At 42.6% G+C, this 119,334-nt stretch overlaps 1 protein-coding gene across 2 annotated transcripts; it reads right to left on the minus strand.

Annotated features, from left to right (window-relative positions):
• Positions 1-17,346: 17,346 nt before the first annotated feature.
• On the minus strand, positions 17,347-105,755 carry ube2f (ubiquitin-conjugating enzyme E2F (putative)). Of its 2 annotated transcripts, none has more exon segments than NM_001173966.1 (10): positions 17,347-19,096; positions 31,896-31,958; positions 33,954-33,986; positions 58,509-58,566; positions 59,111-59,181; positions 61,356-61,423; positions 93,510-93,575; positions 94,329-94,358; positions 98,335-98,471; positions 105,573-105,755. In NM_001173966.1, coding segments are annotated over 9 exon segments (558 nt in total). In that variant the 5' UTR covers positions 98,453-98,471; positions 105,573-105,755; the 3' UTR covers positions 17,347-19,045.
• Positions 105,756-119,334: the final 13,579 nt, after the last annotated feature.

Consider the following 119,334-nt stretch of genomic DNA (forward strand, 5'->3'; position numbering starts at 1 on the left):
TTAATAATGGAATTAATGGTGCTTCGTGGGATGTTCAAAGTTTAGGATATTTTTGTTATAACCCAACCCTGATCTGTACTTCTCCACAACTTTGTCCCTGACTTGTTTGGAGAGCTCATTGGTCTTCATGGTGCCACTTGCTTGGTGGTGCCCCTTGCTTAGCGGTGTTGCAGACTCTGGGGCCGTTCAGAACAGGTGTATATATACTGAGACCATATGGCAGATCATGTGACACGTAGATTGCACACAGGTGGACTTTAGTTAACTAATTAAGTGACTTCTGAAGGTAATTGGTTGCACCAGATATTATTGAAATAAGTTATTTTTTCATTTCACTTCACCAATTTGGACTATTTTGTGTATGTCCATTACATGAAATCCAAATAAAAATCCATTTCAATTGCAGGTTGTAATGCAACAAAATAGGAAAAACTCCAAGGGGGATGAATACTTTTGCAAGGCACTGTATATTGGCCATATACCACACCCCCTCGTGCCTTATTGCTTAAATAAATACAGTATATCATTAGACATTATAAATGCACCTACAGTTGAAGTCAGAAGTTTACATACACCTTAGCCAAATACATTTAAACTCAGTTTTCTCAATTCCTGACATTTAATCCTAGTAAAAATTCCCTGTCTTAGGTCAGTTAAGATCACCACTTTATTTTAAGAATGTATAATGTCAGAATAATAGCAGAGAGAATGATTTATTTCAGCTTTTATGTCTTTCATCACTCGGAAGTTTAAATAGCCTTCCCTGTAGCTCAGTTGGTAGAGCATGGTGTTTGCAACGGCAGGGTTGTGGGTTCGATTCCCACGGGGGGCCAGCACAGGGAGAAAAAAAAAATTGGAAATGAAATGTATACATTCACTACTGCTAAATGACTAAAATGTAAATGTACACTCAATTTGTATTTGGTAGCATTGCCTTTAAATTGTTTAACTTGGGTCAAACATTTTGGGTAGCCTTCCACAAGCTTCCCGCAATAAGTTGGGTGAATTTTGTCCCATTCCTCCTGACAGAGCTGGTGTAACTGAGTCAGGTTTGTAGACCTCCTTGCTCGCACACGCTTTTCCAGTTTTGCCCACAACTTTCTGTAGGTTTGAGGTCAGGGCTTTGTGATGGCCACTCCAATATCTTGACTTTGTTGTCCTTTGGAAGTATGCTTGGGGTCATTGTCCATTTGGAAGACCCATTTGCGACCAAGACTTAACTTCCTTACTGATGTCTTGAGATGTTGTTTCAATATAGCCACATAATTTTCCTTCCGCATTTCCACTTCAGGGGTGGAGATGGAGAGTGACTGCATTTCAGCCATGCGTAATTGGCCGACTCCCACCACGGTAAAGGAAGTGCAGCGGTTTCTAGGGTTTGCCAACTACTACCGGAGGTTTATCCGGGGCTTTGCTCAGGTAGCGGCTCCATTACCTCACTGCTGAAGGGGGGACCGGTGCGTTTACAGTGGTCAGCTGAGGGCTCTGTTTACCTCGGCTCCCGTACTGGCTCATCCGGATCGCTCTTTGGCGTTCATAGGGGAGGTGGACGCGTCCGAGGCTGGGATAGGAGCCGTGTTCTCTCAGCGCTCGGGTACACCACCAAAGCTCAACCCCTGTGCCTTCTTTTCGAAGAAGCTCAGCCCGGTGGAGCGAAACTATGACATGGGGGACCGGGAGTTGTTGGCTGTCGTCAAGGCTTTGAAGGCGTGGAGACATTGGCTTGAGGGGGCTAAACACCCTTTTCTCATCTGGACTGACCACCGCAATTTGGAGTACATCCGGGCGGCGAGGAGACTGAATCCTCGCCAGGCAAGGTGGGCCATGTTTTTTACCCGTTTTGTTTTCACCCTATCCTACAGACCAGGTTCCCAGAATGTGAAGGCAGACGCACTGTCCCAGATGTATGACACAGAGGAGCGGCCCATGGATCACACTCCCATACTCCCGGCCTCTTGCCTGATGGCACCGGTAGTGTGGGAGCTGAACGCGGACATCGAGCTGGTGTTGTGTACACAGCCCACTCCCCTCCAATGTCCAGCTGGGCGTCTGTACGTTCCGTCTGCTGTCCGCGACCGTTTGATCTACTGGGCCCATACGTCACCCTCCTCTGGTCATCCTGGCATTGGTCGGACTAGTGTCTTAGTGGGAAGTACTGGTGGTCCACTTTGGCTAAGGACGTGAGGGTTTATGTCTCCTCCTGCTCAGTGTGCGCCCAGTGCAAGGTCCCTAGACACTTGCCCAGAGGGAAGTTACAACCCTTACCCGTTCCTCAACATCCGTGGTCGCACCTGTCGGTTGATTTCCTAACGGATCTTCCTCCTTCACAGGGTAACACCACGATTCTGGTCATTGTGGATCGGTTTTCTAAGTCCTGTCATCTCCTCCCTTTGCCCGGTCTCCCTACGGCCCTACAGACTGCGGAGGCCCTGTTTACACACGTCTTCTGGCACTACGGGGTGCCTGAGGATATAGTATCTGATCGAGGTCCCCAGTTCACGTCAAGGGTCTGGAGGGCATTCATGGAACGGGTTTTCACCCCGAGTAACGGGCAAGTGGAGAGAGTGAACCAGGATGTGGGTAGGTTTCTGCGGTCCTATTGCCAGGACCGGCCGGGGGAGTGGGCGGCGTTCTTGCCCTGGGCAGAGATGGCCCAGAACTCGCTCCGCCACTCCTCCACTAACCTCTCCCCCTTCCAGTGCGTACTGGGGTATCAGCCGGTTCTGGCGCCTTGGCATCAGAGCCAGATCGAGGCTCCTGCAGTGGATGACTGGTTTAGATGCGTTGAGGAGACATGGGACGCCGCTCATGTGCACCTTCAGCGGGCCGTGAGGTGCCAGAAAACCTGCGCAGATCTCCACCACAGTGAGGCCCCGGTGTTCGCACCGGGGGACCGGGTCTGGCTCTCGACCTGAAACCTGCCCCTCCGCCTGCCCTGCCGGAAGCTGGGCCCGCGGTTTGTGGGGCCATTCAAAGTCCTGAGGAGACTGAACGAGGTTTGTTACAGGTTACAGCTTCCCCCCGATTACCGTATTAACCCCTCGTTCCATGTGTCTCTCCTCAGGCCGGTGGTGGCTGGTCCACTCCAGGAGTCTGAGGTGCGGGAGGTTCCTCCGCCCCCTCTGGACATCGAGGGGGCCCGGTGTATGCAGTTTGATCCATACCGGATTCGAGGCGTCGGGCGAGTGGCCTTCAGTACCTCGTGGAATGGGAGGGGTACGGTCCGGAGGATAGATGCTGGGTGCCAGTGGAGGACGTATTAGACCCATAGATGCTGCGGGATTTCCACTGTCTCCATTTATCTTTGTTTTCTACACACCTGGTTTTCATTCCCCAATTACATGTTCATGTATTTAACCCTCTTTTCCCCCCATGTTTTTTGTGCGTGATTGTTTCTATGTTTATTTCGGTTCATGATGGCTGGTATTTCGACGGGTGCTGTTTTCACCCGTGCGTAATATATTTACTGTTTGTATTAGGTCAAGTGTATTTGTTACCTTGTGCCTTCATTTTTGAGTAAAGTACAGTAAAGTAAAGTGCTCTCTCATTTTGCTCTCCTGCGCCTGACTTCATGCACTAGCTACACTCACCTTCTGACAGCATCACCCTTTTTCCTCCAAACATACTGATGGTCATTATGGCCAAACAGTTCTATTTTGTTTCATCAGACCAGTGGACATTTCTCCAAAAAGTACGATCTTTGTCCCCATGGGCAGTTGCAAACCGTAATCTGGCTTTTTTTTATGGCAGTTTTGGAGCAGTGGCTTCTTCCTTCCTGAGCGGCCTTTCAGGTTATGTCAATATAGGACTCGTTTTACTGTGGATATAGATACTTTTGTACCTGTTTCCTCCAGCATCTTCACAAGGTCCTTTGCTGTTGTTCTGGGATTGATTTGCACTTTTCGCACCAAAGTACGTTAATCTCTAGGAGACAGAACGCGTCTCCTTCCTGAGCGGTATGACGGCTGCGTGGTCCCATGGTTTTTATACTTACGTACTATTGTTTGTACAGATGAACGTGGTAACTTCAGGCATTTGGAAATTGCTCCTAAGGATGAATCAGACTTGTGGAGGTCTTGGCTGATTTCCCCATGACGTCAAGCAAAGAGGCACTGAGTTTGAAGGTAGGCCTTGCAATATATCCACAGGTACACCACCAATTGACTCAAATGATGTCAATTAGCCTATCATAAGCTTCTAAAGCCATGACACTGAACATTTTCTGCAATTTTCCAAGCTGTTTAAAGGCACAGTCAACTTAGTGTATGTAAACTTCTGACCCACTGGAATTGTGATACAGTGAAATAATCTGTCTGCAAACAATTGTTGGAAAAATGACTTGTGTCATGCACAAAGCAGATGTCATAACCGATTTTCCAAAACTGAAGTTTGTTAACAAGAAATTTGTGGAGTGGTTGAAAAACAAGTTTTAATGACTCCAACCTAAGTGTATGTAAACTTCTGACTTGAACTTTATAAGGCATTATGTGTGTGTGCCTTTAAAAAGTTTCTTGTTTGCTCTTGACATGGTATGGCAGGCACACTTTCTCCTCTCCTGACACACAGACACTCGCCACCTACCTGACCTCCCACAGAAAGAAAACAAACTCCTGTGATTGCTGGGGCAGTTAACTCAACCACCAAGAAGTGTAAACAAATCAATCATTCAAAACACCTCTAACTGAAACGATACGATTTGACAGGCCCTATGAACAAGACCGGTTTGAGTAGAAATATATCATCACATGCGTGTTTGAAAGGAGGGAATTGCTGTTCTGCTCCTGCTGTGAAAAAATGACTACATCTGCCGTTCCCGTATCTGGGTTAGTGTGTGGGTAGATTATCAGTAAAGACAATTATCCCCGTTTTACATGGCTTCAACTATGTGAAATGGGTGGCAATCAATTTCTGAAAGTAGATAATCATGTGACATAACACACTGTGCACGGCAGACAGACTGTGGTTGGTTCTGGGTTTGGATGTGGTGGTTGGTGATGATGGTTACCCACAGATTTGACTGATGACATCATACTATACTCTTCACTGTACTGTTTTTAGAAACTGAGCCCTATTGCCTAGTCATTACTTATACTTTCATGCACAGTTAAAAATTAAATAAATACAAAAACCTTCACTGCAAATTGCTTCAGTGACCAATACTCAAAGACAGCTAGGCATTGATATCAAATGGTAAAGTAACAGGAACTCATATAGAGTTGGACCCAGACACATACAGCAGCTCAGTATAGACTAGTAAAGTGTTCCAAGGGTTATTTGATCCTGGAGAGGCTGTAACGGGGGTTAGAACACGAACAGAAATAGCCAGCTGAAGCTCTTGATAAACTTTTCTCACTATCCACACACACAGACTTCACTACATAATCCATCAGTGATTTATGGGCTGTTTCTCCTGACTGCTGTCGGACGACTTGGGGTCAGGGGAGGTCATGGAGGGACGTATTGATCTCCGCCGTATCACCCGATCACACTACATCTACTCAGCACTTCCCAGCAGTGGCGGTCCTGGTGGTGATGTGAGAGGAACAGTGTCTCCTTTCCTTTCCCTGCGCTATGAAGGATGCTGGGATCTCCAGGTCAAACTGTGATGCTGGGACGGAGAACCCATTTCTCCATTTGGTCGGGATGGATGTCAGAAGACTTATTCCATCTCCTGGCCTGAATCCTGTTGCTACTGTATGTCCTTCAATGGCTATAAAAGTCTATGATGATCATTAGCTAAAATAAGTATAGATGGATTATGGAAGCTCCTTGTTTGCCCTTGACAAGGTACAGCGTCTCTGGCGAACAGCTTATAGTAAGTGTTCTAATGCATTGTAAGTGCATCATTCTGCATTATAAATGCACCTATTCGGCATTATGTGTGTGCCTCAGAAAGTGTCTTCTTTGCCCTTGACATTGTATGGCACACTGTCTCCTCTCATGACCTGGGTGTTCTCAGTAAAAACAGTTTACACTGCTAGCTGCTGAAGATCTATGTTCCCTGTAAAACCATGGCTACTGTGTGACTGGGAATAATTTAGTGTGTTTTTACAGAGGCATTTCATAATTTACCCTTACCAAAAAAACTGGCTTCTGGCAAACAAGTGTGGCAAACTTTTGGCCAATTTGCAGAAAGGTCACATTTTCAGATGCAAATTAATATTTTGGAAAATTGTTCCGGTAAAATTGCCTCAATTTGTGAACTTTTGGCAAACAATTCTGGGAAATAAGATCAGGTTTCTGGTTACTGTGTGTTAACATTGAAATGTATCTACACAAACCAAATCACAACTTTAAATGAAATTACTTCACAGAGAAAAAAACTAAACATACTAAATATATACGAAACAACATGTATTCAATGTCTTTAACGGAATAAATCCAATACAACTTGAAATCAGCATGGTAATGAAGAAATTGCAAACACTAGATATTTCCAAAATAAATGGTTTAATCTTTATATGTAGCTACAACATTTACATGAGAGAAATGTGGGGATGGGGATGTTGACCTTAGGATGTTTAAAGGGACAATTACAGAATTATTTACAAATATCTCAAAGTGCATAAAATAAACAAAAAATAAATAGGAAAAAATTGGACCTAACTAGACAGGGCAACTGACAAAGAACCCAGCTGACGCTACAAGGCACAAGGACACCCCGAAGCACAGCTATCAACATAAAGCCTTCCTAAAGAGAAAGGTCTTTAGGTCCGTTTTAAAGGAGCCCAGAGTCTGTGGTGCCTTCAGGTGGTCCAGGGCGGCATTCCTGAGGCTGTGGGCTAAAAGCCTGATCCCCCAAGGAGCGGTGCTTGGTCCAGCTGAGGGTGTGGGTGGGGTTATGGAGGGAGAGCAGTTCTTTGAGATAAAGAGAGTCTGGAAAATCAGTAGAAAGGTTTCAAATTCATTCCGGAATGAGACGGGGAGCCACTGCAGAGATGCCAGGATGGGGGTGATGTGATGGTGTTTCCGCACTCATCAGTATCCTGGTAGCACTGTTCTGGATGTACTGGAGCTTCTGGAGACTCCTGCCAGGGATCCAGATGAAGAGTGTGTTACAGTAGTCCAGCCTTGAGGAGATAAATGCATGGACAGGCTTCTCTGCATCAGACTGAGTGAGGGGGTGGGACGGAGTTTGGCAATGTTCTCGAGGTGATAGAATGACGCTTTACACAGTTGTTTGATGTGGCTGTCAAAGGTCAGGGAGGAATCAAGCTTCACATGCATATTGGAAACTGAGTGTGTTACGGATACAGGTATCCTGAGTGTGTATCCTGTATGTGTATTTCTTTTCTCTTCTTCTCCTCCTCACAGGTGACAATCATCACTCCCCAATCAGTCACCAATCAGCCACAATCAGAAGACACCTGCTCCTTTTCCCTCAACCAATCACATCCCCTTTCCCTTGGTTTAAAAACCCATTCAGTTGTTCTCCCCAGATCAATCTTTGTGTTCATTCTCTCTCTCTGTATTGATCTCTCTTTTGTATTGCAACTACATGTCACTTTGTCCATCAGCCTGTGAGTATTGTTTTTGGTTAAAGTGTTGACTGTTTGTAGGTGGGAAAAGGGGGTACCAAGACAAGTCGCCCATGGGCATACATTACCCGTAGGAATACTTTGTCGAAGTACCCTAGTTAGAACTGGGCGGACCACCCACTGTATTTTTGGTTAGTGAGTTAGCTGTTGTTGAAGCAGGTAGACTAGCTTAGGGGTGTTTTTGGATTATTGTTTCTTTGTTTGGGTCCAGCTCAGCCCCTTTTCTCACACCCCATTACCGTGTGTTTATAAAAAAACATTAGTTTGACGGTAGATTGTAGTTGTCTGGTTATTTGTTCTCACTTATAATTTGCAGGAGTTATGTTACGGGTCTAATTTCCATCCCCCCCTAGACTGCAGGGCCAAAGGGATTCGTAACAAGTGGGGGCTCATCCGGGATCTGTCTTTACTGACACCCATGCCGCCCATGCAGATTGTTATAGTGGTTAGTTCAGTGTTGAGCATCATAGCATTAGTGTTTGCTATTTGGTAGCTCTTGTGTTATAGTTCAAGATGGCTACTTTTGATGTGAAATCCTTTTTGGATAAACCTTCGTGGGAGGTGTTTGATAAATGTCGTAAATTGATTTAATGACCTTAACAGACCATTATTCATTGTCTATTTCGCACAGTTTAGTTAAGGCGGAGGTTAAGAAACTAGTGTTAAATATTTTGTTGGAAGAGCAGGTGCTTGTGTTACCGCTGCCTGAGCCTACTACCCCTGTAAGGGATGTTGCGGCTCCGGTAAGCCCATTGGTGTCTAAGGGCGACGCTAAAGTTCCAGCCACATTGCCCCGTTTTGATCCCCTCTCCCCACTGTCAACCGGTGATGCCAGGGGGATGTCCATATCGGATGACAGTGGGGAGAGGGGATCAAAACGGGGCAATGTGGCTGGAGCTTTAGCGTCGCCCTTAGACACCAATGGGCTTACCGGAGCCGCAACATCCCTTACAGGGGTAGTGGGCTCAGGCAGCGGTAACACAAGCACTTGTTCTTTCAACAATACATTTACCACCAACTTTTTAACCTCAGCCTTAACTAAATAGTGCGAAATAGACAAGGGTCAGTAAATCAACTTTACGACATTTGTCAATTCTCCCATGAAGGGTTATCCAAAAAGGATTTCACATCAAAAGTAGCCATTTTGAACTACTAAACCAATACCAAACACTAATGCTATGACGCTCAACACTGAACTAACCACTATAACAATCTGCATGGGTGTCAGTAACAACAGATCCCGGATGAGCCCCCACTTGTTATGAATCCCTTTGGCCCTGCAGTCTAGGGGGGGATGGAAATGAGACCTGTAACATAACTCATGCAAAGTATAATAGTGAAAAGGAACAGTGAGAACCAAAAACAACTGAAAGTTACTGTCACACTAAATGTTTATTTTTAAACACACGGTAAAGGGGCTGAGCTGGACCCAAGGAAAGAAAAAATAATTCCAAAAACACCCCTAAGCTAGTCTACATGCTTCAACAACAGCTAGCTCACTAACCAATAATATACATTGAGTGGTCCGCCCAGTTCTAACTAGTGTATTTAGACAAGGTTTACCTACGGGTAGTGTGTGCCCATGGGCGACTTGTCTTGGTGCCCCCTTTTCCCAACAAACAACACTCACATGATAACCGGAGAAATGGGACATGTAGGAGCAATACAAAAGAGAGAGCTGGGGACACAGAGCTTGAGCTGGGGACACAGAGCTTGAGCTGGGGACACAGAGCTTGATCTGGGGAGAAAACAACTGACTGGGTTTTTAAACCAAGGGAAAGGGGCTGTGATAGGGTAAATTAAAAGGTGCAGGTGACTTCTGATTAGTGACTGATTGGGGAATGATGATTGTCACCTGTGAGGGGAGAAGGAGAGAAAAGAAACACACATACAGGATATCTGTAACAGAGTGGGAGAGAGGGATGTTGTGTCCTGCAATGGTGAGGTGTGTTATTATTGGTGAGTGCTGGACCTGGAGGGGGTGTAGGGACTCAGTTTTGCTGAGGTTCAGTTGAAGGAAGTTACGCTTCATCCATGCCCTTATCTTCTCAAGGCAGGAGTTCAGATGGGCACATGCATCAGAGGAACTTGGGGCAGTTTTTACATACAGCTGGGTGTCATCAGCATAGCAGTGGAATGATATTTCATGCCAGTTGATTGACACGACCGAGGGGGAGAATGTACAGGATGAACTGGATGGGTCCAAGAACAGATCCTTGTGGGACACCGCGTTGGGTCCGGGACCACCAAGCAACAAATTCTCAGTCCTGTCTGAGAGGTAGGAGTGAAACTAGCTCAGAGCTGGCCCTGACAGTCCAGGAGGATCAGGAGACTGGGGGGGGCTGCATCAGCAGGTAGTTGATGACCCTGGTTAGGACCGTTTCAGTTCCCTGGGTCGGCTGGAAACCTGACTGGAACTTCTCAAATATGTTATGATTGAGAGCTGTACAGCAACAACTTTTTCCAACACCTTGGAGAGAAAGGGGAGGTTGGGTATTGGCCAGCACTTCTGCATCTAGGGTGGGCTTCTTCAGAAGGGAGCTGATGACAGCGGTCTTAAATGCAGGTGGAACACTGCCAGATTGGAGGGAGTGGTTAACAATCTGGATTATCAGAGGGCTGAGTGCAGGGGTGCATAATTTGAGCAGGGCTGTTGGAATAGGACCCAAGGTACAGATTTTAATTATGAGATGTTTTTTTCAATACCTCCCTGGGTGACTTCAAAGGAAGCAGGAGAGAGACCGAGTTGGCGTTGGTGGAGGGTCAAGGGTGGTAGAGCTGGAGATGAAAGATCTTATTTTGCTGACCTTTGTTTTAAAAAAGCAAATGAAGCTGTTACACTGCTCTTCCGTTGTCTCAATGGGCAACTGGGACTGGGTTTGTAAAAGATGGTTTATGGCAGAAAACAGGTTTGTTGAGTTTCACAGATTGTTACTGATGAGATTGGAGTAGAATGTCGACCACGCCTCTTTCAGGGCCTTGGAATAGGCCTGTTGGTGCTCTTGAAAGGTACGTTTGTGGATGGTGAGGCACGAGTTTCTGAGACGCCTGCTCTAGGATGCGTCCAGTAGATTTCATATTTCTCATCTCTGGAGTAAACCAGGGAGCTGAGCGAGCAAATGCAACGTCCCATATTTTTATGGTGGCATGGAGGTCAGGCGCACTGCCCAGGGATTGGTTGTAAAACTCCAGTTTCATCCACTGACGAAAAAAAGCTGTAGATGACAGGTTCAAGATGTCCTCTGACAGGCTGGCTGGGTCTGTTTTTCCAGTTCCGGAAACACATGGGATGCTTGGACTTGGTTAGATGAGGAAAGAATATCAAGTCCAGTGTGAGAACCTTGTGGTCAGACACAGAGGTCATAGACCCTAATGTTTTTGATGGCGGTGGAGTCAGTGATGACCAGGTCAAGTATGTGCCCACAAGTGTGATTGGGGGCATCGTTGTTTTAATGGCTTCCACTTTGTGAAATGGGTGAAAATCTATTTTGAAAGCAGATAATGTGACATAACACACTGTGCACTGTACTGCAGACAGACAGTGGTTGGTCTTTAGTGCTGGGTTTGGATGTGGTGGTTGATGATGGCCACCCATAGATTTGACTGATGACTCATCATACTACACTCTTCAGGGCACTGTTTTTAGAAACAGGAGAGTGAGTGAGGGAGATGGGTTTGTATGGGTATAGGCATAACTGACTGACTGTTCAGATACCATGCTCTCCCAGTTTAACACAATGGAGTTTCAATATGGGAGTTTCATTATCATCACAGTTGCTGTACAGCAATTTAACACCCACCGAAGAAAAATGGTACAATCAATAAACAACAACAGTGTATTTTTGAGCACCTCTTTAAAGGCCCAGTGCAGCCAAAAACGTTATTTCCTGCGTTTTATATACATTTCCACACTACGAGGTTGGAATAACACTGTGAAATTATGAAAATGTCCCTTTAGTGTAAGAGCTGTTTGAAATGTCAGCCTATTTTGGTGGGATGGAGTTTTGGCCTGCTTGGTGACATCACCAGGCAGCAAATTAGTTAATAGAACAATAAGACAGAGTTCCAAACCTCTCTGCCAAAAACAAAATATATTTTGTTTCTTTTTGACAATTTAAAACAATCACATTAAGTTACTTAATTGTTACCCAGAAATGACTTGATATTGAGATAAAAACAGCTGCGTTGGACCTTTAATTCTCAGTGCTAAGAGCCTGCATTTGGAACAAGCTAAAACCAAATACATTTATTAGGGGAATCAGAAGAAAAAATAGAATCTCTCCACTCTACTTTGTAATGCCTATTACTTTACTAGAGATTCATATTTTGATATCAAAGTATATTATGGAAATAGACTTATGCTACATTGAATTTATATCAGCGCTTTTCAAGGGTCCAAAGGCAGTGCTATGAATATGGAACATGGGTTATTTCAATGAGAACTTGTACAGTAAGTGGGTTGATACATCATTGAGAGGCATCCTCCTGACAATGTCTTTCAGGACACTCTCTGTGTGTGGGAGTACCAACTACCCACTGGGCACTGACGTCAATTCAACGTTGGTTCAATGTAAAAAAAAAAAAATGTTTTTGAACGAAACAAATGCAAAGCCCTCTGTCACCCAGAAACGTATTCGTGTCTGCCTGCATGCTGAAAATCTTTGCCAGTGTGTGTGCATGTTAAGGCTAACTGATTTGGAAACAAACATTTTGTCCCTGTTCTACACTAAATTGATAACATCTCTTTCAGACGGCCATGAACAAAGGGGCCAGAAAAATGAGGGGAATCAGCACTTTTCCTAAATGAAAACTGTCCTCAAGGTTGTAGAGTGTGCTAAAGAAGGTACAGGCTACGTGCAGAGGAAGCGAAAGTGTATGGCTGAACAGTTCTGGGTGTATACTAGTTAAAAAGGCAGTAGCAATGAGAGAAATCTTTCATGGGGAAAGGAAGAAGCTTCGATCCAGTGTAAAAGACAGTACAGCAGGGTGTCACAGCCTCAAGCAAGATGGCCCTCTTCCTGACTGCTCTGTACCTGCATGCCTCCTGCCGCAGCACAGCCGTCTCCCCCTTTTTAGAAGAGAGCGTGGGGCGGTACTTATGGAGCCAGATACCTGCCAAAAGGTTGAACGTACGTATCGTTAGGTTCGTAAGAAAATCCATACGTAAATTGTTAGGATCGCAAGAAAAGCCATGTGTGAAATGTAAACGTGCAGGATACCTCTTTTCGGTTTCCCTGACTTCCGTTTATATTATACTGTGTTTTGCTTGTTTGGGTAGCACTCCTCACAGGCTGTTTTTTGTTTGTTTGTGAGGTGAAACTGGCAAAACTCTTAAAAGGTATTATTGTACGTCATCATAATCGTAACATGATGTTGGTATGTTCACAGATTAATTTTCATGGCTTTTCTTACGATCATAAGAATGTACGTCTAGATTTTCTTACGATCCAAACGTTCAACCTTTTGGCAGGCATCTGGCTCCATAGGTACTGCAGGCATCTGGCTCCATAGGTACTGCAGGCATCTGGCTCCATAGGTACTGCAGGCATCTGGCTCCATAGGTACTGCAGGCATCTGGCTCCATAGGTACTGCAGGCATCTGGCTCCATAGGTACTGCAGGCATCTGGCTCCATAGGTACTGCAGGCATCTGGCTCCATAGGTACTGCAGTCATCTGGCTCCATAGGTACTGCAGTCATCTGGCTCCATAGGTACTGCAGGCATCTGGCTCCATAGGTACTGCAGTCATCTGGCTCCATAGGTACTGCAGTCATCTGGCTCCATAGGTACTGCAGGCATCTGGCTCCATAGGTACTGCAGTCATCTGGCTCCATAGGTACTGCAGTCATCTGGCTCCATAGGTACTGCAGGCATCTGGCTCCATAGGTACTGCAGTCATCTGGCTCCATAGGTACTGCAGGCATCTGGCTCCATAGGTACTGCAGGCATCTGGCTCCATAGGTACTGCAGTCTACAGTCTCTCTGCGAGCCAGGCTCTCTCACGGTGCAGGAGAGATTGCACATACCTGCAGAAGTTGTGAGTGATTGACAGCTGTCGGCTGAAAAACTGTGTATGAGGTGGTCCAGTGGAGTGTATGTGTGTATGAGAGAAAGAGGTGAGGGGGTCCAGTGGAGTGTGTATGTGAGAGAGAGAGGTGAGGGGAAGTGGTCCAGTGGAGTGTGTATGTGAGAGAGAGAGAGGTGAGGGGAAGTGGTACAGTGGAGTGTGTATGTGAGAGAGAGGTGAGGGGAAGTGGTCCAGTGGAGTGTGTATGTGAGAGAGAGCGAGAGGTGAGGGGAGGTGGTCCAGTGGAGTGTGTATGTGTGTGTGAGAGAGAGGGGTGAGGGGGTCCAGTGGAGTGTGTGTGTGAGAGAGAGGGGTGAGGGGGTCCAGTGGAGTGTGTGAGAGAGAGAGGGGTGAGGGGGTCCAGTGGAGTGTATGTGTGAGAGAGAGCGAGAGGTGAGGGGAGGTGGTCCAGTGGAGTTTGTATGTGAGAGAGAGAGAGAGGGGTGAGGGGAGGTGGTCCAGTGGAGTATGTATGTGAGAGAGAGAGGTGAGGGGAGGTGGTCCAGTGGAGTGTGTGTGTGTATGTGTGTGTGTGAGAGAGGTGAGGGGGTCCAGTGGAGTGTGTGTGAGAGAGAGGTGAGGGGAGGTGGTCCAGGCTGCTGACACTGAACGCCCTCTTTCTCAGGAGACTGACTCACTATCTGACAGCCTGGATTAACCTGCTATGGTCATCATTTCAGCACAGAGTTAGTTAACACTAAACAGCACTGTGTGAGACCTGGAGTGTAATCATTTGTCTAAAATGTTTTGCAAATAAAACTAGAGTTTCTATTGGACAAATTCAGGTAGGTCCCTCCCTGTTTCGTTTGGTTCGTAGTGAATACACCCCTGAGAACTAACGTGTCAACATCAGTAATTAGCTTAATATGTCATTAACGTTGTTGTACACAGGACAGTTATAACTAGTGGTGTAACGGACTGTAGTTGGTCCGTGATCCGTACGGGTCACCCCCCACGGTTCGGCAGATCAATTGCAAAGTTTAACCATCATAGTGTGAAACACTTTTACTGCTGCTTATACTTTTTAAAGTAATAATCCCCTAAATCTTGATGCAGAGTTGCAGTGAAAATATAAAGACAAGACAGATGTGTGCTGTGTTTTACTCTGAAGCCTGAAGGTTGATTTGATCATTTTTTAAGCAGTTGTGTGTACTGTTCACGTGAACGGAGCATGTTGAATTCCAACGAATCAATCCTGGATTCTCGCGTTGCAAAAATCTAAGAAGAAAAAAAAGCAGTGACAGCCATGGCTGGCGGAGGAGCTGAAGAACTGGAAAAGCCTCCCGCTTCATTTAAGTCTATGGGAGCATTGGGAGCATTTTGTATAGGAGCATTTTTGCTTCCCTGTCGAATATGATGATGGAAGAAGAGTGGTGGACAACACCATTACGGTGTGTAGGCATTGTGCCACAAGAAAGCCGTATGATCATGGAAATACATATTTAAAGCGTCATCACCCTGGTGTGTCAGTGACGGGAACCAACTCAGCCAAGGGACAACTTCTCACCGCGGCATTTAAGCAGCCCTTTGCTGCAGAATCAGACCGGACTAAGGCCATCACTAAATCTATTGGGACGTTTATCGCTGCAGACATGAGGCCATACTCTGTTGAGGAAAACAAAGGGTTTAAAAATATGGTGAAAGTCCTTTAGCCACGCTACGAAATCCCCTCGCGCACCCACTTCAGTATGAAGATCGTGCCAGATCTTCATGAACAGGAAAATATCAAAATTGTCGATGACTTATCCAAGGCATCCTCTGTTGCCCTCACCACAGACGGGTGGACCTCCAGGGCAACGGAAAGCTATGTGGCCGTGACTGCTCACTACACCACAGAGGAGTGGACCTCCAGGGCAACGGAAAGCTATGTGACTGTTCCCTACACCACAGAGGAGTGGACCTCCAGGGCAACGGAAAGCTACGTAACTGTTCACTAAACCAGAGGAGTGGGAGATGCTAAGTCCGGTGCTACAGACACACCCCCTCTATGAGAGTCACACAGGCACAAATCTGGCGCAGGTACAGCTAGGAGCAGCTAGGAGAGTGGAAGCTAAAGAGGCACAATAGCAATATCCCAACCACCACAGATAATGCCAAGAACCAAGTAAATGCAGTGATAGAGGCTGGACTGGGGCCACAGATAGCTTGCTTTGCACATGTGATCAATTTAGCATCCCAAAGGGGAATCTCAGTGAACCAGATGGACCGCCTCCTTGGGAGGATCAGGAAGTTGGCTTCCTTTTGCCACCGATGCACAACAGCCACTCATGTGCTTTAGACCAAGAAAGAAATGTTACAGCTACTGACCCACAAGCTCATACACCATGTCACAACAAGATAGCTCTCCAACATGTCATAAGTGGAGTTCCATCTTGAGCAGCAGGCAGCTGTATACTCTGCACTTACAAACAAGACCTTGAAAAAAAATAGACATCGTCACCTTGTCTGATGACGTGAAAGCGGCAGAGGTCCTCCAGATGCTCAAACCCCTCAAAACGGTTACAAGCCTATTGAGCACTGAAACTGCACTGTCTGTGTCCATGATCCTATCTCTGAAAACAAGGATTCTACAATCTATGGCCCCAAGTGAGGAAGACAGCACCATCACTAGATGTCAAGGCTCCCATTAGAGAGGACCTGAACCCCAGATACCCCCCTAATGTACAGAACTACCTTCATAGATCTACTGCACTGGATCCAAGGTTCAAGTCCCTGTCTGTTCAAGTCCCTGTCTCACCTAGACCCTGCCCTACGCCGGAGGACATACAGTGATCTCACCACTGAGACTGTGGCCACTGAAGACGTAAAAAAAGAAGTGAATTACTTAGATAAATATACTGCAGTCTATGCTATTGCTATTAGAATCATTCATTTTTGATTTGGAATAATAAATGGCTTTTATTAAATGTTATTGCCACAATTATAGTTGTATGAAATATGAAAATATATAATGAGTTAGTTTAATAGATAAAGTCATTTTTTCTGCAGGGTCAAGCCACAGCGCTGACAGGAGCAGAATCAGAGGCATCTCCTCCACTAAATCATTTGGCCATGAAGGAGCTTTTCAGGGAGACCTTTGCGAGCAAGGACACAGGCAAGACGTTTGCCAACACCATCAAAGAGGTGGCATCATCCTACAAGGCAGCAAGCGGCATTCCAGTGGATGGTGATCCACTGGCATAGTGGATAAGCAATGAATGTAAATACCCTCACATTGCCATGATGGCAAGATGCTACCTGGCACTACAGTTGCTAGTGAGAGGGTGTTCTCCACGGCAGGGGACATAGTGACTGCAGAGGTCTACCCTTTCCCCAGACAATGTAGACATCCTCATCTTTAAGTTAAGCTCAGGTCTGCTTTCTTTTTTTTGATGTGGACACAGGCTATTTTTTAATTCACTATTGTTCAAAGGAAGAAGGTATCATGCCTCATATTGCACTTTAATTGAACAATTGAGTATTGAATATTTTATTTTAAGATTTTATTTAAACATTGAAAAGTTCCTTGATTTAAGTAATAAATGGAAAGCAAAGTTATTTGTCTCCCTTATTTTTTTTGCTGATCTGAAAAACGATCTGCTCTGCGACTCGAAACCGTGATCCGAACCGTGAGTTTTGTGATCCGTTGCACCACTAGTTATAACATTGCAGTTCAATTAACATTGTTGCCAGCAATTACAATCCATGAATGTGTGTTAAGGACATTGACTGTGGAAAGAAAGAAAAAACACAATAAGTACATGTTTTTCCTTATTATATCCTCTTTAATATATCTTAAAAAATTGATATACAATCTGAGAAAGAAAAGGAGGATTTAAACTGAGGAACAGACAGACCCTCCCGAGCCCCACAGAGAACTAGGCTAGCTGGACCAGTAAAATAAGGAGTGTGGGGCTAGGAACCAGAGCATGCTAAAAACAAGTCACATGAACCCCTGTCCATTTGAACACGCACGCACGCACACACACACACACACACGCACACACACTCCTCTAACATACCTACTGTAAAATACACCACCTCCTGATCACATACATTTTGCCTCATGCAAACATGTGAATACAATTTTTTAATACAGTGATGACACTGAATCTAACGTTCCAATATGCACACATACAGGCACAACGCCAGCCCAGGCAAAGCCAAGCAACAAACCCACACACTCAAAGATATACATATCTCTCAGAAACACACACACATAGAGGGGGACATTCAGACACATGAGGACATGCATACAGAGGAGACCACAGGCCCTTCCCTTTAGACACCTCACTTGCCTCACAACAGAGGACTCTCATACACAACCTAGCAGAGAAGAGAGCCCTCGTATTCCCCCTACCTCCATGGGGGCAGAGGAGAATGCATGAGTGTGGTGGGGCCTAAGAGAGTGGAGGGAGAAATGTCAGGATGGAGGGATGGAGCAAGACAGACAGACTTTCAGAGGCACAGTGCCCTCTACGTTTGGCTTCCCCAGAGGTCAGGGGAGCTGAGATAAGGTCAAGGTTCAGGTGTGGTGGTAGAACTTGTACTGTGGTACAGCTTGAGTCTTTTCCTAGGAGCTTCATCTGGACAGTGTTACAGTGTGTCTGGGGCACCGGTAAATTGTGTGCCCCCTGTGGATGAGTGAACAGAACAGACAGGAAGTGGTACCCTATTCCCTATGTAGTGCACTACTTCTGACCAGGGCCTATAGGGCTCTTGTCAAAAGTAGGGTAATATACAGGGGTGCCATTTCAGACGTACGCTGAGTGAAGTGGACACTAGAATGGGGACTGACTGGGTCGGTGGCACTTGTCATTCACATGCTGTCTGATGAGGTGGGTGTGGGCGGGGGAGTGCAGGCCTTGAATGAGTGACATAACAGAGATGTTGTTTTTCCAGCTGTGTGTGTTTCTGTGTGGCTGGGTGGGTGTGCATGCACAACCAAGTGCTGTGTGTTGTGAGTAACTAGTTGAGTGTGTTTGCTTTTCAATGTGCGTGAAGGGATTCTGTGTGTGTGTGTGCGCTCGTGTGCATTTCCTTTGCAACCAGACATGGCAGGCACTAGAACTGAGAAACACTAACAGATAATCTCTCTCTTTGATTCGTCAATTCTTAAATAACAGCTAAGTGGATTGGTTAAATCCCGGGTCCTCACTGCCACATGCGCTCACTATTATTGGCTCAGACACACAGAGAGGCCCCGTCATTGGACAATCCCTGCGGTGACGCAGCATGATTACTCTAGGCCACTCAGGGCAATTAAAGCATAATCCCTCAAACTTTTAAAAAACAATTTTTCTTGTAAATCTTTTTTTTCTTTCAGCGTCATCGTATTGCAGTCAGGGCGTGTCAGCAATGTGCAGCGGTTGGTTGGTTGACGAGACGTTAGGGGGCGGGGTTCAGCTGCGCAGTCGAAGAAAGGGGGGGTTGCAGGCAGCCGGCGCAGCTGACGCAGTCATCATCTTGCATAGTGCTTGATGTAATCTTGAACCTTATTCCGGAAATCCTCCTAGAGCAAGACACACAAACAACATCAGTGAGCTTTTCTGGATCTACTGTACATCCTTGTTTACATTTTTACAAACATCTTACCTCCATCTGCTCTGAAAATCTTTAGGCCAATATTCATACAGTGGGTTCATCAGTTTAAATGACTTTGAGCGAGACATTCAATAATAATCCAGTAAGCTGCTTCAGGGGTTGATGCCAGTGATACAGTGGGATGAAAACGTTACCAACAAACCCTGCGCACTTCCTGGCAAGCAAAACATGATACGACCACTGAGGGCACGGCAACAGCCAGAGCTATGAAAACATTACCGCAGAGCATCCGTCCGGCCAGGCAATACGGTCCCCATTGCCAGACTGTGGAGATGGAGGTAGATCCGGAGGGCACTGCTAAAGCTCTGGCTCCGGGTAAACAGCCTCCAACAACAAGATGCCTGAGAGGAACCCAGGAGGGCTCAGGATTCCTCAATTAGCTCTGCTGGCCCGTTGTTCTGTACCCAGCACCAGGCTGTAAATAGCCCCAGTCTACAGGGAGTCTGGAGGAACGCAGTGAACAGCCCATCTTTGCTCTGTCTGTCTGTGACCACCTCTGTTTCCCCAGCCGGTTCATACACAGTGTGGTGGGCCTAATTGATCCTTCTGAATGGTATGGAACACTATAGTGCAGTACCTCCCCTACAGAACTGGGAGGTTAAAGCCTGGGCCAGAGTGAGTGTGTGTGTCTGCCATGAGGGTGTGTGTGTGTGTGTGTGTGTGTGTGTGTGTGAGTGAGAGAGAGAGAGACTGTGTACTCTGTGCATGTGTGTAGAGTTTATATGAAATAAAGTCAAATTAATTCCCATGAGCCTGTCTGGGGACAGTGTGCTAGATGATTGGAGAAATGGAGCCAGGTTGGCATGGCAGCGTACGTAGCGGCACAGGTGGCAGGAGCAGCTCAAGGCGATTGATATCCTTGGCTCGGTTTGTCTCTCCTGGGTCAGCTTGCCCCCTGCCCTTTTCCTTTTCCAGGGCCAGCTATATTAAACCACACCAGCTCAGGTCATGCACAGCACAGCACAGTTCTGAGAGCAACAACCAACGCATCCAACAAAAGCCTATTTTCTGCTCTTCTCACTAGTGGTCCAGGATTTGGGTTCGATTGGGAATTGATGAGGTTAGAAGGGGGTGGAGTCCGCTAAAAGACTACACAGCCCTGGTATCAGGAGACAAGGCAAGTGAAAGAAGCAACTGTAAACCCTCCTCCAATCTGCACAGGGACATCCCATAGACATCAACGCATTATTTACCCATCAAGCTCCAGTTTCACAGATGCACGTTTCCCAAGATAGGATTCATTCCTTTGAGAATAAGCTCAGAATGAGGCTTGGTCAGGGCTGGAAAAGGCCAGAAGAGTCTCAGACACAATGCTTTAAAATGGTGACGACTTTAGGACAAATGTGTGTGGCTGACTTACAATTGACATTTTCGTCATTTAGCAGACAATCTTATCCAGAGAGACTTACAGTTAGTACTAGACTTAGTTCCTAGCATGTCATCTAAAAGAGCCCGGGCCTGCTACTCAATAGCTTACTTTACCCTCAGGGAAAAACAATTAGCACTACAGATCTCTCTCTCCGTCCGTCGTTGCATGAAAGCTTGTATGTAAATGTAGATGAATATCACAATCAGACGGCTGGTTGGTAACCTGCTATTTGAGTCATAATCCATCCTACTGGGTCTCCACAGTCCTTAACGAAAGCCAGAGGGCAGATGACCTGGGGGGTAGATTATGACGTTGGTCTGTTATGTGAAACTCCAAGGACGTGGGGAGGACAGAGACAGAGACTGATATGGAGGAGGATAGCAGTGCGGAAACCAACCAAACAAAGCCTGTAGTTGAGGCAGACACTGACTGACGGACTAACGTTAGCGGCCATCCATTAGTGAACTGAACCATGTAACCTTTCCTACTGAATTAGCTCACATCCTCCCAGCAGGCAGGTACACCAGTGTTCAAAACACCTCTTCTGTTCAAAACACCTCTTCAAGAGGTAAATGAATTAATGCAAATGGCTGTACTTCGCCTTGGGTGGAATGTGCTCTAGCTTTACAGTCAGGCCATAGCAACAGAGCAAAGTAAATATCACTAAGTTAAAGAGCCCTCAGCACAGCTAGGCAGACAGAACAGAGACTTTGAACTAACAGTTAGAACAGGGACCCCGGAACACTCCAAGCTGAGACCTTGGGGGATTCAACTGCTGCGCCCCCCCCCCCCCCCCACTTTACATAACTCTGCAGCCTTGCTAAATATTTTGGCAGTGAGCCGAGCGCAGCACAGAGCTTGAAATAGCCCCCCCACGTATTTCTGCGTATTAATCTGCCCCATTAAAACAATCTGAAGTGTTTGTGGTCATGTGGGCCTTTTTATATTAGGTTATACTACAACTACTCAACATAACAATGGAGATGAATGATGACATTCAGAACAGTTCTTTGACATACAAGTCAATGTCATCAAACGAATTCAAAAGTAAAAGTGCAGATGTAAATCAACCTAGTCCTGCAGATTTATAAACCATTTTCCTCGGGGAATAGGTCAAAACTACATACTGTCCCTCCCCTGCTACAGCGAATACAGGAAAAGAGACACGCTGAATTTCCTGTCAGATCTCATCAATGTCACCGTTTTGACTCCCAGGGACATGTTTATTACACACGACTGGCAGAGATGACATGCGCTCTGAAACCCTCAGTCACTCTTTGGTTTGGCAATTCAGACGTTTTCAGAAACCAAACTGACCAATCAATGGCCTTCAGTAACCGTGTGACATGATTTGTAACACCAAACAAGGTTACTTCAGAACACAGGGCTGCATGGCCCCTCTCCTCCATGTCCTTTACATTTACATAGTCATTTAGCAGACACTCTTATCCAGAGCGACTTACAGTTAGTGCATTCATCTTAAGATAGCTAGGTGGGGCAACCACATTTCTCAGTCATAGTAAGCAAAAGTTTTCCTTTAAAGTAGCGATCAGCAAAGTCAAGTGTGGGTGTTCGTTCACAGAAGGCTGTTGGATTATTTCAGATACTTGACCTTTTTGTATATGTCATCCAGAGATGTTCTCCACTGCACCGTTTTGCGAGTCACCCTCAAACACTCACCCCTCCAGCTAAAAAAGCCTGATAGCCCAAATTGGATGTAATCTGTCCAGATGGGAACAGACAGCTCAACATAGCATTAATGTGAGTCTACTGTGTGTTCCTGTCCCGACGCTACTGTGTAGGGACAGCACCTGCCGTGCTAGACCTGCTGCACACACCACCACTGCTACAGGTAGGGTAGGAGCAGCAGTCAAGCTATGTAAAAGGCAATCACATCATCTGAACACCAACTCAGCAGACGCTGTCAGGGAAGACCGCAGGGGTGGGAGAGCGGAAGGGATGGAGTGGTAGGAAACGAGACCTCCTGATGGCACTCATCTCGCACTCTATCACTTCGAATCCCCCTCTTCCTCTTTCCTCCCCATCAGGACTAGGGATAGAACATTTCAGAGCCCTCTGGCTCACCTGGTAACGTGATCAGTTTGCACCGATTCAGGTCAGATCATGTCAGGTAGAACTAGCGCTGAAGGTGGCCCACAGCCAGCAAGGTGTTACAAATACTAGATAGCCCGACAGAAGATCACACAGAGGCCAGATGAGCTAGTGATTTCAAAGAATTATTGTCAGAAAGAAAGTTGACAAAACTACTTGTGACAACATTTCTGCAGCGTCAAAGTTTTCACTTCACAAAACTGACACTCTATACTAAGCGCTAAAGACCACCGTGGTTCAACCATCCAGAACCATGTAGAACCAGACCCAGTCACATGGATGCTGGGTTCTTTTCACACGTAAACCAACAGCCAGTTGATTGGCTATTGATCCAGTGTGAGACAGATTGTTAGCACAGTAAAGATACTGGTTCTGGGGTGGTTGGAGATCCATAGATCTGCATTAGGATGCAGTCAGAAGACCACAGAGTCCCTCAAGAGAGCATTATGCAAAGCCTTCGTTAAGCCATCGGATGGTGCAGTATGGCTGACCATGCTAGAATACCTGAGTGACTAATCATCAGTCAAAACGTGGCTGTTAGTTTGCTGTGGCCAACCTTAAATCAACCATTTTCTGTGGCATTGCAATAGTTAATGTGATGTCCAAAAGTATTTGGACAGTAACAATTATTTTGTTTGTTTTGGCTCTGTACTCCAGCAATTTGGATTTAAAATGATACAATGACTAGGTTGTAGTAGAGATGATCAGCTTTAATTTGAGGGTATTTTCATCGGGAACAAAAATACAGTACTTTTTGTACATAGTCCCCCCCATTTTATGGAAATAAAATAAAAGTATTTGGACAAATTCACTTATACAATTTATTCAGAAAGTATTTAGACCCCTTGACTTTTTCCACGTTGTTACAATACAGCCTTATTCTAAAATTGATAAAATATTTCCCCCCCCCCCATCACCAATCTACACAATACCCCATATTGTTGCAAATGTATAAAAAAAGAAAAGAAATATCACATTTAGGTAAGTATTCAGACCCTTTACTCAGTACTTTGTTAAAGCGATTACAGCATCGAGTCTTCTTGGGTATGACGCTACAAGCTTGGCACACCTGTATTTGGGGACTTTCTCCCATTCTTTTCTGCAGATCCTCTCAAGCTCTGTCAGGTTGGATGGGGAGCGTCACTGCAAAGCTATTTTCAGGTCTCTCCAGAGATGTTTGATCGGGTTCAAGTTCGGGCTGGGCCACTCGAGGACATTCAGAGACTTGATCCGAAGCCACTCCTGCGTTGTCCTGGCTGTGTGTTTAGGGTCGTTGTCCTGTTGGAGGGTGAACCTTCGCCCCAGTCTGAGGTGCTGAGTGCTCTGGAGCAGGTTTTCATCAAGGATCTTTCTGTACTTTGCTCTGTTCATCTTTCCCTCGATCATGACTAGTCTCCCAGTCCCTGCCGCTGAAAAACATCCCCTCAGCATGATGCTGCCACCACCATGCTTCACCGTGTGGATGACAAAGTATAAGTCCAATATGCCTTTGTGTTTCTGACAAAGACAAGGTCAAGAAAGTCATCATGCCTGGCTAATCATCGGCCTCTTTAGTTTTAAGGTCAACAGTCAAATGGCAGCCCCATGTGGGTTCAGTCTGTTCCGTTCTGGTATGTTCCATCTTCCACAGCACTACTGTATGCCCCCCCCCAACCCCTCCCAGCTGACAATAGAATAACAACGCAGACAGAGAGCATTGAGCACTGGGGGAGTTCCGCTTCAAGCCTACTGTCTCTACGGTTGTTGCTGAACCAACGATAAAGCTGGAAAAAGGGCTGTTCTCAGTAGGAGGTCAGATCCATTTGACTGGATGGCTGTTGTTTTTCCTACTGTGGGATGGGGTATCTGCAACACCACTGCTGCAACATGACTCCGTTACTATTAAAAGCCCTAGTTTCCTCTCGAGAGGGAGAGAGAGAGTTTGAGGCCAAGCTTCCTGTGATGAGTCAGCTGGGAGTCTGCTGCATCAGTATGGTGATTACATGGTCATTTAGCATCACTATGCTATGTGGTGGACGTGTGAGCCGTGGTTTCCCAGTACCCTCTGACACACATCCCACAATTCCCTCCGCACAAAGACTTGATGTTCAGTCGGCACGCCACAAAGCTACAGAGTCAGGGGAGACCAAGAGATTGGACACTCCTCACGAATGCCACGGCCCTCACGTTGAGAACCACAAACTGTGGACGTCACACTCGGCAGGGGCTTGCGAGAGGCAGCTGGGACAACTACTGTGCATATCTGTGTTAGTGTGAGGGAGTATGTAGAGTACATGAGCCCCTGCTCCTTTTAAGTTCCTTGGCGTCCACATCACTAAGAATTGAACATGGTCCACACACACCCGCATAATCGTGAAGAGGGCATGACAGCACCTCTTCCCCCCCAGGAGGCTGAAAATATTTGTCATGGTCCCTTGGATCCTCAAAAGGTTCTACAGCTGCACCATCGACAGCATCTCGACTGGCTGCATCACCGCTTGGTATGGCAAATGTACCGTCCTTTACCTCAAAGTGCTAGAGGGTGGGGCGTACTACCATTATGCTGCAATAGTTTGTGTCGGGGGTCTAGGGTTAGTCTGTTATGTCTGGAGTATTTCTCCTGTCTTATCAGGTGTCCTGTGTGAATTTAAGTATGCTCTCTCTAATTCTCGCTCTCTCCTCCCGGAGAACCTGAGCCCTGGGACCATGCCTCAGGACTACCTAGCCTGATGACTCTTTGCTGTGCCCAGTCCACCTGGTCGCGCTGCTGCTCCAGTTTCAACTGTTCTGCCTGCGGCTATGGAACCCTGACCTGTTCACCGGACGTGCTACCTTGTTGCGGACCTGCTGTTTTCGACTCTCTCTAACGCTGAATGATCGGCTATGAAAAGCCAACTGACATTTACTCCGGAGGTGCTGACCCGTTGCACACTCTACAACCACTGTGATTATTATTATTTGACCCTGCTGATCATCTATGAACATTTGAACAGCTTGGCCATGTACTGTTATAATCTCAACCCGGCATAGCCGGAAGACTGGCCACTTCAAAGAGCCTGGTTCCTCTCTAGGTTTCTTTCTAGGTTCTTGCCTTTCTAGGGAGTTTTTCCTAGCCACAGTGCTTCTACATCTGCATTGCTTGCTGTTTGGGGTTTTAGGCTGGGTTTCTGTATAGCACTCTGTGACATCAGCTGATGTAAAAAGGGCTTTCTAAACAAATTGTATTGTTTGATCCAGGACCTCTATATCAGGCGTTGTCAGAGGAAGGCCCGGAAAATTGCCAAAGTCTCCAGCCAAACAAGCAATAGACTTCACTTTGCTAACATCTGAAAAACAGCACCGGAGCATCGGCTATTGGACCAACAGGCTCCGAGACAGCTTCTACACCCAAGCCATAAGACAGCTAAGTAGTCATAAGACTGCTAAAAATTGTTAATTAAATGGTTACCCAGACTATCTGCACTGCCTCTATGCACACTCACAAGAATATATGTCTATACACACTCACTACATAGACACACTCACACAAAACCCACATACATTCACTACATACGCATGCAAGCACGCACACACACACGTATACCGACATCACAAACACAAGCACTTTTACACTCACCATATGCTGCTGCTACTCTGTTCTTTATTTTTAATCTTATTATTATCCATCCTTGAAGCATAGTCACTTTACCCTGCTTTCATGTACATACCTACCTCTAATATATTGATCTGGTACAACCTGTATAAGGCTACATTTTTGTGTATTTTATTCCTTGTGTTACTGTGTGTGTATATATATATATATCTGAAGTTTACATACACCTTAGCCAAATACATTTATACTCAGTTTTTCACAATTCCTGAAATTTTGTCCTAGTAAAAATTCCCCGTCTTAGGTCAGTTAGGATCACCACTTTATTTTAAGAACGTGAAATGTCAGAATAATAGTGGAGAATGATTTATTTCAGCTTTTATTTCTTTCATCACATTCCCAGTGGGTCAGAAGTTTACATAAACTCAATTAGTATTTGGTAGCATTTGCTTTAAATTGTTTAACTTGGGTCAAACGTATCGGGTAGCCTTCCACAAGCTTCCCACAATAAGTTAGGTGAATTTTGGCCCATTCCTCCTGCCAGAGCTGGTGTAACTGAGTCAAGTTTCTAGGCCTCCTTGCTCGCACACGACTTTTCAGTTCTGCCCACAAATGTTCTGTAGGGTTGAGGTCAGGGCTTTGTGATGGCCACTCCAATACCTTGACTTTGTTGTCCTTAAGCCATTTTGCCACAACTTTGGAAGTATGCTTGGGGTCATTGTCCATTTGGAGGACCCATTTGCGACCAAGCTTTAACATCCTGACTGATGTCTTGAGATGTTGCTTCAATATATCCACATAATTTTCCTATCTCATGATGCCATCTATTTTGAGAAGTGCACCAGTCCCTCCTGCAGCAAAGCACACCCACAACACGATGCTGGCACCCCCGTGCTTCACGGTTGGGATGGTGTTCTTCGGCTTCCAAGCCTCTCCCTTTTTCCTCCAAACATACTGATGGTCATTATGGCCAAACAGTTCAATTTTTGGTTTCATCAGACCAGAGGACATTTCTCGACAAAGTACGCTCTTTGTCCCCATGTGCAATTGCAAACCGTAGTCTAGCTTTTTTATGGCGGTTTTGGAGCTGTGGCTTCTTCCTTGCTGAGCGGCCTTTCACAGTATGTTGACATAGAACTCGTTTTACTGTGGATATAGATACTTTTTTTTACCTGTTTCCTCCAGCATCTTCACAGGGTCCTTTGCTGTTGTTCTGGGATTGATTTGCAATGCTACCAAATACTAATTGAGTGTATGTAAACTTCTGACCCACTGGGAATGAGATGAAAGAAATAAAAGCTGAAAGAAATAATTCTCTCTACTATTATTCTGACATTTCACATTCTTAAAATAAAGTGGTGATCCTAACTAACCTAAGACAGGGAATTTTTACTAGGATTAAATGTCAGGAATTGTGAAAAACTGAGTTTAAATGTATTTGGCTAAGGTGTATGTAAACTTCCGACTTCAACTGCACACACACACACACACACACACACACACACACGAGTTTGGGGTCACTTAGAAATGTTTTTGAAAGAAAAGCACATTTTTTGTCCATTAAAATAACAGCAAATTGATCAGAAATGCAGTGTAGACATTGTTAAATGTTGTAAATGACTATTGTAGCTGGAAACGGCAGATTCTTTATGGAATATCTACATAGGCGTACAGAGGCCCATTATCAGTAACCATCACTACTGCGTTCCAATGGCGCGTTGTGTTAGCTAATCCAAGTTTATCATTTTAAAAGGCTAATTGATCATTAGAAAACCCTTTTGCAATTATGTTAGCACGGCTGAAAACTGTTGTCCTGATTAAATAAGCAATAAAACTGGCCTTCTTTAGACTAGTTGAGTATCTGTAGCATCAGCATTTGTGGATTCAATTACAGGCTCAAAATGGCCAGAAACAAAGAACTTTCTTCTGAAACTCATCAGTCTATTCTTGTTCTGAGAAATGAAGGCTATTCCATGCGAGAAATTGCCAAGAAACTGAAGATCTCATACAATGCTGTGTACTACTCCCTTCACAGAACAGTGCAAACTGGCTCTAACCAGAATAGAAAGAGGACTGGGAGGCCCCGGTGCACAACTGAGCAAGAGGACAAGTACATTAGAGTGTCTAGTTTGTGAAACAGATGCCTCACAAGTCCACAACTGACAGCTTCATTAAATAGTACCGGCAAAACACCAGTTTCAACGTCAACAGTGAAGAGGCGACTCCGGGATGCTGGCCTTCTAGGCAGAGTTTCTCTGTCCAGTGTCTGTGTTCTTTTGCCCATCTTAATCTGTTCTTTTTATTGGCCAGTCTGAGATCTGGCTTTTTCTTTGCAACTCTGACTAGAAGGCCAGCATCCCGGAGTCGCCTCTTCACTGTTGACTTTGATATTAAATAGTACCCGCAAAACACCAGTCAAAGTGGAATTATGTTTTTAGAGATTTTTACACATTAAAAATGAAACTCAGAAATATCTTGAGTCAATAAGTATTCAACCCTTTTGTTATGGGAAGTCAAAAGTTCAGGAGTAGACATTTGTTTAACAAGTAACATAATAAGTTGCATGGACTATGTGCAATAACAGCGTTCATCATGATTTTTGAATGACTACCTCATCTCTGTACCCCACACATACAATTATCTGTAAGGTCGAGCAGTGACTTTCAAACAGATTCAACCACAAAGACCAAGGATGTTTTCCAATGCCTCGCAAAGAAGGGCAACATTTAAAAAAATAAAAAGGTAGATATTGAATATCCCTTTGAACATGGTGAAGTTATTAATTACACTTTGGATGGTGTATCAATCACCCAGTCACTACAAAGCTAGACATCCTTCCTAACTCAGTGGCCGGAGAGGAAGGAAACTCCTCAGGGATTTCACCATGAGGCCAATGGTGACTTTTAAACAGTTACAGAGTTTAATGGCTGTGATAGGAGAAAACTGAGGATGGATCCACAAAAGAAGGAAGCTTATACAGAGTAAAAATATTCCACAACATGCATCCAGTTTGCAACAAGGCACTAAAGTAATACTGCAAAAATGTGGCAAAGCAAGTACATTTTTGTCCTGATTTCAAAGTGTTATGTTTAGGGCAAATCCAATACATCTATATTTTCAAGCATAGTGGTGGCTGAATCATGTTATGGGTTATGCTTGTAATCATTAAGGACTGGGGAGTTACAGGGGAAAAATAAACCTTTCAGCAGGACAATAACCTAAAACACATGGCCAAATATACACTGGAGTTGTTTACCAATAGTGGCCTAGTTACAGTTTTGAGTTAAATCGGCTTGAAAATCTATGGCAAGATTTGAAAATGGCTGTCTAGCAATGCTCAACAACCAATTTGACATGGCTTGAATAATTTTTTTTTAAAGAATAATGCTCAATTATCTTACAATTCAGGTGTGCAAAGCTCTTAGGGACTTACCCAGAAAGACTCAGAGCTGCCATCACTGCCAAAGGAGATTCTAACATGTATGGACTCAGGGGGTTGAATATTTATGTAAATGACCCATTTCTGTATTTCATTTTCAATAAATTAGCAAAATTGTCTAAAAACATGTTTTCACTTTGTCATTATGGCGTATTGTGTGTAGATGGGTGAGAAAAAAATATTTGTAATACATTTTTAATTCAGGCTGTAATACTGAAAGCACTGTAGGTGCAGTGATACTATTAAGGGGAACCTGTTACAGTAGTGTATTAATGGCAACTTAACTAAAGGTGGTCTGACACAGTGCTTCCCAAACTGTGGGTTATACAATCAGGCCCCCATTGATTTTGTTATAATGTTGAGCATAAGAACACAACATTTGCCATGTCAAAATGCGTACAATTCCCAGAAATGAACGTAAAAACAACAACATTCTCCCTCCGCTGCAAAAATGATATTTTTTATTTATTATTTGGTCTGTTGATGTTTTTTTCACCGCTCAACCATTATGGTGGGTCTCGACTCAAAAGACAGCTCAATTGTTGGGCCACGAAGCAAAAAAGTTTGGGAACCACTGTTCTAACACAAGAGGATTTCTTTCTCCCTTCCTTATATTTTAACTCACCTTTGCAAAAAAAAACAGCTCAGTGTAGTTATGGCAATGACATGTTTCCCTGAGTGTTTGGAAGCCCACTGTGTCCACTACTCTCTCTGTAATGGCTCCTATGAACAACAACCTTAAGGCGTCTGCATACTAGGTTTTGTTTGCTCCTAGCAGAACTTGGCAAGGCAAAGTGAACGTCTGTGCCTCTCATAGTAACTTAAATAACCTTTGCTTGAAAAACAAAAAGGTCCCACGAAACGCCATAGCCAGTACACACTTCGTCAAAATGATCAATCTGTAATTATTATAAGGAAGAGGAAAAGGAGAAAGGAAAGGAGAAGAAGAAGGGAAAGGAGGAGGAAAAGAAGAAGGGAAAGGAGGAGGAAAAGAAGAAGGGAGAAGGAGAAGAAAGGAGGAGAAAGAAGGAGAAGGAGAAAAGAAAGAAAGAAAAAGGAAGAAGAAGAAAAAGCAGAATGAAAAGGAGGACGGAAGGAAGAAGACTGAAGGAGGAGAGAATACTAGAGGTTTCCCTTTTATCTGTGGATTAATTGTCAGAGTAGAGAACACAGAATTTTGTGTGACTCAAAATGGGTCAAGATTCTACAAAGATCCAGGAAAAAAAAAGACCTTGTGCATTTCAGGTAAAATTACAACCCAATGTTTATATCCCAGGACAAATTAGCTAGCAACACCAAGCTAGGTAAATGTCCATGAATGTTTCATGTGTTTCGACTTGTCCCCAAATTAATATAGTCGGTTCACAGTTCGTTTTGATATTTCAGCCTGCATGTCCTGATCGCGTCTGGTGTAGACGGACAAAATCAACATGTGCGCATGCCAGGTGCAGTCAGCATGTTAGAAGGAACATTGCTCAGGACTGAAGAGACCAGAGGAAACCATCCATTGAAATCAATACTTCCTGTAGGTCTTGCCTTGTCTCCTCTCCGACATTAGTTTGGCCTATTCCTTCCTTCACTTACCTTCTCCGGTCTCGTTTCCTCTAGTTTATGTTCCGGTAGCCCAGTCTGGGTTTTTGGACAGGTTTTTGGTGTGTGAAACCAACCAGAGTGACCATGTTACACTCCACTCTACACAGGCGGAGAGGGTGTGATGAAGACTGTGCAGATATCGACCCGCTGCGAGTGGCAAACAGTAATGAGGCATCAGGCATGATCTTAAATGTAAACCACAGCCCTGCTGTTGACATACTAAGCTGCTCTTGCTCTCTGAAATTTAGCATACACTGTCTGTCTGGGGACTGGGGAGTACTGCAAGCCCCAGCCGAGCACCACTTGGGAGGGAGTGTGAGAGGTCCCAGAGAGGTCTGTCTCCTGCCGGGCATGGATAGCCCAGGCAGAATGAGACACAGCGTGAATCACAAATGGCACCCTATTCTCTATATAGGGCACTACTTAGACACACAGTGAGACAGACCAGCACAGTACCCAGTGGTTCCGAACGAAGTGTTCATTAGTGAGTTCTACAGAATAGCCCCACATTCCACTTCTAGAGCTTTCAGACCTTCTAAACACGTCCTACTTACTGATGCCCATGTAAGGTCATGGACAGGACATAGGGAAGATGACCTCCCTCCAGGTGGGCTGGTTGGTGTTACCTTATCGCGCAGATGATGCTCGGCCGCGTCGATGTTCAATGGGTCATCGAAGTTCAGTAGATCCTGAATGAAATAGAAAATGAGCTTGAGTCAGCAAAAGTTTACTAAAAACAGTTTCAGATAAACTAAAACCCGCTAACCCAGATGAAAACAACAAACGTAACAGTCAGGCAAATGTTGTTGTCTGATACTAACAGCCACTGGCAGTATGCAATGTCACCCTGGATTTAAGTTAAAAGACAAAGTAGTGTAATTAGCCGGTTGCCGTAGAGACGGTGTGCGTGGCGGGCGAGGCGCGGTGTGTTATTAAGGAGATAAAATGGCGGCTAGGCCTGTGTGTAGAGCGCCTCACTTCCTGATTAAAAGCTAAGCCTCAGGGCATGACTGAGCATCAGGCTGCATCATCATTGTGGGAAGCAGCCTGGAGAGGAGCGAAAGAGATGCTATCAACCCAATCAACCAAGCAACAACAGTCGCTTACAGGAACACTTAACACGCTTCATTCTCCTTACTTACCTGCTTTCTCCTCAATGTTTACAGAAAATGCTTGGGGAATTGCTCGGAAAAACGGGTTTGTATGGTTTTATACATAAAATAGATAGACTGAGTTGTTACTGTAAAGCCTATACCTGTTGTCATAAGAATAGAAACACATTTTAACATACAATGCATTCGGAAAGTATTCAGACCCGTTGACTTTTTTCCCATTTTGTTACGTTATAGCCTTATTCTAAAATGGATGAAATTGGGTTTTTTCCTCATCAATCTACACAAAAACGTTTTTTTTTTTTTGAATTTGGTGCAAAAACATTCAAACTGAAATATCACATTTACATAAGTATTCAGACCCTTTACTTAGTACTTTGTTGAACCATCTTTGGCAGTGATTACAGCCTCGACTCTTCTTGGGTATGACGCTACAAGCTTGGCACAGCTGTATTTGGGGAGTTTCTCGCATTCTTCTCTGTAGATCCTCTCAAGCTCTGTCAGGTTGGATGGGGAGCGTTGCTGCACAACTATTTTCAGGTCTCTCCAGTGATGTGCGACCGGGCTCTAACTGGGCCACTCAAGGACATTGAGACTTGTCCCGAAGCCACTCCTGCGTTGTCTTGACTGTGTGCTTAGGGTCGTTGTCCTGCTGGAAGGTGAACCTTCGCTCCAGTCCGAGGTCCTGAGCACTCTGGAGCAGGTTTTCATCAAGGATCTCTGTACTTTGCTCCGTTCATCTTTCCCCTCAATCCTGACTAGTCTCCCAGTCCCTGCCGCTGAAAAACATCCGCGCAGCATGATGCTGCCACCACCATGCTTCACCGTAGGGATGGTGCCAGGTTTCATCCAGATGTGACGCTTGGCATTCAGGATAAAGAGTTCAATCTTGGTTTCATCAGAACAGAGAACCTGTCGTTCTGCCCCTGAACAAGGTAGTTAACCCACTGTTCCTAGGCAGCCATTGTAAATAAGAATTTGTTCTTAAATGACTTGCCTAGTTAAGGAAAGGTTAAATAAATAAATAAATAAAAACAAAATGGTCTGAGAGTCTTTAGGTGCCTTTTGGCAAACTCCAAGCAGGCTGTCGTGTACTGAGGAGTGGCTCTCATCTGTCCACTCTACCATAAAGTGCTGCAGAGATGGTTGTCATTCTGGAAGGTTCTCCCATCTCCACAAAGGAACTCTAGAGCTCTGTCAGAGTGACCTCCCTGACCAAGTCCCTATATTGAATTTACTACAGGTGGACTCCAAGTTGTGGAAACACCTCAAGGATGATCAATGGAAACAGGATGAACTTGAGCTCAATTTCGAGTCTCATAGCAAAGGGTCTGAATACTTATGTAAATAAGGTATTTGTTGTTTTATCTTAATAAATGTGCAAAAATGTAAAAACAAAATGGTTTCCGTCGTGTCATTATTGTTTGTAGATTGCTGAGGATTTTTTTTTACTTAATCCATTTTAAAATAAGGCTGTAACGTAACAAAAATTTGGAAAAAGTCAAGGGGTCTGAATACTTTCCGAAGGTACTGTAGATGTCAAATGGTTTTGATTAAAAAAAAGGTACTTACGGTAAACAAGGAGTTCAATCCCCAGACTACATCCTGAAAGACAGAGGCAACAGACAAAACATCAGCAGACATCCATAGCTCATCATAGTTTTATGTCCCATTAAAAGTCAAACTAAAACCAGTCAGTAACAACCGGGCCAATCGGTAAGCATTTGTGAGCCAACAAATTAACACAAACAAAATCGTTGAATGCCCTAATTGGATATCATCTGATTAGCTCTATTGTATCTAATGAAGATGGAACCTTTTCTGATTATCCAAGTGGTTTGCCTCTGGGAATGTATTAGGCAAATATCCTTGATGATTAAAACACTGAAGAACGGTATGATGGGTATTCATTAACATATATATTTTGAGGATATTAAAAAGAGGACACTGGCTCTGTTAATTGAGCATCTCCGTCTTCGCAAAGGGTGTGTTAATTCATGAATCATTAAACATAATGAGATGCCGACGGGCGACGTGTAAACAATTACCCTTACAAAATAGCTCTTAATGTATTAATGTATGCTAGCTTCACTTAGAGGACGTCAGTGTGGACATTCAACTCTATTCCCCTGCCAACTGATAATGCCATAGACCTGTCCCACAGAGGTTTAATACGTATTGACACATTCTGGAGAATAAATGAACTGAAGAGGGGGAAAAAACATGTTTTTGTTTTCCATTTAGTTGTCAGTTGGCTATGAGCTGAGATTGATGAGGAAAATAATGATCCAAAGCCCTGTCCAGTTCCAAATGTATTTGTTTGAGTAACAGGGTTAAAATAAGGACACTCCTCAGGGAATGAAAGGGTCAAATATAGCGTACTCCATAGGAAGTCATAAGGTTATGTCATGACGTTGGCCTCTGAGTACAGGGAGGACAGTTGACCCCCTCCCCCCTTGCACCATCCCCCAACCTACCTTCCCCCACCCAGGCCCTGTGTGCAAGGGTTGTAAAAACTCTAAGAGGAGAATCTCTTGCCACATGGCCCATAGAGAGACACAGGAAATTCTTCCAACTCACAGAATTGGGGAGCCAAGCGACATTTGTGTTCTGGAGAAGGTATGGAAGATTGGTGAAGAATCCAGCTACGAACTGGTCCGCTTGGTACAATTTTGTGATACTCAGAAGAGACAATATAGCCATATTACCATAAAACTGTTTATATAATAGTTTCAGCGATGAGAATTGCATCCACATGGTTGTATAGAATGTATTAATAAGGATAAAGCTATTTGTAATACATTGAGATGCTATGTAATGATGTTAATGTGATAGAATTATATTTCTGTACCAAGCTTAACTCAGTCATCGGCACGCCCCAAGGACACAGACAGGACCAGGCGTCATTTGACAAGCCTGTTCTATGGTCACTATAAAACCATAGCCTGATCTACTTTCTTCAGACCCGGCCTCCACTCCATTGCGAGTTAGCCAATAGGTTTGACCATCCAAGTACTCTACTGAAAGTGAACTATACCACGTGGTTAAATTTTTGTCTATTGATACCGACAGAATAAGAACAAGTCTTTGATATTAATTATTAGTCTGCAGCTAAGTAAATTATATAATTGAACGTGAAGACCAACGAAACACCCATTCTATGACGACATTAATGAATGTCGCTTTGAAAGATCCATTCTAACCGAGAGAGAGAACGCGGACAAAACTCTCCAACCGAACGACGCTCCAACAAGGATCCCGACGACACACTGAGCGTAAATATATATTGATTGCAATTGTTCGCGAATGAGTGAGCGTTCAATTGTCAATTGTTAATATTAATGAACTCTGTGTACCTTCTCAGCTGCCCTTTATGACCCATTGTTCAACAAGACACCAGCCATGCCTGTTTAGACCACTAGGGCACATTACTCTACCAATTCTTTGTGATTACTTACTGATTAATTACTGTTTGTATACTTTCTGTGAATTAATTAGTTTAGTAAATAAATGATTTTAAGACAATTGATGTATGGATGATTTTAGTAAAGACTGGGTTCGTGCAGATACAACAATTTACGACGTTTGGAATGAGACTGGACGCGAGGTAAAATACACCATTTAAACCAGAAGATAATCGGCCTATACTATAATAGAATAGAATATATGTTATAATATAGGAAAGTTATATTAGGAAAATTATAGCTTTGTAATCTGAATATTTTCCTTGGTGCCCCGATCTCCTAGTTAATTACAATTAAACGATTAATCAGTTTAATCGCGTGATAATAATTACAGGGAGTTCATTGATAAACATGTCTTCAGTTTAATGGTACCCCAAAGACACGACAGTTAAATCAAGAACTCAGTTAAATCAAGTACACCCCTCAGGGAGTGAAGTATGGGATCAATATCATGCCAAATGTATTGTGAACACACAGCATGCATTTTGAATTTGTGTATCATGATCTGTACAAATAAGTACCAATGCACAAATGTAAATCACTATCCACAAACAAACACCTTATGATTTGCATTTGTAAATCGATATATTGCATTCCATTTTTTTATTTTTATAACTGCAGATATGCAGGTCATTTCCAAGGGTCTTAAGTAAAATGACTGCCATAAAGATTTGCACATAGGAGAGATAAGCGCAAAACAAGACAGATATGGAAAACCTGCAAATCCATATTTGGAAGCGCTTAGGTCACCTGACTATTGGCAGGGATTTGACAACAAGAAAAAGAAAGTTCTCACGCGCAGAAAGCGATTTCTATAAATCACTGGCGGCCTCTCGTTCGGCCATGTTGATGCCTGCCTTTCAAGGCTGCAGAAATTATAGTATGGTAACCATAATATGTTAACCACTATGTCCAACGTAAATAATTGAAACCCTAGCCCTATATTACCTATATTACTCTATATTTGCAACACTATTGCAGTGTACACCCATTCATCGCCCAAATAGTTGAATTAGCTGGCCTGTGTGATAGCACCACTAAATTAATAGATTCTCTTAAGTCTCAACTTCTTCGAAAAAGAATTAAGCACACAGGACACCTACTTCGACATTGGCCCCTTTCAGCCTTGATGAAAATTGGCCCTCTGTGATCAAGGAACATTTTCTAACATTTTAAAAGATATTTGAGGTGGGTTCTGGTGAGAGAAACCAAAATCGCATTGGCCAGGACACAAACAGTCAGTGTGTGTCACATATGAACAATGACCTGTTTCTATCACGGACCCTCAGAGCTTTTTGACTGTGGCAGGAGCTGGTGCCAAGACAGGCTGCTGTTGATAGGGAGGCTGAGAAGGCTGGGCCCGCTGGATGGCAGTCAGCAGAAAGGGAAACCAGATACACGTGTCCATCTTCACATGAAATGAATGACCTTAAGTGACTGATTGGATGACTATTAAGGATGATCTGAACGGTGCCTCACTAAGGGCTTTTGCAACGGGAACAGGGACAACATAAGGGTAATAGAATGCCACAGCTGGGACAGAGGAGTGTTGGCAGCTGTGCTGGTCTGATCTCATATCCTACACCTCCCCTCTCCTGGCGAAACAGTTAGAGGCCTCAGGAATACTTATGTCTCCTTAATGCTCATCATCTGTGCAACGTGAGACAGCAGCTGGATTATAATCACGTACAATGTATGACATTGTATCACACAGGCCAGCTAATTTTTATTTTTTTCACCCCAATTTCGTGGTATCCAATTGGTAGTAGTTTCAGTCTTGTCTCGTTGCTGCAACTCCCATACGGACTCGGGAGAGGCGAGAGGCGAAGGTCGAGAGCCATGCGTCCTCCGAAACACAACCCAACCAAGCCGCACTGCTTCTTGAACCCGGAAGCCAGCCGCACCAATGTGTCGGAGGAATCACTGTAAACCTGGCGACCGTGTCAGCGTGCACTGCGCCCAGCCCGCAACAGGAGGCGCTAGTGCACGATGAGACAAGGATATCCCTGCCGGCCAAACCCACCCTAACCCAGACGACGCTGGGCCAATTGTGCGCCGCCCCATGGGCCTCCCGGTCGCGGCCGGCTGCGACAGAGCCTGGACTCGAACCCAGAATCTCTAGTGGCACAGTGCAATGCAGTGCCTTAGACCACTGCGCCACTCGGGAGGGCCCAATTCAACTATTTGGGCCAGCTAATTCAACTGTACACCACAATAGTGTTGCAAATATAGAGTAATCTAAGGATAAGGTTTCAATTATTTACATTGGACATAGTGGTTAACATATTATGGTTACCACACTATAATTTCTGCAGCCTTGAAAGGCAGCATCAACATGATCGAGAGGCTGCCAGCAATTTATAGAAAATGCTTTCTACGGGTAGAAATCTTTTTCAATGAATGCAAGTCCCTTTCTACCGGCGAGAACATTTTTTCAACGACTAAAAATTGTTTTCTACTCGTGAGAACTTTTATTTTTCTTGTTGTCAAATCCCTGCCAAAAGTCAGGTGACCTAAGTGCAATTATTTACGTTGGACATAGTGGTTAACATATTATGGTTACCATACTATAATTTCTGCAGCCTTGAAAGGCAGGCATCAACATGGCCGAACGAGAGGCCGCCAGTGATTTAGAGAAATCGCTTTCTGCGCGTGAGAACTTTCTTTTTCTTGTTGTCAAATCCCTGCCAAAAGTCAGGTGACCTAAGTGCTTCCAAATATGGAGTTGCAGGTTTGCCATATCTGTCATGTTTTTGCATATCTCTCCTATGTGCACATTTTTATGGCAGTCATTTTACTTAAGACCCTTGGAAATTACCTGTATATCTGCAGTTAACATTTTTTTTTATGCAATATTTCGATTTACAAATACAAATCAAAAGGTGTTCATGGATAGTGAATTGCATTTATGGATAGTGATTTACATTTGTGGATTGGTGATTTACATTTGTGGATTGGTACAGATCATGATACACGAATACAAAATGCATGCTGTGTTCACAATACATTTGGCATGATATTGATGGGGTTAAACCAAAGACATTCAATGCATTGAAGGGGAGGATGAGAATGAGAGGCTCATTAGAACAAGGAAACAGTACTGTTAATGGATACCAACCCTAACGGGGATTTCTAATGGTAGTAGCTACACATTGAAAATCAGATATATGCCTTGCAGAAAACAAAGGTGATGGGCCCAATTTGCTCTTATCACTTTGCCATTTCATTATAAAACAAAGGGTGGTCCCATCAAAAAACAGAAGACAATTGATTGCAAGTGAAGAAATAAAACGTTCTTCGAATAAAAACAAATATTATCTTGGGCTGTGATGCAAACTGCAGTGCTGGCAGAGGCCATGATTGACAGTTGGTGGATTTGCATTTAAATGAAATATAGTCAATACCTTTCTCTACAGGACCTGCCCTCTATTTTAATGATCTTATATCTCCATACGGTTGATCCCCATCTGGGATATATTTTTTTTTAACAAGGTCCAGCTCTTGACCTTGAAATTACTACTGTGCATAATTAGCCTGATGTTTAAATTCTTTACAAATATCTGACTTGATTCTAATACAGGACCCACAGCTTGATGTAGACCATGATAAATAACAATACACAGAAGTAGTGGCCTATGACTTGTTAACAATGCACCGTCCATCAGATAGCCTACCGTATCCGTTTTGAATGATGAATAAGAGAACCAACAACACACATTAACAAACAGGAAGACAGTCACCAGTCATTGCTCTTCCTCTGTTCTTGTTATTTCTTCCTCTGTTCTTGTTATTTCTAAGGTGATATCCTACAGGGAAACTAACCCGCAAAAGGCTCCATAACACCAAAAAGTTGAGGGCTATGGGACTTATCCAACAACTATATTAACTAGATGTTCCAAGCCTTCCCTTGCTTGTGATTGCACTTAGTCTTCCTGTACCATTCACTTTGGGAATCTGGACTCTCCGCTGGTTTAAGGGGGCCTGGAGTTCTGGATACTATATGTAGACATATGTATCAGATCTGACTGCAACTACTAAAGAGCACTAACAAAGCGATAAGGATAACATAACCACTTGCATAAGCCAAAGGAGTCTATTTTTGAGTGAATAGTGAGACTGTGGGAGAAATTGTGGAGGAGGAAGGACTGAGGTTATGAAAGAGAAATGAGAACATGTTATATTGGCAGAAGTAAGTGTTGGGCATGTGAGTGGTGAATAGGATGGATAGACAAATTCTGAAAAACTATTTTTGTCAGGCAGGCTGCTGCTCCAAAATGAGTCAAGCATGGTGTGTTTGTGTGTGAGAGCGTAAAATAAATAGCTAAATGTGTGTGTATGCCTATGTTTATCTATTTGCACAGATGTGGTGCGTCTGAGTGACTGTGTGCGTGTGTACAGTCAGTGGTGTGAAGTACTTAAGTTAACCTACTTTTAAGTACTACTTAAGTCGTTTTTTGGGGGTATCTGTACTTTGACCCATTTGCAACCAAGCTTTAACTTCCTGACTGATGTCTTGAGATGTTGCTTCAATATATCCACATAATTTGATGTCATCTATTTTGTGAAGTACACCAGTCTCTCCTGCAGCAAAGCACCCCCACATCAGGATGCTGCCACCCCGTGATTCACGGTTGGGATGGTGTTCTTCGGCTTGCAAGCATCCCCCTTTTTCCTCCAAGCATAACGATAGTCATTATGGCCAAACAGTTCTATTTTTGTTTCATCAGACCAGAGGACATTTCTCCAAAAAGTACTATCTTTGTACCCATGTGTAGTTGCAAACCGTAGTCTGGCTTTTTTTATGGCGGTTTTGGAGCAGTGGCTACTTCCTTGCTGAGCGGCGGCCTTTCAGGTCACGTTGATATAAGACTCGTTTGACTGTGGCTATAGATACTTTTGTACCCGTTTCCTCCAGCATCTTCACAAGGTCCTTTTGCTGTTGTTCTGGGATTGATTTGCACTTTTCGCACCAAAGTACGTTCATCTCTAGGAGACAGACGGCGTCTCCTTCCTGATCGGTATGATGGCTGCGTGGTCCCATGGTGTTTATACTTGCGTACTATTGTTTGTACAGATGAACGTGGTACTTTCAGGCATTTGCAAATTGCTCCCAATGATGAACCAGATTTGTGGAGGTCTACCATTTTTTTCTGAGGTCTTGGCAGATTTCTTTTGATTTTCCCATGAAGTCAAGCAAAGAGGCACTGCGTTTGAAGGTAGGCCTTGAAATACATCCACAGGTACACCTCCAATTGACTCAAATGATGTCAATTAACCTATCAGAAGCTTCTAAAGCCATGACATCATTTTCTGGAATTTTCCAAGCTGTTTAAAAAGGCACAGTCAACTTAGTGTATGTACTGGAATTGTGATACAGTGAATTATAAGTGAAATAATCTGTCTGTAAACAATTGTTGGAAAAATGACTTGTGTCATGCACAAAGTAGATGTCCTAACCGACTTGCCAAAACTATAGATTGTTAACATGTTTAGGATAGGGGGCAGTATTTTCACGTCCGGATAAAAAAACGTACCCGATTTAATCTGGTTATTACTCCTGCCCAGAAACTAGAATATGCATATAATTGTTTGATTTGGATAGAAAACACCCTAAAGTTTCTAAAACTGTTTGAATGGTGTCTGTGAGTATAACAGAACTCATATGGCAGGCCAAAACCTGAGAAGATTCTAAACAGGAAGTGCCCTCTCTGACCATTTCTTGGCCTTCTATAGCCTCTTTATCGAAAACAGAGGATCTCTGCTGTAACGTGACATTTTCTAAGACTCCCATAGGCTCTCAGAAGGCGCCAGAACGTTGAATGATGACTCTGCAGTTCCTGGCTGAAAAACAGTAGCGCATTTGGATAGTGGTCGATCTGAGAACAATGAAACGGGCGCGCGCGTGGACGTGAAGAGTCCATTTTACATTTTCAGTCTTTGAACGAAAACAACGTCACCCGGTCGGAATATTATCGCTATTTTACGAGAAAAATCGCATAAAAATTGATTTTAAACAGCGTTTGAGATGCTTCGAAGTACGGTAATGGAATATTTTGAAATTGTTGGTCACGATACGCGCCGGCGCGTCACCCTTTCGGATAGTGTCTTGAACGCACGAACAAACGCAGCTATTTGGATATAACTATGGATTATTTGGAACCAAACCAACATTTGTTGTTGAAGTAGAAGTCCTGGGAGTGCATTCTGACGAAGAACAGCAAAGGTAATCCAATTTTTCTTATAGTAAATCTGAGTTTGGTGAGTGCCAAACTTGATGGGTGTCAAATTAGCTAGCCATGATGGCCGGGCTATCTACTCAGAATATTGCAAAATGTGCTTTCACCGAAAAGCTATTTTAAAAATCGGACATAGCGATTGCATAAAGGAGTTCTGTATCTATAATTCTTAAAATAATTGTTATGCTTTTTGTGAACGTTTATCGTGAGTAATTTAGTAAATTCACCGGAAGTTTTCGGTGGGTATGCTAGTTCTGAACGTCACATGCTAATGTAAAAAGCTGGTTTTTGATATAAATATGAACTTGATTGAACAAAACATGCATGTATTGTATAACATAATGTCCTAGGAGTGTCATCTGATGAAGATCATCAAAGGTTAGTGCTGCATTTAGCTGTGGTTTTGGTTTTTGTGACATATGCTAGCTTGAAAAATGGGTGTCTGATTATTTCTGGCTGGGTCCTCTCCTGACATAATCGAATGTTTTGCTTTCCTTGTAAAGCCTTTTTGAAATCGGACAATGTGGTAAGATAAAGGAGAGTCTTGTCTTTAAAATGGTGTAAAATAGTCATATGTTTGAAAAATTGAAGTTTTGGGATTTTTGAGGAGTTTGTAATTCGCGCCACACCCTATCATTGGATATTGGAGCGGTGTTCCGCTAGATGTAAGACGTTAACAAGAAATTTGTGGAGTGGTTGAAAAAAACGAGTTTTAATGACTGCAACCTAAGTGTATGTAAACTTCCGACTTCAACTGTATATACAAAATTTAAAACAAATACCTTATTTACATAACTATTCAGACCCTTTGCTATGAGACTTGAAATTGAGCTCAGGTGTATCCTGTTTCTATTGATCATCCTTGAGAGTTTCTACAATTTGATCGGAGTCCACCTGTGGTAAATCCAATTAATTGGACATGATTTGGAAAGGCACACACCTGTCTATATAAGGTCCCACGATTGACAGTGCATGTCATAGCAAAATCTAAGCCACGAGGTCGAAGGAATTGTCCGTAGAGCTCCGAGACAGGATTGTGTCGTGGCACAGATCTTGGGAACGGTACCAAAAAAAAAGTATTGAAAGTCCAAGAGCACAGTGGTATCTATCATTGGGAAATAAAACAAAAATATGGAACTACGCAGACCTGCCTGTAAAACCAAACTGAGCAACCAGGCAAGAAGGACCTTGAACAGGGTGATCAAGAACCCAATGACCACTCTGACAGAACTACAGAGTTACTTGGCTGAGATGGGAGAAACTGCCAGAAGGACAACAATCTCCACAGCTCTTTACCAATCTTGGGCCGGATTCACAAAACCTTCTTAAGAAGAAATTTCTTCTTAACTGACATTTTTTCTTAAGTCTATAGTTAAGAAGAAAGTTAAGCAAAGTTGCTATTTCTCAATAAAGTTATTGGAAAAGTTTCTTCCAAAGAAAAAAGTAAAAAAATGGGATTCTTAAAAATAATGCTTTAGGATTTCTTCTCGGAAATGTACTTAACTTTAGGACAGCTAAACCCTTGTCTTGAGATGAATGGATACTTTTGTAACCATGAATGTTTTCTTGCACCACAGACACAGTTGGTTACCGGATATTTAAATACAGCAAGAACACAAATGATCTCGATAGCTAGTAATTAACAATACATTACAATATTCTAGAAGTGTTAAATAGCTAGTGCTATCTCGTCAATTTGCAAAGAAAAACTTGGCTAACGTTAACGTCGTTAGCTATTTTGGCTATAATGTCTTTACACGTCAGCTAGCTAACGCAGCTCACTAACTTACCAGTCGCGCAGTCCCTCTACCACCATTGCCATGATGGACGTCACCTTCTCCTCCAGCTGGTCCACATGAATGGTCTCTCAGCTCCCTTCTTCTTAGCAGCCGACTTGATGTCGGACCACTTCTTTTTACGGCGTCACTGTCCCTTGCCATACCCCTGACGGCAGAGACAGACTCGGCAACTCACCCATCCTTTCTTTTTGGTCTCTGCAGTGACCCCGCAGTTATCAAGTCTCCCCAACAGCAACCTTTTCCTTGCTGATATTTCCTCCATCACTTCACAATCTTTTCTTGATTATCCATTTTTGATTTTGATATAGCTAGTCTGATTGCTATAATGTGTGAAAAATTATGAAATAACCAAATCCAATCATCCCTGTCACATAGGGTTATTTATTGGTTTCAAGCACGTCACTAATGTAAATGCCACATAAGATATTTACGAAGTTCCTAAGAAAAGGAATTGCATTTACGAACTCTTATGAACTTTTTACGTTTATTCGTAAGTAATGTTTTGTGAATCCGGCCCCTGGGCTTTATTGGAGAGTGGCCAGACGGAAGCCACTCCTGAGAAAAAAGGCACGACAGTACACCAGGAGTTTACAAAAAGGCACGTGAAAGACTGACTATAAGGCAAAAGATTATGTGGTCTGATGAGAGAAAAATATAACTCTTTGGCCTGAATGCAAAGCGCTATATATCTGGAGAAAAAACCCCAGACACAGCTCATTACCTGTCGAACACCATCCCTACCGTGAAGCATGGTGGTGGCAGCATCATGCTATGGGGATGCTATTCAGAGGCAGGGACTCGGAGAATGGTCAGGATAAAGGTAGCAATGAATGGAGCAAAATGCAGGCAAATCCTTGATGAGAAGCTGCTTCAAAGTACAAATGACGACAGACTGGGCCCAAGATTTTACGTTCCAAGAGGATAATGACCCCAAACAGCAAGAACAAGAAAGTTCTAGAGCGGGCCAGTCAAAGCCCAGTCTTGAATCCCATTGAAAATCCGTGGAAAGACTTGAAGATTGCTGTTCCCCGCAGCTCACCATCTAATTTAACAGAACTTGAGAAAATCTGCAAGGAAGAATGATAAAAAAATCCCCAAATACAGATGCGCAAAGCTGATACAAACATACCGAAGACCACTAAAAGCCACCTAAGGTGCTTCTACAAAGAAATTACTCAGGGGTGTAATTACTTATGTAAATGAGATAGGCCTGTATTTAATTTACAAACATTTCTAAAAACATGTTTTTACTTTGTCATTGTGTGTAGATGGGTGAGAAAAACATTTAATCCATTTTGAATTCAGGCTGTAACAACAATGTGGAATAAGTCAAGGGGTATGAATACTTTCGGAAGGCACTGTATGTGTGTGTGTGCGTGTGTGCGTGTGTGCGCGTGTGTGCTGCCTGGTCAAGGAGGGGAAAGGTGACAGTAGCTGTGTGGGTTGGAGCTGTGCTGCACAGGAGAGGTGACAGCAAAGAGGGACAGTGTCACCCTCTCCACAACACAACACACTTATCATAGAGAATGCCCCGGGCCAACTTCTACAATACAAAAAAAGCTTCCAGTTTTTTATTTATTTTTTATCTGCTCTTTTCTAGATTTAGTTTGATCTTCATTTAAAGCAACCTGGTAGGACTGCAAAGTAACAATATACACTTCTGTCTACCGCAACTACCTGATAAAATGTTTATGTTGCTCTAGTGAAATCAATTTCTCATCATTCTTTGGCACACATAGAGGGAGTACAAGGCGGTGGTCAAGGGTAAAACTATCACCCAAACACAATCAAGTCCCTATCTCACACACACCCTACTCTCTTTACAGTGTGTAGGCTGGATTAAATCAGAGGTAAACATTTTACCCTAGTCTGTCAGACGTTTGAGTTCCGGGTCACAGAACAAAGTCAAATCTCACAGTAGACTACAGGTTCAGAGAGAGGGCCAGTGATCTACACTGTATTGATTGGTGGGGGACAGTAGGAGAGGCTGGGAGAGTGGTGCAGAGAGTAGCAGGAAAAAGTGCTGGACAGAGGGAGATAGCAGGGAGCGCAACAGAGGTATAAACTCCCAACAGTGCACCCGAGGCTAGGGTTAGGATGTACTGTATGGATGAACAGTCTGAGGGCTTTATTATACCAAATCTGGTAACCTGGATGTTCCAAAACAGCACTTGCTTGGATTAACCTACCCAACAAGACAGTGTGTGTGTGTGTGTGTGTGTGTGTGTGTGTGTGTGTGTGTGTGTGTGTGTGTGTGTGTGTGTGTGTGTGTCATCCAGCACCCCCTCTCTCCCCCACAGTGGTTAAAACAGTCAGGTGCAGTCCTCTCATGCACTCTCAGTGCTCATCGACAAGGGACGGAGGATATTGGCCTGTCAATAACTAGGGATGTGACAAATGTACAATTTGTCTTAACATTTAAACTGGCATTTTTCCCCCGGTTTAACTCATAAGACTCTAAGCCTTTACTAAGCAGGGGGATGGGGGGTATACTAAGCTATATGGAATTGTTTTAAGAAGGTCATACCTAAGATAATTTTGCTATTTGATTTGGAATTTTAAGACCCCTTGAAGTTAAAAACAGTTTGGACACACCTACTCATTCTAGGGTTTTTCTTTATTTGTACAATTTTCTACATTGTAGAATAATGGTGAAGACATCAAAACTATGAAATAACACATTTGGAATCATGTAGTAACCATAAAAAGTGTTAAACAAATGTATTATTTTAGATTTTAGATTCTTCAAAGTAGCCACCCTTGGTCTTGATGACAGCTTTGCACACTCTTTTGACAGAGGCCTGTGGGCGTTCTAGACAAAACAACCGACATGAACGTGTTTGTGAGAGTCTCTCACCTTTCCACAAAGGGGTAATATTAGTGTGCTGACCAAACTGTTCAGATACTATAGACAGAAGTTGTCAGATCAGCAGTACCGAGTCCCAAGACGCTTGTGGGGGTCGTAGAGCAAAAACCGCAAAAAACATTGTGTTCGTGAGAGTCTCGCCCATAGAGGGGTCAATAGAGGGATCGTAATATTTTGTAGGCCAAACCATTAAGATGCTACAGACGATTTTGTGACAAGACCTATTTTCGGGATGTCTCATGGTCTGACAAACACCATTCTAGCTCGGTCACCTTTCACTACCGACGTGGAAGCACGTTGCATCCAATGCAAAAAACATTATAGGGATTGATTTATTATGGCGATTAGATTTCCGCGGGGGCGTGGACATTGATGTGAGGGGGTTAAAACGATAAATCATAAAATGACATGTGATTTCACAATGCAGATATGGTCCCGAGTATGACCGCTAGGGCGTGATGCAGTTCAATCTACTGCAGTCCTGGCTACCAAACAGCGCTCACTTTGCTGCTGCCCCCCCATCCACTCAGCAACGATGGTGATTAATGATGCTTTTGGGTTCTCTGCTGCCTCTCCTCCATGTTCTCAATGGTCAGTACATGGGACTTCATGTCCCACTTCTCATCAATGTGATGGCTCGTTGCAGTGATGTATGACAGCGTGTTCATAGACGTCCAACAATCTGTTAACGCCACGTATGGTGTTTGAGAGCTCGCACTTTGTACTTGCAGACCAATCATAGTAGAATATCTCCACCCGGGACATCACGTAGCATCTTGTAGTCTGGTTCTAGATATGCCATCAGCGCCCATTGAAGCCGACATGCTCTACCATTGACAATGGCTGCATATAAACTGCAATAATTTCTGTAATCAGCGCTGTGATTTTCTCACGCCATCCCTTATCGCACTTGTTTGTGTGAAAAGCCTGTCTAACGTCTGTTGTTGGGGGGGCGTGCGCTGCTGCCAGCAATGGTTTGGGTTTCATGGTGCCTCCCTTTCAGATGGTTAAGCTACCACTGTAGCTCAATTCCACCTCGCAAAGTTTCCATTTCACCACCTTTTCATTTAAGTTATCCAAGTATTGCTATACAGGACATCGCTGCCGTCACTTCCCTGTCTCACTCTCTGCCATTATTACTGTTAAAGATATGGAACGTGTAGAGCGCTTTATATCTCTGGAAAATCATTTGAAATATGCATATCTCCTCCTACCATTACAGCGTTGTTGCGTTTGGGCGGCAGGTAGCCTAGTGATTAGAGCTGACAGGGTGAAAATCTGTCGTTTTGCCCCTGTACAAGGCAGTTAACCCACTGTTCCTAGGCTGTCATTGAAAATAAGAATGTGTTCTTAACCGACTTGCCTAGTTAAATAAAAGGTAAAATAAAATAAAAAATGGTTTTCCCTTTATGATGATGATCTGGACCTGTTAGTTGTAGATTTGTTTTTACCAAACTGTGATTTTAATTGTGTAAAAAATAAAATAAACAAAAAGTTATTTTCGGTTAGAGATTTTTCTCTAAAAGTTAAAGATCCCAATTCAGTTTAAATGTTCACACCCCTAGTCAATACACTGATTAAGCAGGAGGCTAAGTGGCCAGCAGATCCTGGGGCCATCGAAGGACAGGAACACTGGAATTAATTACACCTGCAGATAGAGCCATGGGCTATTTGTCTGTCTGTAATGTGCAAGGTTAGGAACTGCGGTCTGCAGAGCACAGCCAGTAGTCTGGGAACAGGTTTACGAAATGTTTGAGCTCTGCCTTAAAGTAACTATCCAGTGTAAATCTCACTTTTAAAACGCATACCCAAATCATTTTGTTGACTCATCCTATACTGATGTGTCCAAGGCATAAATTGGAGGGGGGGGAACACTTCAAAAACCCCACCTCAAATGTGCATTTCAAATTTCACATGCCTCTGATGAGACATTTAATGGAAAAATAATGAAAATGGCATAGTGCCAAAATGACTCATGTTTTGGCCTGTATTGTTTGTCATAGACGGAAGACATGACAGAGAAAAGGAGGGAAGAGGACAGGAGAGGAAATTCAGACTTCCTCATCGCTCTAGGATACAAAAACTGATAACTCTGTTGATAGCCTTGTGTTTGAGAGAAGACTTTCAGAGGCTGGAGTTATTCTCTCCACTGATTAAATCAATTGATTGGCCATGGGTCACCGCCTAAGGATTGAATGATAGTCTCTTATTTCGCTTACTCCAAGCTCCAGGTTGCACAGACTGATGGGTCAATTGGATGAAAAGCCTTTAGGAAACGTGGAATTAAAGATTTGAATGGAGCAGGGGATGCAGTGCACTCAGAAAGTATTCAGACCCCTTGACCTTTTCCACATTTTATTACGTTACATCCTTATTCTAAAATGGATTAAATCCTATTTTTCCCTCATTAATCTACACACAATACTCCATAATGACAAAGCAAAAACTCTTTTATTGACATTGTTGCACATTTATATAAAAAAAAATGAAATATAACATTTACATAAGTATTCCACCCCTTTACTCAGTACTTTGTTGAAGCACCTTTGGCAGCAATAACAGCCCCGAGTCTTCCTGGGTATGACGCTATGAGTTTGGCACACCTGTATATGGGGAGTTTCTCCCATTCTTCTCTGCAGATCCCCTCAAGCTCTGTCAGGTTGGATGGGGAGCGTTGCTGCACAGCTATTTTCAGGTCTCTCCAGAGATGTTCGATCGGGTTCAAGTTCGTGCTCTGGCTGGACCACTCAAGGACATTGAGTCTTGTCCTAAAGCCACTGCATTGTCTTGGCTGTGTGCTTTGGGTCATTGTCCTGTTGGAAGGTGAACCTTCACCCCAGGAGGAGGTCCTGAGCACTCTGGAGCAGGTTTTCATCAAGGATCTCTCTGTACTTTGCTCGGTTCATCTTTCCCTCGATACTGACTAGTTTCCCAGTCCCTACCGATGAAAAAATATCCCCACAGCATGATGCTGCCACCACCATGCTTCACAGTAGGGATGGTGCCAGGTTTCCTCCAGATGTGACACTTGGCATTCAGGCCATAGAGTTCTACATTGGTTTCATCCGACCAGAGAATCTTGTGCTTTCGGTTCCTTTTGGCAAACTCCAAGCAGGCTGTCATGTGCTGAGGAGTGGCTTCTGTCTGGCCACTCTACCATAAAGGCCTAATTGGTGGAGTGCTGCAGAGATGGTTGTCCTTCAGGAAGGTTCTCCCATCTCCACAGATGAACTCTGGAGCTCTATCAGAGTGACCATTGGGTATCTTGATCACCTCCCAGACTAAAGCCCTTTTCCCCACGGTTGTTCAGTTTGGCCAGGAAGCCAGCTCTAGGAAGAGTCTTGGTGGTTCCAAACTTCTTCCATTTAAGAATTATGGAGGCCACTGTGTTCTTGGGGACCTTCAATGCTAAGAAATGTTTTGGTACCCTCCCCCAGATCTGTGCTGCAACACAATCTTGTCGTCTCGGAGCTCTATGGACTATTCCTTCGACCTCATGGCTTGGTTTTTGCTCTGACATGCACTGTCAAATGTGGGACCTTATATAGACAGCTGGAATCCAATCAAGTTGTAGAAACATCTCAAAGATGATGCACCTGAGCTCAATAGCAAAAGGGTCTGAATATTTATGTAAATATAAACATTTCTAAAACCCCATAATGACAAAGCGAAAACAGGTTATTGTCTGTAGATTGCTGAGGAAAAAACATTTATTTAATACATTTTAGAATAAGGCTGTAACGTAAAGATATGTGGAAAAAGTCAAGGGGTCTGAATACTTTCCGACTGCACCGTCTTTGGCGTGTTGTGTGACTTTGGGGTGACATCGTCTGAACTATTTGTCACATTGAAGATGAATGATTGGAAAGCAGCTTGCATTGCGTTTCTTTTATTTTCATCTAGCTAATCTCAGAGGGTGATTACACTCGTCCAGTCTCGCTGTGACATTTTGTGCTGGGATATTTGGGCCAAAATATATCATGAGGAGGGCTGAACCTGAAAGATTTAAGATTTGAAAGGAGCAAGCATTGCGTCCCTGTTATTTTCATCTAGCTAATCTCGCAGGCTGATCACACTCACCCAGTCTCACTGTGACATTTTGTTCTATAATATTTTGAGGGGACTGAATCTAATAAACACAACATTGTCAGAGATTCGCAACAACATATGCACAGGCAAAGTTGAAACTCTATGCAGGCTAACAAAATGCTTTCCCAGCATTTCAATAGACTCGCATGATTTGCTAGAGTAGGAGCTTGGGAACATAAGGACTGGGATAGTTCCTTCTCATCTTGGTCTAATGTGTACCCTGTGAGAAAGACAGAGCGAGCGAGAATGAGATGTACCAAAATCTATTATAGCTGCCAACACCTTAGGTGCTGAGCGAGTGTCTAGCTCATTGATCCAGAGCCCTCCTGAATCCTCTTACTGGCAGCTAATAGACAGCTTGTTCTTATGGACAAGCTACTGGTAGCTAATAGACAGCTTGTTCCCATGAGCCACGTACTGGTAGCTAATAGACAGCTTGTTCCTACGGGCCACGTACTGGTAGCTAATAGACAGCTTGTTCCTACGGGCCACGTACTGGTAGCTAATAGACAGCTTGTTCCTACGGGCCACGTACTGGTAGCTAACAGACAGCTTGTTCCTACAGGCCACGTACTGGTAGCTAACAGACAGCTTGTTCCTACGGGCCACGTACTGGTAGCTAATAGACAGCTTGTTCCTACGGGCCACGTACTGGTAGCTAATAGACAGCTTGTTCCTATGGGCCACGTACTGGTAGCTAATAGACAGCTTGTTCCTACGGGCCACGTACTGGTAGCTAATAGACAGCTTGTTCCTACGGGCCACGTACTGGTAGCTAATAGACAGCTTGTTCCTACGGGCCACGTACTGGTAACTAATAGACAGCTTGTTCCTACGGGCCAGCTACTGGTAGCTAATAGACAGCTTGTTCCTACGGGCCACGTACTGGTAGCTAATAGACAGCTTGTTCCTACGGGCCACGTACTGGTAGCTAATAGACAGCTTGTTCCTACGGGCCAGCTACTGGTAGCTAATAGACAGCTGGTTCCTACGGGCCAGCTACTGGTAGCTAATAGACAGCTGGTTCCTACGGGCCAGCTACTGGTAGCTAATAGAGAGCTTGTTCCGATGGGCCAGCTACTGGCAGCTGATGGCTCAGACACACAAATAGCATTTCCTGGTTGAGAGTACTTAGCACCGCAATGTAATTTGCACACCGAATTTACATGTAGAATCACGTTATTGTTCTGTTGAAAGGTCAATTCATCTCCGAGTCTGGTGGAAAGCAGAAAACCGGGTTTTCCTCTGCCTGTGCTTAGCTCCACTAAGTTTCTTTATCCTGAAAGACTCCCCAATCCTTAACGGTTACAATCACACACATAACATGATGTAGCCACCACTATGCTTGAAAATATGAAGAGTGGTACTAAGTAATGTGTTGTATTGGATTTGCCCCAAACATAACACCTTGAATTCAGGACAAAACGTTAATTTGCCTTGCAACATTGTTTGCAGTATTACCTTCGTGCCTTGTTGCAAACAGGATGCATGTTTTGGAATATGTTTTTATTCTGAACAGGCTGCCTTCTTTTCACTCTGTCAATTAGATTAGTATTATGGAGTAACTACAATGTTGATGATCCATCCTCAGTGGTCTCCTATCACAGCCATTAAACTCTGACTGTTTTAAAGTCACCACTGGCCTCATGGTGAAATCTGAGTGGTTTCCTTCCTCTCCGTCAACTAAGTTAGGAAGGACGCCTGCATCTTTGATCAAATCAAATTTTATTAGTCACATGCGCCTTACAGTGAAATGCTTACTTACGAGCCCCTAACCAACAATGCAGTTTAAAAAATATGGGTAAGAATAAGAAATAAATGTAACAAGTAATTAACCTCTCTGGGCTAGGTGGGCACCTACGCAACAGCCAGTGTAATCCCGTGGCGCGATATTCAAATACCTTAGAAATGCTATTACTTCAATTTCTCAAACATATGACTATTTTACACCATTTTAAAGACAAGACTCTCGTTAATCTAACCACACTGTCCGATTTCAAAAAGGCTTTACAACGAAAGCAAAACATTAGATTACGTCAGCAGAGTACCCAGCCAGAAATAATCAGACACCCATTTTTCAAGCTAGCATATGTCACATAAACCCAAACCACAGCTAAATGCAGCACTAACCTTTGATGATCTTCATCAGATGACAATCCTAGGACATTATGTTATACAATACATGCATGTTTTCTTCAATCAAGTTCATATTTATATCAAAAACCAGCTTTTCACATTAGCATGTGACGTTCAGAACTAGCATACCCCCCCGCAAACTTCCGGTGAATTTACTAAATGACTCACGATAAACGTTCACAAAAAACATAACAATTATTTTAAGAATTATAGATACAGAACTCCTTTATGCACTCGCTATGTCCGATTTTAAAATAGCTTGAAGTTTTGAAGTTTTTGAGGAGTTTGTAATTCGCGCCACGCTCTATCATTGGATATTGGCGAGGCGTTCCGCTAGCGGAACATCTAGATGTAAGAGGTTAACCAAACCCGTATGTCCAAGATTTTGTGTCCAACAGGTGAATTACAGGAGAAGGTGATTCACACAATCCAACCAGGAGACTGGGTGTGGATCCAGTCCCTGAGGAGAAAAGACTGGAAGCAGCCCGTTGGGAAGCCCCATACCAGGTTCTGTTAGACCACCGCCTTTGCCATTAGAAAAGCTGAGAGTCACTTGGGTCCATGTTACCCACTGCAAAAATGTACACATACAAGCACTGCTGATCACACACACACACACACACACACACACACACACACACACACACACACACACACACACACACACAGAGAGAGTTAGGAGAAGAACCGAGTACCAACAGGGTCCGGGGGGTTACCTCCTTAACAAAGGTTTCCTATCCCGACCATTCATCATTGTGTGTGCTCCTAGAGGTGTGAGTATGGGGTGGTACCTAGCAGACCGACTAAGGGCAGGAGAGGGTTGGCGGCTTTTGGAAAGATTAGGGACTCTGAGCTGCATCATAGTCTTGGTAATCTTTCTGATACATTCAGATCCACCACCTTCAGGTACTAATTATACGACACTGTTGTCATTGATAAGAAGTAAAAGATAAACTATATAATACACTGACCATCAAGGATGAGTGACTTACAGAATAGGAGTCAAAGAAGGTCAAGATGTAGGGTTTAAGGTAAACAGTAAACAATTTCCTGGGGAAGCAGACAACTGTACAGGGATTGGGTTTGCCAGATTGAAGTACTCGGCCAACCCACCTCGGTTCACTTTAACTCCTGGTGAGTACAAGTGTTATAGATACAAGTAGGACACCGAGAACTTAGGTGATTTTAATGGCTGTAAGGCAATTGTTAAATGTGACTGACTTAGGTTTGGAAGTACAGGAGAAAATTCTTAACCTCACAGCACCTATAACTGATGTATGGTGGGCTTGTACCAGGAAAGGACGCATATGACAGGACCTACCAAAAGGGTGGTTAGGAACTTGCGCCCTGATGTTATTGGTCCGACCAGTTTGAGTTAGTCATCAGAGGACAGTTATAGGTGGCTAAAGTAGGGACAGGAGGAGTTTTGACCAGGATGGGAGTAGCTTTGTCTAGATGGATGATATTGGCATCCACAGGGAAGTCCCAGATGAATACAAAGCTATGAATCAAATAGGTGAAGACTTTACCACTACGTTCTTTTGGTGGTTGAAAAATAAATAAGAATGTGGATTAGATTAATTACATCTATTATAAATCAACAGAGATTCATGAATGAAACCGGGGATGCAGTAAAGGGGTTCTCTGACCAATTATCCACCACCTCCCTCATGACCTGGTAAAATAGACTGGCTCTCGATATGTTATTGGCAGAAAAGGGCGGGGTATGTAGAATGATTGGGGTTCATTGCTGTACATTTATTTCTAATAACACATTAGCTCATGAGTTAGCAGAGAACTCTGGGGTGGATACTTCCCTGACAGGGTGGTTCGATAGCATGTTTGGGAAATGGAAAGATATTGTAAGTACTGTATTGTGGGCCGCTTTCACCTGTATGAGTGTGTTGGTGTTGTGTGGATGCTGTTTGGTCCCTTGTGTGAGAGGTTTAATCACCAGAACTCTAGAGAGATCGATGACGCAATAGATGGTGAGATATGGACCGATTCCGAGCTCCGATCAGTGGGATGACGAATACAGGTCTCCTGACCTAGGAGATGGCTCCGTTTCTTTCAACCATGAGGAGCATAAAACATCTCCCCCATACCACGAGGAGCCAATGTTAGATGAGACTATCTTCAATGTTTAGAAAGACTGTTCCTTTAATGAAGATTATAATGAAAATCCTAAAAAGAAGAGTTATGATTGGATATAGGCCTAGAACAGTCATTGATGAGTATCGGATATAAATACATGTATTGGTTTTATTTGATTTTGTATAACATTTATGATTCCATATGGCAATTGATGCATCAGTGTGTATTATTTAGTCATGGGGTGGATTGATAAGGCAATTTATATGCTTAAAAGGTAATGATTAAAGAATTCCACCCTGAAACATAACTATTAGTGAATTTTAGTTTATGTAGCATGTATAATGAACGTAAAGTACTAAATGTAAGTCCAATAAGGTTCGGTAGAGACATGTGAGGGAGAGAAGTGTGTGTGTGTGTGTGTGTGTGTGTGTGTGTGTGTGTGTGTGTGTGTCTAAGAAGATACCGAGAACAATTAAACTGTATGGCCTGACCTGGCTAGAACTCTGAGAAACGTACGATAGGACAGGGAGTCCTTTCAAGGTTCCTCTAATCTCGGGGGGATGGAACTGCCAGTTTGGTAATGATGAACAGAGGTGAGAACCATGGGGAAGGATACATTCTACATACTGTTCGTGTCTATGTATGTGCGTAGGCTATCTACTGTTTGTGTGGAGGTATGTGCGTAAGTAGGGAGTGAGTTATAAAATGGCATGTCTTTGTATTGTGGACTTTAGTACGTTCTTGTGAATAAACTGTACGAACCTTTTGTATAAGCTGAGTCTTTGCCTAATTATTATTAAACCCAGGGCCTTACAAACCTCGGGGATTGGTCAAAGCTTATTGATTGTTAGTTATTATCATTGAGATTGAAAATTCACATGACAGTAACAAAACCAAATGTTGAAAAAGTAAAGGGGTCTGAATACTTTCTAAAGGCACTGCATGTCTGAACCGCTGCTGGGAAGTCTCGCTCGCTGTCTGTGTTCTGCGGTAGGATGGATAGAGTATATTGACCACAGCTGTGTATCTTGTGTTAGTGGGCAAGTGAGCATTGTCGAAATCAAAACCCAACCCTCAAGTCATGACGAACTCACTTACAAAACTCTGTTTTGGACGAGACTGACCTTGTGACAAAAATGATCCCATTTACACTTTGTAGTACATTTTTTGACAGTAGAATAAATGTTTCTGACTAATATCGATGCCACATGGGGCGTTTCTATCAGAGAAGTTGTTCATTGCCTAAAGAAAGGTCTATTTTTTTCATACCCAAAAAGCTTACTATTTAGAACACAAGAATGGGTATTCAGACACGGCAACAGTCTCTTCCTGTTGCGGTCCCGCTACTGCCAATAGTAAGTAGGCTACGTCCCAAATGGCACCCTATTCCCTATATATTGCAGTACTATTCCCTATATATTGCAGTATGCTATAGGCCATATAGGCCCTGGTTAAAAGTAGCGCACTATATACGGAATAGGGTGCCATTTGGAAAGCAGACCTTGTACAGCAGCAGATTACCTCAATTACTAGGCTGGCTAACTGACACGCAAAATCACAGGTGTCCAGTAGAAAGAGCCTGAACAGGCAAGGAAACAGGCCATGGCCATCACTTTAGGTACTGACTGTTAAATCACCTCCTCCTAAAGACTAATGATTCCAATCTTTTCCTCAGAACTGACAGTTAGTATTCCTCCAGTGCATCCTATTCTCTCTAATAGTTACTGTACTGCTGGTAGATGTACATCACTGCCTCAAGTCAGGTCCTATCCTTCTTACACACCTTAGCTAGGCTTGGAGTTTATGCTGGATGTTATCACAGCAGAAAAACGAACTGAGTCAGGCTAATGAGAATAACTTCATATCATAAGAATTTGAAACATGACACGGTAATGGCTTTTGAAACAGTCATCACGCAGTAAATGACCCTGGCTGGCTGTGGGTGTCATCGGTAGCTAAGTAAGACGTTAGTTAGCCAGGGAACCACCTAAGGAGGACGTCATGGGGATATCAGAGCTGTTAATTACACCCGAATCGCGGAAACAGAAGATGAGCGAGCCAGGGAGAATGTGCGTGTGCGTGTGCTTGTACCTGTGTTTACGTGTGCCTGTGTGCGTGTGCGGTATAAGGTATTGCAACTGTGACGTCTAGGAGACGAGCAACCACACAACAATAACATACTGTCGCCTTTCACAGTGTCACCTCATCTCCCTCGCCGTCAATTTAATCAATCGTTTTGAGCTCAGGGCCTAAATAGAGTGGCTGTGACACTACAAACTGAATCCATTCGAGCGGTACTGTATCTCAGTGTGTCAAAGGGGAAGAGAGGAGACGGAAGATGTGACGTAGGCGTTACGCAGAGAGATGAGTTGGGGTGTGACTCACAGTGGCTTCTGATAAGAGAAACACCAGTGAGACACAATCAAGGCCTAAGGGTTGACTTCATAGTCACTTCATGTCTCCTGTCTGCAAATACATTAGAATATTACCATCAACATGCAAAGGGCACGCTCCTAAAAAAAAAAATGGTGGTATGTGCTGGTCATAAGTCATATGAAAAGATTTAACACATCTTTAATAGGCCAAGGTTTGGAATTTCAAACACCCAATGACTTTTTGACAAGGGATCTTAAATCTATCTGGAATTGCAAAGCAAGTTCAATGCATAGCACATGTTCAACACCATGGCTCTCGGGTCAAGCCCGTGCTATTCATCAAAGGAAAACCATTGGGGTTTCAAGCAAGGAGCCCTGCTTCATAGTGAGCCAACTCCCTCAGGAGCAATACATGACAATAACTGTTAGCAGCAGACCACCACCACAGAGAAGAATGGGGCCTCGTTCAGAGAAATCACCGTTTCTTTGGATCAATAACACACACCCCACAACAGAGAAAGGCTTAGCAAAGTTCACCAGGTCAAACCGAGTGAGATTTATCTTACATTCTCAGTTCTGCCATCTACCAACCGGAAGGTAGGGCTGATGGCATTAAACTCACACAATTGAAAGTGCCCTCCTTTCAAGAGAAGACTGTGTTCTTTCAGTAGTAGAGATGAGAAAGTCAGGTGGGAAATAGTGTGTCATGGTTTATGCTTAGTTTACAGAACACACTGTGCTTGTTGAGATCTTAGAAAGAACCTTATGAAGCAGGCAAGGGATTTTGAAAGTGCTTTGCAATCGCTACTTCCACATTGAATGGCAATTTCCACTCTTTGCATACTTTTCTGACGTACAAAGCTCCTTTTAGACTAGGGCTCCCATGTTCTCCTCCCCCTGCAGCAGTATCCATCTCCCGCTCAGAGCAGGGGTAGGAGGGTGAACGGTGCTTTAAAGATCCACTACTAGTTTAAGAGCGGGGGCGGTGGGACCACAGAGGTTCATTAAGATGGTCACTGATATCAGTCTGAGCTATAGGTGCTGGTGTTACAGTGATTAGAGACTCACCTTTAATGTTCTCGTAGGGGCCCAGCCAGTGCCGTCGATAGAGTGCTCCCGCAACAAACTGGGAAAATAGAAACCAGAAGAAATCAAAATCCCCATCATGTCGGAAATCACAATATAAAAATAGCCTACTACTACAGTCAGACCTTTCCCCCATGACAGTCTCCCCTGTGATATTTATTGCTCTATAAATTATTGGACATCCCAAATGAAAGTCAGCCAGCCAGGCATCTTAAAATATCTGCTTTACTTGACCTTACATGTGCTGATGACTAGATGTCAGTGTGTTATCATAGAGATATGCATTTTTACAGCAGCACTCTTGTTGTCTGGTCATTAGCTGCTCTCCAAGGTTCTGAGAATAACTAGAGACTAGTCAGACATCAATTTTGCCTGTAAATGTTTTCCTCTCTCCAGCCCTAGCATATATCTCACACACACACACACACACACACACTGCTTGACCACTGCTAGGGCTCCTGTATCCACTAACCACACTTTGAAATCTGTCCATGTAGTCCACTTCTGAATCGCCATCCTTTAAATACACACACAGAGGATGAATAGCCAATCAGTGTTTGGCAATGTGAGAAAGAGTTCATTACCTCAAACAGATCTCCCCCGTCTCAGCGATGTTGGGGTGCCATATTCTGGTCTGACATTTCACTTTGGGAGGCTGGGGAGAGAAACATGGGACAGATTAGGATTAATCTCGTCCACCAGCCAGCTCTCTCTTGAGCCTGAGGAAGCGGTTAAGACCCATTTTATCACAAGGTTTGATTGGGACAGTATGGGACACATAGATTTGCCTGAGGAAAACTAACCTCCAGAAACCAACAAACCAAGATACAAGGCACAGCATAGCTCAGGAGGAGACATACTTTCATATGGTGCTGAGATTCTTCAAAAGAAACCCTTGTATATTTTCTTCCCCAGACTGAACCAAACATGAAAACAAAAACTAACAAGACAAACGCCACAAAAAAAAGCAGTGTCTTCTTCTTTTAACATTGTTTATTTGATCATATGTCAGCCTTAGACCTCATTAGTGCTCATCAAAACGGTGAGAAGAGGGTGGCACCGTGAGAGATAAATACATCGTTATACACACAGTATAGAGAGAGAAATAGAAGTGTCAGTCTGCAATAGTTCATCAAAGAGGCCTCTAGAAGACAGAGTCCTAGGCAATTTGCTAAGAGGACAATACCACTTTGGAAGTGTTTGGACTTTACTTTTCTTAAAATACCACTCTCTGCTCCAGTCAATTTCCCAAATCTTGCCTTTTTTTTTACCGTGCACAATGATATATTCCATAAGAGACATTGAATGAAATAACTTGCTAAATCACAACTTTTGCTCCATCTTGTTTATGTTATGTTAGGTTGTCAAGCCTGTGAGAAAGGCAAGGGCCTCGGGAACTTTAAGCAACTACTTTTCCCTAATGCAGCCTTTGCCCATTCTCTAACGAAGGTGAACTAGTTAGGGAAAGATTCATGAAAAAGTTACCAGCTGGCTATGCCAATACTCCGAGATGACAATAACTAAGTCCTGTGATGTGCAGTGCAAACGTTTTGTCTGAAGTCCAAAAATGGAATTAAGATGCTAATGAATTGAATGCAATGAGGCCGGTCCTGGCTAAGAGTCCGTCTTTAAAATGCCGACCCTACTGTCACCTTACACCATTATCAAACTCCTCAGCTGACCACCTTACAACAACCTGAGATGGCTTAGAATAACCAGTCAAATTCATTATTAAAAGGCTGGGATCAAGACATTTCAAAAATAATATATCGATTGAAAATCTTTGTTTAATACTGTGGCCCAGTTTGCTATAATGGTCAGATGTGTTGAGTATCTAGGGGCTAGGCCTAAAAAAAAAAAAAAAAAAAAAACTCATTTACTTTATGAGTCTCTTTCAGGCCGTTTATTAGCTCTCATAAAAGGCTGGTAAATCCATACAAAGCCTTTACTGCCTGTCTAATTAGCCTCCATTAAGATAAAGCACAGAGCACAACGTCTTTGTATACACAAGCTGTAAATTCACCATTAAGATAAAGCACAAAGCATAAGGTCTTCGGTAGAAACAGGCTGTAAAGCACAGAGCGTAAGGTTTTGGAAGAAACAGGCTGTAAATTCAAAGCCTGGACTGTTCCTGATGACACACAGGAGTGTGTTTGTGCGTGCGTGCGTGTATTAAGATGAGCAGTGTGGAGGTGAGATAAAACGCCATCCAGGATGGATGTGTGGCATATAAACAAGGAAGAGAATGGAGGGATGGAGGGAAAACTAAAGGCTGAGACTGTTCTGTGTTGGGCTGTAACTCACCCTGCATCCCTGCCACCTCCAACTCCACACCAGGCTGTTTACCGAGAGGACCTGTACTCACTTTCTCCTGATGGAGCTGTGGACGGGAGGCAAACTGGGAGAGTGTAAATTACCCACAGTGCTGCACAGCATCAGGGTTTTATCTCCACAGAACTTCTGGGTTAAATCCAAAAGAGAACCCTATTGACAAGGGCTCTGCTGAAAAGTGGTGCACTATGTCGGGAATAGGGTGCCATTTCAGACACAGCCCTGGTATGTATTGGCCATGGGGACATTCAAATGGGAGGGAGGATCGGAACGATTTCCTAAGTCATGACCCTGAGCTGTCCTAATTCAGGTGGATTGTATGATTGGAAGGCCTCTGGTGTGTGTGCGGGTGTTATAAAACTAAGAATTAGCCATGGAAATGGAAACCACGAGTCCTCCTCTGCATCCCTCAACACCTGCTCAGTAGCACCTCCATCGGACCCCACACGCACAAACACAAACACACAATTTCTAATGAGACATGACAGGACCACTTACCACCATGTTGTAAGCTTCAGGGACGTTTATTTCAAACTGGAATTTTCCACTCTGGTAGTAGCCTTCATCTGCAGATGAAGAGAGCGAGAGACAAAGAGAGAGAACGAGAAAGAGAGAATGAGAGAACGAGAGAGAGAAAGAAGGAGAGAGAGACAGTGAGCAGCAGCAGTTTAGCCGGTGGAATTCCCAGCAGTCTCCTGGGGGACATGTGTTGTCTATCAGCAGGAAGGTTTGATGGCGGGGCCAGGCTTAAGTCACTCTAGTCTAACGCACTGGTTGAGCAACCATGTCCCAGTAATGAGCTGTTCTCTAGGCACCGTCTCCAGCATACAGGATTGTCTTAGAGGTCAATAATTGGGATGCGTTCAATAAAATCCTGTGTGATCCTGAGCCATGATGGGCCTGTGATTGTTCCCTCCCTCTGGGGGAAGGCTCTCTCTTAACCCTGATCCGACCTGAGCGGAAGGAAACGGACTGCTAGGTCTAATTAGCAGCAGCTTGACACCAGACACACTCATTACGAATCAGCATTGGAACCCTTCTGAGAAAACACAGGTTCTGCTCTGTTAAACACATCTTAAGCCCTTAAAGAATATTAGCCGTTTGCTTTAACGACTTTTAATATGTTGTGCAGCCTATTATTAGTGCAAGCATGCGCAGGCACACCGCACACAAACACTGGCTAGGCTATATGGCTTTCAGAATGTGTAAAACCTTACGAAGTATAAATAAATCATTGTGAAATAACAGAGCAATCTACCTGGGTAATAAAGCATCGACCAATGGAACATCTTCAAAGCTAGAAACTTGGAGGTGTCTCAACCTAAACAGTTTTCTAAAAAGCTATAATTGCCCCATAATTTCAGGTTAAGGCAGATTTCTATGCAATTTCTGTGGGATATGGAGGTTGGCTGGTTCACAAACAACTTCAGGCACTGTGAAATCATCAGGTCTGACCCCATCACCCTTATCACCAAAGTATGGCTGATGAGTCAGAGCCAGTAGGCGTAGAGAGCAGAGACATAGACCGGGGAGTCCGAGCCAAAAAGAAGCAGCTGCATCGCCAGGCCATCTCCTGGCGGAAGTAGCCAGTGTGCTGCTGGCATGACGGCTACAGAGAGCCCTCCTCCAGCTGCACTGGCACAAGGGGTAATAAAGTGCAGAGTGCACAAATGGCACAGCAAAGATGCCTGAAGTGAACGGGGTCCAGGGCCATGTTCCTTTCCAGATAACATTCCCACACATTCACCAGATGCCTCCACTGAAGATTCCATGCAGTCAAAGATTATAAATAACAAGAGCTTTTTTTAATGACACTTAGAGCATTTCACAACATCCAAGTGCTAACATTTTTGGCAACAATGTATTAGTCCGATTCCTTATATTAGCATCTACAGAGAGAGGGACTTGCTTGATATAAAATAAAAACAACCAACACTGTTGCATTTCACAGAGCGCTGAATCATCTTTGTGAACATTGAATGTCATAACTTTTCCATGTCCAGGTATTTCACAGCCTTGATACCGTTTGCCCTGCTCCTTCAAACCTATTTCACTGAGATGCAGGGTGGGTGAAGCAGAACCAGAGGGATCGGATGCCCTGAACGAGCGATCAGCCCCCGAAGCCTATAATATTTCTACAGCCTGGCCCACTATCAGGAGAATATGCTGTCTACTGAGCCTTTGGAGCATCAAGGACCCTGCCCTAAAGTCTAGCTGAAAGCTGATCTAGTCTCTCGCAGCACGCATGCACACACAGGCAAACACACACCTTTCCAACGCTTTCCCTCCTGCTCACCTCACAGAGGTAGGCTATTAGGGGGCGGTCTTCTATCTGGCGTAATCCCACTTTCTCTCTCCAGTCCCCACACCGATCAGACATCTTCACACAGCTCAGGATTGATGGAGAGACTGAATTCCACACACTATTTTAACACGGCGAGAACATAGATGTGTACAGATACGACTGGGTAAAGAACCACTCCTTACCTTTACACCTTTAGGTTTACACCAAGCTACACCTTCCAGCACATTTTCTCAGTCATCACAGAGGTTAAAAAGCCAATCCAATTCCTGGCCCTTAAGGTGTGATGTCTGCATTTCCCTTGCAGATTTAGGACAATATTCTAATCCGCCTATTTGGCATAGGGTTGAATAATGACAGACAAATGCTGTGAGAATGAGGATGGCACAGACGCAGGCCTGGCTGGGGGATAATAATACTGTGGTCTTTGCTCTGCTCTCTCCATGCCTACTGCGTCCTAATAACTGCAGAGGGTTCTCACTGAAGGAATATTTAGGGCTCCCATCTCACACACCATGTTTCTTTGGGTAGTCGGGAAACAGGACGCTTAGCCTCACCTACCAGATGGGGATCTCTTTGTACGATAAGTAGAACAGGTAAATTATTACACAGTTTTTGAGCACCGGGAGTAAGCATTTAGAAGAGTAAAAAAAGTGTCACCCAAAGTATTTCTGAATACATTTTTTTACGAGGCAGAAATCTAGCCTAGGTTTGAAGTAGGCTAAAGTGTGGATTCGGACCATGAATGGTATAGCAGTGCAGGATCATACCACGGCCCAGGTATATCATCTTCAGATTATGTCCATGTTTGACAAGCAGCTGAGATTCTAAAATGGATTCAATTGTGTCTTTTTTGTCATCAATCTACACACAACACCCCATAATTAAAAAGCAAAAACAGGTTTTTAGAAAATGTTGCAAATTTATACAAAAAACCCTGAAATATCACATTTACATAAGTATTCAGAACCTTTACTCAGTACTTTGTTGAAGCATCTTTGTCAGCGATTACAGCCTTGAGTCTTCTTGGGTATGACGCTATAAGCTGTATTTGGGGAGTTTCTCCCATTCTTCTCAGCAGATCCTCTCAAGCTCTGTCAGGTTGGATTGGGAGCGTTGCTGCACAGCTATTTTCAGGTCTCTCCAGAGATGATCAAATGGGTTCAAGTCCGGGCGGCCCACTCAAGGACATTGAGACTTGTCCCAAAGTCACTCCTGTAGCTCAGTTGGTAGAGCATGGTGTTTGCAACGCCAGGGTTGTGGGTTCGATTCCCACGGGGGGCCAGCAAAAAAAATTGTATGAAATGTATGCATTCACTACTGTAAGTCGCTCTGGATAAGAGCGTCTGCTAAATGACTAAAATGTAAAAATGTAAAAATGTCGTCTTGGCTGTGTGTTTAGGGTCGTTGTCCTGTTGGAAGGTGAACCTTCACCCCAGTTTGAGGTCCTGAACACTCTGGAGCAGGTTTTTAATCAAGGATCTTTCTGTACTTTGCTCCTTTCATCTTTCCCTCGATCCGGACTAGTCTCCCAGTCCCTGCCGCTGAAAAACATCCCCACAGCATGCTGCCACCACCATGCTTCACCGTAGGGATGGTGCCAGGTTTCCTCCAGACGTGACGCTTGACATTCAGGCCAAAGAGTTCAATGTTGGTTTCATCAGACCAGAGTATCTTGTTTCTCATGGTCAAAGAGTCCTTTAGGTGCCTTTTGGCAAACTCCAAGAAGCTGTCATGTGCCTTTTACTGAGGAGTGGCTTCTATCTATCTATACACTACCATAAAGGCCTGATTGGTGGAGTGCAGCAGAGATGGTTATCCTTCTGGAAGGTTCTCTCATCGCCACAGAGTTCCTTCAGAGTGACCATCAGGTTCTTGGTCACCTCCCTGACCAAGGCCCTTCTCTCCCAATTGCTCAGTTTGGCCGGATGGCCAGCTTTAGGAAGAGTCTTGGTGGTTCCAAACTTCTTCCATTTAAGAATGATGGAGGTAACTGTGTTCTTGGGGACCTTCAATGCCGCAGAAATGTTTTGATACCATTCCCCAGATCTGTGCCTTGACAGAATCCTGTCTCGGAGCTCTACGGACAATTCCTTTGACATCGTGGCTTGGTTTTTGCTCTGACATACATTGTCAACCATGGGACCTTATATAGACAGGTGTGCCTTTCCAAATCATGTCCAATCAATTGAATTTACCACAGGTGGACTCCAATCAAGTTGTAGAAACCTCTCAAGGATGATCAATGGAAACAGGATGCACCAGAGCTTAATTTCGAGTCTCATAGCAAAGGGTCTGAATACTTATGTAAATAAGGTATATCTGATCAGTCAGTGAAGATTTGAACTTCCCATCACTAGACTCAAGTTTGTGAAATAATCAATCTACATTTAGTGCTGTTATAGTTAAGTGCCCTAATTCAAATCTTCACTAACAGTATTGTGTGGAGATAAATAATTCTTAATCAATTAATTTTAGAATAAGGCTGTAACGTAACAAAATGTGGAAGAAAGGCAAGGTGTCTGAATACTTTCTGAAGGCACTGTATGTTTTGGTTTTACAAAGCTGTGTCCATCGATAAAATTCAATAATCAATTAATTGTATTTATTCTTGTACCATGCGATTAAATATCAGTTGAAAAATGTTTCTTCTCTACGCTGCCTGCAACATGATCAAATCAAAATCAAATCAAATGTATTTATATAGCCCTTCTTACGTCAGCTGATATCTCAAAGTGCTGTACAGAAACCCAGCCTAAAACCCCAAACAGCAAGCAATGCAGGTTTAGAAGCACGGTGGCTAGGAAAAACTCCCTATTAATGCCAAAACCTAGGAAGAAACCTAGAGAGGAACCAGGCTATGAGGGGTGGCCAGTCTTCTTCTGGCTGTGCCGGGTGGTGATTATAACACAACATGGCCAAGATGTTCAAATGTTTATAAATGACCAGCATGGTCATTTCTCCTGCAAGGGTTTCCGTTAGCCGGTAATAGCCAGCTTTTGTCAGATGTGTTTTTTTGGAAAAGCCAATAAATAAAATTTCCCACAGCCAAATGCCTGGGATAAGAATAAAATCCCATTGCAAAACAATACTTTTTAGCATATTCATTGACAGAAATACCAGTCAATGTAAACACAGTGCCAGTCAAAAGTTTGGACAAACCTACTCATTCAAGGGTTTTTCTTTATTTGTACTCTTTTCTACATTGTAGAATAATAATGAAGACATAAAAACTATGAAATAACACATGGAATTATGTATTAACCAAAAAAAGTGTTAAACAAATCAAAATATATTTTAGATTCTTCAAAGCAACCACATTTTGCATGGATGCCATGCTGGTTAAGTGTGCCTTGACTTCTAAATATATCACCAGAGTGTCACCAGCAAAGCACTCCCACACCATCCACATCCTCCTCCATGCTTCATGGTGGGAACCACACATGCGGAGATCCTTCGTTCACCTACTCTCACAAAGACACAGCAGTTGGAACCAAAAATGCATTCCAGCTGACTACCTCATGAAGCTGGATGATAGAATGCCAAGAGTGTGCAAAGCTGTCAACTTTGAAGAATCTCAAATATATTTTGATTTGTTTAACACTTTTTTGGTTACTACATAATTCCATAAGTGTTATTTCAGTGTTGATGTCTTCACTATTGTACAATGTAGAAAATAGTACATATAAAGAAAAACCCTTAAATGAGTAGGTGTGTCCAAATTTCTGACTGGTACTGCACATTTGACTGGTCGTTCTTATCGGCCTATAGGTTAATTTGCATAATTGTGTGGACTTAGATCGCCGCGGGTAGAGTATATTCGTTACGCATCTTATTTATAACACGCGTACAGCACACAGTCTGAGCGAAAAATCTGTCAGACAGCGTGAGAGCTGCTGTTATAAACTGCCTTCCATTGCCTATGTATATGCTGACTTCATCAGCGCATCACATACAACTTTACAATGAGCTGGAGGCAGTATGCATTCTGAAAACATGTAAATCAAATAAAAAATGTACTTGTCACATATGCTGAATACAACAGGTAGACCTTTCCGTGAAATGCATACTTACAAGCCCTTAACCCACCATGCAGTTCAAGAAAGAGTGAAGAAAAAATTGACCAAATAAACAAAAGTAAAAAATAATACAAAGTAACAATAAAATAACAAAAACGAGGCTATATACGGGGGTACTGGTACCAATGTAAATAGTCTGGGTGGCCATTTGATTAATTGTTCAGCAGTCTTAAGGCTTGGGGGTAGAAGCTGTTAACCTCACTAGGGTACGTGGGACGCTTGCGTCCCACCTGGCCAACATCCAGTGAAATTGCAGAGCGCCAAATTCAGAAACACTCATAATAAAAATTCATAAAGCATACAAGTGTTATACATTGGTTTAAAGATTAACTTCTTGTTAATCCAACCACGGTGTCAGATTTCAAAAAGGCTCTACGGCGAAAGCATACAATGCGATTATCTGAGAAGAGCGCCCAGCAGACAAATCATTACAAACAGTTACCAGCAAAGTAGGGGAGTTACACAAGTCAGAAATAGAGATAAAATGAATCACTTACCTTTGATGATCTTCATATGGTTGCACTCACAAGACTCCCATTTACTCAATAAATGTTCGTTTTGTTCGATAAAGTCCCTGTTTATATCCAAAAACCTCCGTTTTGTTCAGTAATCCACAGGCTCAAACGCTGTCACAACAGGCAGACGAAAAATCTAAATAGTATCCGTAAAGTTCGTAGAAACATTTCAAACGATGTTTATAATCAATCCTCAGGTTGTTTTTAGCCTAAATAATCGCTAATATTTCATCCGGACAATAACATCGTCAATATAAAAGGTAAACAAGAAAGGCGCGCTCTCGGTCACGCACATGAAAAATCTCTGGGACACTGTAGGGTCCACTCATTCAGAGTGGTCTTACTCTCTCATTTCTCTGAATATAAGCCTGAAACAATTTCTAAAGACTGTTGACATCTAGTGGAATTCCTCTGGTTGCACATGTGACATGCTGGTAGAAATCAGGTAAAACTGATTTAAGTTTGCCTGCATTAAAGTCCCGGCCACTTCTGGATGAGCATTTTCTTGTTTGCTTATGGCCTTATACAGCTGGTTGAGTGCGGTATTAGTGCCAGCATCGGTTTGTGTTGGTAAAGAGACGGCTATGAATAATATAGATGAGAACTCTTGGTAGATAGTGTGGGCAACAGCTTATCATAAGGTACTCTACCTCAGGTGAGCAATACCTCAAGCCTTCTTTAATATTAGACATTTAGCACCAGCTGTTGACAAATTGACACACAACCCCCCCCGCCCCTCGTTTTACCAGAACGTAGCTGCTCTGTCCTGCCGATGCATGAAAAATCCCACCAGCTCTATATTATCCGTGTCTTCGTTCAGCCACGACTCGGTGAAACATAAGGTATTACAGTTTTTACTTAATTGTTTGAAACCTGAACATTTTACTACATATGAGGCATGTCTTACTAACATTGCTTCCAAGTAGCCTAGCCAAAATGCATTTGGGTCCTGTAAATTTCTCAAATGTCTGATAAATGATTTCTTTTTTTACACCTTATTTTAACTAGGCAAGTCAGTTAAGAACAAATTCTTATTTACAATGACGGCCTACCCCGGCCAAACCCTCCCCTAACCTGGACGACGCTGGGCCAATTTTGTGCCGGCCTATGGGACTCCCGACCACAGCCGGTGGTGATACAGCCCGGGATTGAACCCGGGTCTGTAGTGACACCTCTTGCACTACGATATAGTGCCTTAGACCGCTGCACCACTCAGGATGCGCTGCTGTTCAAATTTCCGGTGCCACATTGTTCTAACAGAAACACTGTTTCCAGCGCGGACAATAGATAGACAGTTGGTGGTCGGCGCATGTCTCTGGAGCTGCTGAGCTGGAGGAGTATGTACTGCATACGCTATTAATCCTGCTGTATTCATTGCAGCCAGCAGGTCAAACAAAAATAAATAACTAGAATGAACAAATCAATGAAAAAAAGGAATCATGAAAGTAGAGTCAGTAAAAAGAGTTAAAAAAATAACTAATTGTTCGCAAACTGCACATCACTGAGATGCTTCCATCCACTGCTTTGTCACTAGTCCAGATAGTTTTGTTGTTAGCTAGCTATCTAGCTAGCTTTGAACGCTAGCAGCTAAGATAGCTACGGCTGATACCTACAGTGCCTTCAGAAAGTATTCACACGCCTCCACTTTCTCCAAATTTTGTTCGGTTACCGCCTGAATTTAAAATGGATTAAAATTATATATTTTTTGTCCCTGGCCTATGCACAATACCCGATTATGTCAAAGTGGAATAATTTTGTTCAAAAGTCAACAAGTATTCAACCACTTTGTTAGGGCAAGACTAAATAAGTTCATGAGTAAACATTTGCTTAACAAGTCACATACATTGCATGGACTCACTCTGTGTGCAATAATAGAGTTTAATATTATTTTTAATGACTTCATCTCTGTACCCCACACATGCAATTATCTGTAAGGTCCCTCAGTTAAGCAGTGAATTTCAAACACAGATTCAACCAAAGACCAGGGAGGTTTTCCCAATGCATTGCAAACAATAATTGCAAATCAATGATCTCCTTCTATATCCCAGCTTACTTGAAATATAACCTTTGTTGTTTTGGAACAAGCAGATAATAGCCTAAGCAAGTCTCCCAAAATATCTGTTGTCTAGCACTTCTTCGCCTTCAATACTGATGTAACCATGTGGAGAGCTCATACAGAAGGACCGTACCAATAGAGGAAATCTGGCATGGGCTCCATGTAATAACACTTTGTGACATCTGTTGATGTAGAAAAGGCTTTAAAAATACATTTGATTGATGTTTGAAAATGTAATTTGTGAAATGTTTACCCCTCTTCCCTGTGGGCTTTGCTACAAGGCGAAATGCCTCAGTCAATAGCCTTCATCAAAAACTTCTCGTTTCCCCAGCCTCCCTCCTCAGAGACAGTCTAAACTGACTGAAGTCCAGTAAACATTCAATCAGCAAGCCAGCCTTGTATTCACCATTCCTTATGTTGCAAAGCTACTGGTACTTTACCAAAGTTAACGTAGATTTATTATAATTAACAGAAAATCTATGGCAATCTATTGTAACTTTGGTAATTTATCCTTGAATAACTTTTAAAAATGTAAAATACACAGTGTACAAAACATTAAGAACACCATCCTAGTATTTTCCATTCCATCCTAACGGAAACCCTGATGGTTTTGTTTTTCATGGAATAGAAACACCATAATATTATTCAAATTAATTAAGCAAGTACCAGTCAAAACTTGGGACACACCTACTCATTCCATGATGTTTCTATATTTTCACTATTTTCTACATTGTAGAATAATAGTGAAGCCATCACAAGTATGAAATAACACATATGGAATCAGTTAAGAACAAAGACAGCCTACTCCATCCTCCTCGTAACCTGGTCTCCCGTCCACAGGACACAGGGATTCTTTAGCTAATGAAGGCAAATCATTTAGAATCCGCCGATCCTGTAGCCTACTCCCGACATCACGTTGTACAGCGTCATAGAAACCCTGAGGATGTCGTTTTTCTCTGAATAGAAACACCACAATATTAATCTAATTAATTAAGCCAAATTTCTTAAAATCAATCCCATATACTATGTTAATACAAAACAGGTTTTAAATTGTCTGGTAATGTCAATACAGAATACTATCAAATGCTTCTCAAAGATGCCCTCTGGTGGTCAAAATAGCAACAGCTTGCAGTAACAGAAAAAAATGGCTGAGAATTAAATGACGTGCCACAGAATGCTGAGGCAGCACACAAGGTGTGCCGCAGTATGACGCAACTTTGAAAGGAGGAACCACTGTACAGCAACCGATGTCACAGGAAGGCCAAAAAGATCATCAACCACCCGAGCCACGGCCTGTTCACCAGCTTTCATCTTGAAGGCAAGGTCAGTACAGGTGCATCAAAGCTGAGACCGAGAGACTGAAAAACAGCTTCTATCTCAAGGCCATCAGACTTCTAAATAGCCATCACTAGCTGGCTACCACCTGGTTACTCAACCCTGCACCTTAGAGGCTGCTGCCCTATATACATAGAATCACTGGTCACTTAAATAATGTTTACATACTGCTTTACTCATCGCATATGTATATACTGTATTCTATTATACTGTATTTTAGTCAATGCCACTCCGACATCGCTCGTCCTAATTTTGATATATTTCTTAATTCCATTCTTTAACTTTTAAGACTTGTGTATGTTGTGAATTGTTACTGCACTGTTGGAGCCAGGAACACAAGCATTTCGCTACACCTGCAATAACATCTGCTAAATACGTGTATGTGATCAATACAATTTGATTTTTAAAGGACCATCCCCAAACTGTTGCCACAAAGTTGGAAGCACAGAATCGTCTAGAATGTCATTGTATGCTGTAGAGTTAAGATTTCCCTTCACTGGAACTAAAGGACCTAGCCCGAACCATGAAAAACAGCCCCAGACCATTATTCCTCCTCCACCACACTTTACAGTTGGCACTATGCATTGGGGCAGATAGCGTTCTCCTGGCATCCGCCAAACCCAGATTCGTCCGTCGGACTGTCAGATGGTGAAGCGTGATTCATCACTCCAGAGAACGCGTTTCCACTGCTCCAGAGTCCAATGACTGCGAGGTTTACACAACTACGGCCGACGCTTGGCATTGCGCATGGTGATCTTAGGCTTGTGTGCGGCTGCTCGGCGATGGAAACCCATTTCATGAAGCTCACGACGAACATTTCTTGTGCTGACGTTGCTTCCAGAGGATGTTTGGTACATGATAGTGAATGTTGCAACAGAGGACAGAAGAGTTTTACACACTAAGCACTTCAGCACTCTGCGGAACCATTCTGTGAGCTTGTGTGGCCTACGACTTCCCGGCTGAGCCGTTGTTGCTCCTAGACGTTACCACTTCACCTCTAGCAGGGCAGAAACTTTACAAATGTACTTGTTGGAAAGGAGGCATCCTATGACGGTGCCATGTTGAAAGTGGGGTTTAAAGTAGGATAAATTGATAACCTGTTTCTCTGCTACACACATTCATTAGTTAATGCCAACCCTTTAGTCTACATTTACACATAGCACACATGCATACACTGGCCCTGAGTGTTAAAGTGATGCTCAGCATGCAGGTCCATGCCTGACACTAATCACATTGGAAAAAAGAGAGGAGAGTCCTTGTATTATCCACAGGAGATCTCTGTCCGCACCCCTGTAGGTTATTATCTTACAGGCTTTACGTACGTGGGGTATGAGTTCCAAATGGCGCCCAATTCCCTAGTGCACTACTTTTGACCAGAGGCCCTATGGAAATAGGGTGCCATTTGGGATGCATCCAGGGTTTCTCCATGGTTTCTCAGAATTATTGTCTCTGACCATGCATACATTACAGCAGGGGTGTCAAACTAATTTCCCCCGGCAGGCCGTATTCAGTCTTCACTGAGGTCCGGATGGCCCAACTCAAATTTTGCAAAGAATAATTCCAGGTGACTACCTCATGAAGCTGGTTGAGAGAATGCCAAAAGTGTGCAAAGCTGTAATCAAGGCAAAGGTTGGCTACTTTGAAGGTTTTCAAATATAAAATATATTTTGATTTGTCCAACACTTTTTTGGTTACTACTTGATTCGATATGTTATTTCATAGTTTTGATGTCTTCACTACTATTCTACAATGTAGAAAATAGTAAAAATAAAGAAAAACCCTGGAATGAGTAGGTGTATCCAAACTTTAGACTGGTACTGTACGTTTATAAATGTGTCAAACTATGAATATAGTAGTAAAAAGGTGATTCATTTCAGGGCCCGTATTCATAACGCGTCTTAGAGTAGGAGGAGTTCTGATCTGGGATCAGGTCCCCCCATCCGTTTGTTATAATCGAATAGGCAAAACTGATCCTAGATCAACAGTGTCTCCTAATCTGAGTTCTTCTTTGTAAATATGGGCCCAGAACTCAACATCACAATGATCTCATAAGAACACCAAACTGGACTGGGCCTATTAAGGCAAGGCACTCCCAGCATGTTGCTCCAATTGTTTAGAGCTAATCCCCTGTATAAAAAAAGCATTGTGGTTTCTGCTAATGGCTTCATATCAAACCAGCCACAAATGGGGAAAGGTCGCCACACATAATGGCTACACATAGCCCAGAACAAAGCACCAAGTGAACCCAAGCTGTCAGTGTCCCAGTTCTGAAGAGAGACACTGAGATATACAGTGATGAAAGAATACAGGGGACAAGGGTTGAGGGGATGAGCAAGGGAAAAGTTGCGCCGTCTCCCCTCACTTTGGGTTCACTGTTAGGGTAAACTACATCATGAAACCGGCATGTACAGTATGCACTAACTCATCCATCTGAGGTTGCTTTAACGGAAGCTAGGTAGATCAAATATGGGGCTCAGATGGTACATCAAAAACAATTACACATATAGTATATTGAAACATTCATGTATTGTGATTCCACAACAGTGGTTGTTGGTGTTGTAGCTGTAAGCCTTTACTGTTGCAAGGAAAATAAATATTGGCATACAAGAGTTATTTTGATGACGACGACGAACTTGAAAACTATTGTGAAGGGTGCCAATATTAGCTAGCTCAAATGCTCCCTTTATTTACAGCAGGACAGAAATGGGTATTAGTGCAGCTGTAGAACACAATGGACATCCAAGCTTATGAATTGGATGCATGTTGTGGAGCAAATTGTGCAACTTCCTCTAAGAAAACATTAATGGGGTTCGTAATGATCAGCCACTTAAGTAAATGCTAAGGCTAACCTATGGATTAATGCAAAAATTAATACTAGGCTTACGTATCAAATTGCATTTGTCACATGATTCATTAACAACAGGTGTAGACTAAAGATGAAATGCTTACTTACGGGCACTTCCCAACAATGCAAAGAGAAATACTCGAAAAAAATCAAGGAGGGAAGATTCAGGTCTCCCGCTCCAATATTCACCAAAGGAATGTCCTTTGTTTCAAGATACTTTTTCCTCGCCGAAACACTAACACATTCAAAAGCAACTACTGGAACAATATTTCTAACATAGAATGTGGGGAATAGTCAGGAGGCAATCTATAGAACACTAACTTAATTGTGCTAGTCATTTTGTGATGTCATTAAAAATGTTATAAATTTAAATACTGTAACTTGGAAAGTATACTCTCTACATGTACGAAGCGTCCATACTATGCATTGTGCATGTAATATAACAATGATGAAAGTGTTTTTGTTAAGAGAGGGACGTGATTTGAGAAACTATAAGGGATCATTGTTCTACAAGTGACAAGTCACACCACCGAGTGTAGTCAGAGCGTGTCAACCTGACGGAACCGCACCTTTCGAAAAAACGGTATAACATGATGGGTTAAGAAATGAACATACTAGACCAGAAAAGCGTGAGGCTGCACATTAAAAGTGGTCTGAACTTTGAATCTCAACACGAGGTTGAGACGATAAACTCACCTCCTGGACAATCACTGGTACAGCTGATTAGCTGTCCTAAGTAAAGTACTTACGTAAGAGAATTTAAGTAGAACCAACCTACTACTCTGCTCAAACCATCGTATTACGCCTCTCTCATCACCCTACTGGGAACCATCAAAGCGTCTGGCAAGCCCATCTTCAAAGAAGCATCTTCAGGAGCAAATGGAAGGAAAATAAAAACTCTGCAGTTCGGTTCAGGACTACACGACAAGTCACAGGATACCCGGACAACAGTATGACACTTGTCGGAACCTTTTTGGACAATCAAAGCCTTACAAGTATGCAGCGAAAAGTCCCAACTCCCTTTCCAAGCCAGCCCTGTCCACCAAGAGAGAGCCGGCGAACCAAGACATTTCCCATAAATACATTAGTTTCTTACTCAAAGAGGTTGGCAGTTTGTGTGCAAAGTATATAATTACTATAAGTGAGAGTAGTTTCTAAATGTACCAATGTTAAGTGTCTCTGTCCCTCTCTGCCCCCCCTCCATTTCTTTTGTAACAAGCAGCCATGTTGTGTCAGTGTGCTAGGGACCTGTTGTTATCGTAATAAGTGTGTGTTTATCCTGTGTTACCATTTAATTAGCTAGTAAATAAATAATTAAACCAATTTGTTTTATACTGAATCATAAGTAAGGCTTGGGTCTTGCAGATGCAAGGAGGTTACGACTTTTTTACATTTAACTAGGCAGGTCAGTTAAGAACAAATTCTTATTCTCAATGACAGCCTAGGAACAGTGGGCAGAACAACAGGGGCAGAACAACAGATTTTTTACCTTGTCAGCTTGTGGATTCGATCTTGCAATCTTTCAGTTACTAGTCCAACGCTCTAACCACTAGGCTACCTGCCACCCCAGAATGATGATATGATGAGGTTATGATTAATAAGTTGACTGTTTATAGATGCGATAGGTTAAGATCTTTTAGTGTTTAATTCAGGAGATGATAACTCTTTAAAGAACCGGTCTCATGGTGCGCCAGATCTTAATGAGTTAATTGTTACATGATTAATTTAAATTGGGTAACAATTAAACATTGTTATTTATCTCATCAACGAACTGTCTTCAGATTAATGTTAAAGTCAAGTCACGACATACTGGAGCCCCGTGCGAGGAACCCCGTGCGAGGAATCTAATACACAATTAGGCCTTACAGTTTAATTCAGTCTATGGGAATTGCATAGCAAATTACATTATACACCAAAAGAGCAGTAGGCAGGATTGTCGTTGAGTGTGAGAGTTTCTTCCAGATAGCAGGGAGAGATTGACTCCGGTGATGTATACCTGACAAAGGGTCAAAGTGTGCAGGGTAATTATTCATTTCCAGAGCTAGGACATAATGGCCAGCCTATTAAGGAAATTTGAGAAGATATATTTGTTTGTCCGAAGCGAAGTATTAGCTGTCTCTCTCTCTCTCGCTTCATGAGTGTGAGTAGATACAGCGAGTATTTCTTTGTTCCGTAACATTGCTAGCAAGAAACGCAGATTGGGTTGAACGTGAGACGTCGTTAGTAAACCCCCATTCCCGAATTGAAGGGGACCCTTTTGTTCTTGAATTAAAAATTGTACAAGAACGACTAGCTTTGCATTAGAATCTTAGCTAACGAACAGAGAGAAGCCATTCGCCTTTGTTTACAGCGGAAATCCCACGCTTTGGGCGACGGAAGTCCCGCCTTTGCTGGAATCCCGTGTGATTTCAGCTTTCAGGGGTAAGAGACCCCTTGTGGGGCAAAGAGTTCTCACACATGTAACTGGTTAGACTTTATAATATCGTACCAATCTCAACTGATTGGATATCGTTGTCTCATTCGATTTAACGAGGAAGTTAAATTGCCAAACAAACCTTTTTACCAGGTTGATCATTCAGCTAAGGATCCAATTAATTTGTTCCAACTAATGAAACATTTTAAACTTGTCAATCTTAACCTAGATACAGCGACGCTTTCAGGTTAATTAAAGTTTAATTCCCAGATAGCCTATACAGGTATGATTAATCATTAACATTGCTAAATCAATTCCATTTGCAAGTTCATTGAAGTCCAACTCCCACATTACTGATCCAGTATTGATGAGTCATTAACGTCTATACACATATTTAAATCGTTTTGCAGCTTCCAACGAGTCAAAATCCAAACTTACAAAACATTTTTTATAATCAAGCTATCAGAGGGGCTGGCCCCCATTTCCCCGCTAATAACTGAACCCTCTGCCATGGACAGATTGATCACTGAACTCAGTTGCGATATAAACCCAAGCTATGCCAAAGGGCTGAGAATGTTAGATCACAATGCCATAAGCAAAAAATGTGAAAAAATATGCGAATAACGCCATCCAAAATAAACCATCAGGCTCAGGCCTTGTAAAGGTTCTCTCCAGTTTAGCCCTGAAGTATGGTCGTCAGCAGAGATTGACATCAATCCAGTACCGCGGTGCACAGCATAAGCACGAGCTAAAAATGCTTGAGATGAAGGGACAGGTGGAGAGAACCAGGAAACGAATGACAAAAGCTGAAAAGATACTGCTTGCCGAGGAACTGCGTTTGAGAATGGAACAATTAAAAGAAATGAAAAAAACTTGACGACAAACTCTTGAACAAAATCATCTTCCACAGGAACAAAATTGTCTTCTACAGGAACAACTCGATTTAGCCAAATATAAATACGACGAAATCCACACCAAAATAGATAAATCGGACAAGTTAGCTGCAAACAGGGGCGCGCAACGTGATAACATGCTTGCAGTTTTGATGAACACTCAAAGCAACATTGTTCTAGTCCAAATTGCTGCAGACAAAAGATCATTTAATGAACAAGTTGGATGACAAAACAGCGGAACTCCTTGAAGTCGCTGACCAAATGAATGATGGGAGAACCCAGGTGAGGAATACAGACAAAATGATCTCTAAGCAAGCAGATGAAATCTCATTACTGAATCTCTCCCTCCGCACTCAAGACTTCTACCTGTAAACCATGACAATTAAGTATGTGGCCGAACGGAGCAAGTGTGACACTCACGTGTCTAAAATAAGCACTCTAAGCTCCAAAGTGGACTCTGCTATGCAGCAGAATACCACCCTTAGGTACCACCTGGAGGAACTCCAGAACAGTCACGCGCTACAGTGTGACTACCAAACAAAGCTTGCAAACTGAGCTCGGTACACAAAGGAGTGAAGACGACAGGTTTCAGACTTTACCTCTCTCAGGTGTTCCTTAGTCTTTTCCTCTTGGCCATTCGGCACCGAGTAATATGGCGCCTCCTCACCAACAAAGCCAAAGCGCTCTTAGTGTGGAACGCCTTGACAAACTCATCAAAAACTTCTGCACCTTTAACCCCGTTCCAGGGAAGCCAAACGACACAGACGTTCTTAGCAGACATGGAGGACGCCTTTGACGGCTACCCGAACGCAACGGGTACTGACATGCTTTATCTGTTGAAACAAATGTCGAAAAGACACGTGACAAGGTTAATCTGTCTACAACAGCAACACGTGCAAAACAGCTACGCAAAACTTGCCACGGCATTGAAAACTTTGGCCTACTCACTGAAACAGGAATGGAAGAGATATTAACATTCAAACAAATGTTTCTGTCTAACATGTATCCCAACTTATTAACTACTTGGGCCCTACAGCCCACGTTGGTTTGTCAATCTCAGAACTCAGAGAGCTTACGAGAACAGCTTTTGAGGCATCAAAAGTGAGCCGCGCTAAGAGCCCTGACATCTCGGTTTTCAATATTGAGCAGGAGCACTCCAGTTAGAGTGCGGCATCAGGGATAGGAGCGTTGAGTGATGACGCACAACAATGGTATCTACCGCATAACCACGATACCAATAACCACCGAGGCCAAAATAACTATAAAGAACATTGCCAGCGAAAAGACTACCACTACAATCAACCTGGTCGCTACAGTGGGGGGAAAAAGTATTTGATCCCCTGCTGATTTTGTATGTTTGCCCACTGATAAAGAAAGGATCAGTCTATAATTAATGGTAGGTTTATTTGAACAGTGAGAGACAGAATAACAACAAAAATATCCAGAAAACGCATGTCAAAAATGTTATAAAATGATTTGCATTTTAATGAGGGAAATAAGTATTTGACCCCCTCTCAACCAGAAAGATTTCTGGCTCCCAGGTGTCTTTTATACAGGTAACGAGCTGAGATTAGGAGCACACTCTTAAAGGGAGTGCTCCTAATCTCAGTTTGTTACCTGTATAAAAGACACCTGTCCACAAAAGCAATCAATCAGATTCCAAACTCTCCACCATGGCCAAGACCAAAGAGCTCTCCAAGGATGTCAGGGACAAGATTGTAGACCTACACAAGGCTGGAATGGGCTACAAGACCATCGCCAAGCAGCTTGGTGAGAAGGTGACAACAGTTGGTGTGATTATTCGCAAATGGAAGAAACACAAAAGAACTGTCAATCTCCCTCGGCCTGTGGCTCCATGCAAGATCTCACCTCGTGGGGTTGCAATGATCATGAGAACGGTGAGGAATCAGCCCAGAACTACACGGGAGTATCTTGTCAATGATCTCAAGGCAGCTGGTACCATTGTCACCAAGAAAACAATTGGTAACACACTACACCGTGAAGGACTGAAATCCTGCAGCGCCCGCAAGGTCCCCCTGCTCAAGAATACATATACATGCTCGTCTGAAGTTTGCCAATGAACATCTGAATGAGTCAGAGGACAACTGGTGAAAGTGTTGTGGTCAGATCAGATGAGACCAAAATGGAGCTCTTTGGCATCAACTCAACTCGCCGTGTTTGGAGGAGGAAGAATGCTGCCTATGACCCCAAGAACACCATCTCCACCGTCAAAAATGGAGGTGGAAACATTATGCTTTGGGGGTGTTTTTCTGCTAAGGGGACAGGACAACTTCACCGCATCATTTGACGGGGCCATGTACTGTCAAATCCTGGGTGAGAACCTCCTTCCCTCAGACAGGGCATTGAAAATGGGTCGTGGATGGGTATTCCAGCATGACAATGACCCAAAACACACAGCCAAGGCAACAAAGGAGTAGTCAAGAAGAAGCACATTAAGGTCCTGGAGTGGCCTAGCCAGTCTCCAGACCTTAATCCCATAGAAAATCTGTGGAGGGAGCTGAAGGTTCGAGTTGGCAAACGTCAGCCTCGAAACCTTAATGACTTGGAGAAGATCTGCAAAGAGGAGTGGGACAAAATCCCTCCTGAGATGTGTGCAAACCTGGTGGCCAACTACAAGAAACGTCTGACCTCTGTGATTGCCAACATGGGATTTGCCACCAAGTACTAAGTCATGTTTTGCAGAGGGGTCAAATACTTATTTCCCTCATTAAAATGCAAATCATTTTATAACATTTTTGACATGCGTGTTTCTGGATTTTTTTGTTGTTATTCTGTCTCTCACTGTTCATATAAACCTACCATTGAAATTATAGACTGATCATTTCTTTGTAAGTGGGCAAACGTACAAAATCAGCAGGGGATCAAATACTTTTTCCCCCCACTGTATGAGATGAGTAATGTAGGGTATGAAAACATATTAAGTGGCATTGTTTAAAGTGGCTAGTGATACATTACATCAAGATGGCAAGATGCAGTAGATGGTATAGCGTACAGTATATACATATGAGATGAGTAATGTAGGGTAAGTAATAATTATAATGTTCATTTTTCTCCATATTCTATCCAGTTTGCTTTATTTTTGTATGAAACGAACTGCTTCAGTCCCGCCACTGACCCGGTAACTCCAACTGGTATAACACTGTGCGATATCGCCGAAAGATATCCTCGTCTCAGTTCACAGTTACTGAAACGGTTCCCACACGTGGGCGCTGTGGAAAATGCGGGCCATGATAGTCAGTGAGCATTTTGAAGCACAAACACCAGGAGATTTGGTTGAACGGTTACAGCCAATCTACGAACAACGCAGCTGCTGACAACTTGTACAAAGTGCACAATATTTTTGTTTGTGCCTTGGATACCAACACCAACCGCTGGTGGGGGTGTCCCGAGACAAAAAGGGGGGAATACTAGCCCAGCTCCATGATGAGCCTCGAGGCCAGTGGGTGGGTCGTGGCTACGTGCAACACTGTACGAGGCCACCCGATCAAAAAACAAATCAAGTTGTAAACTTCCCCCACGAGAACAGAAAGGGACGGACAAGCCCCTCGACGGGGATAACCTTGGAATATATATTGAGATATCACAGAGGTGTCCCACACTGGTCGTAAAAGATATCACTGAGGTGTCCCACACTTTCCACCTGCCCCCCCCAAAAATGGTAACAATAATCATTCGTAGCCATGCGTAGTCTCAACTACAATGCAAATAGTAAAATGCTCTAAACATGTGTTCCGGTAGGAAAACAATGCGGAATAAATCGGTAGGATAGTTGTCCCCTTTGGTACCAGTGCCAATGCCAGGAATAGTCAGAAGGTTAGAAACCTAACAAGTCAAATTGCCCTTGATAACAGCGACAGATGAGGTAGTAGTCACTCAGATTGCACCACGTGGAAGGGAATCTCCAAAACACTCTTCTGATGTTAACACACATGCCTTTAACAAATAGAACTGTAAAAATATCTGAACACTATGAAGTGGATATCAACACACACGTACTCAATTACATACTCGCTTACACATACGGACTTACACACACACCCCTGATCTCGCTCTCTTCTCTCACTTCTCTTCTTGCCCTCTCTCTATTGTTGAGAAATGTTTTATAATTGAATATGTTTGTCTCTTTTTTATGTATTTGTCTACAAGTTTATATATGTTTACAACAAGCAAGGGGAAGATATCAGAATAGTGGCATTGGGGAATAATAACATTAAACGGAATACATTTGTACTGTAGTGAAGCCGTCTCTAGAGTAACGCAAGGTCTCTTTCATGATCATGTGAAACATCAAATGCTATGGAAATGTTGGGATGTGTTTTCAATTATGTTAAAGGTAATTATGATGCAACTATGACAGTGATACGATATGAATTACAATTATCATCATAAATATTAAGGCTATACGCACTACATGTTACACACACAGACACTCAACCATGCAAATTGGCGGAGTTATTTATTTGGACAGCACACATTATAGTTGTACTCTTATACAGACATTGTACACACTCTCACTAAATCACATCCAATATCATACTCAGATTTACTACACACATAATATCATGTCTTCATTTTCTAACATCTGTGGCATTGGCTCACAGGCAAACAGGCAGGGGATTCAAACAAATATTGCTAGAACCTATTTCTTGAATTCTAAATATCAGACATTTGAAAGCTCTAATTTTGACCATCATAATACCTCTGATGGCAATAACTTTACAAGCACTAATTATGGTCAATTTAGACTGAGAATAGTATCTAGTTATGGTAAGGGATAAAGGGATAAAATAAGTATAGCCAGTTATAATTATAAAGGTTTAGCAGATTATAAAAAAAGATCAGTCTTTCTGTGGCTAAAAGAAAAGGAATATAACATATACTGTTTACAGGAAACTCACTCTACATCCTTAGATGAAGTTGTGTGGAAAAAGGAATGGGGTGGTGAAATAATTCTCTGTCATGGACAAAGGAACTCAAAAGGTGTGATGATATGAATTAACAAAAATTTCGATCTGAATGTGCAAATAGTCAGGAATGATGATTCGCAAGAAAGGTGGATCTTTTTTAATATGAAAGTGGACGAAAAAGAGATTTGTCTCATTAATCTATATGGTCTAAATCAGGATGATCCATACTTCTTCGAAAACATTTATACCAATTTGTTGAATTTACAGGCACAAATGATCAAATCATTATGGTAGGAGACTATAACACAGGTGTTAAGTGGGCCGTAAAGGTAATCACTCTACAAACTATTATCACTGTGCCCTTAAGGAAATCACAAATATTATGGACACATTAGAAATAGTGGATATTTGGACACTAAAAAATCCCAACCTAGTGAGATACACATGGAGGAGACTTAATCAAGCTAGTCGTCTTGCCTACTTTGTCTCTATCTCTCTTGCATCAAAGGTTAAAAAAGTTTTAATAGGAAACAGAATGCGATCGGATCATCATCTAATTGGCATTCACATAACTCAGATTGTCCACGTGGATGGGGATATTGGAAATGTAATCAAAGTTTACTGGAGGAGAACATATTTTTTAACTAAGATAAAATAATTTAGAACTGAATATTTTCCAGTATAATATAAGTTAAGTAAATTCCCTTATTGTTTGGGATACCTTTAAAATGTACCTTCAGATGCCATTCAATTCAATATTCATCAATAATAAAAAAGCAGTTTCTGGCTAAAAAGAGACAAGACTAACAAAGGAAATCCATGAACTAATAGTACAGGTAGATAGCAATAAAAACAATACTACAGAGATGCAAAATAAGTTAGAGGAAAAACAAAAAGAACTTGAGGAATTTATTCAAGAACAATCTAATGTAATCTATTACAAAAATAAAGCAAACTGGATATAATATGGAGAAAAATTAACAAAATTCTTCCCGAATCTCCAATACAGGAATGCTAACAAAAATAATTTGCAGAAACTCATTGCTGAAGACAGAGTCATCTATGACTCTCCAAATGATATTTTAAAAGACGAAGCTAAATATTTTAGGCAGATGTTCTCTTTTCCGTCTCATCCTCTCCCACTGAATGAAGATCACGGTAAGGAATTCTTTCAAAATAATATAAAAAAATTGAAAATTAACAAATCTACAGAAAGATCAGTGAGAAGGCCAAATTACAGAGGAAGAATTTGAGGCTATTCTTTCAGTCTGGAAAAATCCCAGGGCTTGATGGCATACCGGTAGTGGTATATCAAGCCTTTTTTGATTTTTTGATACTAAAAGCTCCATTGTTAGATTGTTTTAACTACTCCTACAGAAATGGTAGTCTGTCAGGTAGGTCTGATTTCTCCATTATTAAAACACCCAGATGGCAAATATAAAAGACCCAGTCTATCTAAAAAACTGGAGGCCCCTTACACTTTAATGTTGTGATGCAAAAATACTAGCGAAATGCATAGCACTCAGAATTAAAAGGGTTTTAATCAGGTATTGTTCTTCCTGATCAGAAAGGACGATACATTGGAGATAATATACGACAACTACTAGAAATAATAGAACATCGAGAAACATTTAAGAAGCCAGGCCTGGTATTTATAGCAGATTTTGTAAAGGCATTTGATAAAATAAGTATGTATAGCAACCCCAGGTATAAAATAGTAAATAACGGCTACTTCTCAGAGAGATTTGAATTGTCAAGAGGAGTTAAACAAGGGTGTCTGCTGTCACCATATCTATTCATTATGGCCATCGAAATGCTAGCCATTAAAATCAGATCCAATAACAACAGAGGATTAGAAATCCAAGGCTTAAAAACAAAGGTGTCCATGTGTGCCGATGACTCAAGTTCTATATTAAGTCCGCAAGCTAGATCAAATCAAAGTTTATTTGTCACGTGTGCCGAATACAACAGGTGTAGTCCTTACAGTGAAATGCTTACTTACAGGGTCTAACCAATTGTGCAAAAAAAGTATTATGTGAACAATAGGTAAGTAAAGAAATAAAAACAACAGTAAAAAGACAGTGAAAAATAACATTAGCGAGGCTTTATACAGTAGCGAGGCTATAACAGTAGAGAGGCTATATACAGGCACCAGTTAGTCAGGCTGATTGAGGTAGTATGTAAATGTAGATATGGTTAAAGTGACTATGCATATATGATGAACAGAGAGTAGCAGTAGCGTAAAGAGGGGTTGGCAGGACACAATGCAGATAGCCCGGTTAGCCAATGTGCAGGAAGGAGCACTGGTTGGTCGGGCCAATTGAGGTAGTATGTACATGAATGTATAGTTAGTGACAGTGCATATATGATAAACAGAGAGAGTAGCAGTAGTGTAAAAGAGGGGTTGGGGGGGGGGGGGGGTCACAACGCAATGTCTCATTGAAGATCTAGATAAGTTTTCTGTACTCTATGGACTAAAACCTAATTAATGATAAGTATACAATATTACATATTAGATCTTTAAAAAATAAAGATCCACTGCCTTGATTAACTCCTTAGTCATATCTCAGTTTACTCACTTCCTTATGGCGCTGCCTACCCCTGATAATTCATTTTCAAATCATATGAGAAAAAAATATTTCGCTTTATCTGGGACACTAAACCAGACAAAATACATTTTTGATGAACCGATTTCATGGAACAGGGTGTATGAGTTGATATATAAAACAATGCAAGATTCAAGACTTCATGCTTTTCAGCTAAAATTATTATATAGAATTCTTGACACCAACAAAATCTTGAATATTTGGGGCATAAAATCATCGAAGCTCTGCAGATTTTGTTGTGAGGATACAGAATCAATAGACAATTTATTTTGGTATTGCCCTCAGGTAGCCTGTTTCTGGTCTCAGGTTCAGGAATGGCTGAAAATGCATAGCATTGATCTAAAATTGACCCTAGAAATAGTACTGTTAAGAGATCTGGAGAGACTGGGTCAGTCAGTTACTAATATTCTTAATTACTTTTACTATCTTCAACTCGCAATCTGTGGATTCTATTCGATAGATTGAAATTGTACGTTAAACATCACAGCATAGTTGAAAGATATGTTGCATAGAAATCCGAAGAGGGTGGCCAGCAGAGATAAGTGGGAAGGGCTGAGGGAAGCTGAGGGTTGGGATGTGGAATTGGAGAAAAGTGGGAGTGGAGTTGCTGTGCGGGAGATAATGATGGTCAAAGATAAGTCAAAATTAAAGTCAAAATAAAACATAATAAAAGGTATGTTTGAATGACACTGAGGGGCAGTGTTTTTACAGCTAATGCCGGTTTGCCTGAGGCTGATGCCGTGCAGGTGTTTGTGCACACACACACCCCCCCGCTCATTCAAATAAACGCATACAAGAACACACACATAAGTGCCAGACATGCACACAAACATATACAGTTGTCCTTGATGTCCTTCGTATTTTTATTTTTGGGGGGGGCATTGTTGTTTTCTTCTGTCTTTTTTTCTCTTTTTTTTTTCTCTTTAGTTCATGGTTGTTGGTGTAGAAGTAAAGATAAATTAATAGAAAAATACTCAAGTAAAATCCCCCAGTAAAATACTACTTGAGTAAAAGTCTAAAAGTATTTGGTTTTAAATATACTTAAGTATCAAAAGTAAAAGTATGAATAATTTCAGATTCCTTATATTAGGAAAACCTGACATAAGTTATGAACAATGCATGTGCTTAGTGAGTCCACAAGATCAAAGGCAGATGACCAGGGATGTTCTCTTGATAAGTGCGTGAAATGGACCATTTTCCTGTCAAAATGTAACAAGTACTTTTGGGTATCAGGGAAAATGTATGGAGTAAAAGGTATATCATTTTCTTTAGGAATGTAGTGAAGTAAAAGTTGGCAAAAATATAAATAGTAAAGTACAGATACCACAAAAAACTTAACCCGTTGGGGCTAGGGGGCAGTATTTTCACGGCCGGATAAAAAAACGTACCCGATTTAAACTGGTTACTACTCTTGCCCAGTAACGAGAATATGAATATAATTAGTAGATTTGGATAGAAAAGACTCTAAAGTTTCTAAAACTGTTTGAAATGGTGTCTGTGAGTATAACAGAACTCATATGGCAGGCCAAAACCTGAGAAGATTCCATGCAGGAAGTGCCCTGTCTGACAAGTTGTTGTCCTTCTGTTGCATCTCTCTCGAAATTACAGCATCTGTGCTGTTACGTGACACTTTCTAAGGCTTCCATTGGCTCTCTAAAGCCTTTAGAAAGCGGAATGACACATCTCCTGTCTCTGGGCAAAGTACAGCAGCAGAGTTTGTAAGTGGCCTGCCTGGGGACAGTGACACTGGAGATGCGCATCCACGAGACTTCGCCATTTTTTTCTTTCCCTCTTTGAATGAATACAACATTGTCCGGTTGGAATATTATCGCTATTTTACGAGAAAAATAGCATAAAAATTGATTTTAAACAGCGTTTGACATGCTTCTAAGTACGTAAATGGAATATTTTGCATTTTTTTGTCACGAAATGCGCTCGCGCGTTACCCTTCGGATAGTGACCTGAACGCACGAACAAAACGGAGGTATTTGAATATAACTATGGATTATTTGGAACCAAAACAACATTTGTTGTTGAAGTAGAAGTCCTGGGAGTGCATTCTGATGAAGAACAGCAAAGATAATCAAATTTTTCAAATAGTAATTCTGAGTTTAGGTTGTCCCAAACTTGGTGGGTGTCAAATTAGCTAGCCGTGATGGCTGAGCTATGTACTCAGAATATTGCAAAATGTGCTTTCGCCGAAAAGCTATTTTAAAATCTGACATAGCGTTTGCATAAAGGAGTTCTGTATCTATAATTCTTAAAATAATTATGTATTTTGTCAATGTTTATCATGAGTAATTTAGTAAATTCACCGGATGTTTGCGGTGGGTATGCTAATTCTGAACATCACATGCTAATGTAAAAGCTGGTTTTTGATATAAATATGAACTTGATTGAACAAAACATGCATGTATTGTATAACATAATGTCCTAGGAGTGTCATCTGATGAAGATCAAAGGTTAGTGCTGCATTTAGCTGTGGTTTTTGTGACATATGCTTGCTTTGAAAATGGCTGTGTGATTATTTTTGGCAGGGTACTCTCCTGACATAATCTAATGTTTTGCTTTCGCTGTAAAGCCTTTTTGAAATCGGACAACGTGGTTGGATTAACGAGAGTCTTATCTTTCAAATGGTGTAAAATAGTCATATGTTTGAGAAATTGAAGTTAAAGCATTTGAGGTATTTGTATTTCGCGCCACGCGATTCCACTGGCTGTTGAATAGGGTGGGACGCAAACGTCCCACTGGCCCAGAGAGGTTAAGTAGTACTTTAAAGTATTTTCACTTATGTAGTTTACACCACTGTCCATAGGTCATCCCTGTAGACTGTCCGAAGCTGGTGCCTTACAGCTGTAGACTTATCATGTAGTTATCAACTTAGGACAGTACCCTAAGCAACACACCACTAAGTATGACCGCACTAGATATGATAGACAAAATGTTATGATAGAGTAATTTAAACCACAAGCAGGGACGTATAGAGGAAAGTCCAATTAGATGATGAAGGTGTGGTAAGTACACTACCGTTCAAAAGTTTGGGGTCACTTAGAAATGTCCTTGTTTTTGAAAGAAAAGTACATATTTTGTCCATTAAAATAACACCAAATTGATCAGAAATACAGTGTAGACATTGTTAATGTTGTAAATTACTATTGTAGCTGGAAAAAGCTGATTATTAATGGAATATCTACATAGGCGTACAGAGCCCCATTATCAGCAACCATCACTCCTATGTTCCAATGGCACGTTGTGTTAGCTAATTCAAGTTTATCATTTTAAAAGGCTAATTGATCATTAGAAAAACCTTTTGCAATTATGTTAGCACAGCTGAAAACTGTTGTCCTAATTAAAGAAGCAATAAAACTGGCCTTCTTTAGACTAGTTGAGTATCTGGAGCATCAGCACCTGTGGGTTCGATTACAGGCTCAAAATGGCCAGAAACAAAGACATACCTCTCTTGGGTAGGGGGCAGTATGTTCACATCCAGATGAAAAGCGGGCCCAAAGTAAACTGCCTGTTACTCAGGCCCAGAAGCTAGGATATGCATATAATTCAAAGATTTGGATAGAAAACTCTAAGTTTCTAAAATTGTTAAAATAATGTCTGAGTAGAACAGAACTGATATGGCAGGCGAAACCCCGAGGACAAACCATCCCCCCCCCAAAGAAATCAGCCTACCACTGTTTCCAATGGCTTTCATGTTTATTATGAGGCGAAGTCCTCTCAGATTGCAGTTCCCATGGCTTCCACTAGATGTCAACACTCTTTAAAAAAGTTTCAGGCTGGTTTTTGAAAAATGAGCTAGAAGTTGTCGTTTTCCTAAGTGGCTCCCATTTTGGCTGTAGTGTTTCCATGCGCGTGGGTGAAAGCGCGTCTTATTTATCTCCGGTAATGAACATACTATTCTCCGTCTTAAATGTTATCATTTATTTACATATTAGGGTACCTGAGGTTTGATTATAAACATTGTTTGACTTGTTTGGATAAGTTTATTGGTAATGTTTGGGATTAATTTTGAAGGAGGGAAACCGGTGGATTATTGAATGAAGCGCACCAGCTAAACTGAGTTTTTATGGATATAAAGAAGGACTTTATCGAACAAAAAGGACCATTTGTGATGTAACTGGGACCTTTTGGAGTGCCAACAGAAGGTCTTCAAAGGTAAGGCATTTATTATATCGCTATTTCTGACTTTCGTGTCGCACCTGCCTGATTGAAAAATGTTTTTCATGCTTTTATATGCGGGGCGCTGTCCTTAGAAAATCGCATGGTGTGCTTTCGCCGTAAAGCCTTTTTGAAATCTGACACAGCAGTTGGATTAACAAGAAGTTAAGCTTTATTTTGATGTATAATACTTGTATTTTCATGGATGTTAAATATTTATATTTCTGTAATTTGAATTTCGCGCTCTGCAATTTCACCGGATGTTGACCAGGTGGGACGCTACCGTCCCACAAGAAGTTAACTCGTCAGTCGATACTTGTTCTGAAAAATGAAGGCTATTCCATGCAAGAAATTGCCAAGAAACTGAAGATCTCATACAACGCTGTGTACTACTCCCGTCACAGAACAGTGCAAACTGTCTCTAACCAGAATAGAAAGAGTGGGAGGCCCCGGTGCACTGCTGAGCAAGAGGACAAGTACATTAGAGTGTCTAGTTTGAGAAACAGACGCCTCACAAGTCCTCAACTGGCAGCTTCATGAAATAGTGCCCACAAAACACCAGTCTCAACGTCAACAGTGAAGAGGCGACTCCGGGATGCTGGCCTTCTAGGCAGAGTTGCAAAGAAAAAGCCATATCTCAGACTGGCCAATAAAAAGAAAAAGATTAAGATGGGAAAAAGAACACAGACACTCTGCCTAGAAGGCCAGCATCCCGAAGTCGCCTCTTCACTGTTGACGTTGAGACTGGTGTCCGAAGCTGGTTTTATTGCTTCTTTACATTTACATTTAAGTCATTTAGCAGACGCTCTTATCCAGAGCGACTTACAAATTGGTGCATTCACCTTATGATATCCAGCACAAGTTTTCAGCTGTGCTAACAATTGCAAAAGGGTTTTCTAATTAATTAATTAATTAATTAATTGATTAATATATATATATATATATATATAAATATATAAAAAATATATATCTATATCTCCTTCGGAAAGCATTCTGACCGTTCACTTTGTTACGTTACTGCCTTATTCTAAAATAGATTAAATTATATACAAACTCAGCAATCTACACACAATACCCCATAATGAAAAGCGAACAGATTTTTTTTTAAAGAGATGCAAATGTAGGGATGGTGTATTAATAATAAAAATAAAAAGTATTCAGACCCTTTGCTATGAGACTCAAATTGACCTCCGATGCATCCTGTTTCCATTGATCATCCTTGAGAAGTTTCTACTACTTGATTGGAGTCCACCTGTAGTAAATTCAACTGATTGGAAATGATTTGGAAAGGCACATACACCTGTCTATATAAGGTCCCACAGCTGACAGTGCATGTCAGAGCAAAAACCAAGCCATGAAGTCAAAGGAATTGTTTGTAGAGCTCCGAAACAAGATTGTGTCGAAGCACAGATCTGGGGAAGGGTACCAAAACATTTCTGCAGAATTGAAGGTCCCCAAGAGCACAGTGGTCTCCATCATTCTTAAATGGAAGAATCACCAAGATTCTTCCTAGAAAATGTGCAATCAGAGGAGAAGGGCCTTGGTCAGGGAGGTGACCAAGAACCTGATGGTCACTGACACATTTCCAGAGTTCCTATGTGGAGCTGGGAGAACCTTCCAGAAGGACAACCATCTCTGCAGCACTCCACCAATCAGGCCTTTATGGTAGAGTGGCCAGACAAAAGCCCCTCCTCATGACAGCCCGCTTGGAGTTTGCCAAAAGGCACCTAAAGACTCTCAGACCATGAGAAACAAGATTCTCTGGTCTGATGAAACCAAGATTGAACTCTTTGGCCTGAATGCTAAGCATCACGTCTGGAAGAAACCTGACACCATTCCTATGGAGAAGCATGATGGTGGCAGCATCATGCTGTGGGGATGTTTTTCTGCGGCAGGGACTGGGAGGCAAAGATGAACAGAGCAAAGTACAGAGAGATACTTAATGAAAACCTGCTCCAGAGCGCTCAGGACCTCAGACTGGGGCAAAGTTTCACCTTCCAACAGGACAATAACCTTAAGCATACAGCCAAGACAACGCAGGAGTGGCTTCAGGACAAGTCTCTGATTATCCTTGAGTGGCCCAGCCAGAGCCACGGACTTGAACCTGATCAAACATCTCTAAAGACCTGAAAACAGATGTGCAGCAACGCTCCCCATCCAACCTGACAGAGCTTGAGAGGATCTGCAGAGAAGAATGGGAGAAACTCCCCAAATACAGGTGTGCCAAGCTTGTAGTGTCATACCCAAGAAGACTCAAGGCTGTAATCGCTGTCAAAGGTGCTTCAACAAAGTACTGCGTAAAGGGTCTGAATACTTATGTAAATGTGATATTTCCATTTTTTATAAATTAGCAAAAATGTCTAAAACCCTGTTTTTGCTTTGTCATTATGGGGTATTGTGTGTAGCTTGAGGGAATTTCTGAAATTGTAGAATAAGGCTGTAACCTAACAAAATATTGGAAAAAGTCAAAGGGTCTGAATACTTTCATTAGGCACTGTAATTTTGAGGCTGAGACTCCCAGACAGTCACTCACCTCTCTACCGGTCCTTAGAGGTCAACTCCAGAGCAGGGGAGTCATGCCTTTAGTAAGTTAATACAATAGCAGGCTCAAGAGGAGAGAATACACTTGACTCAGCGTTAACAGGGCTCAGAGAGTACCCGTGCACAAACAGACACGCACACTAAAATGACTGCTCAGCAAATAAAATATGCCTCCTTTCGAGAGTGACTGGCTGACAGCACTGCAGAAAGATAGAGAGGTGGCTCCTAAACACACCACATCCAAACTCATGACATTCTCTTGGTATTTTAATTCGAGCCGGGAGAACCTGTGGGTTTTGCCAACATCACCTGTGTAGTAGAAACTCGAAGGATAATTTATCTACGGGTGATTCCGCAATTAAATCACCAGTATCATTCCCACAGGATGTGAATTTAAAAAGAATCAACTGCTGGGGCTGGGCGGTCCTCTCCATCGTGCTGAGGCACTGACACAGACTGTGAATTTAAAAAGAATCAACCTCGAGGAGTGCGGGCCTGCCAGCTGAGGGACATTTTGGAGCTTATCGTACCAAAGTACAGCATGAGGGTAATTGTTAAATCACCCCTCGAACAGGGACTATGGAGGCACCTCAATGTTCCAACCCATGCAAGGTATTGAGGAGCTTGGTTCTAAAATAGTGGATAGCATCTCATTTCACCAACTGAACTATCTCCATGCTATCAAGCTCTCAAACAGAGTTGAGCATTACAGGAGCCCTGCGGCCACGGAGATATTACAAAATTGTAAAGGCTCTCTTAAAAAAACAACAACAAAAAAAGTCTGAGAAAAAAAATGCAGCAGATGTTGTGTGGCAAAACATTACAATTGCACTGCATTATACATGCATGTTTCTGTGCTGATCCTCCTGAACCTGGACAGGGCAGGCTAAACGCATGGGGCAGCTGCTAGCCAAGTCTCCTGGCTCCACAGAGGGAGAACAACAGCTATCCTGTCTCCAGTTCCTACTACTCACTCCCCAACTAAATCACACTGCCCTCTGTGACCACCAAACAGGCTGTCTTTGAATACCCCGGAATAACACTGCTTTAATGGTGACAACCAACAGTGCAGTATCAGAGAATCTGCTGATACTGCACTTTATGAAGGCTAAAGGAAGGAACTGAGCTCATTTAGCAAGAGAAGAAATGAGGTGCACATACCTGGAGAAGGGTGGGTGAGTGCGTGATGAAATTCACACAAGCAAGCAGGCACACACACACACAGAGAGAGTTAGGAGAACAAAGTCTCCTAAGGCATGAATAATTCCAGGCTGCTCCAGTAACAGTACGTCTTCAGACTACAGTATACAGGACAGGTATGCACTAGGCAGCGCTCTAAGATAGGACCTGCCTGGGGAATAATGATGGCTGCCTGCCTGCCATCCTGCTGGAGACAGCCTGCATTTAAATACAGGGAACAACCACTTAGACTAGAACAGGACGCGCTGTCACAGACGTGATCCAGGACTCTCAATTAACTTCCTGAGGAGCAGAACTTTTGCCTGGAGAGCAGTTCTCAATAGGGGACTATAGAATACTCAATAATACGTTTGTACTAGTACAGCTTGTCATTGGTGTGAGCTACAAGTCAGATAAGTACAGCACATGATTTTAATTTTTATCAGTGTGATACTCAGCTGGCGTGGAGTTTATGCCCTTTATAAGCACTGCAGTAATTAGAGAAATCGCTGATGTAGTCCCTCTTAGACTTGACCTCCTGACCTCTGACCTCCCTGATCCAGTTTAACTCTCAGAGGTCAACGGTTTGGAGAATACAATTACTTAAGCGCTGCCACTTATTAAAAGCCTACTTCTAAAGGTTGACTGAAGGGATTATAAACAGCTTCCAGACTGTCATCATACCTTACTATCCTAGTAACTAGCTCACTGCACACTTGTGTTAATAACAATTGTTATTTATGTAGGTCTACATACACACAGGTTGGCTATTAGTGAGATGGTGGGGTCTTACCTGGAGAGACAGCCAGCTGAAAGTGATGTAGCTTGTTCTCATCAGGGAAGCTGGCTTTACACGTACCTAAGGTGGGGAGGAGGTGAGAGAGGATAAGGGCATCTCTCAGTTGTTATTAGCCAACATTTACAGTTGAATTGATATTTTCTGGGAAATGTACATAGATTCAAATAGATTAAGATAACTATGTGTACATTATAAATCTAGGTCTACACTATCTGTGTTATCTCTATGCTAATACAGTACCGGTCAAAAGTTTTAGAACACCTACTCATTCAAGGGTTTTTCTTCATTGTAGAATAATAGTGAAGACATCAAAACTATCAAATAACACATGGAATCATGTAGTAACCAGAAGCTGGTTGAGAGAGAACGCCAAGAGTGTGCAAAGATGTCAAGGCAAAGGATGGCTATTTGAAGAATCTCAAATATACTTTCATTTGTTTAACACTTTTTTGGTTACTACATAATTCCATGTGTTATTTCATAGTTTTGATGTCTTCACTATTATTCTACAATGTAGAAAATAGTCAAAATAAAGAAAAACCCTTGAATAGATGTTCTAAAACATTTGACCGGTAGTGTATATATATCAATGGAGTACTGTATTTGGCTATAGAAGTAAGAAGTAACTGGTCTATGATCATCATCCATTTTCCAGTGGCTCTTAATCTCCCCCTGGTGTTCAGACAGGAGCACTACAGCCGAGCCATCCACCGCTGCCTGCAACTGCCTCTTCAGTTACTAATGAGCCATGGGAACATCAAACACATTCACATGAATCTGCAACTTTTTTTATGTTGCACTGCATACACTTACTAGGAAGGTTGGCTTCAAGTTCTGCAACTTCTGCAATATGAGAGAGAGAGAGAGAGAGAGAGAGTCGTCAAACTAAAACTAAGAATCCTGATTGCGTGGGTAGCTAGGAGAGCGCAGTCAGTGGTGTGCACCAAATCCTAAGGGAACAACACATCATATCCCACGCTCCCTTCCCTTCTCTCTCAGCCCTGTGTTTTTGGAATGCTACAAACTTACTAGAGGAGATGCCCAAAACACCCATGGAAAAAAGTTACCTCATCATTCATAGGCTGAATGTGTGACTGAAACAAATATTATGAAATGGTAGCTACACAGTAATTATTGATCTCATAAATCAGGTTGTAAATTAATCAAAATAAAGACAATATGATTGATAAACCTGCAGACGGTTCAGCAAATCATTTGTACCACAGTCAGGTTGTCTATAGTTTCAAGTTTTAATGTCACGTGCACAAGTACAGTGAAATGCCTTTCTTGCAAACTCCGAATGCAAAAATACAGTAATCAATATAGCACTAAACATTAGGAAAAAGAAAAAAAACACAAGCAATAAAAATAAGAACACAAGTAAGTATATACAGGGTCAGTTCCAGTACCATATTTACAATGGGCAGGGACACTGGAGTGATGAGGGAGATGTACAGTACAGGGGTGAGGTGACTAGGCATCAGGATATACTGTATGATAAAGAGTAGCAGCAGTGTATATGATGATTGTATGAAAAGTAGAGTATAAATGTAAACTCAGCAAAAAAAGAAATGTCCTTCTCACTGTCAACTGCATTTATTTTCAGCAAACTTAACGTGTAAATATTTGTATGATCATAACAAGGTTCAACAACTGAGACATAAACTGAACAAGTTCCACAGACGTGACTAACAGAAATGGAATATTGTGTCCCTGAACAAAGGGGGGTTAACGTCAAAAGTAACAGTCAGTATCTGGTGTGGCCACCAGCTGCATTAAGTACTGCAGTGCATCTCCTCCTCATGGACTGCACCAGATTTGCCGGTTCTTGCTGTGAGATGTTACCCCACTCTTCCACCAAGGCACCTGCAAGTTTCTGGACATTTCTTGGAGGAATGGCCCTAGCCCTCCCTCACCCTCCGACCCAACAAGTCCCAAACATGCCCAATGGGATTGAGATCCGGGCTCTTCGCTGGCAATGGCAGAACACTGACATTCCTGTCTTGCAGGAAGTCACACACACAACGACGGTGGGTTTGTGCCCATAGGCGACGTTGTTGCCGGTAATGTCTGGCGAGGACCTGCCTTACAACAGGCCTACAAGCCCTCAGTCCAGCCTCTCTCAGCCTATTGCGGAAAGTCTGAGCACTGAGGGACGGATTGTGCGTTCCTGGTGTAACTCGGGCAGTTGTTGTTGCCATCCTGTACCTGTCCCGCAGGTGTGATGTTCGGAAGTACCGATCCTGTGCAGGTGTTGTTACACGTGGTCTGCCACTGCGAGGACGATCAGCTGTCCATCCTGTCTCCCTGTGGCGCTGTCTTACACGGAACCCAAACCGGCTGCGCGTGTGCACCATCCTGCGCCATCGTGCATAAATGTATTTTGTCCCCCCACACCAAACGCAATCACGACACACAGGTTAAAATATCAAAACAAAACTCTGAACCAATTACATTAATTTGGGGACAAGTCGAAAAGCATTAAACATTTATGGCACTTTAGCTAGTTAGCTATCATTTGCTAGCTAATTTGTCCTATTTGGCTAGCTTGCTGTTGCTAGCTAATTTGTCCTGGGATATAAACATTGAGTTGTTATTTTACCTGAAATGCACAAGGTCCTCTACTCCGCCAATTCATCCACACATAAAACGGTCAACCGAATCGTTTCTAATCATCTCTCTTCCTTCCAGGCCTTTTCTTCTCTTGACTTTATATTGCGATTGGCAACTTTCATAAATTAGGTGCATTACTGCCACTGACCTCGTTCGTCTTTCAGTCACACACGTGGGTATAACCAATGAGGAGATGGCAAGTGGGCAGCTGCTTCTATAAACCAATGAGGAGATGGGAGAGGCAGGACTTGCAGCGCGATCTGCGTCAGAAATAGAACTGATTTCTATTTTAGCCCTTGGCAACGCAGACACTCGTTGGCGAGCGGTGTGGGTGCAATAATTGAAAACAGATTTCTACATTTATTTTGCAACGCGAGCGGTGTGGTCAGCCTATTAGGCGTGTCACAGTTCAGACATTGCAATTTCTTGCCCTGGCCACATCTGCAGTCCTCATGCCTCCTTGCAGCATGCCTACGGCACATTCACGCAGATGAGCAGGGACCCTAAGCATTTTTCTTTTGGTGTTTTTCTGAGTCGGTAGAAAGGCCTCTTCAGTGTCCTAAGTTTTCATAACTGTGACCTTAATTGCCTATCGTCTGTAAGCTGTTAGTGTCTTAACAACCGTTCCACAGGTGCATGTTCATTAATTGTTTATGGCTCATTGAACAAGTATGGGAAACAGTGTTTAAACCCTTTACAATGAAGATCTGTGAAGTTATTTGGATTTTTATGAATTATCTTTGAAAGACAGGGTCCTGAAAAAGGGCTGTTTCTTTTTTTGCTGAGTTCATGTGTATATTATATGTGTGTGAGAAAATGATGGAGTAAGTGCTTGTATGTGTGTTGGAGTGTCAGTGTGTGTGTAGGGCCCTGAGAATGTGCATAGAGACAGTGCAAAAAAGTAAATAAATACAAGGGTCAGCTCAGATGACTGTACAGTAAGTGTAACCTCACTAGGGAGTCCTGTGGGGAGAGAAGGGGTTACTCTTTTGTGTTCCCCTTTCCTTACTATCTCCATCAGTGCTGATGTGAGGAGTAACTTATCTTGCTCTAGGTACAGCTTAGGAGCTTCGATACAGTGCTGTGCAAGCAATATTAAAACAATAAATCATGACACAATCGTGAATAGACAGTCTGTACTGCATATGTATTATCAATGGGTACTGGGCTATTTCAACCAATACAATGCATTGGACTTGTGCAGTTTCAGCTCCACACCGTTACAGCAAGAAAAGCATGTTCCCTCCCTCAGATCTCAGAGGGAGTATCGGACTGTGTACTTTGTGGCAAACTGCCTTCAGTGGATGTTAGGGTGAATGATTAAAAGAGGATAAACTTGGGACATTATGCCCCAGTGGTAGGATACAAAACAGTAATAGCTACGGACAAGGACAGAGGGAGGTGGAGAAAGAGGAGGGAGGACACGTGAATCTGTCAGGGAGTCTAGAGGAGCTGATGACGACGCTACATCCGGACAGTGTTCCTGTTCTGCTAACGTTCAAAGCCCACCTCCTCAATCACTAGACAGATAGGCACAACCAGAGATGTTTGACTCTAGCTAGCTATTCAGGAAACTCTAAAGAGGAAGTGGTAAAATGTGACCTGGCACGGTATCGGCTCTGCACTGTGTAGGCTAAGAGCATCAAAAACATAAACAGACAACTCAAATGACAGACATAATTTAACAACTTTTTCTGCCCTTGAGGGGGAATTTGTCTTGACCTGACCAACACAGGAAATTAACAAAAAGAATAAAAGCCATTAATGTAACTCAAAGAAAAAAAACAATACTTGGAGGAATCATGGAGAAGAGACTGAGGAATGAACATCCAAAGTGATTGTGAACAGAAAGACATCCATTCTCTTTCTCTGACCTTGAATTTGAATGGATTTTTAAAGAAAGCAGAACTACAGAGCTTGAAACAGAACATGGAGTGTGGAGGAATAAAATTAGAGGAGATTGGTCTAGGACAGACGATTAAGGGAACGGGATGGTGAGACTATACAGAAGAGTGAGCAACAGGAATATAGGGATCAAAATGTAAAGAAATAAAGACAGTATGAAAAGAGAGAAAGAGAGATGGACAGATTGAAATTCTTTGAAATTCATGAGAAGAGCATTAGGTTCACCCAGATGCTAGTAGTGTGAAAAGACTAACTGGGGGAGACGGATAGATTCATTTAGAGAAGGTCATGTGTGTAGTACCTTTGATGAGCAGCCGGTCCCTGATAGAGACCCTGTGAGAGGAGTCGGAGGGGCCCCCAGGGGCCCTGCCAGTCTTCACCCCCTCGTCCCTCTTCAGCTTACTGGCCAACGTCAGCATGGCTACCCTACGCTCTCTCCTGAAAACACACAATAACAGCAGTGGATCAGTGTGTGACATGATGCATAAGAGACAGGGATGTAGTGATATTACAATAAAACATGACCAATTCAGAATAGTAGTAGACTATAGACCATGATATACACACACACACAACATGAAAGGAGAAATAAAAGAACGAAATAAGCACTCAAATTCCTGAATACACTTCCCTTTACTTGATGTTCACATTACATGAAGTCTTGCCAGAGCGTGTACAGGTGCTAACTGCTACCCACAAAGCCCTTTGTCCACCAGCGTGTGGCTGGATGTGTTAGTTGTGGCTTCTTGTCCCCTGCAGGCCCAGTGGAATTGGGACACTTAGCACACCTGGGACTCAAAAGTCACTGCACTCCCAAAAGACACTGCAGCAACTATTTTGCTGAGAACAGCAGTGGCTGCTCAATCACATAACCTGATGACTTATTCATGCAACTTTCACTGTCGATAGGAACTACATGTGGTGTGAAACATGTTTGATAGATTGGCACACCTAATGGAATTAATCACCCAGAACCCAAGTCAGCTACTTGATGTTAACACTGTCATGCAGGACCACAAAATCAGTGGTATGCAGTTATAACAAGACTTATTTGTGGAGCTACCTTCCTTTGTAGTTTCTTCAGTGCAGTTACATAGCCTACATAAATAGAGTTTTAGACAGTTTAATAGTGATTAGTCATTTAAGTCAGAGTTAATTCAAGCATTACTCTAAAAGACAAAGCCCATATCTGATAGCTCCTCTGTGTGTTTTAATGGGCTGAACTTCCTTAGGCTACATTCTACCACCACAGGGAAGAGACCAACCAACCAGCACTTGACCTTCGGCCAACAGAAACACTATTGTCCAAAAGAACAACTCTAGCTAGCCTCTTACACCTTGCATTCCCTTTAGGTGTGCAGTTGGCTATAGGCTAGGTGTAAGCAATGTCCCAGTGGCTTGGGCAGGAGGCAGGCTAGGGTAAAGGCATAGAGGTTAGGTGTTGTTTTCAAACAAAGTCCCAACAGTAACCATTTCCCAAGTCAGTCCTTATGGACCCAGATTAGTCCTAGCCTAATTCATGTTTGTCCCAGACATACCACAAAACGACATAACTGCTTAAAAACATTAAGGGGAGAGGTAGTATTAACTTCCCAGCTGTTCCCGCCTTTGATCACAATGAGTAGACTAATCCCAGCCAGTCTAATTAAGAGGGAATAATAAAGTAGTTTACACTGATTAGGTGTTCTATTTCCAATTAGACTGACATTGAGAGAGATGGTACACAGGGCTGCAGGCACTCTTTAAGGGGTACGGAGACGATTGATTTGGAGCGTATCGCAGTGTTGCAATGTCATTTTTCGTCACAAAAAGGGCAGCTTCATGTACTACTCTCCGCCATTCAACATACAGAACTCCTGTGCATATGAAAATTGCCATGCGCTGTATCATTCCATTTAGAAGTGATTCATACATGATTCTAGGCTACTTTCAAATGTAAAAACAGCTGTAGCACTCTACTTTTTCTTCTATGTGACAAAAAAATGACATTCTATTTTTAGCTGATATGGGAGCGAATACATTGAAGCAGCATAACAAATTGGATAATGTTATAGGTCACGCGGGAGTCGTTCCACCTCCAAAAGCACAAGAAAGAGCAGACACCATCTAAGATTGTTTCTGTAGTTAGAAACAAATAACATTTGCATTCCTGAAACATTATTTTGTTGAAATATAATTTGATCCAAGAAATTAAACTAATTGATTGAACTGAAATTGGCCATTTTAATTTATAGGACTCACATAATCATCAATATATAGTACCTAACATCCGATTTGGACCATTGGTCTAATTCTTCCCAACAATGAGGATTCTAATAAAATGATCAAAAGCCGCCAACGGACCCCACACCAATCCCACCCCAACAACCAGTATACAGTATCAGTTATGTCTCCATGTCATCCTTCGTAATGTAATGCATGTGAAGCTGGTGATGGGTTTTTTTCCGTTTGGAGAAATTAGCCATTGAAGTCGATTGTATTATTTAACGCAAGTGTGTGTTAAAGTACCATGTTTTTTTGTGTCCGGGACTTAATTTGTGTCTGGGAAATGGCACCTCACTGTGTGGTTGATTCCCTTAAAAAAAAAAGGTCTAGATTAGTTAGACCATTCTTGACAAACAAAACCATTAGGCTACAGCCGATCTAATGGTTTCAATATTATGGCCTCTAATGGTTTTCAATGGTAAAAGTCCCAAACAGGCCATGTATAGTGTTTTGCAATGGTATTGGGTTGGGTTTAAAGGGATACTTCAGGATTTTAGCAATGAGTCCCATCATCTACCTCCCCAGAGTCAGATGAACCCATGGATAGCATTTTTATGTCCAGTATGAAGGAAGTTAGTGGTAGTTCGGTGAGCCAATGCTAACTAGCATTAGCGCAATGAATGGAAGTCTATCTGCTAGCATTTTCTAATAATTGAAAAACAAATTACTGCCATGCAATGATTTATAAATGTATTATTTTATCAGGAATGTCAACATATTAGTCACTAGCTTAGTTATCCATCAAAGTTGTAAATTATCCAGTGGCTATTTTATGAATTGTTCAGCAGTCTTATGGCTTGGGGGTAGAAGCTATTGAGGAGCCTTTTGGTCCTAGACTTGGCACTCCGGTACCGCTTGGGTGTGGTAGCAGAGAAAACAGTCTATAACTTGGGTGACTGGAGTCTGACAATTTTATGGGCTTTCCACTGACACCGGCTATTGTATAGGTCCTGAATTGCAAGAAGCTTGGCCCCAGTGATGTACTGGGCCGTTCGCACTACCCTCTGTAGCGCCTTACGGTCAGATACCGAGCAGTTGCCATACCAGGCGGTAATGCAACCGGTCAGGATGCTCTCGATGGTGCAGCTGTAGAACCTTTTGGAGGATCTGTGGACACATGCCAAATCTTTTCAGTCTCCTGAGGGGAAAAAGGTTTTGTCGTGCCCTCTTTACGACTGTCTTGGTATGTTTGGACCATGATAGTTCGTTGGTGATGTGAACACCAAGGAACTTGAAAGTCTCGACCCGCTCCACTACAGCCCCGTCGATGTTAATGGGGGGCCTGTTCAGCCCGCCTTTCCTGTAGTCCACGATCAGCTACGTAGTCTTTCTCACATTGAGGGAGAGTTGTTGTCCTGGCACCACACTGCCAGTTCTCTGACCTCTCTATAAAAGTCATCTCATCGTTGTCGGTGATCAGGCCTACCACTGTTGTGTCAACAGCAAACTTAATGATGGTGTTGGAGTCGTGTTAAGGCCATGCAGTCGTGGGTGAACAGGGAATACAGGAGAGGACTAAGTACACATCCCTGAGGGGCCCCAGCGTTAAGGATCAGCGTGGCGGATGTGTTGTTGCCTACTCTTACCACCTGGGAGCGGCCGGTCAGGAAGTCCAGGATCCAGTTGCAGAGGGAGGTGTTCAGTCCCAGGGTCCTTAGCTTAGTGATGAGCTTCGTGGGCACTATGGCGTTGAACGCTGAGCTGTAGTCAATAAACAGCATTCTCACATAGGTGTTCCTTTTGTCCAGGTAGGAAAGGGCAGTGTGGAGTGCGACTGAGATGGCGTCATCTGTGGATCTGTTGGGGCGGTATGCGAATTGGAGTAGGTCTAGGGTGTCCGGGAGGATGCTGTTGAAGTGAGCCATGACCAGCCTTTCAAAGCACTTCATGGCTATCGATGTGAGTGCCACGGGCGGTAGTGATTTAGGCAGGTTACCTTCGCTTCCTTGGGCACAAGGACTATGGTGGTCTGCTTGAAAAATATTGGTATTACAGACTCGGTAAGGGAGAGGTCGAAAAGGTCAGTGAAGACACCTGACAGTTGGTCCGCGCATGCTTGAGTACATGTCCTGGTAATCCGTCTGGCCCAGCGGCTTTGTGAATGTTGACCTGTTTAAAGGTTTTGTTCACATCGGCTACCGAGAGTGATATCACACAGTCATCATGAGTAAAAGCTATTGTTTTTTTTACACAAAGTTGCAAAGAAAATATTGTGATCCATTTAATAAACACAGGAAACCACTTTCACACTGATTTATGGTAAATGATGCAAGCGACTGCAATGGCTCATTTCTCTAAACGGGAGGGGGGGGGAATATTTTTTTTTTTTAAATTAAATTAAAAAAAAATAATTAAAAAATCACCAGACTCACCAGGAATACGCTTCAAAGGATTTAAAAGCAATACTTCAAGCTGCAGCTCCATACTACTTGTCAGATTGTAAGAGAAATTATACTGTAGTGGTTGTTGGGGTGGGCTTGGCATGGCGTGTGAGGGGGACCATGGGTGGCTTTGGACCATTTTATTGGATACCACACGTTTTACTCAATGGCAGGAAGAAGTTTGGTCCATATTTGATGTTGAGTACTACATTTGTTGAATATTACGTGAATCGTATAATTTAAAAGGGCTAAAAGTTGTCCACTGCTCCAAAAATCCGACTCCGCCCACAAGCGTAGATCAATTGAGTGAAGCTTGTATGGGCCTTTGGACTCTTGACTTTAATCAGCTTGTTCACTGTGTTCTCAGTAGTCAGCTTAGTCTCACAATGAGCAGATGGTTGGCATCATGCTGGTTTAAATCTCAGTCAACACACCTGGATGCACTGTTATCTAGGGCCATTGATGATGCTTGGCAGCAGAAGACAAACGGTCGGGAGGGGTTGCAGCACAGAGGCACAACAATACAGCGGCTCAGGCCGACCAGCTTGTCATTATTTGATGAGTCATTCGCCCGCTTTGAGACTGGCCATCCCGATAGGGTTATTCTCTTAGTTCAGCTCTGAGTGGCTGTCATAGTTGGCTAGTGGCTAGGACTGCTACCCAGAATAATTAAAATAGTTCAGCTTGATTTGAGGAATCACTGACTGACTAGCCTACTCAGTTTCAAACAAAGGAATGTGTCTGAATCGGCATGCATTCATGCTGCACTAAGAACTGCAGTCAAGCCTGTTCCTGAACAAGTTCAAGGCAGTTTATACCAGACTATGATGAAGTTGTTTCAATCCATCAAATCATTCTTGTTCTGAATGTAAAAGGAACAACAACCACCAGGCCTGGGATGTCTGCACCTGAACCAGAATATCAACCCCAAAATCTTAAAATGAATAGGCCCTGCTGCTCTAGGCTGCCTGTGCCTATGTGGAGTGAGCGCTTGTTTAGAGGAGTGACAGAGGTCTAGGTATCAGATATCAGTGTGTCCATGAAATGTGCCCAGTATGACCCCCACCTGCTTCAGCTGTCACTGCCTGCCTGCCAGCACTACAGGGAAGGCTCACGTACTGTAGCTTTGTCCCCCAACAAGGGATTCTGTTGTAGGGATATTGGGCATGTAAAAACAGCTTGGTGGAGCCGTCTGAGCGGTTGGCTATAGATTCCCTTACCTGCTAGTGACTTAATGCTGATTGACAAAATTTCTGACTCACTACAGGTTGTCCGGCAAGAACAAGGCAGATGTTCCATATCCAGAGTTTTATTCTCACCACCACACAGTTGTACACACATACAACAAAGAAGTAATCGTGTGGTTCTATAAAAGGAAAGAAAAAACAAAACCACATTAATGAAAGCTAATACAACTGGATCTATACATAGCCAACCATCTGTATCGGCCCAATGTCCCAACAGAATCTCTCGTTGCGGCACAAAGCTAGCTCACAAAGTGCAGTCTGCACAGGGCCTACATTTAGGACTAACTTAAAAGCCACTTGTCCTAGCTATGTTTACAGACAGTAATTCCACTGTATGTTCACAATAGATTGGTTGTTAATTTCCCATAGCACAGCTGACAGTTTCTTTCTTTCTGAATTTCATTGCATTGTACTTACTTTCCGGTTGGTCCTTTTGCAGGTAGGAATGTGAGATAATATATCAACAGGAAAGTAGAATAAAAAAAAAACATTTCAAAGCACTGGCAGTGCTTTCAGATTTCTATCACCTGAAGCATGGGCAAAATAAGAAAATACATGCACGCCACGCAAGGATACTTGCCAAGCTCGTGCACACGTTTAAATGGTTCTGTACATGCTTCAGGTGATAGAAATCTGAAAGCACTACCAGCGCCTTGAAAAGTTTATTGAATTATACTTTCCTGTGGAAACCACACAGACAACAGGTAAAGTAAGTTAAAATATCATTGTATTCAACATTCTGGCTTGTAGAGATCGTGCAAGTCAAATGAGTGCTAGGAACAGGGAAAAGTTATGTCAGAAGTTGAATCCAATAAAATTCAACTTTGGGTCTCCAGGATACCAGTTTCTCAGCTAAATGAAAGCAGGGCAGAGCTGCACTGCACCAACGCAGGCAGTCAACAAGCTAAGACCCCCATATAGTTATGTGATGCCAGGATTATGCTGCTTTTGACAAATAAACAATAAGTGAAACTCAGTTAGGACGTAGTTAGGGTGTGGCAAGCAAGGAAGGGGAGACTTGCACAGATAGCTAAAGCATTCCTAGTTACACAGCAAGAAAACACTGATAAAATAAAGTTAGCTAAGACTAGGTGTGACAGTGTAGTAAACATATTTAGCTAACGTTAACTAGCTAACTTTACACAATGTTTCCTGTGTTGTGTAGTAGCTAACATTAGCTACTGTAGTGCTAAAAAAGCAATGACATAGAGCTAGTTAACATATAAAAGCTAACTAGGTAGCTAGACAAGTGAATATTTAGGAAGCTACTTATTTAATCACTCCAGCAATCTAGTTAGCTATGGGTTTAGTTTAGCTAGCTAACTTTAGTAAACTACATAACAGCAACATAGCATAGTAGTTAAGATGTTAACGTTAGCCGCTAGAAACCTATGTAGGTAGCAAGAAACGTAGCTACCAACTGGCTAGCCAACGTTAGCAATCGAAATATGCACCAACTTTCAGTTGTTACAATGTTAGACTGGGATGACAACTGGAGCAATTCATAAAAACACACCTAAGGGTGATAGCTATGGTTCTACCAGAGACATCTAGCTATATAGTTATTGTTTTTATCGAATGAAATGTCACTTGGCTTGCTAGCAAGCTAGGTGAACATGTTAGCTAATGTCTGCCCCGTTGTTTACCTGCTGTCTCAGAGAAACGCTTCCTCTACACCATAATCAACGACACTCGGAATTAAGCCTCTTGCTGCACCTGCAGCGACAGATTAAAACAAAATTTCCGTCGCCAAACAACCTCTCAAATATATAATGAGAAATGTTAATACTGAAATGTAAAAAAGCTGACAATCAGCTGTAACAACTCTGCTGCCGGTGTCATTAACGGAAGTGCAGAGATTGTTCCGTTAGTTATTGTTGTCCGGCCAAATATCTAATGAAAACATTGTTCCGCTAGACAAAGAAAATGAAATAGGCAACACAGTTGGGCAAAATATGTAACACATCATTATTATGTTATGTAGACAACCCAATATTTTATTGTTTTTTAAATGGTAAGATGATTAATTGTTGGAAAAATATGCCACCATGTTCATCATGGCTTTATCTCACAATATGTTGTGTCATTTTCAGCACAGGATACATTTCAGTTGTTGTCTGTTTTACAGTTCCAGCTTGCAGTCACAGTCGACAACTGAATGCATAAAACAGAACTGGAAAAGTCATTCACATAAAATACATGAAATCGCCCTAAGAATTGTTTTGTAAATTATGGTTTCTAGTTACATACCATGTTAAGATTCAGATTCAGATCAACTTTATTATCCCACCAGGGGGAAATTCATTTGGTCATGTGCTTAAAGAGAAGGTACACTAAACATGAAAACACAGAAACTACACAATATAATTCATTCAAAGTGCCATAGCTAAACATTTAAAGTGAAAGTGCAATATACTGTGTACTCGAGGGACCAACAGACTATCATCTATTACACAGCCTAATGGCAGTTGGAATAAAATAGTCCCTATATCTATCCGTTTTAATTTACTTTGAAGAAGTCTCTTTCCCCTTGTCCGGCTGCTGTTGTGACTGAATTTTGAATGAAGAGGATGAGTACTGTCCTGTAAAATGCTTTCAAGTTTTAGGAGGATGAGTTTTGTGTACAGGTTGGTAGCTGATTCTTGATCTATACCAATTATCCTTCCCACTGTCTTAATCAAGCGCTGAAGCTTGACTTGGTCTTGCACTCGCATGTTTAAAAACATGCATATCAGACCAAAGGACAGCACACTCTGTTTTATTTAACCTTTATTTAGCTAGGCAAGTCAGTTAAGAACAAATTCTTATTTACAATGACGGCCTACCAAAAGGCAAAATGCCTCCTACAGGGATGGGGGCTGGGATTAAAATGTTATAAAAATATAGGACAAAACACACTTCACGACAACAGAGACACCACAACACTACATAAAGAGAAGACTAAGACAACAACATAGGATGGCAGCAACACATGAAAACACAGCATGGTAGCAACACAACATGACAACAACATGGTAGCTAGACAACATGGTAGCAACACAACATGACAACAACATGGTAGCAAGACAACATGGCAGCAGCACAACATGGTAGCAGCACAAAACATGGTACAAACATGATTGGTTACAGACAATACAATACATCACGCGAGGCGGCCACAACTGTCAGTAAGAGTGTCCATGATTGAGTCTTTGAATGAAGAGATGGAGATAAAACAGTCCAGTTTGAGTGTTTTTTGCAGCTCGTTCCAGTCGCTAGCTGCAGCGAACTGAAAAGAGAAGTGACCCAGGGAAGTGGGTCCTTGGGGGACCTTTAACAGAATGTGACTGGCAGAACGGGTGTTGTATGTGGAGGATGAGGGCTGCAGTCGGTATCTCAGATAGGGGGTTGTGAGGCCTAAGACGGTTTTATAACCCTGCAGGACAGATTTATAGAACATTTGTAAGACATGGCAGTCGACTTTATAATGGTTCAGTATGCGTTAAAAAAAAAAACATTTTCTGTTGCAATTTCTTCATCTTTGCAAAGGCACAGTCATTTAATTTCAGTTTATTGTCTATTTCAATTCCAAGATACTTATATGTGGTCACTCTATCGACTGAATCCCCATTGATCTTCGTAGGGGGTAGTGGAGTTTTGTTTCATCTGAAATCAATTTCCTTCTCTTTTGTTTTCTTAACGTTTATTTCAAGAAAGACACATTTTGCAGTTTTTCTGTCAAAACATTGAACAGAGGCTTGGTCTGGGTGAAGGAAACCCACAACAGCGGTGTCATCTGCATATTAAAAAAACCCTTTGGTGCCTTATTGCTATTATAAACTGGTTACCAACGTAATTAGAACAGTAAAAATAAATGTTTTCTCATACCCATGGTATACGGTCTGATTTACAATGGCTTTCAGACAATCTGCATTCAGAGCTCGAACCATCCAGTTTATAAATGTTCTGATAAACTGGGTGGTTCAAGCCCTGAATGCTGATTGGCTGACAGCCATTGTATATCAGACCGTATACCACAGGGATGACAAAACATTTATTTGTACTGCTCTAATTACATTACATTACATTTACATTTAAGTCATTTAGCAGACGCTCTTATCCAGAGCGACTTACAAATTGGTGCATTCACCTTATGATATCCAGTGGAACAACCACTTTACAATAGTGCATCTAAATCTTTTAAGGGGGGGGGGGGGGGTTAGAAGGATTACTTTATCCTATCCTAGGTATTCTTTAAAGAGGTGGGGTTTCAGGTGTCTCCGGAAGGTGGTGATTGACTCCGCTGTCCTGGCGTCGTGAGGGAGCTTGTTCCACCATTGGGGTGCCAGAGCAGCGAACAGTTTTGACTGGGCTGAGCGGGAACTGTGCTTCCTCAGAGGTAGGGGGGCCAGCAGGCCAGAGGTGGATGAACGCAGTGCCCTTGTTTGGGTGTAGGGCCTGATCAGAGCCTGAAGGTATGGAGGTGCCGTTCCCTTCACAGCTCCGTAGGCAATCACCATGGTCTTGTAGCGGATGCGAGCTTCAACTGGAAGCCAGTGGAGAGAGCGGAGGAGCGGGGTGACGTGAGAGAACTTGGGAAGGTTGAACACCAGACGGGCTACGGCGTTCTGGATGAGTTGTAGGGGTTTAATGGCACAGGCAGGGAGCCCAGCCAACAGCGAGTTGCAGTAATCCAGACGGGAGATGACAAGTGCCTGGATTAGGACCTGCATTGGTAATTACATTGGTAACCAGTTCATAATAGCAATAAGGCACCAAAGGGTTTGTGATATATGGTAAATCAACCAAGGCTAAGTGTATGGACCGATGTTGGAGATGAGAAGCATGTACAGGGAGTGAACATTTAATGGAAAACGGACATCAAACAAAACAAGAACGGCGTCTGGATGGGGGAACAAAACGACAATACGACAATAATGCTGACACGGGAAACAAAACTAAGGAACAGACAGATATAGAGGGGGCAATCAACAACGTGAAGAAGTGCAGGTCCAATGAGCGCTGATGCGAGTAATGATGGTGACAGGTGTGCGTAGTGATCGGCAGCCTGACGCCCTCGAGCGCTAAGGAGGGGGAGCGGATGCAGGTGTGACACTAAGGGCTGTTTCCAGGCACTCCGCGTTGCGTCATGCGTAAGAACAGCCCTTAGCTGTGGTAAATTGGCCATATGTTCAGTGACAGCTGGAACATCTTCTGGAACAGTTAAGCGAGATGGTCTGCGCATGCCTGAAGTGCCTTGCTGCTGACGCCGTTGGTAGCATATGATTATCTTTGGTTGACACGTTGAAAGTATTGCTTGACGTCATTCACGGAGATCTGTATATCAACAGCTGATATGCTGTCTATACTGTCCAAGGCCACTTTCTGCTGCGATGTAAAATCACAGGTCAAACCTAAAGTCGTGGCAAAAAGTTTTGAGAATGACACAAATATTAATTTTCAAAGTCTGATGCCTCAGTTTGTATGATGGCAATTTCCATATACTCCAGAATGTTATTGTAAGGGCTGTCTTCGTCGTCAGACGAAACAGAGAATTCATCGTCTGAGAAAGTGGACCAATACGCAGCGGAGTTAGTGTTCATCATTGAAGTTTAATTTACTAAAGAACACTACACAAAACAAAACAAGAAAACCGACAGCCAAACAGTCCTGTCAGGTGCAAACACTAAACAGAAACAATTACCCACAAAACCCCAACGGAAAAACAGGCACTTATGTGTGACTCCCAATCAGCAACAACACTCTACAGCTGTGCCTGATTGGAAGCCACACGGCCAAAATCAACGAAACAAACCAACATAGAAAAATGCACATAGAACGCCCACCCAATGTAACACCCTGGCCTAACCAAAATAACGAACAAAAACCCCTCTCTATGGCCAGGGCGTTACAGTTATGAAGAGTGATCAGATGAATTGCAATTAATTGCAAAGTCCCTCTTTGTCATGCAAATGAACTGAATCCCCCCAAAACATTTCCACTGCATTTCAGCCCTGCCACAAAAGGACCAGCTGATATCATGTCAGTGATTCTTTCGTTAACACAGGTGTGTGTTGACGAGGACAAGGCTGGAGATCACTCTGTAATGCTGATTGAGATCCAATAACAGACTGGAAGCTTCAAAAGGAGGGTGGTACTTGGAATCATTGTTCTTCCTCTGTCAATCATTGCTTTGCACAAAAAGGGCTTCACAGGCAAGGATATTGCTTCCAGTAAGATTGCACCTAAATCAACCATTTATTAGGTCATCAAGAACTTCAAGGAGAGCGGTTCAATTGTTGTGAAGAAGGCTTCAGGGCGCCCAAGAAAGTCCAGCAAACGCCAGGACCGTCTCCTAAAGTTGATTCAGCTGCGGGATCGGGGCACCACCAGTACAGAGCTTGCTCAGGAATGGCAGCAGGCAGGTGTGAGTGCATCTGCACGCACAGTGAGGCGAAGACTTTTTGAGGATGGCCTGGTGTCAAGAAGGGCAGCAAAGAAGCCACTTCTCTCCAGGAAAAACATCAGGGACAGACTGATTTTCTGTAAAAGGTACAAGGATTGGACTGCTGAGGACTGGGGTAAAGTCATTTTGTCTGATGAATCCCCTTTCCGATTGTTTGGGGCATCCGAAGGTGAGCGCTACCATCAGTCCTGTGTCATGCCAACAGTAAAGCATCCTGAGACCATTCATGTGTGGGGTTGCTTCTCAGCCAAGGGAGTGGGCTCACTCACAATTTTGCCTAAGAACACAGCCATGAATAAAGAATGGTACCAACACATCCTCCGAGAGCAACTTCTCCCAACCATCCAGGAACAGTTTGGTGACGAACAATGCCTTTTCCAGCATGATGGAGCACCTTGCCATAAGGCAAACGTGATAACTAAGTGGCTCAGGGAACAAAACATCGATATTTTGGGTCCATGGCCAGGAAACTCCCCAGACCTTAATCCCATTGAGAACTTGTGGTCAACCCTCAAGAGGTGGGTGGACAAACAAAAACTCACAAATTCTGACAAACTCCAAGCATTGATTATGCAAGAATGGGCTGCCATCAGTCAGGATGTGGCCCAGAAGTTAATTGACAGCATGCCAGGGCAGATTGCAGAGGTCTTGAAAAAGAAGGGTTAACACTGCAAATATTGACTCTTTGCATCAACTTCATGTAATTGTCAATAAAAGCCTTTGCCACTTATGAAATGCTTGTAATTATACTTCAGTGTTCCATAGTAACATCTGACAAAAATATTTAAAGACACTGAAGCAGCAAACTTTGTGAAAATTAATATTTGTGTCATTCTCAAAACTTATGGCCACGACTGTACAATAGAAACTTTTCAAACGATTTGCAAAAGCAAGGTCATTTTCGACGGTCACACAATGTGTCTTTGGTTTGTAGCCTGTGAAGGTATGTAGCACTTACATTTACATTTTGGTCATTTAGCAGACGCTCTTATCCAGAGCGACTTACAGTAGTGAATACATACATTTCATACATTTAATTTCATGCATTTTTTTGTTTTGTTTTGTACTGGCACCCCGTGGAAATCTAACCCACAACCCTGGCGTTGCACACACCATGCTGGCGTTGCAAACACCATGCTCTACCAACTGAGCCACAGGGAAGGCTACCAGGCTTTCGAAATGTCTTTGTCCTTGAAAAGGTTTTCTAATTTGATTTTGCTTTGATTTGCCTCTAAATAGTTTTAATTTCCTCTTTACTGCCACCTGATTTAAACAAAAATAATTCTGGTTGAGCTCTTTTAATTCCTAAATTACCCACAGTTTAATATTGGGGAAGATGTTGACTTTCTTTTTGAATAATGAGATCCTCACAGAAACGGATGTACTCAGAGACGGTATCCGCTGCCTCTTCCAGGTAATCGGCGCTGTCCGCCAGGACTGCCCAGTGAGTGGACTCGAAAGTCAAAAGAGATAATTTTACTTTTTTTGTTAGAAAATGTAAATACTTTTGTGGGAAAAAACCTTGCTTCTCCCCACCCATTCACAAGAACTTGCAGCCTCAGCTAACTTCTACACACTGGAAATTACCCAAACCTGACAATGCTACATAAGCCTACTATATTCACACACACTGACACAAGACTTGCAGTGTTTGGGTTTCTGTACCAATTAGCCTATGTCAGTTCTGATGCCCAAGCAACAGTGCCCTCTTGCTCTGACTGTCAAGGCCCGCATTTGGTGTCTCATGAATGGTGCTTCACTGTCTGTTAGTGCCAAGTGATACCTTTTTTGTTTTACCCAAGTGTTACAGGCAGCAGAGCTAAATAAAAACTCAGAGATTATGAGCATGAGAGAATAGGAGAATAGCATGAGAGAATAGGAGCAATCCACGATCCAGATAAAGCCCCCCAAAAAAAAGTTCCGCGAGCCAGCACTGCTTTTCTATGTTGTGACACCATGGTCTTCGGCTACCCACCCTTTCCAAAGGGATAATTTCTTCAGCAAGGCTGCCACCCTTAGTTTACATTTTGGGAATGCTGATAAGGGCCTCAGGGCAGTAGCTGAAACAATGTATTTCTTATCTCTAAAATCCCAATTTTTTCCATATCTGGCATGTGTACATTTAATTAAGCATCTATGAGGTTTTCAGCAGTATTCAGGCATTTCAGTCATTGCTGAAGTGAGGAACTCATACTTTGCAATTCAATCTATTTTCTTAAATGGGTCAAATTTTCACCAACATTGAATGAGATGTCAATGCTTTCCCCTCTATGTCATCATCAGTTCCATGATAGAGCTACTAGCCAATTGGCCCTCTCACAAAGAAAATACGACTTGGTGCAATGAGGGTCTGCGCTCTCTCTCAAACAACATGTGTTCACGACAAGTCAGTGTCTGATTAATGGCCATCCACTTCCATGATATACAGCCACAGAGCAGGCTAGGGGTCAGATTTATTATACATCTTTTGTTTTTATGTGTCAGCATTATTCTGTAGACTCTGAGGACCCAATGACAATAAATATCCCAGAACTGAGGGTGTATCTATACATTCTTTACTCCTGTGGTCTGGTCCTGGTCTGGACTCATTCTGATCACCTGGTGTGACTGTGGCTCCAGAAGTGATGTGGGACTTTTGTCCCAGCTTGGCCCCTTATTCAGAGAAAGTATGGATGCGAAACAACCCGCTGTTCCCTGCCCTATATCACACACAAACACACAAGCACGCGCACACACACTTTCCATGCTTTGAGTGGGTGGACATCCGGCACAGCACACTACTTATTTTGGTCCAGGAGTGGAACCCACTCTCTATTGAATGTTCTGGTTGGCTATATTTTACCAAACATTGTGATGGACTCAAGGCATATTTTCCTAAGGCAATGTTATTTACTGTTTCTTCTGTGAATGTTTCTACAGATGGAGGTAATTATGTCCCCCGCTATGCCCATACAGGTAGGACAAGCTCCTGTGAAATCCTCTCTCTCTCTACATCTTACCACAGAGATACACACATGCAGGCTTATGCAGGCAGAGATCTTCATTCATCACTATTTATATTGGTGATAATACAGAGCTGTGAGAGACTTTCCATGATATTGTATCATAAAAAAATATCTCAAAGGGAAAGAAAAATACAACAGATGATATGAGCATATAACAATGGACAACTCAATGCTTGAATAAAGAAAAAAAAGGAACCAAGGCTGAGCCATTGAAAAGAGGAGACTGACATTTAAATCAAATATATCCAATGAGGGATTCTTTTTATTGCCTTTCGGGTCTGAGGCAATTGTATTCACTGAATTAATAAAAAGCATAAGCTAAACAAATAAAACCTCTGCAAAAATAAACTGTTTTCATCCTAAGAATGAATTATAGAACAGGGCAGAGGGCAAAGCTTGTTTTCACATGGTGAAAGGAAAAACCACATAGCAATTCTGCTATTGAGTATTTGCAGTTTATTTTGAAATGATGATAACAGGCATGGAAACTTATTTTTCATACAGTCAGTGTCATTAGTCATGAACACAAAACTCGTCAAACTTAATAGGCAATCAAAAACAGTATTTTGTCAAACTATGTTTGCCTATGGTATTTCTGCTGGTCAGACCACCATTGTGACATTTCAACACACTGTGATATACTGGCAGGCAGGGGAAAACAATTTTCATTATTTATACCCCAATGTGGATTTGACCCGAGTTAGATTAGAAACAAGCCAACCAGTGAGTCAGTCAGTCAGTCAGTCAACACTGCAGCCAACATCATTTCCTGCTACAAATGAAAGTCACCAGCACTCTCTCTTGGCTCTTCATCCATGCCAGGCTTCAGTTTACAGAATATTAAAATAGGAGCTATAAAGGCCAATGTTGCTTAGGAAAAGGGTAAGAAGATAAGGTCAGATCTGGGTGTAGACATACCCCTACTGCAAATTTGGCTGATATGTGTCTCACCGTTTTCATTGTGTTTGCTAGACAGTGTTTCCACTAACAGGGGACAGTACAGCCCTTTAGAAGAGTGACAGCTGTCTGTCATACAAGATTATGTTGTGACAACCTGATGAGGACCATAGTCTACTGGTCTAGGACCAGAGTAAACCCTGTCTGTCATATAAGATCATGGTCATAACTTCAGGATGTGGACTGTATCTACTGGTCTAGGACCAGGCTTTACCCAGTTGAAGAAACCAGAGGTGGAGTGGTCTGTCACTTTGGGTCATCTGTGGATAGTGTCATACAGGATCAGAGTCAGAACACATGGCTAACACAGACAGATTCACTAACTGGCTAGCTACAACAACAGGAAGTAACATAGGTAGCCTAAGAAGTAATAGTGCTGTATAGGGTCTGTGTTATCTCACTGAATAGTAGAATGTTTTTTTACTGCACTACCATTTGCCACTGATACCTCGCTACTACTGAGAATGATAGTAATTAGTGTACAGCCTTGAGGTGGGCTTGCAACAGAGCACCTTTTGTGAAGCCATTGAGCGAGCATCTTTCCGAAATGGAAATCAATCACAACACGTCTGTCTGCTGTACAGATGCATACTGTAGTTATTAATCTGATATTCACAGTGGATTATCATATATATCCTGCAGAAAACATTGAGGGTGTATGATATTTCATTTAACCTTGTAATATAATTGTTTTCCATTAAACAAACGTTATATGTCAGGAAAAATGTAGACTTAATTCATATCACACAATATGGAAAATACATTTGCATTGTTATCGCAGGTAATGGATAGAGCACCAAGAGAACCTTGAAATGACCAGCTAACTCCTCTGCCATGGGGAAAGTTGACACTAGTGTCATGAGAGATCAATGTAATGTATACTTGGGTAAAGAAACCTTTATAATGCCATTAAATATTACTACGATTATATCATCTGGTGCCACATTATTTCAGATGACAAGACCTCTCTAGTGGAATTCACATATTTTGTGAAAGAAATAAAAAATTGTAACCAAAAAAGAAAATGAATCAGTAGGATATTTGATATGTAGAGCTAATATAAACCACAGACTATTCTGTTCCTCTAGGTCAGTGCATCTTCACTTGGTCCCACGGAAACTCCATTAATGCTTATCAAATGTAATGAAGTGGAAAGTAATGGTATGATCTGGCTCATAATCTGGACATATACTTCTCCAAGGCAGTCTGTGTGTGCGTGGGGAAAACATGCCATTTTCATCAGAGGTTGTGTAGTTTCTGTAGATCACTGTGATTAAACACTGACCTCTAGTGACCATAGTTGGAACGGCACCATAGTCAGTAGGGCGCTAATTTCAAACACCCAGAACAAAAATCTCACATAATTGCATATGATTATGTAAAGGGATCTGTTCAGGAGAGATTATTAGAGCGCAGGTAGCAGCTATACACATGTCATGGAAGCGAATCCAAAAAGACACATTCAATAAGGGCAACAATAAAATGGCATGACAATATTTTGTAGCTAAAGACACTGCGTCATTGGAATTTAGCAATTGGAAATAGAGAATTGTGTGATTGACTTCTCTCTCCTAGACAGAGGCATAAACACGCACAAGCACACACACACAAAATGAAAACCCATACTGGAAAGTAATCTAAAGAAGCTTGTATCCATGAAGCAAAACCTCTAGAGACTGAAAGTGCTATGCTAGGTACTTTTCCCAGTATATACTATTCCCTCTGCTTTGAGGCCCAATGTCCTCTTGTTTCTGTGATGTAATGTTAACTGATACCTTGACATTTTTACACAATTACTAAGTATAAAAGTTCATATAACAGCACAACCAGCATCAACAAGGCCTTGGGAGGTGATGTTGTGAGGGACCAACCTGTGGGTGATGTCTGTGGACAGTCTCCTTGTCTCCTCTGGGTCTTTCTTTAGTAGTCCACGATAGGACTTGGCAAAAGAGCACAAACCGATCGGGAACGAGGCCAGAATTCGCAGGCAACTTTGTGATTTGGTTTGGTTCCTGAGATAATAGTTCAGATGGCAATGTTCCAGAATAGTATTGGTAGTTGTAGCTTTTATGTGCTCACCAGAGGGAAACATGCACGAGTTTGAGGAGACAAGAGTCCCATTGTCCAGCTTGGCCCTTGGCCTAATTTCACTGTGTCCCCATCAAGAAAGGCCTTTAACCCTACAGTCCCCATCACACTGTGGTACTGACCACCCGTCAGATGGTCTTGGTAAATCCATGTCAATTTAACAGTGAATAAAAGGATTTTGTACCTACAAGTCTAGTAGGCCTACTTATACCAAAACTCTTTCTATGACTAATGTAAAGAGAGTTTGAGTCAACATTAGTGTCAGTCAAAACAAAACATGACCCTCGAGTCTAGTCCACCCTCCTCCTTTCCCCTCTGTGGTTGGCTGTGACCTGTAGGAGATGTTAGTGGCGGTGACTCTGACCTGTAGGAGATGTTAGGGGCAGTGGCATGCTCCAGGGCAGTTGGGCAGGGATCACGTCGGTCCCCACCACCGAGGAGAAGTGAGGGGCCAGGAGCACGGTACCCTGACCCGTCATCTACTGCCAGGTCAAAGGGTTGCATGCCCCTCTGTCAAACAGGACACATCAACGTCACACACACGTATGTGACATTGTTAGTACATGCAAACATTTTTAAAGGCATGAGAATGTCAATGGACTATCTTTTTCTGGTGCAAAAAAATGTAAAAGCAGGAATGAAACATGCATTGATATACAGTATCAGTCAAAAGTTTGGACACACCTACTCATTCAAGGGTTTTTCTTTATGTTTACTATATTGCAGAATAATAGTGAAGACATCAAAACAGCCATGCTGGTTAAGTGTGCTTTGAATTCTAAGTAAATCTTTGATGAAAATCACTGGTTTAATGTTCATTGTTCGTGTTTCTTGGCCTAAGCAAGTCTCTTATTCTTATGTGTCCTTTAGTAGTGGTTTCTTTGCAGCAATTCAACCATGAAGGCCTGATTCACGCAGTCTCCTCTGAACAGTTGATGTTGAGATGTGTCTGTTACCTGAACTCTATGAAGCATTTATTTGGCCTGCAATTTCTGAGGCTGGTAACTCTAATGAACTCATCCTCTAATGTAGAGGTAACTCGCAGAGGTAACTCTGGGTCTTCCTTTCCTGTGGCGGTCCTCATGAGATCCAGTTTCATCATAGCACTTGATGGTTTTTGAAACTGCACTTCTTGATATTTTCTGGATTGACTGACCATGTCTTAAAGTAATGATGGACTGTAGTTTCTATTTGCATATTTGAGCTGTTCTTGCCATAATATGGACTTGGCCTTTTACCAAATAGGGCTATCTTCTGTATACCACCCCTACCTCGTCACAACACAACTGATTGGCTCAAATGCATTAAGAAGGAAAAACGTTCCACAAATTAACAAGGCACACCTGTTAATTCAAATGCATTCTAGGCGACTACCTCACGCAGCTGGATGAGAGAATGCCAAGAGTGTGCAAAGCTGTCAAGGCAAAGGGTGGCTACTTTGAACAATCTAAAATATATTGTGATTCGTTTAACACTTTTTTGGTTACTACATGATTCCATATGCGTTATTTCATAGTTTTGATGTCTTCACTATTATTCTACAATGTAGAAAATAGTAAAAATAAATTAAAACCCTGGAATTATTAGGTGTGTCCAAACTTTTGTCTGCTACTGTAATGTATTGCAATAATATTTGCCATTGTAACTATACTGAACAAAAACACAAACGCAACATTTTCAACAATTTTACTGAGTTACAGGAAGGAAATCCAGAAATCAGTCAATTTAAATAAATTCATTAGGCCGTAATCTATGGATTTCACATGACTGGGCAGGGGTGCAGCCACGGGTAGTCTTGGGAGGGCAGAGACCCACCCACTTGGGAGCCAGGCCCAGCCAATCAGAATGAGTTCTTCCTCACAAAAGGGCTTTATTACGGAACTCCTCAGTTTCATCAGGCATGGTTACACGTGGTCTGAGGTAACAGCTCTGGTGGAGATTCCTGCAGTCAGCATGCCAATTGCATGCTCCCTCAAAACATCTGTGGCAGTGTGACAAAACTGCACATTTTAGTTTGGCCTTTTTAATTGTCCCCAGCACAAGGTGCACCTCTGTAATGATCATGCTGTTTAATCAGCAAGAGACATGCTCACTAACAGTGAACTAAATTTGTGCACAAAATTTGAGAGAAATGCGTATGTATTGGATCTTTTATTTCTGTTCATAAAACATGGGATCAACACTTTACATGTTACGTTTATATTTTACGTCCACAGAAGACCATAACCAAATAATCTGAGCATGCATATTCCATGGTATTTGATTTTTTTTTTAAACAGTCGGCTACCCTGTATCGGTGCGATGGTAAAAATCACTGGGGAAGCCAAGGCCCCCTCGTATTACAATCTGTGTTGTGAAAACAGGTTATAGAGCAAGCAGTGTAATTAATTCATATGCCTTGCGACCGTGATATATAGGCCTAAAGGCGGAGACAATAAGACAGTTGCAGAATATATTCAACCACACCTTTGTTTTATCACAAAACCGGATTCCAACCTCTGTCCGGTGAAGTCCACAAAGAATATTTCATGTAACAGACAGTTAGTTACATGACCTACAGCATGGTCAAGCAAGTTAATGTTTCTGCCGTTTTCGGACCACTAAACAACTATTGATTTAGAACCAGTTACCGAAAGTCGCAAAGAAAACAGGAGCTGCCTCCAATATGCCAGCACCATTTCAACATCAAATAATCTCTGCCAAGTGTAATATAGTGACAATTTAAAGATACCATAAACTATTTGGTCCAATCAACGTAAGCCAAATATGGTCACATGGTTCTGATTTCTATACGTGTGTGTGTGTGAGTGCAAGTAGAAACAACATGTTCTCACCCTACTTGTAGAGAAACGCCAATGCAATCCACCTCTCATGTTGACGAAACGGTCTATCACTATGTCATACAGTACATGA

The sequence above is a fragment of the Salmo salar genome, chromosome 25, assembly GCF_965601325.2.
Source record: "Salmo salar chromosome 25, fSalSal1, whole genome shotgun sequence".
Taxonomy (NCBI): domain Eukaryota; kingdom Metazoa; phylum Chordata; class Actinopteri; order Salmoniformes; family Salmonidae; genus Salmo; species Salmo salar.

What these genes read in the sequence shown, in the direction of transcription:
- ube2f (XM_014173423.3), bottom strand. Translation starts at nt 98,452, where the DNA reads ATGCTGACGTTGGCCAGTAAGCTGAAGAGGGACGAGGGGGTGAAGACT. An exon ending in CTGAAGCTTACAACATGGTG is followed by an intron (nt 59,182 to 61,355) that starts GTAAGTGGTCCT and finishes TTCTCTCCCCAG; the next exon opens with CCTCCCAAAGTGAAATGTCA. An exon ending in AGCATCATCTGCGCGATAAG is followed by an intron (nt 19,097 to 31,895) that starts GTAACACCAACC and finishes GTCTTGCTCTAG; the next exon opens with GAGGATTTCCGGAATAAGGT.